Below are 138,272 nucleotides of genomic sequence, written 5' to 3' on the forward strand. Positions count from 1 at the left end.
AAATTCTGAAAACAAATTAGGGGAGAAAGGGGTTTTTAAAAATGTCATTTTTTCAGTTCAGACTCTGTAATGGACAACTGCAGAAAATATTTTTTTTGTTCTACACAAGTGGCAATTTACAGTGCGAGAAAAAAAAAGTCCAGACTTTTCCGATTACTTTAACAAAAGTGGTGCACAGGAGGATTAAAGAGAAAGACATGAAGTAATAAGAGAGGTACTGGTAAAGAGGAGGAGAGGGAGATGGAGACAGACTTGGATCAGGGAGAATCTGCTTGAACACTGTTTGTTCTTCTCCTGGTTCAGGACTGGGATGCTCTCGCCCATTGCTGGATTCTCGACGGTGTGAGCGCTCTTTGCTGCGACTGCGCTTGTGTGAGCGTTCCTTACTATGGCTGTGCTCCTTTTTCTGTTCCTCTCCTCACTGCTTCCTGCCTGCTCCTGCTGCTCGAGCGAGAGCGTTTCTTGCTAGATCGTTCAGTTTTGTTTTTCCTTTCTCTACTTTTGCTCCTTGAGCGTTTGCTCCTTTTTTCTTCCCTGTGCTTTTCTATCCTCCTTATCTTCTTTGTGCCTCCTCTCTTCCCATCTCCTTACTCCTCTTGTCTTTTGACCTCTCTCGATCTTTATGGTGCTCTCTGTCTTTCTGCGGCTACGCTCTCTCTCACTCTCAGTCTCTCTCTTTATCTCTTTCTTTCCTCTCGTTCCGCTTCTCTCTACTGGTGCTGTGACTCCGGCGTGGTTCCTGCTGCGACTGCGTCGACGTTTCTGTGGTTCGGTCTGGTGTTCTGGAGCGTCGTCTGTCTCTGTCTCTCTCCCTGTCCCTTTCCGGTCTCTGTCTCTGTCTCTATCTCGGTCCTTTCCATCCGCTCTTTTCGCTGCCTGTCTCGTTCTCTCTCCAGCTCACATCAAAGCTGGCTCCATGCTTTTCTCTGTGATGGCTGCGACTCCGGGACGATTTTGGGATTTCCTGGGACTCTGACTTTTCCTAGGTGTCCTGAAGACACACATAAAAAACAATTATTTAACATAGAAAATACATACCAGTGAACAAAATATAAGAGAGAGTGGTGATTCTGAAACAACAATTCTATTCCCTGCATTCAGATCACAACATTACAAGGTACTATATATTAAAGACTGAATCTCATACAGACAAGCATAACTCGGCAGAAATGAGCACTGTGTGTACATTTCTTTAAAGGGAACAAAGTTTTGGGCTAACTGCTACAGTTCCAAACAAAGTAATCATATTTTTGATAATGTTTAAAGTGATGTAAACTCACATGAGATTGCAGACTTTAGTCATATCTGTCTCGGTGGAAAATTTGTCTACATTCTACATGCTGCTGGGAGCACGTTCATGAGCCACCCAAATACAAACCAAGGAGAAACTTATCAAATACCGAGCATAACAGTCGCCACACAAAAAACAGAACTCTAGCAATATGGTTACAATACACTGCAGCTGTCTGACATGCACCAGTATTAACCAACAACACAAAGAAATAAGCTGGGCTTAATCCAACAATGCCCATTATATACAAGCAATTACAAAGAAATGGCAAGTACACTTTGAATTAAACATGAAGTACAAAAACTGAAATGTTATTTTTTGGTAAAAAATCCAGTAACCTTTATTTTATTTACAGAGTAGTTATGGCTCATCCGAATAGCAAGTCATTTCAAAATTATTGGTGATTCTTTAAAACGAACTTACTACAGTTCAAACACCACCACAAACACTGATCACTGCTGATCTGATTAGCCAAATCTCATCCCACCCACACAACAATGTACCTGGACGGCGCCTATCTCCATGCCTTCCTGAATCAGCTGCTCCTTCTTCATCCTGCTCATCTTTTTGGCGGGGGTTTACGTGGTCGGCTCTTCATGTGCTGGTCGATTGCTTTCTGCACAGGAACGGGTATTCTTGGAAACAACGTGAGAACATTCCAGCTTGGTCAGGAAGGAGCGGAGCATCTCTCCAATTGTCATTACGCACCCTCCTCCAGCCTTCACGTCCAACTCCTGATCACAGAGACAAAGGAGCAAAACCATTAACACTACAATCACAAACACACTCCGTCAGAGTAAAAGATAACGCACGACCTCGGTTTACATGTTAACGCTAATAATTTGACTGTACACGTCCTGAATAATATGCTTCATTTGTGATGTCCAAACACTGAACCTTCACCTCTGCTCTCACCTGACTTAATATTTAGTACTGACAGGTGCACCTAGTCATTCTGATGTTTGTTTCACTGACCGTCATCTTAAAACTTTATAATAACAAATAATCAGCATGGATACAAAAGCAATATTACATTGTACAAATACCTTTATCACTAGCAAAAAAAGGTGCCATTTCATAATGGACCTTTAGTGCACCTTTAATATAAGTGGGATTGTTACAAAAAAAACAGACAAGTTACATTTCCAGTCTTTCTGCTTTACTTTTTATAGAAAATGCAGTTTATTGTATTAATTTTCAACAGATCTGCATGACTGAGAATCAAAGTAATTTGCTTCCACAATGTCTCTTACTATGCATTCATCAACATAGGTGCGATGCAGAGGAGGTCGGCAGGTCAGCTGACATATATACGCTGTACCGTTGCGTGTGAAGGGGTGGAGTGGGTGGGTGAGCTTGTCTAACTGCACTCACGAACGCCAGTCAAGAGTGTGGAGCACACCCTATATCCAATCCACCCGCATCACAGGGGCAATCTGGGAGAGAGAACAGGGCAGTCAGCCAGAGACACACATAACAACCACCACCAGGCCTGGCAGCAATGTCTGCTCGATGCAAGTAAGATCTACTTTTTCTGGGCTATTTTTAAAATGGATAATATATCCCCAACTATAAATTAAGAGTGAGCGTGCAGGAGCACAAGAGATGAGACAGCAACCAGTAATGCATGTCTGATATTTACGATCAAATATAAATGTCTCTACGAATCACGGAGGCATAATGCCATATACACACGTATCTGGGATAAATGAATTTGCATGCAATTTTACATTTAAGAGAAATCACCCATGAAAAACTTCAATATCTAGTTCCAAAGGACATTTGCTAGAGATTGGGGTGCTGAAAAAATCTAACGAACAGACACAATGGCAATACCAGTGAGAGCAAGAAGACCAGTCATCTGAATGTCTTGGCCTAAACTTGCCACCTAATAATACAAATAAAGAGGAACATTAAGTTAAATGAGGTCAAAGGTTGAAGGACAGCTATGTGCATCACAATCAGCCAATTTGCCTAAAGCTTTCTGGTTTAAAACGTGGTACAATCAGAAATAAGAGAGATGAAGTCATTACCCGTGGTGACATACCTCCTCGTCGTCAAGGAACTCATCATACCAGTCAACCAAGTCAGGAGGAGGCTGAGTATACCTACAATACACAGATTTGACATTATAAATGTGTGTTCATTCGAGACCAGAAAATAACAAAATGTGGCTTGACCCAAGTAAATTATGAAATTATCTAATACACAGCAGTTTGGGTACATCTGCTCTACATATTCATATTCCTTTGCTAAAATCAATGCTAGAATTTGATTATTCAAAGTTGTTCACCTAAATGAAAACAAAACATGAAATTACTTCTGAAACATTTACCAAAAAAAAAAAAAAAAAACACCCAGCTCGGTTCATGTTGTTGTTCTACCTCATACCTGATGTACATGAAGCCCAGTGACCTGATATAGGGTGAATCTGAGTGAGTGATGAGACCCATCACTTGTTTGCGGGTCAGTTTCAGTGTAAAAGAGCTTATACAGCAAGCAAAATGCAGTGGACACAATCCCACCTGTCCCGACTCCTCGAACCTGCAAGACAAAAATCACGAAACTTGAAGCTAAACTTATGTTCTGCTTTAGTGAATCTCTCCCTTGCATTAATCAAAGTGACAAAGTTTACGGGAGGATGAAGTCGAGTAGGTCTCAAGGCACGTACTTCTACTTACCCCTCCGCACATTCCTGTCTGCCCCGCGGTCTTCCTGCTGCCTTTTTCCCATGGCTCCATATGGTTGACCTAAAAAGGAAACCGGTCACAGTCATACACCAAGCAACTGACTAGAGGAGAAATACAACTATAAATCCCACGTTTACCTTTATTCGAACCCCGATTGCAAAACAGGTAGTGTAATATTCTAGAACTTACATTGAATACTTAAAAATAATAATAGCAGAAAAAACAATTAAAATGACAAAAGATTTTACAGTCTAATTCAGTCTATTTTGTAACAGTGCTGGCTAATACAAAATTGCTGTAGTTTTGGTAGTCACAATAAAAAATCGTTAACACCAAAGACTCTAACTATGAATTTTAATAATAGGTCTAATAGTATCATACTAAAGAAGGTCAATAATTCTGGTTTGGAATAAGATTTCGGTGTGTTAATGACAAGGGTTTCATTTTTAAGTTAACCTATTTAATTTGAACTAAGTTAGCACAATTAGCCTCCATGGCCTAATACGATCTGACGTTACTGCAGCTCACGTAACGTTAATACTAAATTAAAAGCAAATAACGCTTCTTAAACAACTATTTAAGACTAATAGAAGCAATAACAAACAATGAGCAATACTCAATGCCAGTGTAATACAAAAAAGAAAACCGCGGGCTTCTCGCTCGTCGGCCCTGGTTCATTTTACCACCTTGAAGTATATCTCGTCCACCACCTCGTGGTACGTTTTGAGCTCGTACAGCTGGACCTTGAAGTAGGGCGAAGACAGGACGTTTGTTAGGATCATCGGGTTGAGGTTCATAGTCTTCTCATTGCCCCATAACGGCAAAACGTTGCCGTGTTTCCCGCCGGCCGGTTTGCTCACGGCCTGCTGCTGTTGTTGCTGCTGACTAACCGCCATGGCAGTTCTTTCACAACGCCATTAAATTACAAAACTAAAGAAAAAGACAGTTGACCTTAACAAATATTACGGCAACGCCTTCGACGAGGTGCGCGTGAGGCGAACCGTCGTCTCTTAATTCATTCAAATTGGATTTTGGATCGTTTTGACCAGTTCTCTGTGATGTTACAAAACGCACGCTAAGCGTTCAGCTACGCTGGTTGTGAGAACAAGATGGCGCACTGAAGAGGGGCGGCGGAAAGGGATGCAAGGCTTGGGGTTGCCAAGTTGTCATACTAAAATATTTATTTTTGAAAATTAGGGAACTCCTATAAAAATCTGCATTTACAAATCGTCTTTAATCATTGTATTTAAAATCATTAATAAAAATATCTAAGAATTTCAATGTTTAATAACAACAACGGGGTTCGTCTAACCCTTCAGGGTGGCGAAAAGTTCAACGCTAACTGAATTGCCTAGGAAGATGCTTTACAGAGTACTTGGCAACACGGTCCTCCAGCGTGGTTTGATATGTCTTGTACTCGAGTGCAGAGTCCTGTCTTGCTGAGTCCATATAAATATTGTTGAAAGCACTTACATTTTTCCATGTGTTCTTGGTGTTGTGTTGCAGTAATGCTCTAAATTTATTTTAAGGCTAAGGCTGCATGTTTGTAAGATGTTTATTGCGATTACAGGACATGTATTCTAACTTAATATATTTTAAAAAAATCATATAAATGTAAATTTTGCATCACCAGCTCAATTATAACAACATTTATTTCAGATGTGCAGACCTCTACCCAGTAGGGCAACAAATCAAAACTACCGAATGAAATATTTTAATTATATAACACTTTATTTTTTTCATTTTTACACAAAGTATCTAATGTATTCTTAAAATGTAACATTACAGTGAAGCTCATATATAGCATTTTGTCTTAAAGCATACAGGTATATGCTTCATGACCTTAATGTATTGAAACATCAGATATATCCTAAATCTTTATTTCTTTTACTCCTTTAGTTTTTCTGTAGTCTGACAGTTGTCAGTATTAGAAAGCCTGAACACATAAATTGTTTTTCCCTTATACATTCTTAAAATATTACAGTTTTGTAATATATAATATGAAATATGATAAACAGCCTTTATAATTAGCCTTTAAAATAGGCAAGTTTATTCAAACACATTTTTGAAGTAATAAATTGTATAAAATCCCCCTCATTAACAAACCTTTAAAAAACAAACACATTGATCCTGAATGGCTCAGGTCTTCTGCTTTTTCCTCAAATGAAAAGGAATGCCTATAAATAGAATTTGTATTATGCCATTTTAACAAACTGCTATTTGCAGTCTCCATCCCTGGGAAACTTGTGGTTGAGTCTTGTTAATGCTGACAAAAAGGTTCACAAACTGGGATCTTAGAGAACTCACGTGTTTATCAAACCATCTGTCACCTGTTTACTGTATTTTTATACAGTTTTTTTTTTAAATCAACACATTTGTTACACATTCGTTACACATTTGTTACACTACATTTATGGCCTCGCAAAATGACAAATATGATTGTCCACTTGAAATCAGTGGTACTTGATCCCCCCCCCCCCCCCAAATTAGCAGCATCCAACCAAGTAAACATCAGACAATACAAAGTGCATCAGTCCATCTCAGTGGATTTAAACAAGCTGATTTCTATATAAAAAATAGTCCTTACTCTGAGTCTGCAAAATGCCTTTTCAGGTCCACCAGTGGTTCCAGGCATTTTTTTTTAAATGTCTGTGAGAACTATAACCATCTATTTTTGGTAAAACAATACCAATCCAAGTATTTCCTGTTACTTTGAGCTAAAGCAAAGCTTCTGTCTGTCTTCAGAACTTTACCACTAGGGGGAGCAGTGATTCCACAAATTCCTAGAGCCCATCAATGTGTCAGGAGCCCAGCATTGAACTGATGCTTGTGACAACTGCGGTCCTCTGGTTTGACACAGGATATTACATCACCTTCCCCCACGGACATTCAGTCTAGCGTTTTATAACCACCTGTTCAAAAGCTCCTGCACCAACCCTGAATCATGGAAAGAGAGAGACAGAGGGCATTACATTTCATTACAAAATTACATTACCACAGTCTGCAATTTTATGATATCGCTCGTGTAACAAAATACATCCCTATAATCTGCTTCGCATAATGCTAAGCACAATGGCCATGTATCACACAAGGACGGCATAAGTGGAGAATGCCAGTTGCAGTGGTGACCTTGCAGCAGGAAATTTACATAATGTACAGTATCTCACCTGGTGTGCTGAGAGCCTAGTGCAGTGCTGCCTCCTGGCCCAACAAACAGTCGCAGACCCTCCTCTGCAACAACAGCAAAAAAAAAAAAAAAAAAAATATATATATATATATATATATATATAATACTTCCAGAAGGAAACTCGATGCATTAAGCACCTGGAGGTGAAACTTTTTGCATTTGAAGATCTGGGAAACATGCAAGTATCTACTGTAGCTTCTGAATTGTTTACACCCCTGGCTCTTAATGCATCGTTTTTCCTTCTGGAGCATCAGTGAGCATTTGAACCTTTTGTAATAGTTGCGTACAAGTCTCTCAGTTTTCCTTAGTGTGAAAAGATGGATCTCAGAATCATTCAGTCATTAATGGAAAGGGTTCAAATACCAAAATAACTGTTATTTTAAATTGTAATATTATTTCACACTATTCCTTTTTTTACTTTATTTTTGATCAAATAAATGCAGCGTTGATCCACATAAAATAATTCTCTTAAAAAATCCCTGTGTGTATATACAGCTTTGGTTCCAAAAGAAAAGATGTTGTGGTAACTGCAAGTTTAAGGTTGCTCTCTCTGAAGTCTATCCATGAGTCAGAAAGAGAGAGAAGAGGGGAAATTTAACCATCTGTTTGTTTGAGACGGTAGCAGTAACCATAGCAAACATTCATCTTACAAAGCCACAATATGGTGCATATTAAAGTGCAACTGAGCATCTGCGGTACAACAAATCTCTGAATTTCTTTATCCAGAGTTTGTGTCTAGTGAATGCATTGGGCACTACAATGGGACAGTGGAAGGTCTGTGTTAGCTGGTCATGCACAAAATGTTTCCGTGTGTCCGTCTGTGAGCCATTGAACACAGCCTGGTGTTATGGGGATGGAAAGTATGTTTAAATTTAAACATATTTTCAGGGAGGATGCTATTCAAAATATACTTGTAGAAGCACATGGCATTTTATATATATATATATATATATATATATATATATATATATATATATATATATATATATATATATATATATATATATATATATATATATATATATATATTTTTTTTTTTTTTTTTCTATTAATCAAAGAATCCTAAAAACATGTATCACAGTTTCCACAAAAATATTATGCAGCCCAACAGTTTTCATCATTGATAATATAAGAAATGTTTCTTGAGCAGGAAGTCAGCATATTGGAATGATTTCTGAAGAATCATGTGATACTGATGAGCAGAGTAATGATGTTATTATTACTTTTTTTTAATTGGAATAATATTTCCCTGTTTTTACTGTATCTTTAATCCAATAAATGCCATGGTACAGCCATGTTAAGTATAAGGGACTTCTTTCAAAAATATAAAAAATCTTTACAAACCCAAACCTCTGAACAATAGTGTATGTCTTATAATGCATCAAACTGCTTCCGTGTACAACTGTTGGTGCAAGCTACATTAAAGTGATTATTACGTTTTGAATATGGAAATTTTTCTTACAAAACGCATCGGTTCACTAAAGGAGGACTTGGTTCAACCCCAGTGGGCCATGTGAGAAACCTTTTCATTTTTTTTTTATGGATGGGCACTTTTTATTTAACTTCTTTTGGACTGATGCATGTAACACCCGCTGAGTGGCATTAAATAGTTTGAAAGATCAAAGGCAATTTTTTATATAACTCTGACTGGATTTGTCTGAAAGAAGAAAGTCATATAAGATGACGTGAGGGTGAGTAATTTATGGGCTATTTTTTTTTTTTTTTGGGTGAACTTACCCTTTAAAAGGATTTGTAAACAACCTGGACTTTGAATGCTACATGCATCAAGGTGCTTTCTAATGGTACCTTCATTACTAGAGTCCAGTATGCTGTGGCTGAAGTCTTGACCCTGTAGGATTGTCTCAATGATATCATCAGCATCCACTCTGGTAGCATCCACTCGCTTTAGCTGAGACTCAACCGAATCCTGTTTTACAGGGTGCCTAAAATACAAACACATATTTTGTCAATGACTTCACTCAAAGATTTTTCTAAGAACACATTTTGCAGGAAGAGCTAATGCACACAACACATGTTTACCTGTTGGCTGTGATCCCACTGTGGGACGGTGTGGCTAAGTGGTGGGGTAAAGGTGTGCAAGCCTGTGTGCGAGACTCTCTGTCCTCACTGGGCTCTGGTAGGCTGCCAACCCCAGTGGAGGCACTGCCCACAGACAAGTTCCTCCGATGAGAGAACTCTGTCAGGCTGGAGGAGCGTGAGTGACCTGTGCTGTAGCCTACAAGAATGTCCAGACTGATCAATATTATGATGTTTTATCATGCAAAACATTTGATGTGAATGGACAGACCGGAAAGTTTGGACTGCTGGCTGGCGTAGCTGGCGGTTCTTGAGTGACCACACTTTCCCAGTTCATCTGGAACAGAACCATGACTGAAGCCAATTTTTCCTGGGTTTTCTAGAAGATGAAAAAAAAATAAAAATAAAAAATCAGTTAAATTTTTGAAATGTGAACTAGATCAGTTCTTTAAGAATATTACATACACTACCATAGTCAAAAGTTTGGAATTACAGTTTTAAAAATAAATACAAACAAATACAAACAAATACACAAAAATATATAAATCAATTACATTTTAAAATATTCAAATAGAAGGCAATTATTTTTAAATAGAATAATATTTCACAATATTAAGTTTTTCACTTTATTTTTTAATTAAATAAATTCAGCCTTTGCATAAAAAAACATATTATTCCAAACTTGACAGGTATATAAAGGCAATGATTCTGTGTGATGATTGTGGAGGTACCTGTATAGATTGCATTCTGCGTCTCTCCTCTTCTGTCCTCATGTAGACATGTCTCTGTTTCTCCTGGAAAACCAATCGTCATTGCAGTGGATGGAGGCCTGGGAGAGTCAAAAATATCTCCATTAAAAACATATAAACAAACTAAAACATAACAAATCATCAAAATAAGACATTGTTGCATACACAAAATCACATTGTATTCAATATAATATTCTTAACGGAAACATTTTTACAAAATATATTTACACAAATTTATTTAAATAATTCTTTAATTGAGAGCCTTAAAGGGTTAGTTCACCCAAAAATTAAAATTATGTCATTTTAATGACATAATTTTGTCATTAATGGACCTGTAAGACCGCTCATTTTCGAAACAAAGTTTAAGATATTTTAGATTTAGTCTGAGAGCTTTCTGTCCCTCCATTGAAAGTGTGTATATGGTATACAGTCCATGTCCATAAAGGTAATACAAACATCATCAAAGTAGTACATGTGACATCAAATATCTAAAATATCTTAATCTGTGTTCTGAAGATGAACAGAGGTCTCACGGGTTTGGAATGACATGAGGGTGAGTCATTAATGACATAATTTTCATTTTTGGGTGAACTAATCCTTTAATATTTAGAAAGAAAAAGTCATACAGGTCTGAAAAATAAGGTGGAATGAATGATGACAGAATTGTATTTTTTGATAGAATTATTCTTTTAATAAGCTGAACCCAGCCAGGTCAAGTATAAACTATATAAAAATATTTCCAGAGAAAGAAAATCTATAAAAGACAGATTTCAGAAGTATATTAATCCATAAAGTTCTAATCTGGCATTTCACTATTTTTAGTGTCTCTAAAACTGACAGTGACATAAAACTGTGACGCACTAGCCAGAGCTAAAAGCACTTGAGGCGCAGTATGAGCACTCCCACACACACACAAACACCCGATAACACTCCTGTAGGCCTCAAACACACAATTTTGGGACACACCACCAAACCCTTTTTATTTTTATAAATGCGTATGACTATTTTTGACAACCATCCACAGTGAAGGGATGACACAACTCTCACTAGAGCTTGATTCACACGTTTGTGACGACAGAAGTGGGAGTAAATACACACACCCGTCCACCAACCCACCTCTTCTTGGGGGTTTATTTTTCACTTATTTCACACTGTATGTGTTGCTTTAATGGGAGATTGTTGCCAACTCACTTATGTAACAGGAAGCACACCTCAGTGTTTCTGGGTAATGTGATATGACGAATATTACCCCTCTAAATGTCAGGATAAATGTCAAAGATTTCAACATACACGCAAACACATCTACATAATTACTCTAATCTGCAACTGTAAACAGCTTCAAGCAACACTGTATCTGAACAAACTCAGACCAACATAACAAAATCCCTGTATATAAATGTTTTAATGTTAATTATTGATCATAGATGCTGTAAATGTTATTTTCTATCACCAACAACATTATTATATTACCAGTGTTGAATAATGTAACATTTTTCATTACTATGCTGCTACCAATATTCATCATTCAGAAACCATTCTACCATGCTGATTTGCTGCTCAAGAAACATTTATTATTATTTTCAGTGTTAAAAACAAATCTGCAAAATTTTTAACACACCTTATTGAGGATTTTTACTTGTCACTGTTGATCAATTGAATTAAAGTATTTTTTAATTTCTTTCAAACATAAACCTTACTGCTTACTTTAGAATGGTTGTGTAAACCTGCCACATTAATCAAAGTTTCAAGCTGCAGACACTTCTGTGTCTGACTGTCACCTCTGTTTTACTAAACATCACCAGGAAGTGGTTGAACCAGACTTCCTGTCTTCATGCGGTCCTAGACATTGGTTTCAGAAAAACACTGGCACAAGCACTCTGACACAGCCACACGGACACGCGAACAAATATAAAGGCATCACGGCAGTTGTGTCTGCTGTTGTCGCACAAAGTTTCAAGGTCATTCTGACCTGCTGGGTTACTCTGTGTGACATAAGCAACAATCCTGTTAAAAAAAGACCAGTGTTGACCAGTATGAATTTAAGGCTGGTTTGGTGCTGCTCGACCAGCATGGTCTTTCTGTATCCCTTGTTAAACTTAAATAAACCAGGTTGTGTCATGCTGGACACCAAAACATCAAAAACATTTCATATTTTCAGAAGGATGAAGATTTTGATTTGAATATGAAATGTAAACACTTTACAATTAATTAAGAGACAACTTACGTTTTAAAGCAGGGATCACCCGACATTAGCTGCATACTGATTATTAACTAGAGAAAGAGAGAGATGTGGTTACATACATATTCAGTATGAAATAAAGCAGATTGTATATCTTATTAATACCTCTGAAAACATTAAAAACATCAGATACCACAGAATTGTGTGATAAATTGTATTTTCACAAAGTATTTTTAAGTGGTGCCACTTCTCAGAAAACCCAATATAAATATTTTTTTTTACTTATAATATTCTGTTTACTTTGTAATTATTGTTACAAAAATTACAAAATTACAACTTCAAATATAATTAAAAATATAACATAACCTGCATTTAATTAATTGTAATAATTATTATATTAAGAATATTAATTAATAATAATAATCATGTCATTAATAATGTTTTTTTTCATTATCATAATAATACTAACAACTCACAGGGGTCATATGACATTTAAAAAAAAAAGAACATTATTTTGTGTATTTGGTGTAATGGAATGTGCTTATGCGGTTTAAGGTAAAAAAAAAATTCATTATTTTCCACATACTGTACATTATTGTTGCTCCTCTATGCTCTGCCTTTCTGAAATGCATAGATTTTCACAAAGCTCATCTTAAAGAAAAGCGAGGTGTATGCTGATTGGCCAGCTTTCCAGTGCTTTGATTGGTCGAATACCTCAAACGTGTGACAGAAAGGTTACGCCCCTTACCATACTGTGATGCTGTGTCCCGGTGCGATGAGACCAATAAAACCCATTACAAACGAACCAAACGAAAAAGTTTCGCTTTCACAACGAAAACACACAGCGTCTCCACGCCATGGCGGCGGCAGCAGCAACAATGCTACAGCGAGAATCGAAGGTATGCATTGTGTAAACATTTGGGTTGTGTTATGCATATCTTCCCACACAGTGACGTAGACCTGCAGGGGCGTGTTTAAACGACGCGTTTTAGGGAGGACTGGACAAGTCTTAACTTTTCATAAAGAATATCTCTTTGGGTTTGAGACTTTAGTCTTTGTAACTTTAGGGAACCTATCTATTCACAAACAGCTTGTAACACTTTAAAGAGAAAGGAAAACTTGAATCGCGTCCCCTTTAAAAATAATAATAATAATCACTTCACTTGTGAGAACCATTGTTGGGTGTTGTTTTCTTAATGGCCCAATTATCAGCAAACCCAATATTAAAGAATTAAATAGAAGCGTGTGAATATTGCAGAAACATCCCTTATGAGCTGTAAAATAACTGTAATGCGTCACATGGCTTGTTTCTATAATAAATGTATAAATATGACAACACATATGTGTCCAACTGTGACTGCAGTGATGGTCTGGTCAAGTTTGAGGCTCTCTACAGATATAAATGTGCAGGCCTGTGGAATTTTGTGACCTCTCTGAAGTGGAAGTGGAAGGATACAGGGCTGTGGAATTCTGGGGGTGCTGTGAACAGCTCTAGGCGTAGGTGGGGGTTGTGGATTGGAAAACACAGCTCAACACAGGCCAGAGCATGCCACACATAACCCACATGAAGAGGAACATGAAGTTACACAACACCACACACAGATCTGAGAGGACACGCCCCCTCACCCACCCCCTAGCAACAGTATGTTTATGATATAAATAAAGAATAAAATACAGAGGGAATGTAGTCTCAACACAAAGGGGACGACTGTGAATCTTCATTATAAAGTTGTTCCGCTATATATGTGTGTGTGTGTGTGTGTGTGTGTGTGTACCTTCAGTATAGAGTTGTCCTGACGAGTGTTTTTGGTGTTGTACCCCTCCAATAAACAACGCCGTGTGGTGCTTCCTGAACCGGCAAACTCAGCCAAGTTTAAATCAGCAAAGCCAAGCTGTGACACACACACAAACACACACATCGTATCAGAGCCAGTGATCTGATAGGAATAAAATAAAGCTTCATGATCTATGGATGAACTGAGCTTACCTTTGCAAACGTCTTCCCACCTTTGAGCTCCTTCATAAAATAATTCATTAATAAATAAAGTTAAAACCTCACCCAATCCAACACCGTTTGCACAGATACACACTCAAATGTTTCTGCTTAGAGCAGAATTTAAGAATAAGAATGCTACATCATACCTTTCTTACAGACACCCGAAAAACACATGGATCCAACACCCCTGTCCCTGCATTAGCACTCATCTTGCATAAAAAGGATAATTTTTTCTTCCATTTAACACAATTCACCAGAACTGGCTCTCTGCAGAAGAAAGCACAAAAATATAGTGTAGACAGACAATACAAACAGACAGCTAGATAAAATGACAGAATGATTGACAGTTAAGTTAGACAGAAAGATAGAATAACAGGCAGACTGATAGATAGATAGATAGATAGATAGATAGATAGATAGATAGATAGATAGATAGATAGATAGATAGATAGATAGATAGATAGATAGATAGATAGATATGCACAACTATTACAATAAAAAGTTTAAATAAAAAGACATGAGTTTCGCAGATATAAAAAGTATTGGTGAAAATAGTAGCTATTTACCGTTTTTGCCCCAATACACAAGAACATTTCTACAAGCTCTATTATTACTGCTGTGTTATTAGGGAAAGTGATTTAGTCAAGGCATTTGTCAAAGGAGATTTGATTGAGAAGGTAAATTACAGTGTCTACTCTACAATGAGAGGATTAGTAATAGTTTGTTACACTATCTGTGACGTCATGTTTGCTCTGGTTGCAAACGACTGTGGATTCTGTAATGGATATTTCTGAATACTGCTTCCCACAGAAGTTTTATTTTTCTGCTTTTGTCCGTGTCTGTGGTGTACCGCTCTCTCATTCAAAAGACTCTTCCCTCGTTCATCCTGAAAATCCAGTAACACTAATGCCAAGTACACCTTCGTCTGTGACGTTCATGAGGAGGAACTTCTGGCATCTGTTAATTCAGAATGTAACCGTTTTGTAAAATGCACTGTTGTCACAGCAAGTCCAGTCTTGACGGTTAGAGGAAGAAATGTATTAGCTAATCAGACACAGCTCACTTTTGCCGACCTGTTGAGTTCCCTGTAGAGCACTGCCTCTCTCATTCAACCCCCTTGGCTAAATACACGTTCCTCTTCCTTTTAATGAAACGATCTGAACTGTTTCGTAAAACGTCTCGAGGTTAATTGAATCAAAAGTTAAGATGACAACACGTGAACATTAAAAGCTTCTAATCAGCTTTAATTCATTCAAAACTAATCAGGCAAGCTACTGTTAATAAATCACTTATTGCAAGATTAAAAAGGTTTGATGTTCCTTATCACTCGTAATGCAATATATTCAGCCACAGAAACAAATGTATTATTTAGCATTACTTCATATTGACACCTGAGCATTAATTTTAAAAGACCCCCCCCCCCCCCCCCTTCTCTCAATCACACACACACACTCTACTTAAAATAATAAAATAAAACAATACAATATACAGGATGAATATTGTTTTACCTTGAGGACTCGTCTGAAAAGCCTCCGTCCGTTAGTCGAACCTTGCAGAACAGAACTCCATTCACGTATGGGACAGATGACAGCTCCTCCAGCTCCACATCTACTTTAAACTTAAACCTCTTCTTTTTCATCATGATGAATGCCATTGATCGAATATGTGAAGGACGACAAATTTGCTGTTGTACTCCACGAAAGGGATTTCAGGAGAAGAACCCAAACGCTCTGACGCGCCTCAGCGTCGTTTGAGTCGCCGCGCGTGCGGGACGCTAGTCTTTTAAACGCTGCTGTGTCAACTGAGTTGAACTGACAACTGACGACATTTTAAAATAAAAGTCCATCCAAAATATTTTCGGATATGATATTTCATGCTCACAATAAGGCAGAATAAAACATATCATTATTTATTTGTGTGAATGAATTATATGTATTTTATGTAGCAATGAATCTATAGGAATTTATTTATTTATTTACTATTTTTATGGTTTTTATGACCCGTGTCAAAAAAAAAAAACACCTAGTCCAAATGGAGGATGTAAATCAGTGTAAGCTGTATAACGGTATAGCAGAATACTTATAAAAATGCAAAGATATCGGTTGTCACTCTGTATAACACAATAATATGTATTTTAGGCTTTATAGGATATATTATAAATTGCTTATTTTTATAGGATTTCTGAACGCATGATTTCAGTTTTAAAACTACAAAGTATATTTTATATAGCATGGACTCATATTCTATCACTATAATAAACGCATTTATAACATGCAAAACAATTTCCATAGAATATTATAATTCTATTAGAATATATGCCTAAGAATATTTATATTTATTACTGCACGTATAAATTGGAAGTATATTTTTGTATACATTTATTTAGCACTTTATATTATACTGTGTATGTCAACCCAAAGAGGGTTTTTGTGAAAATCTTGAAGTAAAATCAGTTTCTTCCAATAATAATAATAATAATAATAATAATAATAATAATAATAATAATAATAATAATAATAATAATGAAAGTCGGGCAAGTGGTCTTGGAGAGCCCCTACTGGTCGATGCTGTAACATCACGTTCATAAGCATCTTTTTTTTCGCCTCCATAAACTCTGCTTTATCCTTATTTTTACCCAGTGTTTCTGTAGACAGGTAAGCAAAAATAATTTTAGGGCAGGGCTATAATTCATGACTTTTAATCTTTGTTCTCTAATGTGGGACGGGAACATAATGGAAATATACATTTTAAAGAAATAATATAATATAGTTGATCACATGACGTAAAAGGTTAAGGAAAAGTTAATGTTGATACTGTAGTTTATTGGAATAGACTGTAGACAGCCTATTTTATCTAACTGAATTGATTCTTAATAACTCCACCATTACAACATAAATAATATAAAACATATAAACTAAAGTACAACACAACATAATAATATAGCCTAGTACAATTAAGCAAAATACATAATGTAAATACAGCTTAAAACATTATGTACAATGCTGCGTGGAGTATGATGAAAAGACTATATAAGATATACAAATGGAGATTGCATGAATGGCATTTCATTATTAGCAAACAGATGAAGTATGCTGTATTATACAGGATTTATTGCTGTGCACTGATTCAACATAACTTAAAACTTTATTGATTGCTAAATCACCGATCCAGTTGAGAGGTAGTGAGCAAACAAACAGTCCAGCAGAGGGAGACAACTCATTATGAAAGCATACTATTCTGTGAACAGCGATTACAGCGTCGCAATGAGACATTAGTTCTATTTTTTAAATAAAAGACAATAAAATCAAATAATATCTTTAAAAATTGTCAATTTGGTTTTTAAATAACTAATACATTTGACATAAATATTTGCATTATTCAGTACAGTGTATGGTGCAACATTAAAACGATAGCGGGAGCGATTAAACCTGTAAGAACGAAAATGACTTCAGTCTAACTGCTTTTAAAAACTTTTATAACCAATCGCAATCACCAACAAATAATTACAACAATTTATAAGCCAATCAGAAGCGCCGTTACAGGAGCATGCCCCATCTTCCGCAACAGCCTCGTTAGCGCAGTAGGTAGCGCGTCAGTCTCATAATCTGAAGGTCGTGAGTTCGATCCTCACACGGGGCAGATGTGTTTTATCATGATTTCAGCCTCATCTAATCGTCATGGACCACTCGGACTGTAAATGCCAATACTATGCAAGTTGCAGTCGAACGCTGCAGTGTATGCCAGTGAATTAAGCTGCGAAAAAATACAGCAAAACACTTTTTATTTTATTTGCATTTAAAATATATGTAAACTAGTTTGTATCGATTTACTTTATCTATTACTAGTAATTGTATAAGCTTTGTAAATGCTTGCAGTCATGACATTAAAACTTTGACTGAGAGAGAGAGAGAGAGAGAGAGAGATTTCTGAATGATTCCACAAGCTGAATGAATTCAGTGACACTCTCAGTGAACGGTACGTAGCGGCTTTTTCCCTTCTCGGTTTGAGAAGGAAAGTAGGATTTACTAAAGCCGATGCAGCATGTGAAAGTCTAACACATCCGACTTTCTACTCCTTTCTTTTTTACACATCGTGTAGTCTGTCTCTGATCATAAGCAATTCCACCGCACTGATTTCTCCTCTGAAATGCCGTAATGCCACGCGTGAATGTTAGCTGGATTATTACGGTGCTCATGGTGGAGCTCGCGACGCTGTCTGCAGCGCACGCTCACAGCTGTCACGAGGTGAAAACGGCGTTTCAGGTGCGTCAGATCGGCCAGCTGAAATGGGTGCCGGAAACACCTGCTACAGGTGAGTGTGAACGCAGTGTGCAACCGTTGGTCATTTTGGTGAAGAGCGGTTTTGTCGTTCGACTGTGACCTAAACCGAAACGTGTCTTTATATGTTTACTATTGATACTGAATTTTGAATATTTCCCAGGGTAAAAAGAAATGCCTGCAAACTCTGATAATTTCATCTGTTTGTATCGTAAAGTCATTGGTCCTTTTTGGATCTTTTTTATTTTCCTCGTAACATGGAGTTGTCGAAGTCTTATTATCTGTTAATTAGGTGTTTTGGATGAAACTAGGCCTATATTAAGATGGAAAATATTTTTATTGTGGTGCTGCAGTCAGCTGCTGTGGTTGCTATATTATTTCGTAGCATGTTTTTAGGGTATCCTTTATTGGAATAGTTAACTCAAATATAAAAATTAATTGAAAATGTACTCGCCCTCAGGGCATCCAAGATGTAGATGAGTTTGAATCTTCATCGGAACAGGTTTGGAGACATTTAGAAAGACATCACTTGCTTGCTCACCAATGGATCCTCTGCAGTGAATGGGTGCCGTCAGAATTTTTTCATAACAATAATCCACAACACGACTCTAGGCCGTTTATTGAAGTCTCATGAAGTGAAAATCTGCTTTGTTAAAAACAGATCCATCAAGACATTTTTAACTTAGAAACATTTCTTCAGGCTAAAATATGAGTCCTCTGTTTTATAATATTGCTTTCTATTGAGCACAAAAATGATTTCGTAATCAAGTGCTATTAAACCACAAAGAAGAACCTTCAAAGTAACTATAACTCAAAGGTTGTGTCCGAATCATTATTTTAGCAGCCCTGCCCAGGGACTCGTCCATTTCTGGCTGTCAGGTCGTCCAGGCAACTGAAATTCCAGTGTTACATGTGCATCCTAAAAATTCCCACAGTGTGCTGTTAAAACCATCAGCTGCTCACTATATTAACTTACTGGAAATGTTGTCATGTCTCAGCATGTTAGGCACTGTACTTTTAACAGCTGAAATGAAGATGCATAATTAACAAATCATCGGTTGTGAAGTATGCATATTAATATCGATTGAATGTAATTCCTAATAGTATGTAGAGTCAAGTTGTCAAAATATATGAAATAATCAGTAAACTCATCAGCTTACCAATTATTACTGAAATTCAAGTGTACATTATTATTTTGTTGCTTCTCTCAGGAAAATGTAATGTAATTAGCTTTAATTTAATATTGGTTTTAAAAGTTAATTGACTGAATGTTGTTGTTTTTTATTTGTATTTTTTATAAACAAAGTTTGCGTGAATGCCAGTATGTGCTATAAGGCTCTGGACTTATGCACTGTAAATAATATGTCTTGGTAAACTTCAGACAAGGGTCGTGTCAGGTTAAGGGAATCAGTGTTGACAGATGTATTCAGCCAGCTGGTTTGACGCATGACTCGGCTAACAGGAGTGAGTCCTCCTGGAATGACACCGGCCCAGCTATATATCTATCTGTCATTTTATCGTTCTATCCATTGTTCTATCTGTTGATCAGCCAGTCTATCATTGTGTCTGTTCATCATTCCATTAATCTGTCTATCGTTTTATCATTCCGTCTATTGTTGTATCTTTCTAGAGTTTTATTGTTCTATTGTTTTATCGTACTATCTATTGTCATATCTATTGCTCTATCATTCTGTTCATCATTATTCATCATTATTTCAATTGACCCAATTGGTTTTGTCTGTTGTTCTGTCATTTTATCTATAATTTTACATATTTTATCCATTGCCCTGTTCAGTTTGTTTTTCTATCATTTGTCCATTTTAAAGACTTTTGAAACTTTTTTTTTTCTTCAAGAAGAAAACTTGGGTATTCATTTAAAAAAAAATATTTGATTTTCTGATCATTTTAATTCAGTAAGATCACCTAATGTACTGGCAAAACTAAGTGGTGAAACTAAACTAACATTTGTCAGACATGGTGTGTGAAACCCATATTTTTTGGCTGAGACAGAGATATTTCTAGTTGTGTTACAGGCTTCTCCTCTTGGAGTCTTGAAGAGCTATAGTGGGATTTCATGTGTTTTATGATGGTGCTTATTTGGGTTCCTAAAAGCGGAATGCTGAGTTGTTTTGTTGGTGAGCTATAAACTTATTTTGGGTATAAATTTACATGAAGAATTCAGAGCATGCAGAAGAGTTTTGATGAGCCTGGTCTCTCAGTAGAACCCCTGTGCACTCTGGTACGATTTCTCCTGTTTATTTGACTGAATACTGATATGTAGACTTGGCATAAAAATCATTCCTCTGGGAACCAAGACCATACCACAGCAAAACCATAATTACTATCTCAGGTTAGTGTGGTTTTGCTTTCCTCCTAAGATCATTAGACTCATTAGAAAGTTTAAAGAAAGCCAATGGTAAAAAAAAAAAGTTCTAAAATGGAATTTTAATTTGACCAATTTCTCCTGTGAGCAAAGTCTAGCAGAGGATGGGTCACCCAAAAATGCAAATTATGTCATCATTTACTCACCCTCATGTTGTTCCAAACTTGAATGACTTTTCTTCAGTGGAACACAGAATAATATATTTTCAAGAATGCTGGGGTCCAAATAACATTGGGTCCCTTTGGCATTCATTGTATGGACAGAATAGACATTTTTCAGATGTCAGGTTTAAAAGAGCTTGAGGGTGACTAAATTGTGCAGTTATGCAGCATATTAGACTGTGCCAGGTTTGAGGAAAAATGCTCACACAGCTTAGGGATGAGTTCATTATCATCAAGCACTAACCTGATAACTGAGAGCTGTTCTTGTATCAGCAGTTAAGCGCAGGACACAATCTGTTTATTTGCTTCAACGACTTGGCGCAATTTTGGCTGAGACAGCAGACAAAACCAAAGCAGCTGAAAATGGTAGGCTTATGTAATGTGTTCTTGATAAAATGAGCCCTTTTGCATTGATTTTAGAATAGTTTCATCAGGTGTATTTAGTTGTTGGAGCACCAGTCCTGTTTTCAGAACAGCAGAGAGCAGATTGTGTGCAGTGAACATGCTTCAGCTGCAGGCATAGCACTCCGCTCCTTTAGTGACAGCTGATGGGCATTGAGCAGCGAGATAGAAGCCCAGTCGGCTTGCAAGACAGCAGCCACAGACAACAAGAGGCTTTGAGCAAGAGTCCGGAATCTCCGACACGTCAGAATGTTTCCAAACACTATCACTATGGGTAGAAACTCAAGACATCTTATAATAGTAACCGCTATAGTAATCTATCTATCTATCTATCTATCTATCTATCTATCTATCTATCTATCTATCTATCTATCTATCTATCTATCTATCTATCTATCTATCTATCTATCTATCTATCTATCTATCTATCTATCTATCAGTCTGTCTGCCTATCTATTATTCTAGTACTTTCTTCTCTTTATCATCTTGTTTATTTTTGGACGTTCTGTCATTTTATTGTTTGTCCTATAAATCTATTGTTTTATTGCCTTCTATCGTTTTATCGTCTACTATTTGTTTGCTGTTCTGTTGTTTTATAATTTTCTATGGTTTTATCATCCTACTGATAGTTTCCATCCATCCATCCCAGTTGTTTTAATGTCCTTTTTATTGTTGACTGTTGTATCTTTCTTTTCTTTTTTTTGCATGGCTTATGTGAGCAGTTTGTTGCTCAGTGAGGAGGTCTTAATGTTGCAGAGGGTTCAAATCTGGGGTTGCTCCGTTTCCACAGAAGTGCTGAGAGGATATGAGGGCATGAGACTCTCTGTTCTCAGATCAGATGCCAAGCAAAGCAGCCGCTAGAATCTCCACCTCTGCGGGATCTCTTTCAGAAAAGGCTGCGTTGATAACTAATTTCATGAGTCTTTGTGAGACTGAGCAGCATGGATATTTGAAAGAGATTTTATGGGACACTGTTTCAGTTTGTTAATAAATGAAAATAAAATGTATTTTTTTTACAGATTCCTAAAATATTTTTTTTCTCTTTATCATGGTAGGTGGTCTAGTAAAAGTGTTAAGCACAAACAGTGCTTACTTGCAAAACAGTACATTTGAACACTAAAAAAAGAAAGAAAAAAAATTAGTAAAAAATAATTTAGGGCAGCTGTGGTGTGTGTGTGTGTGTATATATATATATATATATATATATATATATATATATATATATATATATTAGACCCTTATAGGCATAATGCTTTACTTTAAATTATCCTTTAAATAGAGGAAGAGTTATTTATGATTCTTTTAATGAAATGAAGTCTGAAGATCCTACCATTAAATCTTAATGCCTAATTAATCAATATTGGATTTCCAGCCATTCTGTTGGGTAAAAACTCCTTTAGTTAATTAAGTTTCAGAGGCCTCTATCTGTTTCTGGAGGTCAAGCCATCCATACGGAGGGTTGTGTGCTGAAGTGGTTATTGTCAGTTACAGCACAAGGTGAAGATTGTTTTCCACGTGAAGACAGACAACCATTGCTTCCTGTGAGCCATAGTTATTTACAGCAGTCTCCTGTATTGTTTTATCGTTAGCTGAATGGATTTTAATTTTATAAAATAATGTTTATAAATGAAGGTATACTTAATACTTTTTTAATTTAAATTTGGTTTAATAATAATAATTATTTTGTATTTTTTATGTCATTTAACATGTTCTATCTCCAGAAACTAAATGTGACCAGAATGTAAACAGCAAAGCCACTTAGCTTTAACTAGCCTCACTGTTTAGAATCCCCACCACTTATTTTTAAATGCTTGTGTGGAAAATCAAATGCTTTTTTGATGGGATCTCTTAAGGTAAATGCTGCTCTGTGAGGAAAGGTATAGAACAACCTGTGCATTCATATTCAGTCTCTGGCATGAGAAAAAAGACGAAACGACTGCATATTAACTACTCTTCTTCAGACTTCAACACCTGCAGACCCTCCTATTAGTCTCTCTGCCTTCAGCAAAACTCCACTTTAGTACAACCAGAACCCTGTAAATTAATGCCAAAGCATACTGTTTATGTATTGTGAATACAAATTTTAGCTGAACCATGGCCATTTTCCTTAAGTTGTTTCAGATACATCTAATACCAGAGTCTTGCCTTATACAGCTTTACCTTTTTTTTTTGTTCATGTTTTTTGGTTGTAATGTAGGTGTAGCAATACCAGACATTCAGCCATTAGCTGGGCTATTTTTTTTCTAGAAAGTCCCTCATTAACAGTACCAGTTCAGTCTGTCTAGCTCAGTTCTGAGTCCCAGGAAGAACCGATTTCAGTCTCCCCTGATCTTCCTGATGCTATCGTACACTTGGAGGTGCTGTTAGAATTTTCTTCATTCCTCTCTCATCTACAGCTTTGCAGAGTACTACAATGGAGAGCCCAAATTAGGATCCACTTTAGTTCATAGAGATTTGATATATCCTCTTACTTTTCCACAGAAGCCAGATATAGCTTACAAATGTTACTTTTATTTAAAACTACATGGAGGTGTATTTCTCACAAACATTCTTCTGGGTGGTTTGGACTTCAAGTGTTAACCAAGTGTGTGCCTTTAACTGAGAGCTTGTAAGTTCAAACCCTAAGGCAACATCCTTTAGCATCCACTGCACCATTGAGAAAGCACTTATGCAATACGGCTCAACCATAAAAATGGCAGAGGGCCAGTGTGAGACCGTTTTATGCCAGTACTGCTCTGCAAATAGAAAAGTTACATTTACTATGTAGGTTTTGCCAACTATAATGTTTGAAATGTTTTATTTTTAATGTCTTGTGTACTATATTGTTGCCAGAAATTACAGGTCATGATTTCTAGTTGGCTAAAATAGATGAGGTTTTGGAAACTTTTCTGAAATAAGGTGTGATTGTCTTGAAAGCATGAATGAAAAAAAAAAAAAGGTTGGAAACGACACACCATTCAGTAATGTTTTGATTTGCATGAATATGTTTTCTGCCAAGTTACATTGTGACTTTATAATTTCCAGCTTGCTAATTTCACAACCTTTAACCCTTTCCTCACCAACGTTTTTTAAATATTGTCAGCCACCACCAGCATATTTGATCACTTTCACAAAACTTTCATGGCCCCCAGAATATTCTGTTGACAAAAGAAAGAACAGAGCCTCAGCTATTAAACAAAAAAAACCTGTTTTATTCTAGCTTTGCGCATTCTTTTTTCATGTAAGTTTCATAAAACTATTTTTTTCAAGAAGTTTAGAAATTGTGTTTTTGCCAAAGACTGCATCTAGATTGAATTCAGAACGATGATCAAAACTGACAGAGTAGATCGCTTTCATCAACACCCCCAAAGCTTGTACAGTCCTATACCACTTCCTCAGTCATCATTTAATTTGGTTATGTTAGTCAGTTTTGATATACAAGTTGTTTAAATGTTTAATGATTGCGTTATTGCATCTGCTTATGTATACACAATTGATTGTTTCTGCTTCTTCTCCTGTGTTTGATCCAGATGTTCAGTATAATCCCCTACTGTATAACAGTGAAGCCCAGAAATTTCAATCAAGGACGGGGAAACATTGCAAGTATGGTCGAAATTTTGAAATGGATGTTTTTAATTATTAAAATATTAAAAGTGGACCAAAAGTTCATATTAAAGATATTCTCAGACTTTAGCGCCCATGTGCCTGTGGTTGCTCAGTCTTTTGAATCTGATTCAAGAATCCGTGGTATGTTTTAAGAGCCAGGTCAAGGTTGGAATATATCTGCCATGTTTGAACTGCTGAGGTCAGGTAAGGCTATTCCTGCTGTTTTGACCCAACTCCGAGTACCAAAGTTTGGAGTTCTAGGAACCGAACCGGTGTATATTTGAGATGTGTTTGCATTTGTGCTCTAAATTATTCACATTGTAGTGATTTGGAGGTATTTGTGTGTCCAAAACTGAAGGCCTTATGCCTTGTGCATTGACCCAAGTGGTCAGTTTGACCGATGCATTTTTTGGTTATCGAAGATCCTGTTTGGCCTCACCATAGATTTGACTTCAACTTAACTTGAAGTTCTGTATTAGTGCCTTGAAATCCCTTTGAGGTTCATAACGTCTGCGTTTCCTTCTGATTTCATCCTAATGCATCAGCTTTTCACTCTCTTACTGTGGGTGCTATTGCCAGCCAAACAGCGGAGCAGCATGCATGTGGCTTTGAGAAATGCAGGTGTGTTGTCCAGGTCTTTTGAGAGACGTTTTCTTTCAACATAGTCCCTCCCAAAAACAGCACCTCAGTTGTGGGTAAATATTCTGCTGGATCCAGCATATGCCAGCACTTCAAAGCACCGAAAGCTTCCTGAGAAGAACCTCGGGAGACCAAGAGGTTAAATCCAGTTGGGCTGCCGTCTACTTTAATGACTTTCTTTTCCCATTAAGTTGCTTCTGCACTTCAAGCATCAGGAAATGTCCTAACCTAAATAAGCCATAACATTTTCAGTCCTCACTGAAGATGTCGTGTTTGGGTTCCGGACATCTCATTCTGGTTGACCTGTAAAGTGGGAATTTTGAGCATGGCCCCAGGGTTACTGGTGGTCATTGTGATATTGCAAATGCAAACTGAATAAAGACTTAATCCGACCAATCACATTAATCCTTTTTTGTCACCCGAGGGTGATTATGGGATCAGGTTGGCTAAGTTTGAACTCCAGACAGGAGGAAGAATAAGGAAGTGTCTACTCGGGCAGAACCACAGACACCTGCTGGGGTCCTAATTCACTTGCCAGGGGCTGAATTCATTCCATCGTGTCTTAATTAAGACTTGAAGAGAGAATGATGCAAGAGATAGTTTCAGATAGTCTTCTGAGCAAGGGATTTTCAAACTTTTTGAATGTTAAGGAATGTTCCCCTTTTCCTAAAATAAAAAGGCAGCTACATGTATATATTTGCTTGTATAAAAGCAATTTATAACATGTGAGTATAAAAATATTAAAAGTGGTATTATAATTGTTTGCATAGTTGACTCTAACATTGTCATTCTACTATATAACAGTTAATTAAAAATCTAAATATTTGTATAATAAAATTATATACATTTACATTACATTTAGTAATTTAGCAGACACTTTTATCCAGTGTGACTTACAAATGAGAATAATGGAAGAAATCAAAATCAACAAGAGAGCAATGATATGCAAGTGCTATAACAAACATCCGTTAGCCGCAATACACAGTCTTTTTTTATTTTTATTATTGTGTTCAGTTTTTTTTTTTTTTTTTTTTTTTGTCAGAAACAGTTGAACCTGAATTTTATACGTTGATCGTAGAATGTATCGCAGCAGACTTGAAATAAAATATCCAGTGAGTGGCACTAAAATCTTATTGCTGTGTTGTGTTTGAATATATACCACTTACACTAACAACTGAGTTAAACATGCTTTTGCTGAAGCAACCATGCCATTCTACCTTGCTTGTATAAGTCTTTTTACTGTTTTCTTATGATTTGTTTTCCACTGAACTCGTGCTAGAGTGCTGTACTAGGTGAGCTCATGAGCAAGTTTACCATTTTAGAAAAGCATACTTATAAAGATGGCTATGTGATGCTAACATCATATTTAGTTTGCAAATGCACCATGGTAAAAGCATTGTGAGGTCATGACATAGTTGTGCAAGGAACTGTGTGAAAATAATTAATTGACATTCTGCCCCGTAATCAAAATTTGTGTTAGGAGGAGTAAAAGTTGTTGGTGTGTAATTATAGCCGGAAACTGCAGTGAACTGTATGTTCAGGTGGTGTTTTTAATTAATTAATTAATGTATTTATTTTTGTAAAAATGTACCAATCACATTACCAATCAGCCTATGTTCGGAAGGAGCGCAGCATGTATCCAAACACAGTGTAAACTGAAGGCTGTTTTAACAGTTAAAAATGGCTATAATAACATTTTCCCACCAGCAAAGATCTAAGCGACAGCTTTTTAAACTTTAAATATAATTTAATTAGCTATGGAAACCATCAGTGAATATTTCACATAATTTTTATATTGTTGTGAATAATGAGTGACACAATGAATTGGAATATTTCAGAATGCACCATTAAGTGTCTTTCCCATTTCAGAAAGTTTTCTTGGAAGCCGTTTTGGAATATTTTCAGTGGGAGATTCACATACCATTATTTCACTTGTGTGTTAAAATACAGCTTATTTAGAAGATGCTTGTGTTTGTATTTATGTACATACTGTAGTTAACTCAGACTATTGGAAATACAAGGTATTTTGAGAGTAGGGATATTGATCATACAAAGTTCACATGCCCACACAAGGCCTCGGCTGGTGAGGGCATGGGGTTGAATGCAGCTTGAACTGACTTCAGTCTTCTAGTACCCAAAGCACCTGGTGCATCCTGGATAATTAAGTTGCAGCTATGAAGAGAGTGCAGGAGCTTTCTGAGGATCAGGTTTCATTATGCTATTTTCTTGACCCCCGTGATCTCTGCAGTGTTGGAGGCTGAGCATCAGTAACACTCAACCGTTAAATGAATAGTTGCCTGAATGCATGTGAATGGTGATACTGGTGCAGGTTTCATTTGGTTTTATTCTGTCATTAATGTTATTTGTTCAACTTCTGTCTAACAAATGCTTTTTTTCTCTCTCATTGTAGATGTGGACCTGTCAATATGCAAGCATGCTGGGCCGTCATGCTGTACGCGAAGAATGGAAGAGAGCTACAGAGCAGCGGTCCTGAGAGACACCACCCAGAACATCAGATCATACAGCTATGAGCTGAAATATCTAATTTCTGAGCATGCTGCCGCCTTCCAGGGTACACGGATGCATGCATGGATGAGGGATGAATGGTTAAGATAAGTGAAATGGATGGATAGAGGAATGGACTGTTGGATAAATGGATGAGTTTATACAGATAAAGCAACGTAAGCTCATTGGAAAGAATGCCTCTGCCAGTAATTTTTATAGAACTCCAAAAATGTACCCATACAAACAATTCAGTACAGTTTCCAGCTGAAATGACCACTAGTAGTAGTAACTACTTATATTTATTTTCAATCAAATTCTGATTATGGGGCAGATTAATTGCTAATTAAGACTTATTATTTCTCCTTGATTATAACCTTTTAACATGCACGATTTGTAATTTAATACATTTTGACATTTGCTTTGACTTTTTTTCTTACGCAGTTGCTCCGGAACTTACCTGGTATAGCATTGCACTTGTCTCAGTCATGATAAAAGAGAGCAAAAACCTCAAGCAAAATAAAATGGCATGATCACTTGAGTATATGCATGTAGGCCATGTTTAGAGTCAATGATAATAAAACTACATTAACGTTCATCTGCTTCTAATGCTTTCATCACCACTTATGGGACATTTCATTTTGAAACGCAATGTAACACAATTTTGACAAAATGCCGCCACTGGCAGAGCTTGGCTGTTTCTATGTATCTGTCTTTGTTGCCTATAGTTTGACTTGTTTAATTGTTAGAAATGACATAGTGTTTTTTTTTTCTACTTCAGTGTGTTTTGGCATCGTCTGATTGGTAGAGCTGCTTTATCTTTAGTTTCATCTTTGGCGCTAGTTGCCCTTGAACAGGAAGCATCTTCTCATCGTCTTGATTAAAGCCCCAGATGTGTTTTTTAAGGAAAGTATTAAGTAGCTGCAAACATTCAGAAGCATTTAGTCTTAATTATGTTAGATTCTGTTCTATGAAGTCTAGTTATATGAGGTTTGGTTGGGTTTTACTGCATTACTTCACTGCAAGGGGAATTTAGAGTACTTGCCCAGACTCTCATGAGTGTCGAACCCAGTGGCCAAACCATAATCGGCGGTGGAGCTTTAAAGAATCTCAGTTGTATGCAGCCTTGTATATGTGTGTGTGTTTTGGCAGAGAGCACTGTTTTTTATTAAGGATTCTGTCAGTTCATTCATGAGTATCAAGCCTTGGTTTGAATGAATGAGCTCTCACATACACTATTTGAGTCCTGTGCTCACGATACACTCATTTTAACACGATCTGCGGCCACAGACATTGCCACACATACTGCATCTCACAAACAGGCTTCAAACCGCATGCATAGTTTTCGGTTATGCTGTTAAATCATGCCTTTGTCTTCTCCAGAATGTTTCTTGAGGCATTCACAAGACAACGCAGATTGTTCATTGCATTCCAGTAAAGTGCTTCTAATGTTTGTGTCTCAGACGTGGAGATATGCGCAGAATGTTTCACGTCGACAGTACACATGCAGTAATCAGGAATGTTTAAACATTAGAGCCTGATTGCCTTTTACGGCTGCTGCTGGTGTGTGTGTGTGTGTGTGTGTGTTTTGAAATCTATAGTCTTTGTAGTGATTTATAGATTCTCAACCATTGTTCTTGAGTTTAGTGAGGTTGATTGGTTGTGCCTAATATTAGTAAAATCACATTAAAGGGGGGGTGAAATGCTATTTCATGCATACTGAGTTTTTTTACACTGTTAAAGAGTTGGATTCCCATGCTAAACATGGACAAAGTTTCAAAATTAAGTTGTACGTTTGAAGAAGTATTTTTGTTCCAAAAATACTCCTTCCGGTTTGTCACAAGTTTCGTAAAGTTTTTTTCAAGTATGGCTCTGTGTGACGTTAGATGGTGTGGAATTTCCTTATATGGGTCCTAAGGGCACTTCTGCCGGAAGAACGCGCGTGCGCCCGTAGAGCAGACAGAGCAGAGCAGAGACAATCACTGACCAGAGTGAGAGACCGAAATGTCACCAAAGCACAGCAGACCAAAAAAAACAAAAAAAAAAACAGCATTAAGGGACCAGTGGATGGAGTTTTTTTCACAGAGCATCAACGGATTTGTGCAAGTATTTTTGTTTGTTCCCTGCATTTCGAAGATGCTTGTTTTACAAACAAGGCCCAGTTTGATGCCGGATTTGCGTATCGTTTATTTCTTAAGGATGATGCAGTTCCAACGAAAAAGGGTCACGATCGTGTGTTGGAACCGCATGCGGTGAGTAAAACTGCTTCAAATATCTCTCTGTTGTTAACTTAGCTATCGGCGCGTAAGCACATCAAGTAAACAACATGCGATGTTGGCATCAAACTGCACTTCCCACATGTACAGCTTTAAAAAACAAACAAACAAAGAAAAAAAAATGACATAAAGTGGACTAAAGTGGTCATTTTCCAAAACCGCTAAGCAAATATATACAGTTTCAGTACATACCACATAGAGACACTGTAGTCGTTGCTGATGCTGCTCTTGTTAAATTTCAGCCTCTGGATCTGATTCTGGATAATAAATAAACGGCTGAATCTGACTGTTAGCTATGGTTTGTTTTGGATGTTTTTTCCTCACGGTAATGCCACAGCTTCCAGACGCTCTCAACACAAAGCTTACTCGCTCTTGTGATTCTTTAGCTCCGCCCACACGTCACGCCTCCAGCTGTTGGTGTTTTTGCGGGACAAATCGGTACAGACTATCTTTCTCTTATAAATATAATAAAACTAAAGACTTTTTGGAGATATGAAGGATGCAGTACTACTCTATAGGTACTCAAGATTAACAGGATATTGAGTGAAAATGAGCATTTATCCCCCCCTCAAGGACATTTAGAAATATTTTGAATGAGTGCTCTTGTGTGTGTGTGTGTGTCACACAGTTTAATCTGCTTTTAAACTGCACATTGTATAGAACCTGATAGGTCATTTCAGTGTTTAATGGTATATGATATTTAGTCAAAGATAGGGATACAATGAAGTAAAGGCAGAGTCAGGAGCAGCAGTCAGGCCTCTCCGTCTCCTCACTGGGGTTCATAATGACAGTGTGGCTAATTCTCTTTCTTCCCTTGTGTAAGTGCACGAGTGTGTGTTTCTGTGTCAGTATGTCCACCATTTTCCCTCGGAGATTTAAAAGAGGTAAAAAATAACAGATGTATGTTGCATAAAGGATTTAGATAAAGGAGAAGAGAGATGAAGAGAGACAAGACGAGAGCAGAATCCAGATGTTTACATGGTTCAGGAATGAAAATCGATGTGTGTTAAATTAAGTGGCGCTTTCAAGTAAGGTAAGTAATTACCTTGAATAGCAATTTCCTGTTAGTCTGAAGAATGTTTTGTTTCTTTGTCAGCAAACATTATTAACATTATTTACTTGCTCGTTAAATTTTACATGCTTTGTTTTTAGCTTTTAAAATTGTGCTAGCTGTGGATTTGAACTAATATGAAGATAAGATAGTGTCACAACTCAATTATTTTAAACTTTTTTTTTTCTTCTGAATAAAATGATTAAATAACAAAAAGATTGATACAAACAGTTTTTTTTTTTTTAAGCTAACACTTTTTTCTCAAAACAAAAAGCACGGGCTATGGGCCTACAGTGCTTTTAAAAATTTCATAGGACACTAAAGTGTGCTGTATTCATGAAAGGTGCCAGTAAAAACCTCATTACTGCTCAACAGTGACAGCAGACGCCTTCTTGGAAACCCTTCTCACTCGCTTATTCTCCTCCAGTCTTTCACTCTGTTTGGCCTTCATTCTCTCGGTTATTATTCGTCTTTCCCTTGTCTTCATCAACAATCGCATGACTCTTAAAGTCTCAGAGGAATCCCCCTCCTCTCATACATCCTCCTCCCAGGGATGATTTGGCCTTTTTAGAGGGTAGATTTATCTATTGACTAATTGAGCTTGCCATGTTACTTCCTTAGCTGGCCCTGGACCACAACTTGTGTCTCCTAAAGAGAAAAAGAAAAAGAAAAGGATTGAGAATGAGAGAGACAGTTTGGCCTGAACTGACAGACTGATCCAAACCCAATGTCTTATGTCAGCCGTGGGCTTGGGACAGGAAGTGATGCTCATACCGTACCTCTGAGCAAATCAGTGGTTTCAGCCTCACACGCAGTGCACCTGCAATGTCATTCCCATGGTAACAGTGGAATGGATGGATTCTAAACATCGCATCCAGCCCCTGCTGACCAGCTGTCATGCCGCACAGGACAGAATGATCACTTTTGTTGTTTAACAAAGGTTAGAGATTTAAAGTGACCCACTGTCTGCTCTCCTCTAAAGGAGGCACACTGAGCACTTAAGTGTACGAGTAGTGTGTTGGTCAGGGGGCGTCTGAGGAGAAAGGAGTGGTGTTATCCCTGGAGTGTCATTGAAGCCGCTTTTAGGTTGGAGTCTAGCTGTCTCATTATTAAGTTCATTATCTCAGCTTGAAACAGACAATCTGGGTGTTGATGGCACAGTGGATAAGACACATGCCTTGGGTGTGAGACCCGGGTTCGAATCCACTGTGAGACACCAATGTGTCCCTGAGCAAGACACTTAACCCCTGTTTGCTCCAGAGGCGTGCGATTTCTGAGATATATAGCAATTGTAAGTCGCTTTGGATAAAATCATCAGCTAAATGAATAATGTAACAACCGAACACACAATCCCAAACCCAATCATGCCTCAAACTCTCCACCCTCTCTCCTTTTCTCTTCCAACATCATTAGGCTGTTTTAATATTGGGAGGGTGAGACAGAAAAGGGATTGTGGTTTGATTCCTTTCCTACAGCATGGTGAACCTTTCATGAGAATGACCTGCCACTAATCATCACAGAACATGTTTGAGATGTCTGCACAGCTGGAACTAGAAGAAAGTGTTCAGTTGGAAGGGACAAGCATTTTTTATTTTGGAATTAAGGGATCATTAGTCCTCATTACTTTAGCGTTTCTGCCCTCTTTTGAGTTCATGTTCTTTTTATCTATTTTACTTTTTCCAGCTGAACAATCTGATATGTACTCCAGACCTGACCAGACTTTTCCCAGGGTTTATGCAAAGTGAAATTTTTGTATTATTGTCAGTCAATATTCATTATATCTTATGTATATATTCAATAACTATTAGTTGATAAAAAAAATAATATCAATTGATCAATTTGATTTTAATTTTTTTTTTACATATATATATATATATATATATATATATACGAACTGACCTGACCTGAACTGACCCCAAACATTTGAATGATAGTTTCCATTACATGAAGTTAAATTAATACATTAAGTATAGTGATAGTAAACAATTGAATAGTAGTATGGAGTGAGTTTTGATTCTTTATTACATGCGAGAAAATAAAAGATCTGAGAGAAAAAAAAAGTTTGAGAGAAAAAGTTATCACACTGATAGCAAAAAAACATTTCATGAGAGAAAAAAGAATATTTGAGAGAAAAAGTTTTCATGCCAATAGCAAAAAATAATTATATTTGAGACTAAAAAAAGTTTTGAGAGAAAGTATTTTCTCATAGAACATAAAAAAATATACATTTGAAATTTTTTTAATTATTTCTGAGAAAAAAAATCTCTCTCAAAATACTTTAAAAAAAACTCTCAAATATATATGTTTTGCTATCAGTGTGAAAATATTTTCTCCATAAAAAAAATGTTTCTCTCGAAACGCTTTTCTTTGCTCTTGATGCAATTTCTTGCTCTCGTGTCAGGATTTTGCTTTCACTGTGAGAATTGTGTCATGGGCGGGGCCACGTTCCTATTGGCCAGTCGGGTGAGCATCGTCTTGTCTTGGGAGTCGAACTGAATCATTACACCATTGTTCGGTTCACCTGCATAGAGGCCGCCTCTGCCTTATGGATAGTTAAGTTGAGCACGGACACTCCAACGTTTGGGCAAGATGATGACACACAGCTGGCTGAGCAAGTTCAGTATCACTTAAGATTAAACATTAAAAAATAGCACTCATATTCATGAATGAATGTGTATTATATTATTTGCTTGCTAATCGCTAGTAAAGCTAACCAGCCATCATGCTAGGTAAACTTGCAAACTCACCTGGTTTATACTATGTTTAAATCAAATGCCAAATTAATGTTTTGATTTAGATAGTTTCACGCCTTATTTAGTGAGTAGTGAGCAGTGATTGATATACCGTTTGAAAGTGTCCCACCTAGTTTTGTTTAAAATAGTCTTTGTATGGTTGTTGCACTACATGTTTAGCTACACTGCATGTATAGCTCACAAACTCAGCTACACGGGGCTTATTCTAAATATTTTTTACCATCTAGCCGAGGTCTAGAGCTGACAAGGTAAATTGCAGGTCTAGGACTAACTCTTACATTAGCAACCCACAAATATGTTTGTGCCTGTACTGTCTTGGTAATAATTTTTTCTTTTAAATCTTTCAAACGGTATATCAATCATTGTCTAACGTTAGCTAGTTGTAGGGTTGCCACCTTCCATGCATACTAACGTTAGTTGAAAGTTGTACGGGAGGTTGTATGAACAAGCAGTTACTCTTCAGGTGCTTTGAGGCTAGCAAGTGCAAAGGTAGAAACTAGCTCACTACTCACTAAATAAGGCGTGAAACTATCTAAATCAAAACATTAATTTGGCATTTGATTTAAACATAGTATAAACCAGGTGAGTTTGCAAGTTTACCTAGCATGATGGCTGGTTAGCTTTACTAGCGATTAGCAAGCAAATAATATAATACACATTCATTCATGAATATGAGTGCTATTTTTTAATGTTTAATCTTAAGTGATACTGAACTTGCTCAGCCAGCTGTGTGTCATCATCTTGCCCAAACGTTGGAGTGTCCGTGCTCAACTTAACTAGCCATAAGGCAGAGGCGGCATCTATGCAGGTGAACCGAACAATGGTGTAATGATTCAGTTCGACTCCCAAGACAAGACGATGCTCACCCGACTGGCCAATAGGAACGTGGCCCCGCCCATGACACAATTCTCACAGTGAAAGCAAAATCCTGACACGAGAGCAAGAAATTAAGAGCAAAGAAAAGCGTTTCGAGAGAAATATTTTTTTTATGGAGAAAATATTTTCACACTGATAGCAAAACATATATATTTGAGAGTTTTTTTTAAAGTATTTTGAGAGAGATTTTTTTTCTCAGAAATAATTAAAAAAATTTCAAATGTATATTTTTTTATGTTCTATGAGAAAATACTTTCTCTCAAAACTTTTTTTAGTCTCAAATATAATTATTTTTTGCTATTGGCATGAAAACTTTTTCTCTCAAATATTCTTTTTTCTCTCATGAAATGTTTTTTTGCTATCAGTGTGATAACTTTTTCTCTCAAACTTTTTTTTTTCTCTCAGATCTTTTATTTTCTCGCATGTAATAAAGAATCAAAACTCACTCCATAGTATAGACGTGACAAAATGTGGCTTTAAATTTCGGCATATTGTGTCTTATTTAAATATCATTGAACATCAATCTATCACTGGCCTAAGGCAATACATTTTTCAGTCAAATGTGTCTGATATAGGTTTAAAAATTTAGCATTTGCATTTCAAGCCTGAAGATTTTTTTTCTCAAGACAAAGGACACACATGCAAATAATTATTGGCAACACAAATATTTAGAATCCATAGTTTTCCAGAAACAATTTGCTTTTATACAGCAATTCACCACATTGTTGCTGGACTGCAGAGACTCTTGCTCAATCTAGACCAATTCAGAAGTGAATGATGATTGGGAAGCTTAGATCAGCACAGTGATTGACTCGATTTTAACTGAATCCTTCAGAGAGCTCTGTGTTTTCACATGTGCACACACACACACACACACACCGCATCTGGCATCTTAGGAATTGTTTGTTTTGGTGACTTTCCAAATAACGTGGAAGCCATTTTAATTGGCATTTAATGAGAGAGATATTGGTGAAATGTTCCTCTGCACCCTGCTCGTGTTTCCCTTCTGACAGCAAAGACGCTGCTGAGGGGAGGGGTTCTGGACAGGTGCTTGCATCTAGTTTGTCTCCTTATGTCTAGCATTACGTGCTTTTGATTTAACCTTCCGTACTCGCATATGTTTGTTTACAGAGCATTTTTCAACTCTTGTTAACAGTTAAATAATTTGGTCTTTCTGTTTCTTCTTAACTGTTTCTCAACATCATAGCTCTCCGTTCTTCAGCCTCTCATGCAGAAGTTGTATGTGGTAATCTTATATGTTCTGTCATCACAGCTGTTTTAGTCAGAGGACTGCGATGTACATATGTATTGTCACTAATTAAAATGGGATTTTAAAGCCCCCCTAGAGAGGTGATGAGCTCATATCTGTGTCTGACCCATATGAAACACAAGCCCTTGGCTGGATTATAGGGCTTTCTGGGGTGGAAGATGATCGACAGTCGATGGACTCCTGAACGCTCTGAATGATGACCGTGGTCACAGAGGAATACAGCATGTCCTTGTATGTAGGCTCTTGGCCGTGACAAAAGTGGGTCACTGTTGGTTATTAGGTTTTAAGGGACCAAACATGTAATTTTACAATTGAATCTAGTTAAAAATTATGAATTAGTTCATAATTGTTATATGTTTATTGGAAAACAACATCCACCTCTGTGGGTTGCGTGACACCAGGGAACATTTAACTATCCTTAAAAGTCTTTTATATCTTTCTATATCTATACACTATAATTTGTTCAGCTTTGCTCTGCAGACTGAATCTTTTAGCCAGCAGGCGGTGCGTTTAGGAAATTAGTCTTGGTCATTAAGTGGTTTAGATATCTCTAAAAGCCTTTTGTAGACCCTCTTAAGAGGCTATATAACATCCAGTTACATGGCTGTAAATCTTGCCCCATCTTGGCTCACTGGTGTCATTGCAACACTGCAGTTACCCAGCTCGCAAACCAGTTACGTACAGAGCATTGCTTTCCTCTGGAGCCCAGTGACAGGGAATAATCTGTCCATGGAATTGTGCACTCCTTTGTTTTTCTACAAACATTATTTTTGTTAACAGTGTTAACTCTTTTGGTTATCCGGATGTCATGTGCTTGCAAAAATTTTCATACGGTGTGGTTTATATTGTAGTATAATTATTAGTATGGTGGCATTCCGAACATACCCAGAGTCTTAATTTTAGGGAAAACCAAAAGAAAAGAATCTGTAATATGTTTTTGTGCTCTATGAAAAAAACAAACCATTTATAGCATTTTAATTAACCTAATCATAGTTCTGAGAAAATCAGAAAAATATTGTCTGGCAGTTCTGCTTTAATGCTGAGGCACTAATGGAGCAACAAATGGTTTCAACTTGCCTTTCCCCCAGCTTTCAGACCACTGTTGGTTTCTGTACAGGACAATAAAGGAACATTTTTTTTATTTTTTATTTTTTGTAAATATACTCAGCTTAGCACAGATCATTGAATCTGATTAGACCTTTAGCATCTTGCTCAAAAGTGACCAAAGAGTTTATTTATTTTTCCTGTTTAAAACTTGACTTTTCTGTAGTTCCATTGAGTACTAAGACAGACAGAAAATATATGATATGGCTAGGAACTACAGTCTAATCTCATTCCGGCGTAATAATCAAGCAGTGCCTGAAAATAGTGCCCAGCAACTCTGCAACTGCACAAACTAGCTGGGGACTATTTTCAGGCACTGCTTAATACCACTGCGCCTGATGCACCCATGGTACGTCAGCAAAGTTCCTTGATTATTATGCCGGAATGAGAGTATAGTTCCTAGCCAGGAAAATCAGCCTAGAAAATCTCAACTTTTAATTTTCATCGGTCTTAGTACACAATGTAACTATAGAAGAGTCAAGTTTTAAAAAGGAAAAATATAAAAATTCTTTGGGCATTTTTGGATGTGATGCTAACGTCTAATCAGATTTAATGATCTATGCTAAGCTAAGCTACCTCCAGACGCGGAGATTGGATGATTGGATTTGAAAACGGTTAAACTCGACTGTTTAACTCTAGGGGAGTTGGAAAATGAGTATATTTACAAAAAAAGTGGAGTGTTGCTTTAAGTTTGTTCTTGTCTATGTAGTGTTAGCCTTCCATGTGGTTTCTCCTTGGAGATCTCCTCTCTCTCGTTCTCTTTATTTTTGTTTAAGGTGCCTGCAACTCCATATGGATCATCCCTGATTTTCTTGCAATTAGTGTAATTCCATCTGAAAACCGCAGAATTGTCCATCCTGCTTATCTTCAGATGTACACAAACCCTACAACCCTACAGAAATTTAGGGTTTGAAATTTTGGCAGAGATGGCCTGCAATGATTTGGCCAATTTATGTAGCGTGAGGCCTCAAAGCCAAACAAATTCACCTCTTTCAGCTCCGTCTCTTTCTCCGTCTGCTTGTCTCCCTCTATGCCACTTCTGGTGTTTTTACCGAGTGTTCGTGGCATGAGGCTGCCCTCTGAAATGCTGTAACTTTACACTGGCATATTCTGCTTGTGGTTTTCTGCTCTCATTACAACCTTCTCGCCTATGTGGCCACATAGATCACATCCCTGTAGATCACACACACACACATGCACATTTATGGTTCATATGCAGACACTAACACACAACGGGACATGGCAAGTGGGCTTTCCATTCCTTACTTTCTCCTTCTACAATACTTGAGGTTTGCATGTGTTTGACACACTAGGCTGTAGTGCTTATATGGGGAAATAAGTTTCAATCCATGACATTTCACAAATTCCTTTCTATGTTTCTTCTCCCTATCATTGGCCTCGCTGTAATGTTTTGGTGAGAAAAATAATGAATGTCATTATGGTCTAGACACTGTGGTTCTTCCACAGTTTTATCAAACCAGTTGCATAAACCAGAGCACTATAACGTAATCTTTTTCATACTTTTTACACATTACAATAGCAAAGATTTTAAAAAGTAGCTGTAAAGATTTTTACATTGTTACAAAAATTCTATGTTTTCATCATTGATAATAATAAGAAATGCTTCTTGATTTATTGATATTCCAAATCAGCATAATAGAATGATATCTGTAGGATATCCGGAGTAATGGCTGTTGAAAAAGTAGCTTTGCCATCTGGAATGTATTACATTTTGAAATATAGCCTATTATTATAAGAAAACGGGTGATTTAAATTTTAAGAATATTTCAGTTTTCTCTTTCTGTCTGTGTATGTGTGTGTTTACATGGTTAAGGAATGAGACCCATTTAACCCGTAATGTTGTAATTTTAAACACATTTTAAATGCTTACAATGTTTGTCAGTCCTCTGGGTTCTTCTGATTGGCCCATTGTTTTAAAACTGAAGTTGATGTGTAACAAAGTTTTTACCATGGCATCTTCATAACGTAAAACTCATGCCACAAGATTCTAAAACTGTAAAGCATTATGCAACAACAAAGAGATCTGTATGACGCACATGTACATAGACCAAAAATTAAAAAGCAGTGCAGACAGAATGCAAAAACACATCCTGTGTGAATGCCCCTTGATGGGGCCAGCATGTTCAGACAAAGCTGTTGTGATTGGGGGAGTTTAGTTGTTGTCCTGATCCATTGTGATGGCATTGATGGAAGCCCCCACAGCTTTTGGACTGAAATGGAGAGCTCTGCTTCTGTTTTGGTGTTAATACGTCTGTATGTGTGTTGACTGGTCTCAGTTTCGGTCCAGTTGCCGCTGTTCCTCCATTCCCTAACATGCCTTCAGTCTGACATCAGTGGACTTAGAGAGAACGGTACCCTTGGTACAGCGTGTGTGTGTGGTCATGCAGCTGAATAGACAGGCTGCCCTGCATTAACAAACCACTGACCAAACACAAGTTTAGGCACGAGAGAGAGAGAGAGAGAGAGAGAGAGAGAGAGAGAGAGATAAAGGGGTGACAGGAAAATCACAGAACAGAGCAACAGGCATACTGCACTGACTCATTTATCTCTTTTATCTGTCCTTCCTGTAAAACAGACTTTTTCTGACTGGGTTTAAAGTAATAGCTCTGCTATATTCCAAGTCTTATGAAGCTATGATAGCATTGTTTGAGTGACAGAATAAAATTAAAGGCATCATTTAATGAAATCTTGCTCGACGGCCATGGTCATCATTTACTTTCATTATATGAAATTAAATAAGTTTAGTTTTGGAGATTCTGATTTGAATATAGTCATGTGTTTTCAGTGAACAGGCATAAATGTTTTTTGACATTTATCACATAGACCTTCCCCTTGCATTTGTTTTCCTGCGCATGAGACATTATTAAAAATTATTTATTGAGGCTTTTATGGTTGTCTCTTTTTCTATAGCTTGATTAATGTCATGCCCAGCGGACAAAATGGAGAAAATTATCATCTTTGTATAGGGGAGTGCTTGTGATGCTTAAATTCATCATGAAATTAAAATTCACCCTTTCTTTTTTCTAAATGCATGTTATACATTTGTGGGCAATTCATTTGTGCATGCATTTCATTTTTTTATTTTTATTTTTTACTTTTTTTAACCTCATAACATTTAATCAAAGTGACGTATGCAGGACTTCTCCAATCATTTAATTGCTTAAACCCTGCCCTTGGCAACATCGTATTCATCTGTCTCCACTCAAAATCCAATCAACAACTGATGCATAGAACCAGGTCCCTGGGTCCAACACTGATAACCCATTACACTCGGGTGTGGGTCACAATACAGAAGAAGTTATCTTTCGCGGCATTCATTGTATTGCAGATTTAAACCAAAAATTTAAAAGCTCAACCAATAGCATGACTTTGGGGCAGAGCTTTCCAGTTGTCTGACCAATGGCTTGTAGCATAGAAAGTGCACACTATCAAAGCTTTTAGACAAATAACAAAATTCATTTTCTTAGTGCTTGTGTTTTGTATTAAGACTCTGTCTCTGTGTGTGTGTGTGTGTGTGTGTGGGTAGTGTTTTATTTTAAAGCTAAAGATTTTTCTTATAAATTATAATTTTAAATCTCAACTTCTCTTTCAGATACGTTCCAGTCTCTAATCACCTTCTCTCAGAATCACCTGACTTCTGTGTTCGAGACCACATACTCTTCCCTCATGTCGCCCATCTCCCCTCACATCGTCTGCCTCTTCACTGACCTTTCTCGCTTCCTTCAGGGCACCGGCAATGTCTCTGTTGAAACTGCTGTCCATCGTCTCTTCGACAATCTCTTCCCATTAGTCCACACTCGTATTGTCAATCCCGGCATGGCTGGGAGCATTGGAGAGGACTCTTATGATGGAAACCAGCTTGGTGACTGTCTCCGCATGACAAGGCAGGATATTAACCCCTTTGGGCCGCACCCTAAGGCGATGGCAGATACACTTGCAAGCGCGTTGCGGGCAGGCCGGATGCTCAGCCTGGCGTTCGGGGTGGGGTTAAAAGTAATGAATGTTACAGAGACAGCGGAGTTGTCCAAGGAATGCACTCGGGCTCTAGTGCGCATGCATTACTGCTCTCATTGCCGTGGACTCACCCTGATCCGGGCGTGCAGTGGCTACTGCCTCAACGTCATGCGCGGGTGCCTGGCCAGCTTCTCAGAGCTCCACAGCCCCTGGAGACAGTATATTACCGTACTGCAGGATCTCACGCACATCGTCGCCGGAGCTCACAACCTGGAACTTGCTTTGCTGGGGATCAAAGGTCAGGTTGAGGAGGCAATACTCTACGCTCAGCTCCACGGGCCCAGGCTAACTGCTACGGTGGGTGTCTCCATGCATATTTACAATTGTATGCTGTGAGTAGTGGCTGACAAGATTTTTTATTTGTCCGATTTGATTTGGCAGATGCTGATTTTATTGATAGCAGGGTACCTGGTATAAAGCCAATGTAGGCCCACATAATGTCACACTATTTAATTTAAAGATAGTACAAAATATTTACCAAAAACAGAAAAAAAAATTCTTAAATAATTCAACTAAACAAAAAATAAATTGAACTTTTTAATAATTTATAAAAAAAATAAAACTGTGAAATAGACAGCTTATGTTTTACTCGGTCACTTGTTGATTCTTTAATTTTACTATAGTGTTTTTGAAAAATCGAGAAGTTGATGGAAAATACATAAAATAAACCTTTTAATGAATGCTTGTCATAGTGTGTGATTGATGCATCTGTTTTAAACTGCAAAAACAAATCTATTAATTAGACGGTTTGCTATTTTGGTAGCACTAAATGTTTTTTAGATATATTCAAATACTTCAATGTGTATTTACTAAACTCCATATTTCTTTTTTAAAACGCATATTTGCTGACTGCTGACAGTGTAAATATTATATCTATATAAATATTATATATGCAAATAATATACTGTTTGCCTTTTCAGTTGTCTGTTAAATAAAGACAGTAAACTAATGAAGGCAAGTCCTGTTTGTCTGCGCTCATGTGCTGTCAAAATAAAAGTCCCCCTTCTGACAGTCCTCAGCCAAACGATAATTAAAAATGTCAAATATTTGTCAATAATATCAGCCTTAGGATATCACCACCTGGAATATTGTAGTAGTTCATCTTAGCAATCATCTTTGCAGGAAATCTGAAAGCATGAAAATTCAAAAAGGGCTCAGGCAAGTTCACTGTTTCTGCCAGATTCTTCTGGTGATTTGTGTCCAAACAAATAGTCTCTTAGGTTGCTGTTATCGGTTGTTGTGTAGTGTGTGAATGAGTGTTTGGAAACAATCCAACTTTATTTTTAGGCAGAATTTTGTATGTACATTCGTCACTGAGTCTGACACCCATGCACATGCTCTTAGCTTTGAACTGTAAGCACATTTGTTACAGACTCAGTCAAACTCACTTTTATTCACACTTCAAAGCCACTTCATGAGATTGGAAAAACCTAGCCAAAGTGAACCCAGGTCACTTTATTTTGAAAAAAAAAAGAATTTTACAAATTCTTGCTGTTCCCAAACTTTCAAATGGTAATATACCTAAAACAGTACTGTAGTCTTTCTAATGAGATACTGAATAGGTTCTTTCAGTTCTTTTGGGGTCCAGTTTCTGTGGAGGAATAGAACCCTGCATTAAACGATGGAAAAGGTTTGGAGATTGTTTCTGGCTGGCAACTTCTGTTTTACTCTGCTGCTGTGTGTAAATCTCTACTGTTTTCTTTACACTCAGCAATGAGTTTGAGAGAAAATAGTGAGACTGAAACCCGCAGGACTGCCATCCTGGTAACAGACTCCATTACCCACAAACCCCTGCTCACATTATCTCCCAGTGCTTTTATATGCTTGTATTCCGTTCTGTTCAAATAAGCGCAACATTTTTCTGCCTCTCTCATTTTTGTATTCTCCTTCCAAAGATCATAAACCGTATTCTTCTCAACTCGCTGCAAATGTGTGTGTGTGTAGCCAGGATGTTATCAGAGGTATTATAGCAATGGTTTGATTTTCACTGGGATACTTTCCCAAACGGATTGCGGTTGGTATGCCGTCCCGTCATGTGTGCTGCCTGAGAGAGCATGCTGCGTGTGTGTGTTTTCTGGGATCAGGTTTTAGAGGTCTGTCGAGGCACTGTAGGTGCTGACAGCACTGGCTGCCCTCATGCATGTCTGAAAGACTTCTACTGACCAGCTCTGCACGGCTAGAATGAAGAGAGTGACAGAGAGTAAATCGAGAGGTTTTTAAAAGCGGACTGGGGTGTCTTTTTACATCTCTGTGGTCTTGGTGTGTAGTGTGTGTGTGGTTTTAAATCCCTGTAGATCAGGTGTCACACACATGTACCTTTGGGTTTAGGTGATACTGGGTTATGATACCAGCTGAACTTGGGTAATGTCATGTATATATGTGTGCGGGTGTGTGTCATGCATGCAATGCACATTCCTTTCATTGTCATTTTTAATTCTGGACTGTCAGTGCTAGTTATACAATTAGAGAGCACAGCTTTCCTTCAATGTTCTTTCTTTTTGGGTAATGGCCTTGTGTGCTTATTAAAGCCAAAATCTGTCGACTTAGACAACAAGGAGCCATATGACTGACGGGTGCAGTGACCAAACATGCAATATGCATTTATTATGTGACGTTTAAAAGAGAGTAAATCTGAAATTGGATATAAACCCAAGAACCAAAGCATAATGTATACAATAGGTGGGATCAAGGATATCTAGTTTACTTGCCACTAAATCAGTTTCCACCCCGCAAAAGGATTCAGAGTATTAGTCTGCTAAATGATTAAATGCAAATGTAAAGTGTCAGCTCTTAATAAAATTAAATTAAAAGGAAAGCCAATAATAATTATTATTATTTAGAATGATCTCTGAAGGATCATGTGACACTAAAGACTGGAGTAATTGATATTGAAAATTCAGTTTTGCAATCACAGGGGGAAAAAAAATCACAGTTACTTAAATTGTAATAATATTTCTGCAATATTACTGGTTTATGATGAAAATATGAAATGAAAAAATATCTACACCCAAACATCTAAACATTAGTCTACAAAATTAAAATGAATAAATAAATAAAAGGAAATATTATATTAAATATTATTATATATTTCTATGATATAATTCTATATTAATATAACATTTGATATTAAATACATATTATTTTGTATGTATATTAATGAAAGGATTTACACCGCAATATAATTTCAGAACTGGAGATTGAACGGGACTGTAGACGTGAGGTCAGAGTTCATTTGAAGTGTTGTGATGTCTCAATGTTGCTAGCATGGAAACTCGTACGGTGACTCGTAATTTCTGTGCCTCAAAGTGGCTGCTGACATCAGTGAGCACATATCAGACAAAAATTAGAAAAATTTAATAATTCAATATATGCTATCCTAACTAAGCAGTTAATGTGCTATTTTACCTTATTTCCTCCGAGGTTTAACTGAGGGCTCTAATTACAGTCTTAAACAGGAATTTTAATAGTAGCTTGTGCTTTTAGATAATGGAACTCACCTTCCTCTAGCTCTCATTTATCTATTTTTATTCATTTATTTTTTAATTTCTCTTCACTTTCTGACTCTTTCCACAAGTATTGTGTAATTTGGCATCCTTTTGCATTTGAGGCACACATATCCTTATTTATTTAGTTAGTTTGTTATAAAAGTTAATATAAATATGTACAGTATATAAACATTTTATTTTATATTTTATATTTTTTATTTTATTTTATTTTATTTTATTTTAAATAGTAATGGTATTTAAAAAAATACACCATAAATACATCCATATAAAATAAATTGTTACAGGCCCTTTTTTGTACCCTATTTCTGGAGAATGCCATATCACACTATATCCCTTCACCAATCCATCTTTCCATCTTTTTGTAACAGAAGCCTGACCTTTAGAGGACTTGGAAGATTTTCATTCTTGCTTTTTCATGTTACTGCACCTTTATGGTTCCTAAACAGTTATATCTGATTTGGTTTCCCAGTGCATCATCTTTCAAAATGTTGTTTACATTGATGTTTTGTGGAGGCTGGTGACATCCAATTTGCTGGGAAACCAGATTGCAAATGATGTGTGAATGATTATGACAAAGTGCGGTGAAACAGAAAATATGCTCGTAAACAGAATATTTATGGTTTAGAGTGAAATATGGAGGAGAGAAATGAGATCTGATAGGATAGTAGAGTAGAGGGACAAGATGAGGAGAGGAAAGAGGTGAGGAAAGTGAGCATTACAGCCACTGAGTCAGCCAGTCTGGGGTCAGATCCTCAGCACCCATGTGTTAGTAAAGAGAAGCTTTTTAAGAGAACGATGACAGAGAGAATGCTTTAAATCTGGGAAGCTTTCTGAGGTGGAGTGTGTGTCCAGACCACAAACTTGGCTGTGACAGAATGAGGAGATAAATAGCATATAGGAAACAAATACAGCAATTCACCGCTTAGAAATATCCATTGTGACGTACAATGTGTTTGTTATTTGTTCATTTTGTGGTTGTAAATTCAATATACAACTTCCATTCGGCATCTTAAGGTGAGACACTGCAGGCAAAAACACTGTTTTTTCAAGCACCTGTCAATTTTGAGATTTTGGGCTTTTTGGTTTTTCATAAAGTGCTTTTTCAAATTAGTGGAAGGAAAACATCTAAAAGACACTGTTAAGTGTTTCTTTTATAGCACTTTATCTGTTTGTGTCAATAGATTTCAATTACAAAACATATTTTTAAAGGCCGTTTTCTCAAAATGAGTTTTTTCTTCAACACTGAGCCATAAATCTCCACTTCAGTAGCACTTACACACACCAAACTTGACATTTTTATTCCTGTCTATATTCTGAAGGTTTTTACAGAGGGATTTGTTCATATATATTTTCCTGGATTATATACAACATTTTATTCCCACCAAAATTGTGAAAATATATTGTTTTCTGGCTGTTCAAAGTATTTTCTGAATTATGGAGTGACAAAAAAAGATAACCAGAATTCCCTCTGTAAAATCATTTGACTCTAATATGTCAAAAAAATTAAACAAAAAATTTGAAACTGACTTCATCTAGTGTTCAGATTTTTGCACTACAAATTTATGCAAATTAGCACATATTTCATTAAATAATGCCTCATTTGCATATTTAAACATAACATTTTTGAAAACTTATAATACAAAAAATCTTTGCAATAATCAAGGTAATCAATCAACTGGGTAAGTAAGGTGATAACTATTAGTTATTTTTTTTTCCCTATTCACCTGCAGTGTCTCGCCTTAAATGGAAAAGACGAAACATTGGATGTGCCACAATTTAAACCCCACTGCTGATTTCTGTCTCTCTCTTTTTCCTGAGGGTTTTGTGGGTTAGTAGTTAATCATCTGAGACAGACTGGTAACTGAAATTTATATAAAATAAAACCCTGATGATCCATGATCCTTTTTTTTTTTTTTTTTTTTTTTTTTTATAAAGCGTTAATTGCAACTTTTTATGTTTTAATAACAAATCATGACAAAAACATATTCTATTCTATTCTATTCTATTCTATTCTATTCTATTCTATTCTATTCTATTCTATTCTATTCTATTCATCCAGATTACAGAACAGCCTTTGGGGTGTGATTTGAGCGGAATAGGCAAAAATGTTGATACCAGTTTCAGATTTGGTTGTTGATTTGATGCACTTAATGATATTGATACATAAGCTTGGCAAACTGTTCTGTCTTTCTTTATTTAAGTAGAAGGGAAGTAGCTGACAAACGGGATTAGTAAAGAAATCAACCTATGAATGCCTTCCTATAGTTGTCTTTGTTCTTTAAACCTGATGGAGGAAGTATTTTAGCAAATTTTAGAATTGTGCTGTTGATGTACAGCACATGTAATCAAGTCAGTCGCACCGTGGGTCTGAAACTGTTTGCTCTGATATGAGAGTAGAATTCACAAACAGATCTCAGACTCACACACACACACACACACACACACTCACAGGTCATTAATCAGCTGATTGTGTATGTGTGAATATCAACGTGGCAACAATAAAGCCAAACAAAGCATCCAGAGAATCACAGTTCAGGCACAAACTCAAGCCAGACCTACATGAAAAACAACTGCTAACTAAACGGTGATGCTGGCTTCTCTCCCCATGCTGGCACAGCCATGGCCTTATTCTGAACACTGCTTAATTCAACACCACGCACTGTGATGTTATTCAAACAGTGCTGGCATTTAAAAAGTAATTTTGCCTCTTTTCAAAATGGGTGTCTTCAATGCATCCATCCATCCATCCATCTATCAGGGCTGCACGATAAATCGGAATGGAATCGAAATTGTGATTCGACAGAAACTGTGATTGTCATGCGTATCTTTCAGTGAAGCACGGTTCAAAGGCCAGAGGGCGCTCTCGTGCTGAAACTCCAAATACGCCTGACAAGAGAAACCCAGAAAATGCCTATATCGGTAGCTGGATAAACAGAAGATTTAAATGCTTTTATTGATTTAACTTGACTAATAAGCACATGACTATGACAATATGTGATTTATCAGAGTTATTATTATTATTATTATTATACTTTTCATTAAAATACAGTATATTTATAATGCCATGCCTTTATCTCTGCTTAGAATACTATAAAATAAGTGGCGTGCCTTATTCTGTGTAAGAAGCTGCATCTCACAGAAGGTTTTATTTCAAACACTCAACTGACATTATGAAGTGATGAGTTTGGAGTAAAAATATGTAAATAAATGTGGTATTTTCACAGGCTTTCAGATGGGCAGCATTTACTACACAGAGCTGTAGTTCACTGATAAGCCATGGTTGCCAACTTCTGGCGTGACTCTCACGCTTTCAGCATCAATTTCATGCTGTAGTCCAAGCGTGAGTGTCACGCCAGATACGTGAGAGTTGGCAACCCTGGATAAGCTATGCAAATAGCAGTCATTATCGCAAATGGTTTCTTCGATTTCATAATCGCGCAATAAAATCGTCTTGTCAGTGAACTATGGCTCTGTGTAGTAAATGCTGCTCCATCTGAAAGCATGTGATGATTTACTGATGATTACAGTACGCTCTTTACTAACAAAATGTGCATGGCAATTGTTTTCAAATAATCGTGCAGCCCTACTATCTATCTATCTGTCGGTCCGTCTATCCATCCGTCTGTCTAAATTCGTGGGCAAGAGAGCACTGAGAACGTTGTGCTGCCTCTGGAGCAGATTCTTACATCAACATACTTCATCACACACCATCACCACACCATGTAACTCAATACTCCCCCAAAGAGGGACTTACAAAAACATTATGACTGAAGGAAAAGCCTGTCTTTAAAACAGACAGTCCTTTATAAAAGATATATTTCGAGTGGTTGGCACATATTAAGATCACATGCCATAAATTAGCCTTCCTTATAGCACACTGTAGTAAAACTGCAGCCAATCACTCGCTTTCAACCTCAAATGCACAGTCCGTCTTTTATTCAAGGCCAGGAGCTCACAGCTCCCGCATGTGTCTTCCTCTGAGACTCCATCCACATGGGATAAAGCATTGTTCAAACCCCGTCTAATCACACCCGGAGTGTTTCACACTTTGGAATTTCACAGATCTTACAAGGACAGGCAGGTGCACACATACTCGCCAGACAAGAGCAAACCTTTGCTTTCAACAGTAGGTAATTGAGTAACAGTTGACCAGTGGACTGACCCACTGTGTTTAGTGTCACAGATCAGGGTGTCACTCAGTTCTGCCCTCTCTCACACATGGATAATCCCTATTTATACATGCTTTCGATTCTTATTAAAGATCTGTTTCATTTAAGACTCTGTCTTTCACTACACACACACACACACACACATATTATATGACCCATTGGATGATTGACTGGTGAGTTAACTGTAGTAGAAATCACCTCTCAGTCATCCACTGTGCTAAAAAAAGGGTTTTCAGAAAAGATCTGCATTTACACTACAAATGTGTTTTTGGCCACCTCTAAGTGTTGATTAAATGAACAGACCTCAAAATATTCTGGACCCTGTTTACAAGAGGAGGAGATCGGGAGAAGGCCATTGGGTTTATTCTGGGCCGCAGACATTTTGTTTTTACCATACAATGTCTGTCATGTTTTGGAGAGAAGACTTTGTGGGTTTATTTAATTTTTTATTCACTTATAAAATTAGCCAAGCCTTACAGGAAAAAATTCCCAGACTTTCCGAAGCTTATGTAACTTCCCGAATATCATCAGATTGTTAGGATATTAAATGTTTCTTTATGGTTGAATCTATCTATCTATCTATCTATCTATCTATCTATCTATCTATCTATCTATCTATCTATCTATCTATCTATCTATCTATCTATCTATCTATCTATCTATCTATCTATCTATCTATCTATCTATCTAATCGCAGAACTGCAGCTGCTTACCTCAATTTCATATAACTGACTAGGATGAAGAAATTACACGGGGAACAGGATAAAACGCATGATGGTTCAAGGATAACCACTGTGTATTTGAGATTTTGGTCCAAAATCCACCGCTGAGATTTTTTTAAGTGGAAACAATGGATCCCATGCTGTTCGTCATAAGAGGAGGATGAAAAATATTTACAATAGAGGATAAATCAATAAACTACACAGAATACAACAAAATCAAAACACAAATATTTTCCCAGCATTCCCACATATTGGCCTATATAATGTCTCATTCCCTTTAGGCTCAAAGGCTTCTGAAAGTATGAGAAAGACACAGATTCAGTTTATTATTCATTAAAGCTGATGTTTAACACATGTCAGTGTGTTTAATAATGTTTGCACAAGCTATTAAGTATAAATGTACTTATATCAGATATCTTAAATATACTGTAGTTTAATAAATGTTTTAAATGTTCTTTTTCTTTAGCCTGGTATCATGTTCAGAAAGGGTGAGCGTGATTTCACCAAGTACCATACAACATGTGCCTGGATCAACATCCTTGTTGACCCTGGAACAACATTCCAATGAACCAATCAGAATTGAGATCTAACTTTTCAGGAAAAATCAGTTTTAGGCTTACTACAAGAGTTGGGTGCTTCTACACCTTGTTAAAGCTGTCATTTCCCACTGGTTTTAGGAATAAATTATGGATAGGGTTAGGTTTAGGGGTAGGGACTGGGTTATGTCTATATTTTTGTACAATAATGTTGATCCAGGATCATCAAAAGATGTTGATCCAGGAACACGTCTTATTTGGCAAAATCACGGCGACCTTCAGACTGTATTTTGAGAGAGGTGCTATTTGTGGATTTTGAAATAAAAGTCGTTTTACTAACTTGTTGTAAACATATTGATTTAAAGTCACTAAAGATGACATTTTTAGTTTTTATTTAATAAAAGGAAGAAAAATGGTAAAGTTTGTGAAGCAGATGAAGGTAAGTTTCATTGTTGCGTCTGAATCTTTTTTTTTTAATTTTTTTATTTTTTTTTATTTGCATTCAGTAGTAAAGGCTCATCTCAAACCTAATACTCTCTTGCTCACAGGTATTTTTAGATTTTTAACTAGGACATATATTTAATTATTTAGGACATTTAGTCAATATATGAAGTTTTCTACAAGTGTTCCGACTAAGTTTTGCAGTTTTTTTCAAGTCAAGTCATTTTAGCAGTTTTATATTTTTGAGGACTTTATCATAAATGTAGTCTTCTCAAGTGTAGTGAAACATTGGCCTGCTAACAAACATTCTCCATAAAATTGTAAAGCATTTTAAAATGTCACATCATTTGTCATTTCTTTGTAATTGTTTTTGATAATTAACAGCAATTTCTGAGTAAAAATTGTTTCTACTCTCAGAAAAATGGTACAAAGCGGATGATCAACTATGGTACAAAAGCTAAAATTGACATCTTTTGAACACTATTTAGCCCTAAATGGTGCATGTTTGTACCTTAAAGGTACTTAATAGTATTTAAAGTGTACATATTAATACATTTTGAATGGATACCACACCATTGGTTCAAACATTTCTTTAGTTTTTCTTTCCGTGCATTCATCCTGCAGGGTTGCACCTTGTTATTCATTCAGGTTGTAATGCGAGTGTCGGAGCCAAGACTGTCTTTTCCTGACCCCCAACTTCACTTCTGAGCTCCCAGAGCAATGACAAATGATGCAGGAGATAAGGATTTATTAATGCCTGATAAAATTGTCATTATTCAAGGTGACTGATAGGAGAGGGCAGAAACTGAGGGTAATCATTTGGATCACTGTAGTCAGGTCTGCTTTGACTAATGGACTGGTGACGTCTGCTGGAGCTTTTAGTGGGATGAAACGGCATTGATTAAAAATGTGTGTGTGAACGAGGAAGAGACAGAGGTGAAGGAGGTGTAGGTATAAAAGCAAATGCAAATTGAGATAAACTGGTTTATACACACACACTTTAGTTTTTTCATCATGGTAGGGACATGCTTTCCTTTTGGAGAGCGTTGGCTGCTTCAGGGTAAACTGATTTCAGGTTTTACAATGCTTGAGGACATTAGATTCCAAAAATAAAGGCAAAACCCTGTCTGTCTGTCTAAGGTCTTAATCAGTTCATTCATTAATTGCTTTAATGTGATCTGTTATTGTCTCTACTTTTCCATTAGAGTTTCATTTATCACAGAGACAAACACACTTACATCATCCGCTCTGCCTTCCTGAAGGGACATGGCATAACCTTCTCTCATCTGTCTCTCTGTCTTTCAGGTGGATAAGGTATGTGGTCACTCTTCAAATGTGTCTTCAACCACAGTCAGAACGTTTCCTTCGACTACAGTCTCACCGCCTCCTTCCAACAGCTCACAGGACGTTCCAGGAGCCAATAAGACCGGCATGTTGGCTCACCTTAACAGGTAAGACTTGATCCTCTGTTCTGTCACAGACTCATTTATTGAAAAAATCATTTTTATAGCTCTTTGATATTTAAAAGTCTTGAGGTAGAGTTTTTTGTAACCTGAAGATCTGCCTTTAAACAATAAATTAGGGATGCACTTGTATTTAAATTAATTGACCAAACTCGATAATTGATATGACAGCAAATATTATACATTTTCCTGTAGTTGACAGGTTATAGTTCATAAAAAAAAAAAAAAAAAATATATATATATATATATATATATATATATATATATATATATATATATATAAATTATTAATCATTTTAATCATTTTTATAATAATTTTATGCTTTCATTATTTTAATTTATGTATTCCTTTGTGTTTATTTTTAACCCTGCTATTAATTGTTGACATATCAGGGTCAAACTATTTGCCAACATCCCATATTCTGTATTTTTTTATTTTTTGAAATGATTCAAAACATCTAAAAAAATGTATTCCATTTATTTTACTATATACACGTTTGTAATCTGGCATAGAAAGCATTATGACGTACATAAAAACTAACCTCTATTATCTAAAATCTTTTTAATCAGACCTATTCCAATAATAAAAGCACTACTCCGAACAATATGGCTATGACTAGAGATATATTGTGCACCTGTGTTAAAAAATCCTTTGCTAGGCCCATGATTCCTTGCTGTCTGTAATAAGAAATATGTCATAAAGTGTGTAAATATACATGCAGGTACACACACTTTTGGTAAAACAGACATATTAACCCATTTGGCAAGTGTGTCTAAAGACCCTGATTTAAAGGTATGCTATTGGACATTTAACTAAGTGTCTTTAGACCCAGATCATGAAGGTCCTCACACAAACGCTGCAGATAGCCATCACTAAGTGGTAGGCTGGCAAAGACAGCGCTGTAACTGGCGGAGACTGTTGCCTGCAGGAACACAGAGAGATAAATGGATTAGAGATTTTTTTCAGGGTGTGCAGAAGTCGGTGGTGCAGACGACAGCAAACACTTATCACCGTATGGATGACAACATCTCTCTGCAATAAAAGCCTTGGAAATGCTCTGACAAGCAAGCAAGGAAATGTGTAAATTAAAAATTTACAATTATTTTCAAAGAATAGCTAGATTGATCTCATTATTAAGATCAGAGCTCAGAACACAATGTTATACATGTTACATCCATATTGAATCTCCATTGACATGAATAACGGAGCTCAATAGCAGGGTTCTGGAAGTCTTAGTTCATAGTTAATTTCATGTATAAATTTTAACTAAAGACATAAGTATTTTTTTAAGCATTAAAGCAACACTAAACACATAATGATTTGATTACATAATTTCTAGTGCTTTAGGGAATGAGTTAATTCCCTGAAAATACGTCTCTTTTTGTCTAATTTTCAAATACTATTTGTTGTGATCTCAGTTTGATTTCAGTATTTCCTGAATTCACCTGGTTGAGTTTCATTGCTAGTGTGATGTAACCCATCTTCCAGGTCTGGTTTGCATGTGCATGAACCAGATTTATTTATTTCTTCATGGTCATGATTTTTCTCTCCCTCTCTCACCGTTATCCCCTCCCCCTGTTTTGTTGCCCTTTGGTTTCTTCCATCTCTCTGTCCTTCCCTCCAAACTGCTTGCCTCATCTTCCTTTGGACTGTTCCATTGTGTTGTACTTGGGGGTTTGACCGTTATAGTTCACTCCCTCTGAAAACCTCCAAGAGCGATAGAAGTAGAACTCTGAAGAAGGTTGCGCGGTAAGCATGAATATATTTACAAAATTTTTTTATTTCTGATTATCTTAATTAAAATTTGAATCTGTGTTTGTGCTTTCCTTGGGTAATATAGAATATCTCTGCTTCTTTTCCCCACTTAATACATTACCAGATAGGGTGTTCTCACATTAGTGCTTTTGGTGCTGATCGAGCCCTTCTGTCATTAGAGTTTGGTTTATTTGGTTGCTGTGGAAGCTGAAAAGTTATACCTGCCTATGGTTCATGTGGTTTCCCATCTGATCACATTTGGTATTAATACAGTCTGGTCAGATTTTTGTATGTGAGCCACTAATGTTAAAACATAATTTGACTTTTGACTCGAATTTAAAACTGATTTTTATTTTTTAGAAATGTGGTCTAATGGGTGAGGGATCGTTCAGATCAAGCAAACAAACCAAAGTGTGAAAACCGTAATTGTAATTTCACAATTACAAAAAAAAAGTAATAGTAATTGTAATTTCTGGCTGCCTGATTGGTTCCCTACTAAGCACTAAGCATGTGACCCGTAATTGCCCACCTCCTTGCAGTTGTCTCTGTAATGTTCATCCCTGAAATATTCTTGTTTGGACAGACAATTTTTCATCTCCATCTCTCCACCAAATCCATCTGATAGAGAGACAAAATATGCACAAACTTTTTTAATTAACACACACACACACACACACACATATATATATATATATAATTTATTTTGTTTTTTAATAGCTTCAAATAGCCTCAAAATACGTTCCTAAAGCTGTTGTTAACAATGGGGTTCTGAATTTATCTTTCAAAATATTAAAAATAATTTATGTCTCATTTTTGCTTATTATCTGCATGTCTGTTTCTCTATTGATTTGTGTTGTAGGGAGTTTACAGAGTATAGCTCCCGGTATAAGTCTTTCTTCTCCATACTTCCGGAGACACTGTGCGAAGGAGAGATGGGCATCGACGAGCTCACGTGTTGGAGTGGAGATGACGTGGTCAAAAGGTGAGCCACTCAGTGTGGACAGATCAATCACTTTTCACTAGAAACAGGTTTTGAGGTTAGGACAAAGTGTGAGATGGTCTGTGTATGTGCTAGTTCACAACACAACAGTTACTTCTAAAACTAATTATGTTTTTCTTGACCCTGCTTAGAAAAAAAAAAAAAAACAGCCTAAGTTTGTTTGTAGGTCTTAGCTGGTCTCCATGAGCCTGGTCATGCTGGTCTGCTGGTTGGCTTTAAGGCATCTTTACATAGCCGATTTAAGGTCACTCTGTGACTGCTTAAAATTTAGCATAAATACACAATCCCACATAAAACCAGACTAAATGATGTCTACTCTGACCCACCTCAGTGCTTTGTATCCAAGTATACAGTTGTAATTGAAGTGTAAAAGCATGTGTACCACCCCTGAAAAGCATTAAACTGAACAGTCTGGGCCACTTCAGAAGCACTTCAGAAGGATTTTGGGCACTTTTCAGATTGACAAAGCCGTAGATGTGTTTTTTCAGCAGGGTAAACCCAATGCAAACCTGAAGTTATACAGTCAGAGGTTTGCCAGCTGGCTTGGGTCTGGTATGTGCCTCTGGACTCTCAAGAACAAAGAAACATCATTGCAAATAAACACTCTAGAAATTACTGATGGAAAAGCCAAACACACCCACAGAGATCCTCCATTAACGAGAAATTACCTTTGGGTCACACCAACTGACTTGTATAGATTTATAATAGATTTATAACAAATCTGTTGCCCCTCAGAGTGAAGTTTTTACTTTGAGAATAGATGTCTGGCTCTAATTTGATTCCTCAAAAGATAACTCACTCTAACGACCAGTGACAAACGGCTTAACAGATGTAAGGTAACACAGAGGATTGCTGTAGCATTAACAGCCAGGAGACGCTAAAGTTGCCAAGTTTTTAGTTTTTCCCCTTTCTCTCTCTCTCGTGTTCTCTCTCTCTCCAAATTCTCCAAGTTTTTGTCTCAGAGTGATTTGGGGTTGTTGTAGAGCGCCAAGGCTGTTTTGTGGTGCTTGTGGCCCAATGAAATTAAATCTATCACCCTCTCATTCTCAGAGAGGTTACACTGCAAACTGCGATCTGGCTTTCATTTCCCTGCTGGCTTCACTTCTTAAGCACCATCAGCAGAACATGCAATTATGACAATATTCTCTCTCTTTCTCTTTCTCTCCCTCACTCGCACTCGTTCTGTCCCCCATACCCTGCTTCCCATAAATCTCTATAGCAACCATCCAAATCTTGGCCATCAACAATGCAGCGCAAAAGAGAGACAGATAGAAATAATCTATATATGGCTCGCTTCCATATTGATGCCTTTATTAAAGGTACTGGTGCTAGTGTTAGATGGTAATACTATGTTACTTTGATGTATAGTATACTATGGTACTGAATGATTTGTGTACTCTTGGTAAAAAACTTAATAGAACATGCTGCATTTTTTAAGCTTGTGCATTCCATAATGTGACATTTTTTTCAAGTGATGATTTTCAAATAATATTTTTTTATGAATTGAATATATATGCAATATTACAAACTTTTCTTTTGTTTTGTTGTTGTTTTTTGGACAATCACGCACTGGTGAATCATTCCCGTAAGACATGTATTAAAACAAACAGGGATGATGTAGATTTCATTTGGACTTGGAGGAGCATGTAAGAACTGTGATCTCCAGTAAAAACACACACTCTTTACTGCAGTCCAAAAAAAAAAAGTGTCTTTTCTTCATCCCTGTTTCTGTCTGACATTTTTCTTCTTTCTCAATTAAGCACTTTTTGAAATTCGGCCTAAAACTCTGTGCTTCCAACAGAACAGGCTGTCAGCAAGATGCAGAACAGAAACAATACAAGATATTTGTAACATTAACATGGAATGACCAGCTGTAAAAGGAAAAGAATGCATTTTGCAGGCAGGTGAAAATATCACAGCTACATTGGTTTCTGTCTCATTGCTTTATTTTTAGTGGTTATGGTCGCTGCATTTTGTCATTGCTCATTTACAAGAAATCAGCTGAAATAAGTTACTCATGTTATGTCAAATCACTGAAACTTTTGAAACAAACTGCTGTCAGTGTGAAACAGCGGTAGCCAGAGAGGAGTAGCTAGTAGACATTAATAAATAGACAAGATTCAAAGACTGGAGGGTTGCAATGCAGTGACCACCTCTGAAGGTGAGGTGTGGATGGCCATTGTCCTGCAGAACAATGCAGGGAGGTCTCTCAGGGGCTGCTGAGCTGAATCTGGATCCCCTGCCACCTGGAGCCAGAACAAAGGGCCTCCTGTGAGCTCTATGTGGGGAAACAGTGGAGGAGAGAATCCCAACGCCCAGCCTGGGAATGTGCCCTCTAAAAGGAAACCCATACAGAGAGAATAAATATTGCACAGACAGGGATGTTTCTTTCTTTGTGATTATGTCACATTCGCTTCATCGGTCAAATCTATACACTTGAAGGTTAATGTACATGCTCAGATGACTTCAAAGCATGTCAGATGGGATGGAGATTTGATTTCTTATTTGTTTTCATTTCTTTCGTGCTAGGCTTCTGGAAATACTCAATAGATATCAGACTAGAAACGGAGACAAAGCGAACATGTGTTTGTGTGCATATGGAACTGTCTTTGTGTGTCCGCTCTCTGGTAGTGGTTCTGGAGGAGTCTGGGATGTTTGGTTAGAGATTCTAAATACCACAGATTTTTATGCCTGCGTGATAAACCAGTTGTTTACCATTCACACATCTGGAAACTATTCAGTCAGCCTGATCTGCTTGCTTTCTCTCTCTCTTTCTCTCTCTCTGCTTCTTTCTTTCCTCTTACTCAGTATCTCAGTGCCTTGTTCTGTTTCTTCCTCTGTGTGTGGCCCTCATCCACAGATCACACCACTGAGACACATTTAAAGTTGTCTTTGGTGAAGACTAGTGTAGATAATTCTGATTTTGAGTGTGTGGAGTGGGTGATGGAAGTGCTGGAAATGGTGATGCTCAATAATTCAAGTCCTTTCTTTAGATTTAAAACATGTTTGATTAGATATTAGCAGATTTATTTATTTGCATTAATTAATCATGCAGTCATCAATAATGATGCAGAATTTCTTTATTTTATTTAAATTTAATTTAATTAATTATTTTTTTAAATGACTGACAGGCACCTGCTTTCAATCACTTGCATTTGAAAAATAATAATATAAATTACACCTTTCAAGTGTTTTATTATTATTATTATTATTATTATTATTATTATTATTATTATTATTATTAGCTATCAGTGGAGAAAGATGCAGTTTGATAGCCAGGATTTTATTTTTAATGATGAAAGTGACAAAATCATATTACAGCTACAGTTTTCTGTGTCATTGTGTTGATATATCTGTGTGTGGTGCTAGAAATGGTGAGGCTCAATATGCCATTTATTTACTTTTGACGTTATTTTAATCCCAATAAACACAATACATGTTGGAGAATTTCCATGTTTTCAGATTTAAATTTGAATTTATTATTATAATTATTTTTTTTTGAAATACTACATGGTGTATTTTGGGTTTAGGTTAGTATTTATAATTAGCTTTATTTAAAAGCAATTAAAGTCTGTTTTCATAGTCCTCAAGTTAAGTCCTCACTTGGATAACTAACTATGTGTGTGTGATACGTGGTCATATTAAATAATATAAGCCGAGCCAGCTGCAGCACACTGGGATAGAGGACACCCAACCCATTCCCATGACCCACATACACACTGTGGACCAGAACATACACACACACAAGCTAGTTTGAGTAGGTTATTGTCTTCTGTGGTCACTACAGTCACATTATGACAAAAAAGAGAGGGAAACATTGCTTTCCATTCCATCACTCACCCTAACTGTATTATAAAGGGAGGGTGTGAAATTTGCTTTAATTGGTTGTCTTCTTGGTTGATTAGTCTTGACGAGAGTATTTGTATTTTCCTGTCTGCTTGTTGCTTTTTTCTGGCCTTTTATATCTGCTTTGTTCTAATTGACAACATTGTTCTCACATCTGTGCTCTAGAACCCATGAGACTTGCACATTCTGGCCAAAGGACAAAAACAATCCTCCCCTTATATAAGACCCTGAATTTAATAATCTGAATCAATCTGGGGAGGGACACAGGCGATTCTATTCCACATTTCATTCCAGAGACGCAGGGCTGAATCAGATCTGATAACCACCTCAGGGCCTTCAATCTGATCTACAAGTGGTGTTGAAAATCAGAAGTTCCTAGAAGCGATGGGAGAGACATTACAGACTCATCAGCGATGGGGCTGTAGAACAGACGCTGAGTTCATTTGGGAGTTGCTCAGTTTAGTTGGATTTTAGAGAGAGAGAGAGAGATCTGCTGAATGTTACCTAGCAAGACAAAAGAATTTAGATTAACAGTATTTTACATAATTTCTTAATTTATTTGAGTTGTTATATGTATTAATGCATTTTTATTAAAAAAATTGTGCAGCTACAGCTTAATAACTAAAGTAAAAAATCTATATTTTCTATAACATATATTTTTTTTAAGTCTCAAATGCTCACAAAGGTTACATTTATTTGATCTAAAATATAGTAAAATAATAATATTTTGAAATCTTATTGCAATTTTAAGTAACAGTAAAATGTAATTTATTTCTGTGATGGCAAAGTAAAATTTTCAGCATCATTACTCCAGTCTTCAGTGTCACATGATCCTTCAGAAATTATTCTAATATGCTGATTTGCTACTCAAAATGCAAGTAATGTTAACAAAGCGTACCTTACTGCAAAGTGTTACTAATAAATGAAATAATCAACACTTAAAGGTACAGGTTTTAGGACCTGCCACTAGAGGGCGCACTACCAAAACAATAACACCGCGTGGTTTAATGACGCTAAAAAGGAGTGTAGAATGATGGGATTTGTTGTCTTCTAACACAATAATTGAGTTATTCAACGATTTGCGTGAGTAGATTACATACAAAGTCAATGCAAATGACGTGATCAGACTATGGATCAGAAGTGTCCTCGCGCGGGTCTAGAGACGCGATGCCCCGCGTTTGGTGTGTATTCCCCATAATACTAATCTTGTTGATCCTTATAATAGCATACGTTTTCTGTCTAAGATACGAATCAAAACAACTCACCTGTCGAGTAAAACACAAGCGAGATCGGCATCTCTTTCTAGTTGAAGTTTGTCGCGAAGCTCTCTCCATCTAGAAAATGCAACACCAATCTTGATCCTCACTCTTTCTTTCCTCTTGTCCCAAACTCTTCTTGGGTTTTTTGGTTGGCCCGTACGCTTACGTTTACGGGAGCTGTCCTTGTCGACAGAACCAGCGGCAGATGGTAAACAGTAATTATGTTCCATAAATAAGCAACACATCCACCATAAAACGTGCAAGAAGAAGTAAATAAGGAACAGATTGAAGCAAGCTAGTGGTTTGCTGGATGCTGGTCACTACTTCCACATTTGTCCACGACACTGTTGTCATGTGGTTTCTATGTCAGTAAAGGCGGTAGCAAAAGGTAACTAACGTCATTGTCAGACGACTGCACTGCCCCGTGTCACTGTTTAGAATGGGAATTTTCTCATGATTTACAAGTAGTTGAAAACATTAGAGATATTGTTAGTAATCAGCTGGACAAAATGTATCACACTAGCCTTAGTGGTTTTTGGATATTTTACTGCAAATATCTTACAAATTGTACCTTTCACCATGATGCAAGTATGGTTTTCTACTTTTTCAGTATTAATGTAATATCAGCATGGCTGTGATCTGTTGTGATCTATTGTTTCCCATTATTTTGAATCCAAGTTAATATATTTATGCTTCCCGTATATTTACAGATTAGATATGGCATCTGTACAGTGTAAAACAGGTCTTTTCAGGCTCACCATATTATTAGGGGTCTCCCACACAGTGCTGTCCCCCCCCCCCCCCACTTGAAGTGGTTCTGATGCTGAAGGACATTTTGAGGTCAGACCTTTTAAAATGTCAACTGAACATCCATTTGACTTGTTTAACTGAAAGCCAGGACTTTGTTTCCCATAGCCACCATGTTGAACATTACAATTTCTCCCATACATTTTTCAAGACAACGGACAAATAAATTAAACTGCATTACTGTACATCATCTAGTCCACTTGTCTAGCTAAAGGAGAACTCTTGCCTTTGTGCACAGTAGAGTGTAGCTATGAATCAAAGGAGTGACGAGGCGGTGAGAAAGTAGCAAGATGACCAGCAAACTGGAGTCATCAAACAGCATCTTGGAAATCAAATAAATACGAGCGACGGGGATCAGAAGGGAGTCCTAGAGGAGATGAAAGGGGTCTCCCTGTGGGCAGATCAGAGAGCCAGAGGTGCAGCCCTGAGAGGGGAACGTCTCTCTGGGAGAAACTCACAGCCCTCCTCCAGAGTGCTGACCTTAAACATGCTTCCTGTTCCTGCCTCTGATCGCGTCATTAGCTTTGAGGAGATGGGAAAGAAAGAATAAGAGGATGGTGGGAAAAACATGTTGATCACAAGGTACTGGATCTTCCCGGTTAAATTAGTTAAGAAGTCTGGTGGGATTCCAGCTTAAGTTTCAACAGGCATTTCAACATGGCAAAATGTAGAGCCTGGTGGGAAGCTTTTTGTTCAATGGTAGTCTAAAATGGTAATTTCAGCAAGACTTTCTTCGTTTTCCTTTCTCTCTCGTTTCTTATTTCTCTTCTTCTTCACAGCTAATTTATTTACTGAAGCTTGTTGAAAAGTAGCCATACTGATGAAAGAAGTTAAGACGTCTTGTGAGCATCCTAGCATCCTATGCTGGCCTCCAGCGTCTTAAACACAGCAGGTCTATTTAGCTGGGAGGTGAGGGGAAAATAGAGAAACAGGGTGTGATGGCGAGTAGAAGAGACATTATGAAACAAAAGCTCATATTTGTTTTCGCAGAGTAAATGAAAGGGCCGTCCCAGTGGTGTCCTTGACCTCCACCTCCACCCTGCTTTGCATGACTGAAACACCAGTGTGTTCATCCCGACACACACACACACATACACACGCGCTATTTGTCTTTTCCAAATAGATAAAATTTTTTTTTTATTATTTACACTTTATTATTTTCTATTAATTTCCTTATTTTTATACTTTTTTTGGCTCCCCAGTCTGACCCTTGGCCTAAGGTATAACTGGAGGAGGAGATATTTGGGTGTGCACCTGCCTGTAAGTGCAGCCAGCTGTCTGTGTGAGCTCCATGTGGCATTCGTCATGCATGTCCTGTTATTCTCAGAGTTTACGTTCAGTCGCTCACGTGAGCAGAAATAGCTGAATGCTGTGTGGCCTTGTCATCTTGGAACCACATTCTCTCTGTTTGGATCAAAGAGAAGGTTGTCAAGTTTTGAATGTATGCATATGTGTGTATATACAATGCTTTTGCATCATAGGAAAGGCCTATGGGTACATTTGTAGCTTCCTCAATTATTTTTATTTCTACCTTTTAAATGTAACAAATTGAAAAAGAAATGAATAAACATGTATGTACCCATTACCCACAATACATGCAGTGAACCACATGTCTTGTAGGGGATTTTTCCAGACCTGAAATCAATTAAATGAATTCTGCAAACTGCTTTTCTCACTATTACTATAACACACCACATGCATCACTTCATCTGAACAAGTTCAAGAATTATTGGATGATTCTCAGCAGACCAGATTCTTAAAGTCTCGTTGCTGATATTAGTATTCTTCAATGTTCTTAGCCTTTTTTTGTTAGAAACTATATTTTGACATGATTACAGGGAATGCGTTAAAAACTAATAGATATAATTTTATAACTAATACATGTATATTGTAAAACAAAAAAATTGTATAATTAATAAACACATTTAGTTGTGCAAATGTAAATCTGCGTGGTTCAAACCAATTCATGATTTCTAGTTCAGTTTAGTAACTTTGCATTCAAATAAATTTTTTTTAAATGATTTTTGTTGCCCACATGTTTTTTTTGTACTCTGTATCTCTTGTTTGTCACAGTTCTATTTTTAACGCAACATACAGTCATCACCATAATGGGGTTGTGCCAAAATTGTCTCCTTGTCACAATATGAACAGCTTGAAAGTCGACCTAGAACAGAGCAGCTATCTTTTGTTGGTAACACTTTAGAATAAGGTTAATGTATTAATTAACATGAACAAACAATGAGTAATACATTTATTACTGTATTTATTCATCTTCGTTAATGTTAGTTAATGGAAATACAGTTATTCATTGTTAGTTCATGTTAGTTTGTTATATGACAGTCTTAAGCCTCACACACTTGGACTACAAGTCACAAAGTTCTCGTTTAATTGGGCTCGAAATTATGGGTTCTTTACATAATAAACTTGCCATCTGTTTGTGTGTTAAAGTTTTTTCTCTTGAAATGTGGTTGTCTAATATGTATTTCTCTTAATTGTGAGACAGACAGGTGTGTCTGAGATTGAGTTTGTGTGTTTTGTGCTGGTTTCAGAATTAAAATAATGGGAAAAGAAGCTGTGTTCATACAGATAAATGACACTTGTATCCAAAGCAACTTAAAAAAAATGGATCAAGTTTATCTGTGAATATCTGCAGTTCTTGTACAGAACTAATATGTAGTCTTCTTTTTGGAATTTATTGTCCCCAAATCTGAAAGAAGAGCCTATACTGCCATCTACAGGATAAATACACAACCACAAAGTGGAATATTGATAAATATTATAATTTAAATAACTGTTCTCTATTTTAATAGATTATATAGAATATAATTTATTCTTCTGATGCAAAGCTGAAATGTCAGAATTATTACTACAGTCTTCAGTGTCACATGATCCTTCAAAAATCCTATTATTATGCTGATTTGATGCTTAAGAGATATTTCTAAATATTTTAATGTTGAAAACATTTGTGCTGCTTAATATTTTTTCAGGATTCTTTGATGAATAGAAAATTCTGTATAGCTGGATTAATTTGAAATATAAACTTTTTTTTATTATATATAATAAAAATTACAAATGCATTTATTGTCTTTTATTGCATATTCACTGAATAAAAATATTGATGTATTTTTTGTAAAAAATCGTGATCATGCATAAAGTAGTTTTAAATAATGTTTACATATATAATGGCTTTCTCTTCTCATATCTCTATCTTCTGCATCATCTTGTGTTTACATTCAAACACCTATCAGTCTATCTTGATGCCTTTACATACTCATGAAGTTTTCTCTAAACTTATTTGCCACTAGATGGCAGGATAGCACCTTTACACTATAACCGAGAGCTGAGAAGCATTTTTTGGGGGTTATTTTTGCGTGTAGAAGTCTTTGTGCTTTGATGCCTTGTGCTGTTCTGGCAGGTGTTTGACTAATAATTTTGTGAAACCTATGTGCATTTGTGTATTCTATTGTTAATTATCTGTTTGGTTTTGACTGGCACACGCATCTGACCTGTTCGTTGCTGCCCAAGACAGACGGTTGTGAACTTGAGAAATGTTAGCAGGCATGCATATGTCCATGTGTTTAATTCAGCGGCACTCTGCCAAATTTGCCTTCAGTCATAACATTTTGGCCACTCAGCATCTGGCATCGGCCAGTGCCAACCTGAAGCCACTGGCATCACTTTGATGCTGGCACAAGCTGTGCACATCTGGCCTGTTTTTGCTAAAAGGACACAATAAGACAAAAAGGCATTCAGTCTCTGTCATCATTTCTGCTTCTGCAAATACATTTCAAATCAATTAATATGTTGAGGTGTAAATGCACTTGAAAATCTCACAGATATTTAATGTGTTTTTGTTGACAAGGAATTTAAACTCTGTACTAAAGCTAGTTTTCATTGCACAGAAGCATTTGCATTCAGATCGACTGCATGCAGAGGTAGTTTGTTATTGATCTGCATGACGTTGATGGAAAGCCCACTGGGGAAGAGGTAGAGAGCAACCTTAATAATGTAAGCGTTACAAAGACTTCTATTCTTTTGTATTTAGAGTGATTGATTTAATGAATTAACAGTATAGCATCTGTGCTTGGCCTGTATAGTTGGAGCAGAGTGAATATGATTATAGTATTGGATTGTTTCTGGTTTGTGTTTTTTCAGGATTCTATCAGATAACATTGTAGCTAATTCAGATGTGGAGACAAGCTCTTACATAAGTGTGTTTTAAACTTTTGTTGTTTGAATGTGTGAAAACACGTTATAAAGTTGTTTATCAAGTCTTAACTGATCCCCCCCCCCTTTATTTAAAGAAAAAAACTAAATCGTGAATTTTTTTGAGAGTGTAATACTCATGTACCATCATAGGGGGCATTAAAGAGTAGTTTTATTTGAAGCTCATGCTTTTCAATGCAATAGACAGAGATACGTTATGTTCAGAATAGCGCATTAATTCTGTGATATATAGTATGTAAACTCAACTTAGTATGCACTTAAATGACATACTACATTTGTTAAAATATTTAGAGTAGTATAAAACCCGATTAGACAGTCTAATACAATTTATTCCACGAATTGCTGATTGTCTCTACTGTTCACCAAGGCTGCATTTATTTGATCAAAAATACATGAAAACAGAAATACTGTGAAATATTATTACAATTTAAAATAATGAATAATATATATAAAATTGTGACATTGTATCTTTTTTTGGCATGTTTTTACTGTCACTTTTGATCAATTCAGTGCAGTCTGTTTCACTCTCTGTCCATCTCTTGCTGTAGAGAGTCCAGTTTAAATGTTCCCTAGCTTTGTCCATGCATTTTCAGAAATGTGTTTTAAGTCCAGTGCTGGAAATAGTGCCTCAGAATGACTATAGATAGAACGGGAGAGATGCAATCTCAGGCAGTGACATCATCCTCTGCATCTAAATGATTAGTGTGTGTACTGTAAATGTGTGTGTGTGATGGTGTGTGTCAGCCCGCAAATGGGAGGTCCAGGTTTCGCTTCCGAAATTATGAAATAAATGAGAACACATCTCAGTGGATTTTCACCTCCATACACACACACACACACACACACACATACACACACACAATCCTATTACAGTGTTATCTGGAGCTCATTGACTGCTGTGTGCCACTGACCTGTGAATCATTATGATGGAAACAGTGAAAGTGTAAGAGATGTTAAAAACTCTGGGATGAGTTCAAAGAACAGAAAGTTCTTTGCATGGGGCGCTACTGCTGACCAATTAAAGGCCATATTCACAGGGTCACACACACTCGGCCAGCCTAAAGTGTGTGTGTATAAAGATGGTTTCTCACCAAAAGCTTCAGGGAAGAGGCTTTAACAGTGAACATGCAGAACTGGTGACCATGTTTAAGAGACTGGGGGCAGATTTACCAGTAAATGTTCCCATAAACAGCTACTTCCTTCACTTAATTTAGAGCTATAGTGGGCTCATCCGGAATCTCATGCTCCCCCCTCCCAACACTTCCTGTACTCTTACTCTCTCGTTTTCTTGTTTGTCTACTTTACAGTTTACAGAAGGTTTCTTTATTTATATAAAGTATATATATGTGTGTGTGTGTGTGTGTGTGTGTGTGTGTGTGTGTGTGTATGTGTATATATATATATATATATACAGTACAGACCAAAAGTTTGGACACACCTTCTCATTCAAAGAGTTTTTTTTATTTTCATGACTATGAAAATTGTAGAGTCACACTGGCTATGGCTATTTGACCAAGAAGGAGAGTGATGGGTTGCTACACCAGATGACCTGGCCTCCACAGTCACCGGACCTGAACCCAAGCTGGACCGCAGACAGAAGGCAAAAGGGCCAACAAATGCTAAGCATCTATCGGGGAACTCCTTCAAGACTGTTGGAAGACCATTTCAGGTGACTTCCTCTTGAAGCTCATCAAGAGAATGCCAAGAGTGTGCAAAGCAGTAATCAAAGCAAAAGATGGCTACTTTGAAGAACCCAGAATATGACATATTTTCAGTTGTTTCACACTTTTTTGTTATGTATATAATTCCATATATAATTCCACATGTTAATTCATAGTTTTGATGCCTTCAGTGTGAATCTACAATTTTCATAGTCATGAAAATAAAGAAAACTCTTTCAATGAGAAGGTTTGTTTCATACAATACAGATTGTGTCAGCTTTACAGTGTTAAACAGGAAAAACGTGTTCTGATAATGGAAGAGAACAATTTGTGTGTGTGTGTGTGTGTTATGCACCTCATGGAGGTTTGGAAAGACATAATGGTCCGTAAATCAAGAAAGAATTATTTAATTTTGGCTGAACGTAAATTACTAGTGTACTTTTTTAAAACTTCTCACAGTGTCTTAACCCTCAATGCTTGTAGCTAGATTTGTGCATGATTATAATGCTGTTCTTCATCGTTTGATGAATTCCCACAGCCACGTCCCGAACCACCGCACATCTGTTCATTTTGCTGAATTATTGCTTAATATTCTGCTTCCTCTTAGAAAAAAAAATGCCCTAACAATTATAGTGATTAAAAAGTACATAAGGAAACCTGTTTCACAAAGGCTCTAATTGTCTTGTTTTCTGTACATAAGTTTAGGAGTGGGGCGTATTAATTATAATTGGCTAAACAGAGATCAGATTTATCCCTGTGAGTGTGTGTATGTGTTTCATTGCACTGCTCAATCAAATAAGAGGTGTATTTCTTCCACACGCTGCCTGAACTATGGAGGGTGACTTGTAACGAGCCCCAACACAGATGATAACAGACCCAGTCAGCCTTATCTCACCTCAGATACAATCTCCAGCCTTCACTCACCCTTTCTCTTTATATTAATCCCATCATGCACAGTGTGTGTCCGTGTGTGTGTGTGCGTGGGTGTTTGTGTGTGTGTGTGTGTGTGTGTGTGTGTGTGTACACCCTTTTGCATAACATTAATGGAGAGAGTTATTGATGTTGCACTCAATAACACTCAACACTCATATCTGCTGCTGTTCAGTACGGAAACATTGATGTGTGTGTGTCATGGACTGAGCTCAGTGCCATAACCTTTATCTTGAGGAACTACACACACACACACAAGCCTACATATGATACAGCTGTTGGCCACATGGGCATCTGTCCCTGCCACAGTCTGCTTTCCCATCATCCCTTGGGGCGGCAGGCTTGGCTCAGGCTCTATTCTGTGGTTTATCTCCACCATTTGCTCATCCTCTCACCATCTCTGATCTTTCCATCTCTATAGGATTCCTTCTCTTCACATCTTTGTCTATTTTAGGCATCTCATTTTATTTGGCACGTTTCCCGTCTGTACTGATTTGCATCCGTTCTCAGTGTAAATGTGTTTTTGGATCTGCCTGCAGGTCTGTTTGTTTCTAAAGTGTTATTTAAGTGACGTGACATGTATGGTGACCCATACTCAGAATTAGTGCTCTGCATGGATCCCATCCAAAGTGCACACACATCAGTGAACACACACACTCCATGAACTAGATTATGGATTTAAATGGACACATTTTTAATCCAAACATTTCCTGATAATGTTGGGTTATCATACCTGTTTTTCTTCACCAGAGACTGATGGTCCAGAGGTGAACTCATCAAATGTCTTTTATTTTCCTCTGTTAGTCTGGGCATGGTTCAAAAGATTGGATGCAAACAACCTTCCAGCAACCAGATGGTCACATTAAATAACACAATGACCGAGTCATTAGCAGACTGCACAGCCTGAGATCAGTTCATGTCTCCTGCTAAAACTAAACTGAGGCATAAAGTCTTTTCATTTGGATCGTATATTCATCTGAGATCCATGACCTGTGTTTTCGGAGTTCCTGTATAAATCAGTGCTGTGATAAACCTGCCTGCCTCACCATGTTGGCCCAATGTCTTCTCGGTTTCACCTAAAACTTCTTAGGCTAAAAAGCTGTGTTTATACATTTCCTTGGGAAACAATAAAGGCATGAAAAAAGAAACTTATTTTCAGTTGGTTAGAGAGTTGCATCTTTTTGTTTTTGCGACGAATCTATATTGTGTTTATTAAAACAGAGTGACATCAGTTTGACTCATTATCACTTCTGAAAGATCTTTGATTGGCAGGTGGCTGATGATAGTGGACCATTTGGACAATTTTTCATAAAGGACCTTAAAAAAAAAAATTAAATCCACGGATGGTTGGTTGTATAGATGGTTTGATAGATGTTAGATGGATAGATTGGTTGGATGGATGGATGAATGGTTGGATAGATGGACTGATGGTTAGATATGGATGGATAGATAGATGGATGAATGAATAGATGGTTGGTTAGATCAATGTATAGATGTATAGATACATATTAGTTAGAAAATGAAGAGGTGGATGGATTGATAGATTTGGATTCTTTGACATCTCACTTCAAATGTATGATACCCTCCGTCGAGCACAAATCTTTTCAAAGCAGATCATCTTCAGAAGTGTGTGATTGCTGTTTTCTGTCTGGTTTGTCCTCATGGAGGCTGCCATTGTGTCTCTGTTCTGAGAGAACTGTATGGAGGACAAAAGAGCTGTCCGTTCCACAGACAGCGGAGCAGCGTGTTCTGAGAAAGTTCGAGGACTCCGAGCTTGTAATTTCCATGTCTGTGTCACGGCTCTCTCTGCCAGTTTATCATACTCCAAACCTCTAATTTATCCAGATCAGATTTGCACATTCTAGTGGTTCTCATTCACTCTCTGCCGCTCCATTAATTACAGAGCAGCTCTGCTGTTTGCAATCTAAGGTCTTGTTTCTTTTTTTCTTCCCTCTCTCACACAAATACTCCGTAACGTTGTTACAATTTTTACTTTTCTTTTTGGTTTGTTTTGCTTTAAAACATATGAGAAGATGGAGAAATTCCACACTTTTATAGTGTTTTTTAATGATTCTTTGCAGCAATTTCTAAAAGCATTATTATTTTTTTCTCGAGTTAATGAGTTGGTCATTTAGCTTCTTGATGTTCCGTTGGAGGTTGTCGTTTAATCTTTTGAAACATATTAGAATTTTCTCAGTTTTCTAAAGACCAAATAGAACTTAAAATGTTATTTTGTGGCATCATAAGGCTTTAAAACATTTTAGATGTTTAAGAATGCGGATAGATCTGCAACCCAGTTCCCAAAATCATTAGCTTCTGTTTTGTATTGTTTCAAATTTCAAAACCAGAAGCATTTACATGTGTGTTTCATGCTCCGTCATTAATTTTTCAGAGCTTTTGTAATCATCTCTGTTTCCATGGAAATCTGCGAACACAGTGATTATGGGATGTTTGCGATGCTGAGTTGCTTCATGCTGGGAATCAGACAGCATCCTCTCAGAGATTCTTTTTAATGTGTTTTATTCAAAAATGTGTTTTTATTTCCATCGTTGAGTTTGTATATTCTACATATAAGGCTGTCTGAGCTGTGTATGTTTATTAGACTGTTTTATTTTTCCAAATGTATTTTTCATTAGTTTAGTTTTCACTTTGTTTTATTTGTAGTTTCTTTGGTGTTTGCTAGATTTCATTCAGTTTTAGTTGAGGAAATGAATGAGAAATAAATCCAAAAACCAAGGCTGCTAGACTGTGGCTGGCCTCTATTAGCAAAACATCTCTTCATACTTCTCTTTCTGAGAGAGAGAACAGATTACAGCAATGCAAAATGATCCTGCAATAAAGGCTGTCCAGACTGGAGCAAATACTAGTTGTTAAATGATGTGAGAGAGAGAGAGAGAGAGAGAGAGAGTAAAGGCTGACCATAAAGAAAACAATTTTAGACGTCTAAATTCAAAATAATAGCGTTTTAATTGTGTATGATGCGGAGCTGCTATTTTACAGATTGTGTACTATAGATTATAGATTATAATATTAAGATTATCAACACACCAGGTGTTCTGGGATATATTTAGTAAAAGACAATAATCAGATGAGGCATCTGTCAGAGAGGGATGATATTATATACAGCTGAATTATATATAATAAATCCATGTAGAATTCAAATAGATTTTGGATTGCAATGTGTTTACAGCATTGAAATTGATTTATTGAAAGACATTGGGAAGCTCGTTTTGCAACTTCATAACTCAATTCCGTGCCAGAAATGATTGACGACCCACCCAACCACACGCGCGCACACACACACACACACACACACACACAGAGAGAGGTGTTTTTGTGAAAAGTGGGGACATCCCATGGGCGTAATGGTTTTTATACTGTACAAACTGTTTATTCTATCACCTTAGACCAACCCTACACCTAACCCTAACCCTCACAGGAAACTTTGCATTTTTACTTTCTCAAAAAAAAAAAAAAAACTCATTCTGTATGATTTATAAGCGTTTTGAAAAATGGGGACATGGGTTATGTCCTCATAAGTCACCCTCTCCTTGTAATACCTGTGTCATACCCATGTCATTATACAGAGTTGTGTCCTGATATGTCACAAAAAAAGAGCACACACACACATCATATACTTTTCACCATAGTGGAAGTGTTTGTGGCTTATAAACTGTAAGAATGATTCGGGAGCAACTTCTTTTGTGCTTTTGGACAAGTCACTTTAATGTTAGTTTGTGTGGAGATAGACCATGGGTTCATTTCAAGCATTAGAAATCACTCTTTTGGAACAGCATGGTAATAAGAGAGAGAAAGAGGTATACTGCTCTTGTAATTAGATGGCTTGTGTTTGTGTGTGTGCAGGTGTTTAGGACTTTTGGGAAAGCAGTTAACTTTCTTGCCAAACAGTAGATTGAATATTTATACTTCCAGGGGACTACAACCAAAAGTCTATTTCTGATGGGGCTTCATGGTGCAAATCACAGCATATCTCTTAATGTTTGTGTCTTTCTCTCTCTCTTTCTCTCTCTCTTTCTCTCAGTTATACTTCGAGGGTGGTGGGCAGTGGAGTTCATGCTCAAAGACAGAATCAAGAAGTAAGGGTCAGAGGTGCTGACCCTGTGCTTATGGATGCCAAAAACATACTTGAGCTCTTCAACATGGTGAGAAATATCATGATTTGGTGACACTACTGCAAACATCTATGACATCGTAAAGGGATAGTTCACCTAAAAATAACAATTGTGTCATCATTTAGATCAGTTTCATGTTTGTTTCTTCTTTGAAACACAAAAGATGATGTATTGAAAGTTAATAAAAAAGTTAAACATAAAAAAAAACAATTTTTGTTACTTTTACCTACATTCTATGATTAAATATAAAAACTTAAATTTATTTTATTTCAGCTGTTTGACGACGCAACTTAAACATTTAAAACTAAAACTGCATAAATATATATATATATATATATATATATATATATATATATATATATATATATATATATATATATATATATATATATAATAAAGCAAGAATAAAGCATAGAGCTATAATTAATTCATCAAGACTGTGATTTAATTAAATAAATATATGTGCTGCAGGTTTAATATGCATTTTATTTCTATGCGTGTAGGTTATGTACATCTCAGTTACTACATTCACAGTAAATGCTGCTCCACATAAACTGTTATCATTTACACATGCGGACTGTCTCAAACTCCATCTTTGCATATTTAATGAGTCGGAGTTGCTTCGTTCATCTGGGAACAGTATGCACCATTCTATAAACCTACACCAGGAGAGAAGAATACATCATCTTTATAAGATGCTAACTCTGAGTTTGCATGTTCTGATGTCCACATGTTCTTGTTAGAGAAATGACAGTGGCTATAGCATTTCTATCATAAAGAAGTAGCCAAATATTAATGATCAAGTGGACTTTTGAATGAAATGTTGTTTAGTCAATATTAAACATTGATTGGATTGTGCTGTAAAATAAAATGTAAAACAATTGTGCCCTCTGCAGGCATTTGATACTGTACATAAGTTATGATTAATATTGTTTTATTACACTTAGTATTTTTTTTTCAATCATATGATTACTTGCTTTGGATATTTTATTTGAACCCATTATTAATGCCTCATTGCTCATATTTATTTTATGCTTCACTAAGCTCTATTTTAATTACTAATTTAAAAGAAGAAAATAAGATTACTCGATTAATCATCAGAATAATCAACTGATTACTTGATAACCAAAATAATCGTTAGTTACAGTCCTCATAATATCTGATATCATTATCCATTTTTGCATGTATTGATTTTTGTATGATTTTTTATGAAATTACAACTTTTCCAATGCTTATCAAATCAGGCAGTGTTGTCGACCCACTGTAGACAGTCTGAAGAAATGTGCTTATGTCTTTAGAAGCATATTGCTGTTGTTGTTTGAGATGTTCTGTTCTCATTCTGAAAGACCTGATGGAGCAGTCATGCATTAACAATGTGGCAGGAAACAAGGGCAGATGCTTCTTTATCTGATGTGAATTAAACAGCTCATCAAAGTGATCCTGATGTTCTTCAAAAATTAACTAACAGATGAAACTTCCGCCTAATTAGCAGCACCTAGAGCAGATTTTAGATGAGTTTAACAGCTTTGGCTGAGGAGGAAGGGAATTTATACGTCACATGTGGAAGTAAGGCTGATTCTGATGGGAAGTGAAGAATTAAGGAGAAGAAATGATGACTGGCAGGGGCTTGTAGATTGAATCTGTGCTGATTGAACTAACAGATTCTTGTGAACTGGTGCCATCAGTAAACATGGGTGAGAACATCATGGCCTTATACACACACACACACACACACACACACACACACACACACACACACACACACATACTGTATATACACAGTGGCTTTAACACACACGACAAACACATCTGTGTCATAAACACTTTTAAATGAAATTTGCATTCATTTTGAATTATAATGAAAATAATCCAGTTTATCAATCGATGAATTGATTTTGAATTGCGTTATGTACAAGTGGTTCAAGGTTATGCATTAGTATGTTATTTTCACAAGATAAAACAAGGATTTTTATTGAAAAACATTAATGTGAATAATATTAATAATAATAATAATAACAATAATGAAACCCTAATGAAAATAAATAAATACAAATAAATTGAATAGTTATAATAAATAATAATTATTATTTTATTGGTAATTTAACTGGTATTAGTACTACTAGTATTTACTTAATATACTTAATATTTATTGTATTTATTAAAATAAAGCTTCAAGTAATTTCTTTCACTCTTTCTTTCTTTTGCCTTATCTTATTATCTTATTTCCTTTACTCTTTCTTTTTGTGCATCTGTGCATCTTAATAAAAAATGTTAATACATTTTTTAATTCTCGAAAAATGACAACATACTGTCATTCTGGTTTCACTATTATTATTATTATTATTATGATTATTATGATGATGATGATGAGTATTATTATTATTTTTTTTGTTGTTGTTTGAATGGGAAACGTACATATAAGAAATATCATGTATAATAGAAAATCTTTTTATTTCGTTAAAATGCAGCAATTTTATTGTTCTGGGTTTGATTGTTCCCATTCCATTCCTGATCTATGTACAGTAATATCAGAGCGCTTATTTCTGACTTGCCTTTAAACAGACAGAAGAATGAAATCATTTATGGAAGATTACCGATAAGGAAAGATCATAAACTCTCTCTCTCTCTTATATTCAATCTTATTTCACCCTGATAAAGTTATGAATTTCTTTTTCCCAGATGGTGAGAAATATTTCATTTCCTATTGTGATTTTGCAGAAAACCACAAGTGGAATCTGCTGTGTTAGTTTCAGCGCAGAGAAAGAGAATGGAAATATTGATCCTGTGTACTTTGGAGGTTTGAACAGGGATATATGTGGTTAAAGAAACTGAGAGTGTGACACAGAGAGACGGAGAGAGTTGAAAGGAGCAAAGGTTCAGAAAACAGGGGATTTTGGATGGCAAAGTGCTGTTTTTGTCATGCTAATAGCAGACTGCACACTGAAAGACCTTCAGAATAAAAGATGATTTTCTCAGAATCCCCTGCGGCTCTGTGTGGCAACAGTCTGTCCAGCTCTCTCGCTCTGCTACATGACATTCTTTCTTTCTTTCTTTCTTTCTTTCTTTCTTTCTTTCTTTCTTTCTTTCTTTCTTTCTTTCTTTCTTTCAGTTTCACTATTTCTTTGTCTATTTTACATTTTTGTTCTGTCTTTTGCAGTTTTGCTTTCTTTTGTGTTTTCATTCTCACTTTTTCTTTGCTGTTCATTGTTTTTTTTTGTGTGTGTGTGTGTGCACTTTTGGTGTCGTTTGAAACCATTATTATTGACATATTCTTTGCATCTCTTTTTATGCCTTCATGATAGAAAGCCATTTGCCATTTGATGCATCTTAAGTAATAAACAGGTGTAATGTCACCATTTTTGCATTTTGGGAGCTCGTTATGTAGTTCCAGTAGTTAACATTTGAGACTGATACTCACAGTGGTGGTAATTTACATTTAACTGAAGTTTTGTGTGTGTGTGTGTGTGTGCAGTTGTATAAGTGTGAAAAAGAAATTTCACCTTTAAAACTTTGACTATCCCCACCTTTGTCCTGACATTGCTCTCCTCAGTTAGAATAGCTGCTTAGGAGCTGAGATCCACCCACACTTATCTGTTTGTGTACATAGCAGAATGTCTGGAGACTTTCAGTCCAGATTCATCTCAGGTGGCCTGGTCTCCACCTTAGTCTACAGTTTTATCTATATTTGTTTATAACTTTGCAATTTATTGCTCAAATGCAGGAAATGGTAGTTTGGAAAAATTACACTCTAGTTTTATACAGTCAAACGGGGCTGAAATCCTGCATGTTTAGTGAAGCAAATTTGAGCAATAAAATGTTACTAATGAACCTGGTTCAGTACTGATAATAGTGATTCCTGATCTACAAACAAACACATTTTCTAATATATCTTAATCAGTATAATTTTTTTTTTATTAAAGAAATGTTCTAGCTTCTAAATATTTGTCTTATAAAATATTTTCCTTTAAAATATTTTTAAATATCTAAACCTGGTAAATGTATTTGAGAGGCAAAATTGCTTTTATTATTGAGAGTTTCACATCTAAATAGTTAAACATAATTCAATTTTTCTTGTTCAAAATCTAACAAATTTTAAAGTTTATGCTTTACAATAAAATAAAATAAAAATAAAATATATATATATTTTTTTATTTGTAACAAATTTATTTTAATTTTCTTCCTTTATTTATTCAAATTAAAAGCAGATATTGATTTTTCAGGACAGTTTTATGTGGAATGAATATACAGTACGTGTGCTGACAAGTGCAATGTAATGTCAGATTTCCTCACTGGATGTTAAACTACACATGAAACAACCCAGCCCTGGTCTGATGTCTGTAGTTCAGGTCACCGTGGCCAGCCCTTCCTGTTCCTCCTTAATAAATATGTCTGATTCCCCATAAATATCCCCTATTGGAATCTGGAAGAGGCCAGCAGCACAACTGCTTTTGGGTGTGGAGACACAATAGCATCTCTGTGCTCGGGATGTGTGTTTGTGTGTTTTTCAGCACTCATACAGCATCTCATCAGACTCATGAGTGTAAATGTGGACTATAGGGAAATTAGCGTTTCACTTTAGAGTGTCAGTAGGGGCTTGTGTTGACCTGCGACACTACTGTTCTCTAGTCTGTTTTACTGCATTACAGAAAATTGATTTATTAGCCGCCCTGTTTGGACTGCCAGTACTTTTGGGTGGATTTTAGTCTTCAGCTACAACATCCGTTAAATGAAAAGGTCACCCAAATATGAAGATTCTGTCGTAAGTGTTTGACTCTCATTCTGTTCCAAACCTGTATGACTTATTCTTTTCTGTCATGGAACATGAAAGGACAAAAACCATGAATGTAATTGGTGAACAGGGACTGTAAAGCTCCAAAAATACTAATAAAACCAACTTAAAAGTGGTCCATGGATATCTCTGTGTGAGGAACAGTCATTGTTAGAATTTGTACTGTGCACACTTTCATGTTTATTTAAGTAACAAGCATGAAAAGTAGGCACTTTTTTTGTGCATATCAGCTTAAATTTTTGTCTGTCGCTAATTGGTGACAGAATTTTCATTTAAGTGTGAACTGTTTTTTTAAGGACTTTCTCAGTAATTAAACTTTAATTTTCCTTGTGTTCAGTCTGTGTTCAGTCTAGCGCAGGAAACCACCCCTTAAATGTTAAAATTATGACATTTTATTGGCTATTGCAGTATATCGTTATATTGACTTTAATATATTTTATTATATTGTTGTTGTCATTATTTTGTTAAAACTTTTTTTTTTTTTTTTTTCTCAGCATATCATGACTTTTGTGGCTCATTGATTTTAACTCCAAAAAATGGCAAAAAAAAAAAAAATACACCATTAAACAATATTAGTTGTCCACATGCTAAAATGTTTTATTATGTGCATATTAAAATGTATTTAAAATAACCGCATGAGATTTGTATGGCCAAAAAATTCCGGGAAAGTCAAGGGGAACCAAGCAAATTTATAAAGGCATGATATGAGTAAATGATGACAGAATTATCATAAATATAAATATTTAATATACCTGTTTAAGAAAAAACTATCTGTACACAAAATGCTTACACTGTCAATTGTTAGTCTGTTTGGGGTCAACTGTGTGTGTTGATCATTTACTGTGTGTGTTTATCACTTGACCTCTATTATTTTTCCGTTCTCATAGCAGGGTATCAGGTGTGTAGTATAGTCACAGTATAGTGATATTCTGTATCAAAGGCTTGTCTCTTGTCTGAGGCCTCAGGGAGAACAGAACTCACTGTTTGAAGTGAGTTGAGAGATCTACAGCTCTGGAAAGAGTTCACTGAACACTCAGCACTGCCTGTCTGCTGGCCGTGACATATCTCAACACATCTGAGTTCACTTCAGGCATGATATCAACAACAGTCCAGTGAAGATCAAACCGTTAAATGAACCACATTCAGTGTCATTGCAATCCAGAAATCTTACTTTTATTTACATCAATCAATCAATCAATCAATCAATCAATCAATCAATCAATCAATCAATCAATCAAACAAGCAAACTTTACAGTGTAATTAAGTTAATCAATGAATGTAAGTTTTATCATCATTTTATTACAAAAAACTAATTTTAATCAGTATTTTGTCTTCTTGTTCAATAAAAATATATAATTTTCTTAAGTAAAATTTATTAGACAAGCAAATTTGTGTTTTTAGTGGTTGAGGGTGATTTTCTTTCCAATCTGCAAGAATGATCGAGGTTAATTTAGCGAATATCTGTACTGATACCTAAATGGAATTTTTGTTGTTGCAATTTCTAATGATAAAAAGAGTAATTATGTTTTACAAATATAAGTATATAACTTCATATATTTGAAATCAATAATTTCAAACATTTTATAGGCATCTTTTAGCATGTTTACTTGGTTCAATGGGCAGAGGGAGATATTTGCAATTTACTGAAGGGAGAGTACTTGCTAAAAATTAATATCTATAATTTTCATACAAAAAATGGAATTACAAGTTAAATTATAATTAAGACATTTTTGGGGAATATTTCTTGAATTAATGTTATTTTTCTTCTACAGTTAGATGTTTTGTTTTGAAATAGTTTGTCAGGCATTAATCTAACAAATCAGTGACATTTATGCTCCAGTATAATGGAAATCTAGTAAGAAAAACTAAAACGTACAGTATCTGGAAACGTGTGCTTGAAAATGTTTCAATATTTTAGTTGGAAAACAAATCAGGTTGCTGATTTAGAAAATCATTTTGCTGTGATGTGTCATGCCTAACACCCCCTTAAACTTTATAAAACTGTTTGAATGCATGGCCTTTGGTGTTTTATCGCTTTAACATTGAGCTGTGAGTGTTTCGAAGCAGTGAGCACTTAAATAACTAATGCATGTTCTGCACTGACGCAGTCTGTGCTCGCCCGGTCAACTCATTTGCAAGTCACTTTAGATAAAAGCCTCTGTTAAATGAATAGAAATAAATGTAAATGTGTTATTAATTCAATCTGTGAATTTTTATCTCTTGCATCTCTTGTGATCATTGAATTGATAGATCCTGTATACATAGTTGCAGCTTTAACATTTCTGATCAGATTAATCATATTTAAAATCAATATAATAGCCTATTTATATATATATATATACACACACACACATACAGATATATATATATATATATATATATATATATATATATATATATATATATATATATATATATATATATATATATATATATAACATATAATTTTACTGACTTAATGCATTTAATCATTCATTGAACATTGATGCTTTCTTTGCATTGCTGTTGCCACCATTTGGTTATTTCTTCATATTTACCTGTGGCTTATTGTGTTATGTAATGTCTGTGTGGATGCAGACGGAATCAGAAGCATTTAGATGGACATCTGAGCGCTCTCTCTGTTTTGTACAGTCGTGTTCTGATGTTCTGGAAGGCATTATGACAAATCTTGAATCACACAGGCATGTGAACAGATCAGAATCCTCTGCTTCCACAACAGGATGGATGACTTCACTTCAGTTCCTCTCCTCTAGTCTCCTGTAATCTTTTTTCTCTTCTTTTGTCACCTCATCTCTTCTCAAGCCATCTCCTCACTAACCTCATTATTGGGCTCATTATTCTTGTTCAATCCATACAGCTAAGTTCTCAGTGATTCTCAGATGATCATCTAGTTTGATCACATTCCTGAAAGCTCACAGATCGCTCCTGACAGTGTTTTAACATGCTCATTTAATGTCCTGTTGATGTTATTTCACAATGCTACGTGTGAAACAGCAACTCCATGAAACAGCTCCATTCGAGCAGCACGTCCTCTGTGTCCGTGGAAATAATAAGAGCTTTTGCCAGGCACTCTGATGTCTGTGAAATCCCTTTTCCTTCAGGAGAGGAGGTCACTGACATGAGCGCTGTGCTACGCCAGACGCTGAGCTCTGTTTGTCCTGGAGACGTGAAGCTCAGAGCAAAAGAATGCAGCTAAAAGAAGGAGAGGGCATTCTTTATAATGATGTGCACACTCCTGTTTGTCACTCCTCCTGTCTTTCTTTCTCGTTCTTTCTTTCACATTTTGGCTCTTTCACAACAGGTTTATTGTTGTTAACTAAAACTAAAATGTATTAGAAACAGTTGTTAATTAAAATGAGGCCGAAATAAAATATAAATACTTGCTGAAATTCTTAAAGGTCCCATGGCATGAAAATTTCACTTTATGAGGTTTTTTAACATTAAAGGGTTAGTTCACCCAAATATTAAAATTAGGTCAATTTTTTTGTAACGTTACATATTTTTATGTCACCTTTGATCAAATTAATGCATCCTTGTTTAATAAAAGTATTAATATTTAACAAATCTTACTGATCTCAGACAATTGAGCAGTAGTGCATGGCTCTCTTTTCTGCTTCTCTCTGTCACTTTCGTCTGTCTTTCTTTCTGTCTCTTGTTCTGGTCCTCATGAGGTGATGGAGTCTGTCTGTGTGAGGGTGGGACTGTCAACTACACACCCTGTCTGTGTGCGTGCGTGCGTGTGTGTGTGTGTGTGTGTGTGTGTGTTCAAGCAGCAGAAATCCTCTTCAGTGAGTCGTGAGAAAGAAAGCTTGGCCTCACACACTCACACTGCTGCTCTGTTGCCCTTTAATGTCTTACGAATGTCTTCTTGCATGTTTGTCAGCTCTCTAGTGAGCTTTTGTCCTGCTCTCGCACAGATTTATAAACCTGATCGCTTTCTCTCCCCCTCCTTCTGTCTGTTTCTCTTTCTTTTTCATTCCTTCTCTCTCTTGTTCTTCCTCTGGATGCCAGTGTGCAGTAAATATGCAATATTTTACCCTCATTTTGGTCATTAACTCCTGGAATGTGTTTTCTTGAGCCCTGCTGGGGTTTGTTCAACAAAGCAGTATGAGCTATTAACCACTAACACACACACACACACACACACACACACACACACACCTCGACCTGCTCTTACCAGAGGATCGGTCACTCTGGAAACTCAGGTTTTACAGTGAATAGAAAGTTTCTTCTTTAAGTTCTTTTAAGTTTATCTTATAGAGTTTTACAGACTTCGTACGTGATGTTTCAGTTGGATGATTCCGGAGTGGAAAAGAGGAACATTATTCCCATCCTCATGCATGCAACAGACTACTTATTTCAGCACATCAACTGATATATTTATTTAAAACTGGACAAATGAGCTTTTGATAGCAAATTTCTATTTCAATTTCAATTTCAATTTTTTTTTTTTTTTTTTACTGACTCAATCCTGGTTTGTTTTTTAGTCAAAAAAAAAAAAACTAACAAAAACACATTCAATCTGATGTTTACAGCCCTTATCCAAACCACATCTGTATGTGGTTTGAAATCCGATTACAATCAAATCTGGAAAGTATAAATGGACAGATTGGATTTCTTTTAATCGTTCATGATTCCTTCAGTCTGTCAATCAATTTTCTGTCCAATGTCCATACCAATACTTTGCAGAGTGACAATACCAGCCTAACAGAACATACTTTAGTTGGTCTTTTGTTAGTTTTTTTTTATATATACATAGAAACAGTGAGTTGAAAAAGGAAAGAGGATCAGGAACTGACAAGCTGAATTCACGCTTTCTTTAAAGCAATTTTTAACCAATCAGATGTGTGCCTGAGCAGAGGAATCAATGTGACAAAAAAAAAAAAAAAAAAAAAAACCTTGCAACATGCAAGAAAAATGTTAATTAGCAGATTCTTTTTCTCATTTTGGAGTAAATAAAACATATTTTAATGAACAAGATAGATTTACTTGGGCAAAATTAGATTTCTGTTTTCAGGAAAAAAGTTTGTAGCCAAATTTATTTACTTTAAAAAATGTATTTTTAATTAGCAAGGACACATTAAATTAAACAAAAGTGACAGCAAAGACTACATTTGGTACAAAAAATTCTAAAACAAATAAATGCTGTTCTTTTGAACGTTCTATTTATCAAAGAATCCAGTGAAAAACAAAAAGTATAACCATTTCCAAAATAAATAAATAACGGTAGGTACTGTAGGTAGATATATAGATAAGCACAACAATTCAGCTTTACCATCATAGGAATAGATTACATGTAAAATATATTCAAATAGAGTTATTTTAAATTGTAATACAATTTCACACTATTACCATTTTACAGTTTATGAACATAAGAAGCTTCTAAAAAAATAATAAAAATAATAATAATTCATAGCAACTCCAAGTTTTGAAGTGTTGTGTACTGTATATTTTGAATTAAGCTTTGTTGTTCTTGTTCTAAGCATAAATGTAAATATGTAAGCCTAGCATGCATTTTAATAATGAATGTTTTTATGTTTTTATTGGGCAACAAGAAAATTAGCTTTTGCGGTGAAGAAAAACAACAACATTAATCTAGATGTTCAAATGAACTTGTCTCAATAGTGACCCTTGCAGGAACATTCCCCATTGCAGTATTTAACCTGGAGCCTGTCCGATCTCACTTTGGAAACATCTTAGAGCAGATGTCTGGATTAGCTGTGATTGATGCTCTCGTAGGACGTGAGTTTTGGCCGTGTTCATTTGTGAACCGGAAGAGAGGGACACACACAGGCGATGAAATTAGTTGCATATTGAACTCCCTTTATACTGTATGCCTTATGAAATATGTCAAATGGGAGTTAGACGTCCCACGTGACATCAATGTTTGCACAGTCCGGGGAGCCATATTAAGGAAAATAAAAATAGCCTGCAATTAGGTTGATATTTCGTTCTTTAATAAATTATTAAAGGGTCTAAGAAGCACAATTTCAGTTAACCTTATTGGCAGAGACCGTTATCGAAATTCTAAATGTTCTCAAGGACTCAAATCCATCACCTTTATTTGGAATACTCATACTCATAAGTTAAGCTCATATGCTTTTAATTGCCATAAACTATTATTTTGACTTGGGTTTCAGTTTGTAAAACAAAGTTTAAACACATTCAATTAATCTCAATCTAACGTTTCAACCTTGGCATTTCTAGTTCAAAAGATTTGTCGAATTGTTTGTGATGTACAGAATTAGAAAGAGAGGCTGAGATAACTGGGCCTTCAGCCAGTTAATAAACCATAACCATGGTCACTGCAGTCTTTCATTTTTTAATTAATTCTTTATAGTGTGTCTAATGAGAGTCTCTTGAATGCGTTTTAGACTCCGTAGGTTAGCTGACTCAGTCACGACACCGCCAGCCAGTCCATTAAGACATGAATATGTAATTAATTTATTCATTTGACTACGTTGGATGATTGCAAGGTTGATTGGTTTGTAAGGGCTTTGATAAAAAATATTCATTTCTGTGATTCGTTTATAATCAGTGTTTGACTTTATTGGACCTAATGGGTCACATGAGGCACAGAAGAGGAAAACATTACCGTATTTTTCGAACTATAAGTCGCACTTGAGTATAAGTCGCATCAGTCCTCTCGCGGCTGGAGACGGTAATGTTTTCTCTTGGTTTTCTCTTAGTTCATTTCTCTTGGTTCACGTCAAATTAATTTTGATAAATAAGTGGCACCTGACTATAAGTCGCAGGACCAGCCAAACTATGGAAAAAAGCGTGACTTATAGTCTTGAAAATACGGTAATTATATTTCTTTTGTTGGGTTGATGCCTTCAAGAAAAATGCTGTTTATTTGGCTTACTGTGTCAGAGTAACATTTTAAATGTCATATTCTATTTTTATTTTCTTTTTGCATTTTAATTCCTTTTAATTTTAAATAACCTTTTTTTTTCATCCCACTTCTGACCTTTTTATGTGGGCTGTTTTTGTGTTTGTAAATGACCTCCATTATGATTGGCAAGCTCTGACTTTATAAATGTGGGCAATCTTAATCCTCATGTGCTCTTATAGTTGTGACTGCATAAACCTGAATATTTCTGAATGATTGATCTAAGCAAAAGTGTGCAGAACAGGCAAATTGTGCTTTACATACAAATTAAATCAAAAGCATATAGGTGTCAATAAAGTTCAGTTAGAATCAAGTAGTACCTTGCAACTGTGGATAGTTGGCTATTATTAACACATCAAATTGCATGCTGTTTCAAATTAACTTGAAATCCATATGCATTTCTTCAGCAATTACTGCAATGTAATATGACTTCAAAACCAATAGCATTGTGCACTTCCAATCTATTCCTTTAATTGGATCAATTCTCAGTTGTTTGAGGAACAGCATTTTCTTTTCAACAGCAGCTGTGTTTTGGTAATTAGACATGGTTTTTAACAGTCTGATGAAGAAGAATAGTCACATGAAGAGCTTCCCGCTCAAAACGGCATTTGTCTGTTTATATTGAGAATAAACTTAAGCTTTGTTTGGGAACTTTCTGTTAAGAATTGTGCAAAAATGCAAGTCATTTGCGAGCAGCCACTCATTCTTCTCATTTTGGTTAACAAAAGTTATTTTGTTACTCAGTTATGGAAGACTGTGTTGTATAGTTCTTTGTTACACAGTGTGAAATCATAAATGGTCCACTAAAATGTAGGCTGGGAAAACAGTGTTGGTATATGACTGCACAGTATAGTACATCCTCCATAGAGCAGAGAAAATCCTGTTTTTCATGATGTTTCCATTATATGTTTCAATATGCTGGGGTTGAGGATGTGTGTGTGTGTGTGTGTGTGTGTGTGTGCGTGTCTCTACTGGGCTTTGCGAGTGTGCATTATGTCTATTGATAGTGCAGCAGGGCATGTTCTCAATGCAGAAGTTTGTATGTACTGTACCTACCAATAAAATAGATTAGAAGAAGAAATAGAAGGTAAATGCAATAAATAACTCCCAGTAACCAGGTAACATGATTTTGTGGGGTTATTATTTGCTTTTGCCACCTGCTTTTTTCTTGAACATAAAATAAGCTTTATTATTATAATTAGTTTCCTAAATATGTTGTGGTTAATTTCAAAATGAAATCTGATTCATTACTTCGAAACGTGACTTATTAATAATTGTGCAAATTGTTAGGCCTATGCAGTTATTGGTAATATTAAATCCATTTCTAATTTTATTGACTTTTTAAGTACAGTATATCTTGTACAATAAACCATTATAGTACTAGATCATAACTTGAAATCTGGATCCTGAAGCAAAACCAGTAGAGAATTAAGATTTGCGGTGCATCGATTTAGAAAGACCTTCACAGATTTAGAAACTCTCATAGAAAGTTGTTGTGAATCCTAAAAAATATAAAATAAAAAAAATACTCAGGTATGCATCAATATTATTATAGCATTATTGTTATACTATTACAAGTATTTTGTTTTTAAATATTTTTAAATTAGCATTTTCATATTTTCTGTTTAAAGTTTTTAAGCACATTTTAATGTTTTTAAAATATTATATATTTTAGTACTTTAACTTTAACTCATTTTATTTCAGTTAGGTGCCAAGGTGACATTTCTAATTAAGTTTTTCTTATGTTTAGATTTTTCATCTAATATTTAAAGTGTATTTCATTTCAGCTTTAGGTTAAAAAAAAAGATTTTTAATAGATTAAGTTGGTTATTTAACAATAACAAGACTGGTACACATGAGAAATGCAGCTTTATGACACTGTCATGTGAATTGGAAATAGTTACTCTAATGGTTTTTGTGTTTGTGGCTTTGCAATTTGATCAGGCTTCTCAGACTTGAAAAAACTAAACCAGTCTAATCTAAAAATATTAATGAAATCAGTGCTTCCGTATGAGGTCATTTTAAGGAACAGAAAAGGTTTGAGTTTGTGCATGATGGTGCATTTGCAGTGTTGGAACACTTTCCCCAGAGTCATCTTCTGTGTTTGCGTCAATCTGCACGTGGCTGTTTTTGAAAGGCGTCCATGTGCTTTGTCGGTACAAAGTTAGAAAGCCAAGCAGAGAGTGCTGAACCATGTGTGTGGAGCCGTTGTCATTACTTTCCATTAATATCATCTATATATTTATCACTGTCTAGCTCCTGGCAAACCTGCTATATTTATCTATAGCTTCACATCTCTAGCTGACTTGTGAGCCCTGGGCAGGGGGTGAAAGGTCACGGCGAGCGTGTGCATCCTGACTGTGCTGACTCAAAGGTTAAAGGGTTGTGCGAGTTTGACCTTTACATTGACATTTATTTCCTCATTGGGAACTTCTGTGCAAAGTGACTTTCAAAGAATGTGTACAGGGAGTGTGTTGTGACATTTAGTCCCCAGCAGGTACTGAAAGATTCAAATCAAATTCGTTAACTTCCTGAGCTCAAAATCTCACACTGAACGAGAAGGGAAATCTAGTGAAATGTCAGTGGAAAGATTCATATTCATCCTCATTCCGGTGTGCAAAATTAAAAACAGTCCAAATATCCATTGTCAAAACTGCATTTGGTACAGATAGTACCAAGGTGTCATCATGTTGTCCCAACACACACTGCCACTTGTTCAGAATTAGATGTATCTGATTGTGTTCTGTGTCTGATATATACCTCTGCATTTAATAGTGATAATTACTGATCTGATATTTGTGATTTTCCTTTTTCTTTTTAGGAGATTCAAGAGGTCATGCCGGGTGTGGGGCTCAGGGAGTCCTGGGACGAGAGAGGCAGTGGAGAGAGCAGTGCTGAATGTGATGATGAGGATGGTTGTGAAGGCTCTGGAGAGTCTGTAGCATCTCCCCGTAAGTTAACAAGCAAAATCTCACGTACATCAGGACTTCCATGACTATTTTGTGTTGGTTTGGTGCTGTTCTGTCTGGCTTGAGGGTCATTCTTGTGAAGCTGTTTGACTGCTAGACCCTGATTAAGACAGTAATCAGCCTGGTTATACACATAGTGTTGATTAGCTATTCACGCTTCAGAATGATTGCTGCACCACATTTGTGATGAAACAACTTGTTTTGGTATGGCTGGTTAGTATGGTGGATGGTGTAACTACATCATCTTGTTCTAATTTTTTTTTCTTTCTCTAATGAGAGACATTTAGAATCAGTTTCATAAGTAAATAAATATATAATTATTTTGATGATTTATCAATTTAACATTGAGTATAGATCAAATGTTTGGGGTCAGTTTTTTTTTCTTCATTATACTTTATTTTACAATTATCTGATTGTTTATGGATACTCTTAAAAGCATGAAAGTGACATGATGACATATTTTTTCTTTTTAATTTTTCCATGTCTCCTGGTACCAACATAACAGCTCAGGATAGTCTCTAATGGATTGGGGACTGTTTCTATGCTCGTGGTGCCATCAGTGTGTTATTTTCCTTTGGCGTCAGAGTCACATGGAATTAACTCCAGTAACTGGCTCAAAAATGGCTGTGGAAGATTTCAAATGTATTTATTTATTTATTTTTTGGGATCCAAAAATATATTTTCATCCAAGTATTATGTTAACTTTTTCATATTCAGGATGTGTAGTGTTAGTAATTGCGTGAAAAATAATTTTTGAGCTAAACTGCTTCCCAAAAGGAAGCTTGTAGGTCTCACAGAATGCATCACATTATGTCATCTGTATATTCAGGTGTTGAAATAACCACAGAGACCACCCAGTGATACAGAGAGATTGTGTGACCTTTTCTGACTGTCTCAAATGCAGGTGCTGAGGTAGTACCTGCCATTTCATCATTGCTAAAATGGCCACTAAATGGCCTCTCTTTCTGCCCGGGGTGGTACCACATGACCCACGGCTCCACGCCCCTGTATTTTCCCCGGTGATCACTGTAGACCTCATTTGTGTAGCATTTCTCAACACTTTGAAACCCAATCTTCACTCATCACTAAAATCACCCCACTGGGCCCTCCGGCAGCCATCTTGCTCTCCTGCACCCATTTCCCCTAATCTGCGGTTAGCGCTCCAGGGTGCCACACATCAAAAACACAGGTACAGGAAGGGGTGAGGGAGTCCCTTTATCACCAGCTGAAAAACATTCCAGGGTAGAAAGAGACAAGGTCAGTGAGAGCAAAAGTGTTTGGGAGAGGAGACGACATATGAAAAACGATGTCCATCCATCACTCTGAATTTCTCCAAAGGGCACAGGTCCCCCTTTAAAAGCTCTGACGCCTGTAGCATTGATCGCATCTCTCAGACAGTAAGACCAGCTGTTATGGCAGTGTATTTATAAGATTTGTCACTCAAAATACTGGCTGAGACTTTGTGTCCTCAATGTCAAAAATGGCAGTTAGAAACAACTGAATTTTTTTTACAGATCCTATAATCAGATTGAACATCACTTTTCAGCTTTGCAAACCTGCCACAATCATAGAGGTCTATAAAAGAACGCTACAGTAATGGTATCATTCTGTAAGCCCACCCAGAGGTTCGTATCACCCTGGTTCCCACGACAAAAACCCAATTGGATTTTTAAACATAGGCTTTGGACAAACTAAACTACTGTTGCATGACTTCAGCATCACCATCACTAAGCTCTTGACAACTTTCACATTGCGCTTAACCCTGAGTTATTGGTGTTTTAAACCCCGTAAAAGAACGTTTCACTTGTCAATAACTTAACATTGTAGTTAACCCTACATAAATATGTACAGTGTGAAATGCTGCCGTGTTAGAGTGTTACGGCTGGATGATTAGCAACAGACACCCAATCACATGGTTCATCACATACTTAGGATGGTCACGGGAACACAGCGCATTGTATAAACAGCCATTTCAGTATTTGAGGGAAACAAATTTAAAATGGTGACGGAAAACCATTCAGGTAAGGCAGTCTGCAATAATATGAGGATGCGTAATGCTAGAGCAGTTATGTGAACAGGTTGCATGCTGCATTCGTCCAATGAATGACACTGACACTGCAAATATGCAAATAAGAATGTTAAAGGGATAGTTCACCCAAAAAAATGATGTCATTCTGTCACCATTTACTCACCATTCATTTGTTCTAAACCTGTATGAGTTTCTTTCTTCCAGTAAAAACATTTAGATTTTTTTTTAAACAAACAGTTGACGGTAGCTATCGACTTCCATTGTATTAATTTATTAATATGTCTATTTATTTATTTACTTATTAATTTTCAGGTTTAGAACAAGCAGAGGGTGAGTAAATGATGACAAAATTTTGGGTGACAACCCAAAGACATCTCATTTTTGGGTGTACTATCTTTTTCAGCCGTCTCTCTCTTGTTTTCCATTTTACCTCTTGGTTTGCTCTCTCCCTCTGTTTCTGGTTGCACATGCTGGGTCAAACACATGCCCAGTTTTGCCACGGTGCTTAATGGCAAACATGTAAACGTGTGGAGTGAACAGAAAGAGAAGGTTCCAGAGCCTACCACACTTTCTCTGATACTGTTTTAAGAAGAGCACACGCAAGTGTTTCTTTATTTATTTAACCCAGAAGTAAATCAACATGGGGGAGTCGAAGGTGTCTTTTATTTGAGCACCTGGTCATAATGCTCGAGTGAACCAGCTGACCAAAAGAAATAAGCCGTCTGTTTTTCCTCCAACTGTTCTTTGGAAGAAGACGTGCAATTCTCAGGGTTAGATGTTATGATAGGTGCTCTGGATGTGTTGTGTGCCAGCAGAAGGTGTTTCGTTAGATTCTGTTGAAACCTCTCGACGTGCAAATTTGCTGAAGATGTTTCGAGAGTTTCCACTTTTGAGAATTTCAACTCGGAGACTCCGAGGGAGCAATGAATTATGTAGTTAGAGGTTAAAATATATCAAACTTGATTTATTTATATTAAATAATATATATTTTTAAATTAATTTCATATGCATTTATTTATTCATTTTATTTGGGGAGATTGCAAAACGTAATGGAGCTATATAAAATAATTATGTTTCAGTTTTCAAATTATATTTCATTTACATTACATTAATTGAGATTAAAGATACCTTATTTGAGATTTTTCTTTCCAAAATGAGACCCAATCCTGTAGTAGTGGTTGTTTGGAATCAGAGACTGATCACAGATTTGAACTGTTACATATAGACTATGATCTACCACATATGTTGTTTATCAACACAACTGCATTTTAACTGCAGTCACATCCCTTTCACCCTCGTATTTCCCTCCGTCCTTCATGACACCACATCTCGCCCCGTCACGTTCACGCCATTCTAGTTCCATGAACCCCGCTTCTCTTAGGGGTCAATATTTAATGGAATGGCCTCTCTGTTGACCCCTGAGCCTGTCCCCTTTAGTGGCGCCCTCATGACAATGAGGCATTTAAATTGATTGAGGCACAGCTGGACAAGGCCATGGCACTAGCCCCACGGGTACAGTGTGATTAAACACTTTAACCTCTGACCCCAGTGTTGTTAATTCATCTGCAGATGTGTTCCACATTGAGGATGTCAGAACAGGAGCTGAACATTTGGATCATTGAGTCACAGTTCACTGTTTGATATGAGGTTATGCCCTGAGCTCTATTTTATCAGTGGACTTGACTGACACTGCAAACACAGACACGATTTTTTCCTGTAATGCTGAGGCTTAGAAGAAGCAGATATTCATGGCAGTATCGCATGCCTGTATCATAACGGGGCCAAACAGCTGTTGTGCTACATTTATCAGCATTGCATGTTTTTACAGTGATACCATCTTCCTGCTCCTTGGAAGTAGAGTTTAAAGTCAACATGAACTCAAAATTCACCCTGTAGATTTTTAGCACACGTTCCAGGTTTTATTGGGAACATTTCAACAGTTATTCCAAAAAAAAAAAAAAAAAACTATTTTGTAATCTTTCAGCAACTGAGCTTGCTACAGCTCTGAAACGAGTGACAATTTCAGCTGATGCCACACATGACGGCGTTTATCAAAACAACAAAAATATTAATATAAATTTTAATGTTATTAAAATTTATATAAAATATGTAATAAAAATAATATAATAAAAATAATATATTTAAAACAAATCTTTACCATTTTATATTAGTATTATTAATAACAATATCATTGTTAGTAATATTATGGATGGATGCACTTTATTGGACCTCAACACCCATTCATTGCCATTTTAAAGCTTGGAAGAGCCAGAACATTTTTAAATATAACTCTGATTGTGTTTGTCTGACAGAAGAAAGTCATGTACACATAGGATGGCATTAGGGTGAGTAAATCATGGTGTTATTTATAAGACTATAAGTATGGCTCCATTGTGGTATGAAATGGCAACTTTTAAAGCTCCAATATGGAGGAATTTTGTAATAAAATTTCCGAAAATAACTTGCACAGTGTGATATATTTCCTCCAGTTGTGTACTTACAATATCTCAAAAGTCTCCAAAGATTTTTTATTTCAGAGAAATTCCGATTTTAAATAACTGGCCATCCCCGAAAAGAAATGTCACCTCTCAGTGACGCAATGTCCGCTCTATACTTTGTTTCCGGTGTAGACCATGTGATGACACAGCGGAATATCACATGGTCAAATGCAGAAGTGGTGGTTATTTTATAGCCGCGCGTATGGTTTGGTTGTCGTTGTTATGGATCACGATTACTCTTTGGCGAGTATTGAAGTGCCAGTAAAACGTAAGCGTCCATATTCGGATACATGCAGACTGTGTGACAAACAGAAGAATAAAACCAGGATAAATATCGGCCAGGCGTTTACGAGATGGAGAGAGCTGCGCGAAAATCTTGGACTTGACAGACACTCTGCTCTCGCGAGTGTATTGATAGACAGGTAAGCAAATCAATTATTTATTTTGTTATTGTACAAGTAACGTAATAGTTACAGTAAAGATGATTTTAATAGATATGAATTACACCACATGCCTGTACATTCTGTCACTGTAGCATTTTTTTTATCAATAACGTTACCTGTGAGAAAATAACATAACGTGGCAAATGGACTGTTATATTGCTCTTTGTAATAAGGTAAGGATTTTTATCACGTGTGGTGACCGAGATTATGGCAGTACAATTAAATACAATCGGATATGTGTTGTTAAAAATATATTTAGTCATTACTTGCAAATGTTCGTTCAAATTTACTTTTAGAACGATTGGTTTGAGCACGTTAAACAACACGGCATTAACCATAAACACGTAACACTGCACAACATTAACCCAACAAATCATTTAACAAATAGCTGTAAGTTGTAATGGGATAATATAGTATATCCTTGCAGTTCATTAATTATCATGACTTAAAATAATACGATCAGATATACAGGTAATACAAAAACGAATAAATTACCTCATCCGTGATCATGATTCGTTTATCCCATTTAGATACATTGATATGGTGAAAACGCATTAAAAACGACATCTCCCATCGTCACCTGCTTCATAGCGTCATCAAGCTTCGCCTTTGTTATTGTTGTAAATGCGCCCTTTTGTGGTCAATTACAAAAATCGCATACTGGAGCTTTAATGATCCAGTAAATTCCTGATCAGTTCCATTAATTCCAAATCCCAGGTTATAACATGGCAAAAGAGGAACTCCCATTCACAAAATCAAAATCACAGATAATACTCCAGAGCCTGTTTCTGATTAACATTTGTTTCGTTCCTGCAAACATTCCAATCAAAAAATCATAGGCCAAAACTTAAGAGTTAGCCTTCTAAAATTGTAATCACAACCATAACAAGCCTTAACCCTAGACCTGAACCTGAATTAAGAGGAATGCTGTTGTATTTTCTTGGGTAAATCACATGAAGAGTGTGGATACAGTGATGCTAACATGTCAGACAGCACAGAGTGTAGTGATAATGAGGTGTTGTGATTCATTCACGCCAAATCACAGCAGATCCACCATCCATCCGATTGAAAGACAGAAGAACACATTGCTTTTCATTCACCCCTCCTAATCCTTGTGTTTAGTATTCCATGAGTGGCGAGGCGTCTCTTGTTTAGTGGAGTTTTGTTTGTGTTGCACAGGAACGGATGCCAGATTTCAGACCCGTCATTGATTTATAACTTCAGTGGAATTTGTGGACGAGCTCCAGCCAAAGCTTTACGCCACCGCCGCTGACACACCACCAGTTTAGCAATTATCGGATAACCGCAAAGCATGACGTGATGAGAAATGTTCCATAACATGATCAGAGAGAGGCAGCTAGCCTAGCATGTACTTTAGATAGCTTCATCATGGCTCTTCTGTTGTTCTTCTACTCAAAAAAACTAAACAACCAACATTTAAATTTAGCTTCTGAGGACTGTTTTCTGCCAACTTTGTATTCTTGAGCAGGGTTCCACCAGCTGTATTTTCCAAGAAGCAGTACGGCTAACATATTTTCAAAGAGTCAAAGTACCTAGTTCTCTTCATTACGCCTGTCTGGTCACTTTCCAGCTGTTTTATTGCCTTGTTGGGCCTAAAGAAGGCCGGCGGTCATTTCGAACAGCTCATTATTGTTGATCACTCTTCAAGTTGTCTTTGTTTATGGGCTTGACTATTTGGCTACCATGGCAGAAGATGGATTGTTGGATGTTTTCAGCTCAGAGTTCCTGCTTTTTCTTTCTGTCACTATGGTACTCTCCTCTCCTCCAAAATACCAATTTCCCTCCCTCGGTAACCAAAGCTGGGAAAGCAGAACTCCATCTAAATGGCTGTGGGCCTGAATGGGGCACATGGGGATCCTGGAATCTTTGGGGTCTCTTAGCAACCAGCGCTAATGTGGCAACAGCGGTTCTGAGAGGGACTCAGTGACTGGATGTGGAAGTAGGGACTGAGTTTTGATGCTTTGGACAAGCTGTGGACTGGATGAGGAAGATTTCTAGGCATTTGTTCATTCAGCAGATGCTTTTTCCAATGCTAATTCCAAATAGTGTTGCTTTCGTCAACAAAACATTTTTAACAAAATTTCGTCGTCAGCGTAACTTTATCATGTGATGAAAAACAAGGAATTAAAAATGAGACTAAACGTGGTTTGCAAAATAAAAACTATGCTAAAATGTCTCTTCATTTTTGTTGACCAAAAACGAGACAAACTAAATGTTATAACATTATTTTGTCTTGTTTAGTCATGTTATTATTTTTATTTTGCAGTATTTCTGTTTCCTGTTCCTCCCTTCAGAGGCTGCATAAGGTTGCACTGCGCAGACACAACCGATGTCCCTTCCTCAAGCCCCATTCGCGGCATTATTTAGAAGATGACAACAAACAAAATTAAGCGGCTCCGCTGACTGGGAGCGCACCTTCCCTAATGGACAAGGGTTTTATACTTGCTGCATTCGTCGTTGCACTATTCTTTGAAACAGGCGAGCGACTGTCCTCTAAAAGCGTCGAGAATCACCGGTGAGGAGAAATCATTTGCTAGTATGTCCAGTACAAGTCTTGTGATGAATGAGTTGATGAATGAATAATTTCTTTATGTGCAAACTTCTTAAAAACTATCTTAAACTATTGGCTGTATTTCGTATCAAACACAAGACAACTTTAAGCAAATAGTGTATAATTAATATCTAAATTAATTCAAATTATATTTATTTATTTATTTTATTTATTTCTATTACAATAAAATAAAACATACTTCAAATAAGAAGCCTTGGACAAACTATGCAAACATAAAAAAAAAAAAGAAAAAAAAAAAACGTTTTCCACCAAAAAGCACCTGGTGGAGTTTAAACTTAACAATAAACTGCTTCTGTTTCACACAAACGCTGGCACAGTCGTGCATGTTCGGATGCGGATCTATGCGGACAGTTACAAAAAAATGCCATGCACTCCGCCACGCAAAATGAGTTTTCGTCGACTAAAACTAGACTAAAATGTCATCAGTTTTCTTCGACTAAAACTAGAATAGACTAAAAAGAGTATGAACGTGACTAAAACGAATAAAAACTAAAATGACAGCTTCACACAAAGACAAACTAAAATTAATACAGGCTGCCAAAACCAACACCACTTCCAAATGAGGGAAAGCACAAGCAATTTTTTCTTGTAAAGATACAGTGGTTCCTGTGTAAAAGTAGGAAATAATAAAAAGCATTCAGAAAAAATAACACTAGGGCCGTGCGGGATGCAACTGGTGCTGTTGCAGTGGGCCCTGTGTTTGAGGGGGGCCCGCGGCGAATGGACCGAGGGGACCCACCCCCACCTTTCCCTCCCATGTAGTGTGTGATGTAACAGGTGGCTTTGTTTCATACCGAACTACATCAGTGTCAGGCTCCATCCATCACAGAAAGCAGCAGGTGTGTGTATTTCTGTTAGTTTTGTGTGCGTCTTCCTCCTAACCCAGGTCACCTTCACCTGCCACCTTCACACATCACCAGTGTATCACTGTCTCTCGCTGTCTTCCTTATCGATTCCTTCTTCAGCAGCGGCGTTCAGCTTTGAGCCGGTGTGGGCTGCCTGCTGTGTGCCTGTGATTGACACCGGCTAACTGATAGGCTAACCCACTCTCTCTCTGTTCCCGCTTCCATGTGATCCGTCCCACTCCTTCTAATTGTGGTAAAGGCCACGTTTCTATGACAACCTTTTTTACGTGATGGTGCTGTTGATGTGCTCAGAGTTCAGTCAAAAGACATGAAGAAAAGCATGCACTGACGTCTCTAAAGATTTCTGAAGACTGCTATCATCCTGTCAGTCAACGAGAGGGTTCAGTGGGAATTTAGTCTGTTGCAACTTGGTCCAAAGTGCCTTTCAGATTCAGCCTACATGCAAATGTTTTTCTCCTACCTGAAAATCCAGATAGAACTAGCATTTGATGAGTGTTGAATGGTCAAAGCTGTTCATTTATCACCATTAGCTGGTCTAAATGGATCTAGATAGTTAATTAGTAAGTTTGTGGACCTGGTGGCTTATTTCTTGTGTGTACTTTGCTAATTAAAAACTGTGAGCACACACTTCATCATCTCTTCCTCATCTCATCTGCAGTGAAGATGTTTGCAGTTCGAATTTGGAATTATTTTTTAAGCATGCTTACACAAATAGAGAGAGTATTATCTTAAACATACTTTTAAAGAACACTGTATATAAAAATCTACTATTCAAAACATGCATATGTCTTAAAAAATAAATACAAAATAATAATAATAATAATAATAATAATAATAATAATACAAATAGTAAATAAAAATAGTAGTAATTTACCAAATGTAAAAAGTGGTTTACATAATAATTATTTAAAATAATCATAACATTATCACAACAGTTGCAGAAGAAATAAAAATAGAATAATAAAAGCAAATAAATAAAAAATGTATTAAAACAATATTAAATTTATTAAACAATATTAAACAGGGAATAGATAACTAAACAAATAAATAAGGATGAAGGACTTATTCATTATTATAGTGCCCTTCAAATATTTGTAAATGCCCTATAGGCAAAGTTAGCATACCTTTATAGCATCAGTGATTAATGAATAAATTAAATTTGAAGTAAATACGTAAAATAATATTTAAAATTTAGTAAAATTGAAAAATGTAAACCCAGTAATGTCTATATTTAAATTTGACTTTTTTTCACACACATACTGGTTTGGTATAATGTGTCATCCTGTGCTAGATTAGTTTAATAGTTTAGTTTGCTAGATTAGTTTGCTTTTCTCCAGGTTTTCTGTTATTTTATAGTTTTTGGAGGAGGATAAAAAAATATAAAAAATCATATTTTTTAAGAGAGCGACAGGGTCTCAGATCAGCTTGAAAAGCCACTAGATGTGACCCATGTGTGACTTCTATTTAGTCATCGTATGTCTGGGAAAGTGCTTAGTCATGTTCCCTAGTGAACAGTTAAACGGCTCTTTAATTAACCCAGACTGTGAATAAGATCCCACAGCGAGCTTGATGACCAATGAGGCCTTTAATGGCTGTCTCAATTACACACACACACACACCTGTCTTTTTCTTCTCTGCATTCACACAACATAAAAATATAGAGTTATGACAAAACAACAACAACAACCTTAAACCAAAAACATACCATGGTTCCTGTCTTTTGATTCAATGTTGCTTTGGACCCCAATGATTAGCAACCCTGTGTTATGGTAAAGTGGTAATTGGTTAATAGCTTTTTGCAGAACATTGCTAATAATGCTATTTTAACTAGGCACCTGACGACAAAACACTTTCAGAATCAATTTCTCTGTAGGCACACTAATTTATAATTTCAGAAAAATATATAAATCTCTCTTACTTCATTATTAGGTTGATTTTTTTTTTTTGACACACATACAAAGCAAATGTTTAATGTACAAATGCATTCCTGTAAAATATATATATTGAAAATTGGCTCTGTTTGTGTGGCACATAATGCAAACAAGAACATGCAAACTCAGGCTAACTAAAGAATCTGATGCTATGGTCGAGCACATCTCATGTGCAACACACTGACATGCTGACGTGGGCATACAGTTGGACTGGTGCTTTTTGCAGGATAGTCAGAATTATTAGTGTTGTGTGATGATGAGTAGTCACGCTCTGTGAGCCTGCCTACCTCCTGTTTAGTCAGAAAATTCAGCTCTTTTTGACAGAAGTGCTGACCACTGTGTTGAAAAAAACATGTCAGCTGAAATGTTCCACAAAATAGCTGTACAAAATATCTGTGCATTGATGCATCATGAGTATTCAAGCTCTGTGTCTCTACATCATGCCTCAGAATTATGCATGAACCCAGTGTGGTCTTGGTCAGTCGTGATTGTGCATATGTTAGCATGTGCCTCATGACACAATGTGTCTGGTTGGATATATATATTAGTACTGGAAACTTTTTTTTTTTTTTTTTAACGTGATTAATCGCATGACTTTCTGATTAATTGCGATTAATCGCATTATGCACAAAAATCAATAATGAATTAAAATACATTTTGGCTAACATATTTAAGGCAGTGTGGACAGCTTTTCCGTAGGACCTGTTGAGTCTGTGCTGTGGATCTCAGATGAAAGCGGACCAGGAAATTGCTAAGACTGGTTGCAAAATCCCCACTGAATCTACATCTGTCAAACAGGCCTGGCCCCTAAAAATCACAGCAACAGAAAAAATGAAAATGATTTTACAAATTATCGCCATCTCTGTAGTTTAGCTCAATCCCGTCAGCCAGTACCACATCAGATAAAGAAACAACCATCAATTTCTCTTTCTCACTCTTTGTTGGTCATTTTTGCATGGAATTGAAAGGTATGTGCGTGCAGGGCCGAGAGACCCGGGCGTGATCTGTGGGATTGTGACCTAAGCTCGATAAGGCGGACGAAAGCTGCCCATATCCTGGACACAGGCCTGAATGTTCCCGGAATGTTCCCCTCCAGGCAGTCGCCACAGCTGGGAAGCACCTTGTGGATTATAGAGGAAAAACAACGGCTGGGTTTCAGAAACACTCTCTTCCACCATATAGACACGCACAGACTGCCCCAAATCCCACAAGCCTCTGTGTATGTTTTTGTTTCCCTAAAGAAAGCAGGAGATTGGGATGGCTCATTATGGATGAAGAGTGTTGTTTTGATGTTTGAAACATCTACATCCCATTAGCGGTCTAACTCTCCTCTGCTGAAACACACTTTTAAACGCAAACATTGGGATTCTAGTGTTTGCCCACAAAGAGAAATGTTTACGTGTCCTGTGAGTGATGGATCTGCTCTGGGGTTGTGACACTGATATGTTACATTTCACCATGTTTTGTGAATTTGACCAAACCCCTAACCACCATAAGTATTCAACTTTGGCGTGTAACACAATCTGCGCCGTTCACAGACTTGGTACCTCAAATTATGCGGCTTGTTTTAAAGAGGTGCTATAACTATCCTAAGTGCTTCTATTTGCAGTATATTCTCACTCAGCGCTATGGTCCTGAGGTCTTTAGAGCTGTTTATGATGTGCTAATCTAATGAGATGGTTCCCTGCAGGCTGTTTAATATCTCTTAAATGGAGAGAGAACCTCAGGTCAACAGTTCTTGTATTTTAGAGAATCCTCCTCTACACTTTCTCACTCATATACAGCCTTCACAGGAATACACAGATGGCACATTACTTTTACTCACGCTCATTGAAAGTCTGGACACATCTTTGGTTACATCCTGTACTTTCTGATGTTCGCTTGGATAATGGACTGCCAAACATCACAAAACCTTATGCAGTCAGGCTATGGCTTATGGGCTAAATATGTCATTTTAAGGCAAGGCACTTCAGGCAAAACCACTTTTTTTTAAATTCACTGGTCAATTTTGACATTTTAGGCTATTTAGCATCCATAACTTGTTCTTTCAGATCCTCAGGCAGAATATTTATATTGGTGCATCCCAAATAATTATGGTATTCACAATTAACCAAACACACAGAGGTGTGCTGGTGATTATATTATTTCCTTCTCCCTATTTACAACTGTTTTGCAGCAACTGAGCATTTCAACCATTCACAGACATTAATTTATTCCAATTTAAATAGACTTTTAAGCAGTTTGATCTACAGATGTGTGAAGAAACGATCTGAAGAGAAGTGTTATAACCAATCATTGAAGCATTAAAACTAAACTGAAATGTTAATAGTATGAAATTATTTTGGATCTGCTGTACAGTAAGTTGTCATGCTCACTTTGTAAAGTAAATAGTGCGTTGCCAAATACAGCGTCCTAAAGCAACATAACAAAACTAGAACTCAGCCATGATAATCAACACAGTGTAAACCAGTGTAAATAAGAGATCCATTTTGCAGTGTATACAGCTTCAGTGATTATATTATGTGTGGACTGCAGGGCTCAAGCAGTGTAAATCTTGTGACAGCGTTGTTTATTGTAATGATATGGGAGTGTTCATCATATTGCTCACTCTCTGTGTTCAATTTATGAAATACTTGAGTTAACAGTGTAGTTTTTCATGCTGCTAAGTGGGTCAGTGTAAGGGTAACCACTGTCTTTTTCAGTGATTGCACAAATGCTGTTTTTGTGTGTGGGTGTTGTTTTTGTGACCTATGCTATTGGTTTAGTCCTCCTACATGCAGCTCTGACCCAGTCTGACCACATCCCTATAAAAGCACTGTGGAAACTGTCTACATTTACAGAAGTCATTATGAACACAACATTTCTCTCTCGCTCGCTCATGCACACAAACACACAAGCGACCCTTCACTGAAAAAAAAAAAAATATATATATATATATATATATGTATGTGTATATATTCAGTAGCGTAGCCAGAAAAGAGACTCTGGGTGTGCATATGAAAATCTGGGTGTGCCACATTTATTGTCAGATTACTGTGCAAAATTATGGGATAGAATTTTTGTCGCACTGCTTCCGTCCAACCATACTCCTAGTGGTAATTTGCAGGTCGTGTCAAATTGTAGTTAATTGTTAAATGTAATAATTTTCTTCGAAATACGATAAATTTGAACTTCTGGTACGATACTTGGACATTTCCAATCTGGCATCACTGTCTGTTGATGTTGGGCCCGAGGAGGGAGAAACATCCTCATCAGCTGTAACGTTAGGCCTTGTGTCCGGCTGTCCATCAAGCCGAGGTTTTTTGCTAAAAAAAATTAAGAAAGGAGCTCTGTGACATATTGCTAGCTAGCAATGTGTAATCAAAAATGATCTGTTTATATCATAGACTGCTGGGGTCACAGTCAGCTGCTGTTGGCAGTCCAAATGTCGGCAGATATATTTTAACAAAAAAAATTCAAAATGTAAATTACATTTGAACATGTTTTGCATTATTGCACCATATATTGGATTCTTATTTCTGTGCCCCTGAGAGTATGTTCAGTGGCGTCACAGAACTGCTAGATTCAAACAGCTTTCGCGCGTTGGCTGGCACTGAGCCAGAGACAGACGCACTCAGCGCTTGTCATATATCACAACTAATATGCAGTGTTTTCAACCACATCATGTTTATTTTAGGTTTCATACATTTAAATATACATAATCACTAGTAAAACAATACATTGGTAGTTTGTAAAATACAAAAAGAAACGGACACGCCACACAGCTGGGAATACAAGAGGAAGTAATGATGCTGAAAATTTAGATTTGCCATCACAAGAACAGATTGTTTTAAAACGTATTAATATAGAAAATTAATTCACAATACTGAAGTGAAGTGACATTCAGCCAAGTATGGTGACCCATACTCAGAATTCGTGCTCTGCATTTAACTCATCCAAAGTGCGCGCACACACACACACACACACACACACACCTACCTGGAGCAGTGGGCAGCCATTTTTACTGTGGCGCCCAGGGAGCAGTTGGGGGTTCGATACCTTGCTCAAGGACACCTTAGTCATGATATTGCCGGCCCGAGATTCGAACCCACGACCCTAGGGTTAGGAGTCAAAAGTCTCTAACCACTAGGCCACGACTTCCCTAATATTGTTGTTATTTCTGTATTTTGATCAAATAAATGCACCCCCAGTGAGCATAAAATTCTTCTTATATAAATCTCACAAACCCCAACCTTTTGTATAGTAGTGTTTCATTGTCAATAGCTTCATTCTAATAGTGTCATCATCATCAATTGTATGTAAATTTGCTAAAACAGAAGTTGTTATTGGATTTTCCAAACTTAGCAAGGTGCAATGCACTAAAAATCTTCAGACATGTTAAGAAATTTAACTTGTTAAAGTAAATGAGATCTGTACATCTGTAATATTTCTCTCCAGTTTATACGTGATTTAAGAATAACCCAACTACACCTTGATAATTAACTTGAAATAGTTTTTGGTTTGACCTCTGTGACACTTCTTCTTCATGGCCTTTGTTCTTCTGCTGCGCTCTGTCTCTTGTTGGCCTTTATTATGCTTCTGCTGAATGCTCTTTATCAGAGCTGCTCTATAAAGGTGGATTGCCAGGCAACAGAAGGTCAACCGCCTTTTTAAATGGTCACCGTGGCTGCAGTCTGAGAACTGAATAAACAAATCTGTGTGAAATATGCTCATTATAGCTCATAAGGACACCTTTTAAGGGGCTTCTGTTATTGCCGCTGATGAATTCTTTCACTTTAGATATACTCACAGGAGTTCAAAGCAGAAATGTGAAGGAGTTTTTATTTTAATTTTTTTATTACTTAGACCTGAATTCTTCACCACAAGAAGTTGTACTGTTGTCTAGTTGTCTTTTTGCAGTTATCTTTTCTAGGTGAATGAACATTTTCTAATATTAAAAAATATATAACATAATATCATTTGCATGCAAACTACACCTATGTGATATTTTTTTATTTATTATAATTGGAGGCATGCCAGTAATGCTGTCCATATATGTACAATATTGTGAATAATTTTGGAATATATATATATATATATATATATATATATATATATATATATATATATATATATATATATATTTATTTTTTCTCAATAATAATGAATAAATAATTATATTTAAGACAGTTCATGTTATAATTGGCTGGGTATTTTGAATCTGCTTGTGTCTGGTCTAGTTTGTATGCAGTCCTTAGTCTGCTGTCCGAAGTGTCATGTGATAATTGGGGTCCTTCAGGGATGGCAAGGCTGTTTTATTGATCGCTTTAATGCTTGCCCAGCATCAGTACAGCCCAAGTACCGATCAGAAACATGGGGATATAATCAGAGATGAGGCCAATAAGCTAAAAACAAACACTTAAAGTAATCTAAAACTGATGTGAAACATTCATTACAACTGATCTAAAACTGGAGCAGTGCTCTTACAAGTAGCAGTGCTTGAAAGGCAGGGAAAATATTGTTCAACTTAAACGTTTTAGTTTAAGGAATATTAATGCAGTGATGCTTTTAAAACACTGAAATAACACGGGTCCTATTTTTGTAGTATTTTTAGTGTTTATCTTACTTTGGGAAATTTTGATGCAAAATGTTAAAAAATAGACATAATTATTGCATGATAGACTCCTTTGTTTTGCTATAGCTTATTTTAATTTGTTAAATCTTAGAAAAAGTACAGGTTGATTGGACATGCATTTAGGAAAAATAAAATAATAATCTGTTCGCAAACCAAGTACGCCAGCTTGGCATAAATTTGTTGGTAGTGTTATAAATGGCAACCAACAGACAGTCATAATTAGTGTAAGAATTGATAAATAAATATGGTAATGGTTTATTTCATTTTTGCATCATAGTTTTATAAATGTTGTATTAATAGTTTTTTAATAGATTTTTGTATTTAAGGGTTCAGAGTCTGGGGAAACAATACAAACCATACAGAAAGCACTGAAAAGTATTGTAATGTGACTTCATTTAACAACAACAACAAAAAACCTGAAAAACATTGTTGCCAAATGCCTTCAATGAAAAGGAGCTAAAGTCTGCTTGGAAAAAGTCACTAAATGTCGCTAGAGGACATTATGCACTAATTAGCATATTCATTACGTCATAACATCATATCGCCCTTCATTCATTTCCATTTTATACAGCCTATTCCTATTTTAATTCAGCCAAATTCCAAAGAAATTTGTTCTGATTTACATATTTTTATGTTAGTGTCTCAGAACAGCTCTGAACTTATTAAATCTCGATATAAAAACAATACCTGCCATATTTTTTGCCCAAAATTGCCAATAATATCACAAAATAGGTCCTTGTCACAAAACATTAATAAAGGTTGCTGCAGCAATGAGAAAGTCACTGAATTTGGTGACAAAATTCCCAGACTGGCAACACTGAAAGAGAGAGGTCATGGGTAATCGTCATCCTTCCCATCAGATGCTGTTCACCAAATCGAAGTCATGAAAAACCAAAATACACTTCTCTCTTTCTTTCAGTCAGTCTTTCCTACCATAATATTGAATCAACTTACAATAAGCAAGGCTGCAAGTCACGCCAACAAAGCTTTAGAGTCTAAGTCTGATATACAGTATGGAAACAGTGACCTCTGTGATCCCAAGCAGAATCTGAATCAGTCTAGCTTTAAAAACCTAATGGTTAGAATCAACAAGTTTCGACAAAGTGCTTTTGACTCCTTCCTGAGACATTTAACCAAATACAAGTGAAAGCTTTCCTTTCTTCTTTTCGCTTCTTCTTTTTTTTTTTTTTTTTTTGCAAATGAGCAACACCCAAATATGGCTCAAGTAGCCTGCAGTCACATGCAGTTTTGATTACATGGCAAATGATAGCCTCTGGACACATTCTCTCCTAATGACTTTCAGAAGTGAAGGCAGGTTGTGACCAGTGGGACTTGCAGGTCACCCAGAGAAAGGCTGAAGGAAGAAATAAACCAAAGGGTAGACTGATCGGTGGAATAAACCCAAGGATTGGTTTGGTTGCTGTGGAGTGCAAATGCTTTTTAAAGAGAGCTGGCAGGTGTTGTCATGGTTTGTAGCTTTCAGTGTTGGCTTTGAGAGCGCGAACCAGACGACATGACACACTCTCCAGAGATTTGTGGTTTTGCTTTACTGTCTGTTTCTCACAGGTTGTTGAGACAGTCTGGGTCTATTTTGGTAAAACTGTAAATAGTGCAGTTATGTCAGTGCCCTGGTTACGAGCGCTGTAAGATAAACAAGTGTTCATTTTAGGGGTGCAGTGGGATTAACAACAGTTATAAACAGCAATCAACATCCATCATTTAATGTAGTTAAACTACAGCCATGATACTTGTAAAATATGTTTTTAGTAACACTACAAGCCACACTGCAAGCTACTAATAAAAAGTTATCTTGGCCGATGCTAAAATGCTTTAATTGATCATAATTATAGCTCATTTGGCAGCTACATGGCTAAGTATCTTCTTCAAAATGAATTTAGGTACAGTATCTCATGAAAACATTTGAAAAACTGTTTCTTAAAATGTATCTAAACTTCTGTCTTTGAGTCTTTGTTGATATGGGTTTGTGTAGGTTTTCTGTTAATTGGTGAATAATTGGCAAGTCTTACCCAACACCCTCTTTCTCTCTCACACACCCTCGACAGAGACAAACATAACATTCACAAACACACACACACACACACATAGAGGTACACACACCAACACAGCAACCTTTCTCACACCAGAAAGCTGTCAGATAGGTCGATCCCTGACAGCTCTCGGTGCACAGCATGAAACTTGTGAACGTGAAGGCTAAACTTGACTCTTAAGAGCAAACAGGTCTTCTCAGAGAATGTTTGAGAAATTTAGAGATGATGATTCAGCCTGTAATCACTTTGGATGATGGCAATTATGCTCTCAGACAAAATTGTTGTTCTTGAGCATGCCGGGGGTGATGATTGCGAGCTGATAACTTTATTACCATGAAAGAGAGTTGTGACAGAGGCTGATTTTCTTTCTTGGTTCTGTGGCTGCTAATGAAATCATGGCTGTTTTTGGCATGAACGTTGTTTTTCATTCCACACATAGAGCTTTACTGTTTGAGTTCTTTATTTCAGAGCTGGCAAAGTCTGCAAAACATATATTTAAAATAAACAGCTATGTTTGTTGGTGTTCTTGAAGTGATTTTAGAACTATGGGAGTGCAGAGAAATCTACATGTGTGCTCTTTGTTTTATTTTATTTTATTTTATTTATTTATTTATTTTTTTTATTGCACCCTTATTAACAGTCAAAATTAATCATTTTATCTTCAGAAATTTTGCAAAGCTTTCCATTTATCAGCAGTACTGGTGTTGATATTAGGGGTCTTGGTATTTAAACAAATTGAATTTAAATGTAATATATTTTTTATAGTTGTAATTTACATTTATCTTATGTTATTTATTACAGCCTATTTATTTATGTTAATTAAATTTTTAATATTAAATAATGATAATTAAACATTCTATCCTCAGAAATTATTTATTAATTATTTTTTTTATTTAAAAAATAAATTAAAATTTTTATTCTCAGACACTAACAATATTATATTATATTATATTATATTATATTATATTATATTATATTATATTATATTATATTATATTATATTATATTATATTATATTATATTATACAGCCTATTAATAGTTAATCATTTAAAAAAAAAAATTATTAATTCAAGTTTCAATTAAAGTTTTTTTGTATAGCGCTTTTTACGATACAAATCATTGCAAAGTAACTTTACAGAAAATTTAGTTTCTACAATATTTAGTAGTAGCTTATAAGTGGTGATCATTTGATGTGCATATGACAGGAATTTTTTGAAAAATTAATACATGACATAGCCAACCAGACAATGAACACTATTAACAGCAATTATAATGTGATTGCATAGTAAGTAGCAATATTTGTTTGCAAAATGTTACAAAATGTTATCTTCAGATTTCTTCTGGGCGTTCTTATAAGTGTATGGAAAGTCGTATGCTGTAAGCACCATAGAGTCTCATTCTCTATTGTTTTACAGTTTACAAGCCTTCAGTGTCATCCACACCTCACAACACGCAAGGCCTTCTCCTCCACCAGAACAATCACCTTTATTCTCACCAAGGATAGGAGGCTCATTGTCCATTGTTCTGTGTAACAACATACGCATTAGGCCACACAATCTGATGCTTCAGGAGTCCTGAGACTGTCTGAGAGTCAGAGATATTGGTCATTAGGATGTCACTGCAGAATGGCTGCAAACTTCGACAGGAGAGTTTTAATAGCAAGTCATTATTTTCAATGCCAGAAACCCCTTATTTGCTCCAATATGCCCTGGATAGCTTCCTGTGGTCATGTGATTAGATATGAATTAAGTGAAAAAATGTACAATATAAGACATGAGTCCAGAAGAAGCTACTCAAGATACTTAGCAACTTGAGTTAAAAACAGCGGCTTCAAAATTCACTTTTTTTTAGTTTAATGTATATTGTAAAGCAAAATGTGAAAGTTTCTTCAAGTAAATGTAACCAAAGAGCTTGTTTGCTCATAAATCGTAACCGCTTTTCTCAAAAGCCATAGTAAATTCATGAGGGAACCTGTGGTGAATTAGCCTTCGGGTTGGCCTACAAATTACCATCATGACTGAACGGCTCTATAGAGAGAGGAAAGACAGGGCTGCAGGGACTTTAAAAGGGTAAAACTGGGAAAGAAAGACGAAGATTAATGATAAAGAGAGAGTTGAATGTAAATGCACGGAAGACTGGGACAGGGGAGAGAACAGAATTATAAAAAGAAATACTACAGAGCCACAAAACTTTCCATTGAGACAGGATCAGGTAAGGGAGTGCTGAAGTCAGCAGCACACAGGAAGTCCAGGTAATGAGACCCACCAAGAAGGACTCCATTTCTTAGATTTAAATTGGATTGGCTGTCTATTTCATGTCCTGATAAGACACTGTTGGCTCAACAATGAGACACCGTATCAGACATGTGATTGTGATGTTGTTGCTCTCTCCTGATCTCGCACTCTTTCTCTCTTTTCCAGCTCTCACAGAAGCTGATGTATCCAAAAATGCAGTAAAGATCTCCTACCATGACCTGCCTATCACCCAGAACAAATCGGATGCTTCTCTTCCCATGGCCAGCTTCATCATCATCATCATCCTCGCTCTGGCACTGCACTGGCCCTTCATCTGAAAGGCCACAACTGCATACACACACAGTGATCATATGCACAGATGGGTGAACATCATGAAGAAGTGTCAGGGGCATATTTACCTCAAAAAAATTAAATCATTAAAATATAGTTCCATTTTTATCAGCCATTACTCAACTCTTCAGTGCTACATGATCCTTCAGAAATCATTCTAATATGCTGAATTATCAGTGTTGGAAAAAAATTATGAAATATAAGTATCCTGTAACAGTTTACACAACCATTCAAAAGTTTGGCGTCTTTTTTTTTTTTTTTATTGAAATATATTAATACTTTCATTCAGGAAAGTTAAATTGATAAAAAGTAATAGTTAATACTTATTTGTATTTTATTTTGAATAAATGCTGTTATTTTAAGAATCCTGAACAAAGTATCACGGGTTCCAAAAAATAAAAATAAATTAATTAATTAATTAAGCAGCACAAATGTTTCCAATATTGATATTAAATCATCATATCAGAATGATTTCTGAAGAGTCATATGACACAGAAGACTGGAGTAAGATTGGCTGATGAAAATAATGCTTTGCCATCATAGAAATAAATTATACTTTAATGTATAATAATTCTGTTATTTTAAATTGTAATAATATTTAACAAAATTACTATTTTAGCTGTATTAAATGGCATCTTGATTCGCATAAGATACTGCTTTAAAATACATTAAAATAATTTTTATTTTAGCTATTATTTTTTGCATTGCAGTCAGCTACTAAGAATTGGTGGAGGGCATTGTTTAAATTTGGTTAATTTATGGCTAATATATATTATAATATATAATAAGCATGGTCTTAATGTTAACTATAATTTCTTGTTTCTTTCTTTTGATTTCGGGGTGAAATATGACCCAGTCATTTCCTGACTGTTCATAAGCGATCACCTACACTGCACCCCTAAATATTCACATCGCAGGGTTGTTTCATTATGTTCCCAGCCGCATTTTTGTGGAAGAATCCAGCCGGGAAATTAGCGGTTCTGTTTGGGGTGAGTAATAGGGTGTGAACCCTATCCACTGACTTCTAGAATCGGGACAAAACTCTTATCATCACTGACTTGGACTGTGGAATGCATGATAAAGTATACAGTATGTGGAATCATCGCTCGTGACCACACAACAAAAAAAGAAACAGAATTTGTCTGCATAGTCAGCTAGGGATTTTTCCACCATACACACAGAGCATTATTGAGTCTATGAATGATATGCACATTGTAGTATGTATATAGTTTCAACTGCCGCTGAATTTATAGGACGAATAGTTAAGTATCACACAAACTTTGTTTTTATTTTTATTTTATTTTTTTATAATACAATTCATCAGCTCTAACTGAAACCCAAACAAAGACATAGTTATAAAGACATAAATCTTACAAAGTAGTGGCAATGTTCTTGGGCTTGTTTGCACGACTTTCATGGCTTTAAAGGGCTCAAACATCCCTTTAATACTTAACTTAAAAAATAAAAATAATTCCTGCAATTACCTTCCAAGTGCACTGCTTTTCTAAGAAAATGTGCTTTTAACTTAAAGATGAACGTTTATTAAACATATTTGAGATATACCTTGCCATTTGGAGTATATACCTGTCAATTTCATGAGGTAACATTTTTACAGAATTACATATTTGAAACTGCACTAATTGTACTTGTTTAATAAAGAAGAAGAAGAAGAAGAAGAAAGATCAACAAAATCACAGATATGCAGAATGCCTTTCTTTTATAAACAATAAACTTAAAGCAAAGCAATGCAAGATGTTTAGAGATACCAAATATTTTAAATAATAGCTTCTTTAGCAACATAAAATGTTTTTAATTTCTATTATATGTTAACATTTAACAATCTGTATTACAACTTTGTTCTTACACAGAAGCAGAGGTCTAATGAGTCTGTAAAAAATAATAATTCTGTGTCTGATTGCACATGGATTGCTACATTTGATTTCCTTTTATATATCTCTGATGTTGGTTCTTATAATGTTTTTATATGAACCTTCATGTTCATGAATCTTCATACATTCGATACATTTAGAGATTGCATGATGAACTCTTCACCTTAAGGAAGTTTATTATTGTTTAAAAGTTCACCTTTTGTTTTCTGCAGAAGAAAGTGTGTCATACCAGTTTGGAATGACATGAGGGTGAGCAAATGACGATATAATTTAGATTTTTGGGTTAAATGTTTTTTTTTTATATATTAATAAAAGTTATGAAGATCAATGTGTGATTATGCAAATACAAAACCAATGTTCTTACGCCAGCGTGGTATATTTCTGTGTATGACTGTAAAACGGATTGTGATTACATGGAGTTTGCTGTGTTTTATTTGTTTGTTCATAGTTTGGTTGGCACAGATAAACACCTACAGTATGGCTCAGCGAATGAAGCTACTGAAAAATCAGATATACACAGCGCTTATTAAAAAGTTCAAATGCTATTAAAGTGATAACTCGATTCTCTGCTCTTTCCCTTTCTGAGAAAAATCTAAATAATGGGTTTCAAAAATGAATTGAATTAAAAAAAAAAAATCTTAATACTTTAAATGGTAAATAACATACCTCTCTCAGGCCCTTATTGGTTCTCATTTTTTTTTTCTTTTTTCTAGAAAACCAGTCTTCTTTTCATCTCAGTCCCTATTGATGAAGATTAATTTTGTTGACCTGTTGCCCTTCATGTAGTTCCAAACCCGTATGACAGAAACATGATCGAGTAAGCAGGTTCTTCGGCAAGAACCAACTGGAAAAGATGATTTGTTCACTGACCCTGTCCTCTTCAACTCACTGACTCTGTGATCTGGGATGTGCTGGTTGGAGATATCATCTCAGATTATTACTTAATCTTTTTTTTTGGTCATGCTGAGTTATTTTATGGCTTTAGAAAAATTGTGAATATTGCTCACAAGTTATATCGACAACTTTAATAGTGCTTTTTTGCTGTTCATGCTTTGTCTACAGGTTTGGAACAACATGATGGTGAGTAAATAATGACAACATTTTCAAATGTGGGTTATTATTTTTTTTTTCAAAGCCTCAGTCACAAAGTCACATTTTCCCTAAACCACCTTCTCCTCTCTATTCACCACACAGATACTTAATCTACTTAAAATTAGTCAATTCTTTCACTAATAAGAGTTTGAACTAGTCAGCTGAATATTATAAAAAGGTGGGGAACTTTTTATTTTAATAAAATGCCTTTCTCCGAAGTTTAACAGTCTGTACTAGTGTGGTCAAATACCAAAATATAAGCTCATATGTGTTTTGATATTGCGGATGGATTTCACAGCACTTATGTGTCTTTGAATGGAACTCATCATAGTGAACGAACAAAGTCATGAATTGCAGTGCTTTTACTTGACATCTATCTGGAGAACCAGTCCAGAATAATATGCTTTTATGGAACCCGAGACCTCATTTATTTTTCTGTTAAATGTGGAAAATCCACATAAGAGTGCTGCTTTCCTTCCATTTTGAGTGAAGCGCTGAGAAGCGTCTGAGGGATTTTTCTGCAGTTGAGGTCTGCACAGAAGTTGATGAGTCATAAATGTGAGCCCACAGAGTGTGGACACGTGATTATTTTTAGACTTTCATTTGAATGATGATTTCAAATGGTACAGTGTTTCACTTTTCATTGCAGACTATATGTATTCTCTCAACCAAATGAATACAATTCTCACCTACACTGAATAACTGCACAAATTCCTGTGTTTTGGTAGTGTATGTCCTTAAAGGAACTTTCCTTGTACTCCATTTGGTCTCAGTTTAAGATAATTATATTTAAAACAGACATTTACTGTATGATTTCAGGGTAAATGCTTATTTAAAATAAAACTGTGCCCTAAAAGACAGCATTTGGAACTTTTACAATTCTAGAAGTTTGGATTTGTTCCAAAAACTAAGCTGCCCACCTAGGCAACATTTCTAGGCTTTACAGGTATTTCATTTATTATTACTTATAATAATAGTTAGTGTTACTAATAATGATTCACACACAGAGTAGTACAAGGCAGCTTATTAATTTTGGAACAGATCTATTATGTAGCCACTTCAATTTTTTCCCCTTAAGTCAGGGCAGGTTTCACTATATTTCTGTGAATATTTTGTTAAATTGAATCTCCACAACAATGACAGCAACGTATTTGCCTTCTGTGATTTAGTTTTTGAATTCCATTCATTTGAATCTCACTCTGGAGTCTTTCTGTCTCCGTCTCTTTCGGGCAGTGTAAAGGAATGCAGTTATTTGTGTCTCGTGTTCTCTCTTGAGCTGGTAGAGCTGACAGTCAGTCTGGCACACACACACACACACACAGCTAACGCTAATATAGCAACTACTGGAGCCTACATAACTATTTAGCCAGCACACAGCCTTTAAATAGAGCCGAATGAGAGACAGTAATGTAATCGAATGTGTTGGACTCGGAGGATCTTCCGCTTTCTTAAACTGGACGAAAGAAACTGATCCGGCATCCCTGTTTTACCTTAGAGTTTACTTCTTTTCTACAGGTTGCTAAATTTAACACTGTAAAGGTTAGCGTATACTATGAATGATAAATGGTAATTATATATATATATATATATATATATATCTCACAAAAAAGCCATGGGAGCTGAGGAACCATTAGTTTGAAAAAGTAGAAAATTGTAGGGTTCTTTTTTGCACCAGTTTCTGTTCCTGTTTGTCCTTATTTGGTCATGTTCCTGTTCTCATTTAGTTTGATAATGTTCCATTGATGTCACCTGTGCTTCCACATTAACCTTTGTATTTAAAGTGGAAGTGAAGCAGTCAGTTAAGTTAATATTATTTAGTAGCGTGTATTGGTGACTTAGAATAGTCGATGCTTTGATTCAGAAGAGCCCAATTCGATACCAATCTCACAGGTGAATATTTAGTGTTATGATCATGCCATACTGGCTATATGGGGGTGCTTTAAATGTCTAATTTCCCATAGAACTACTGGTTTTCTCCCAAAAAGTTAATATGCAGCCAATTAAGGTAATGCTGTAAGTAAGAATCTGCAAGAAAGGAGCTTCAAATAAATATTTTTAACTGAGTGAATAAACCCAACCACCCCTATAGATTTAAGTTAAGTTTCAATTTTCATAACATGTGACCGACAGAGGAGCATCTTGGTAGCAGCGATTTTAACAAGACTCAAATTGACAAGAATTCGATTTTTGCGTATAAAGTTGTCCATCATGGTTCAATTGTAAGCTACTTGTTTTAAATAGTTTGTGTGTGTGTGTGTGTGTGTGTGAATGTTAATAGTATGCTGTAGGTCAAAGAAAATGCAGTTTTAAGGATAACTCCAACATGTGGATGTATACCAGGGAAATTATTCTATTTATACAGGATGTGCTTCAATTAATTGAACACCTGAAAGTACACAAGGCTGAATTTATTTGATCAAACATATAGAGAAACTGCAATGATTTTAAATAAGATTTTTCTATTTTGATTTACTTTAAAATAGTAAATCAATCATTTATTCCTTTGTTGGAAAGGCTGTATTTTCAGCATCATTACTCCAGTCTTCAGTGTCACATGATCCTTCAGAAATCATTCTAATATGCTGATTTTCTGCTTAAGAAACATTTTGTATTGTTATGTTGCAAATAGTTGTACTACTTAATGTTTGTTTAACCCTAGACTTTGATTACAATTTTCAAGAGTTTCTCAGAAACCACTTTGTTGCACCTTTTAATGTGTCATTGATGAATAAAACTATTAATTTCTTTCAAAGAATTTGACTATCATGTATCTGTTAACTCTCACAGTCTCTGCTTTTTCTCAGTTTCCATCTGTCTTTCTCAGGTTCTCTCTGAATCTTTTTCTGTCTGTCTAACTCTATTCTTGACTGTCTCACGCCCACACTTCCTGTCTGTCTTTCTCAGATTCACTTGCACTCCATACCAATCTGCCTCTATTTCTGTCAATCACATTTTGTCTTTAAAAGCTTTCAAATGGATTCTCATTAGTGTGTCCATTGCAGCTCCATCTTATATTTGTGATAAGATCTTTATGCATTTTCACTTTTCAGACCACTCCTATTCACATGATGAGTAAGGCAATTCCTGCGAATATAAACATGGGCTCAAACTCCCCTGGAGATTCACCAAAACACTGTCTCACTCTTTCTGTTTCTATTCTGTTTTCTCAACATCGCCTTAATTCCAGTCAGATCCAGTGAGCTGAACTCTCCTGAGTCCAGAACCACATTGAGACAGCTGGGCTGGAGATCATGACATGATCAAGAACTATCCACAGCATTACTAATGAGTATTTATGATTTAAAATCCATCCGGGGCTTTGGATCTGAAGGAAGGAATGGAGAGAGAAACTGTGGTAGGCATAGCTGAGGGGAAAATCACATGCTTTATTTCTGGGTTCCAGATATTTGTGTGCTGTTTCTCTTTGATTTAGGATTTAGATGCCTACTGTCCAGTCTGCATTCTGTGTGAACCACAGGCAGAACGTTCAGCTCTTCCCATAGGAAAAAAAAAAAAAAAACACCTCTTTAATATCAGCTGTTTCTTTGTGACAGGAATGTGAAGTACATTAATAGATGGCACTTATGCTTAAATGGATGGTCCACCCAAAAATGAAAATATTGTTATCTTTTACTCACCCTCATTCTGTTCCAAACCAGAATGATTTTCTTTAGTCTGTGCAACACAAAAGAAGATATTATGGTAACCAAAGAGTTCCAGTTCCCATTGACTTCCATTGTACAGTATGGCCAAAAAATATAATGTAATTCAATAGGAACTGAAACTCTTTGTTTATCAACATTCTTCAAAATATATTCTGCAAGTCATGTAGGTTTGGAATAACATGAAGGTGAGTAAATAATAAGAGAGTTTTCTCCAGGTCCTGGTCCAAGGTCACATATATGGATAGATATAGTCAGAATGTAGAAATCCTACCATAAAAACCTGTTACCATACCATATGCTGTGGTGAATTGTAAAAAAACATTGTTAATGGTTTAAACTCACATTATATATGTTTTTAGTGTAAAAAAAGATTTTAGACTGTCTGTGTTGTGTTTTGCCCCAGTCTTGTCCTTATTTGGTCATGTTCCTTTCCTCGTTTAGTTTGATTATGTTACATTGATGTCACCTGTGTTTCCCCATTATCCTTTGTACTCGTGGAGTGGACATGACAAGGATCTCACCAGTGCCACTCCAGAACCAGAAACCAGCCGGCCATCTTCCCGCTGTGCAGAGCTAAAGCCTGAGCCCACCGATGATGGAGAGCCCATTCCCACCGCGATCAAGGATCCGGTGCAATGCCGAGCGACTGTGCGGAGGAATGCCCCAGTAGCGTAAGATGAGGTGCGTGAGCTGGCTACAACGCCCATCGTGAGGGAGAAAGCCTCAGACGGTGTGATCATGGATAGGAGCTCCGCCCCCTGCAGCACAGCTGACGGTAAGCTTATAATGGACCTGGATTGAGGAGAGGCGGAAAAGTACTTAATTGACTGGGAGGATGACCTGCTCCCTCTACTCCCTCCTTCTTTGGAGCCCTCTGTTACTCCTATTCCCACGTCCAGCCCTGATTGTTCTGCGTATCCCACGTCCTACACAGAGAGTGCTCCGGTTCCCCTGTCCAGCTCAGATGCGACTCCCGATCCTGAGTTTAGCCCTGAAAGCCCATAGGTTCTGCTCTTGCCTCCTCCTCTGCTGTCGTCTGTCAAGCCCTCTGCTCAGCCTCAGCACACCATCAATTCGGTGCGAGCTCCGTGGGTCTGCCATACTCCATCATCGCCATGTCTGGAGAATCCCTCACCTCTGCCTCCAGCCTCTGAGGCCCGGCCTCACCTCGGCTCCTAGGTCCCTCACCTCCACCATCACCCATCGATCCACCAGCTCCACTGGACTCCCTCGTCCCACCAGATTCCACCTTGGACGGACGGCGACCTGCCATCACCTCAGGTCTCCGCTCCTCCTCTGGCTGTACCTCCTTGTTCCATCCCACTGGCTTCTTTGGGCTTCTCCCTCCCGTCAGCTCCACTTTACTCCTCAGTCGCTCCAGCTCAGCCACAGATTTCCGGATCTCCGCCTCAGTCACCAGAGCCCTCCGCTCCAGCATGGCCTCCCAGATCCTCGGCATCCTACTGGCTCATTGGCTCTCCATCTCTGACTTGGGCTCCTTCACCACATTCTCCACCACCATTGAGCCGCCTTCCAAGTTCCCACCTGCCCCTCTCCCTGTAGTTTCTATGGCACAAGGACGTGCCTTCCAGGAGGGGGCATAATGTCACGATTCTGGACTGTCGGTGTAGTGTTTTGGCCCAGTTTCTGTTCCTGTTTGTCCTTATTTGGTCATTCTCCTGTCCTCGTTTAGTTTGATTATGTTCCATTGATGTCACCTGTGCTTCCCAATTAACCTTTGTATTTAAAGTGAAAGTCAAGCAGTCAGTTAAGTTAACATTATTTATTAGATTGTAGGCCTGACCCTAAATAGTCGATGCTTTGATTCGGAGGAGCCCGATTACGAAACCAATCTCACAGTTGAATATTTACGCAGAGCGTGATGATCATGCCATTTTGGCATTTTGTGAAATTATCTGGATTTTTTTTTTTTACAGTATACAAAGTCTGTAATCAAAGTCTTATTATTTAGTCATGTACTGTGCTTACTGCATGTCTACAATTGTCTAATTTGTGTCCGTTTTATTTCTCCAAAGGTTATTTTAGAAGAAACATCAACTTGAAGGTGAAGTATAAGTTTTGGAGTTAATCCTTTTATTAATCATAACTGAGAATTCCAGTATGGCTCTCAAAAGACATCTTATTTTTTCATTTGTTATAACCAATAGTGGTTTGAATGTGTATGATACTAAATGGCATTTGTGAAACAGATTCAGATTTGTTTCCGAAATTTCCACCGTAGCTCTCAAGACCACTGTTAATGGACTGCTACAGTATGTCCAAAATGAATTGGACAGTTTGCAATCTGATTTTGTATTCCCCAAAATAAAGAAACTCATAAGGTTTGGATCAACATGAGGGTGAATAAATAATGACAGAATGAGAATTTTTTGGATAAATTATGTCTCCTGGGCTATGAAGCAGCAATAAAACTTTCTTTTGGATCTAATCGGACAGTAATGAGCTCATGACTGAAGCCAGCAGAACCAGAAAGCTTTAGAATGGTGTAGAGATGGTTATACAAACAAGCACTCAAACTTTATTATCTATTTTTTCCTTAACGTGTGTCGCTCTCAGTCTCAGCAGTAGCTAGAGGGTTGAACTATTAATTCATATATGAGTATTTGAGGGGCAAACGGAAATAAACATGGATTGTGATGTGCTGTGTCGAAAAGCCAGATAATAAAGTCGATCCCACAGGAATGTGGACATATTCTGGAGTTTATTAAATGAAAACAGACAGGGGGATTGGAGGAGCTTTTGCAGCAGAGAAATAGGAAGTGAGTGTGCGTGACGTGTTTGATCATCTCTGTATCCGTCTATCGTCTATGTGGATTGCAGACGCTCAATAATATACAGCAACGGCCCAGAGCGGTCCAGCTCAATATGGACTCATTATGACCAGATGGAGGCTCTGGTGGAGACGACTGAGATGATAGACAGAAAGAGACATGAATGATATGTTATCTTGACAAAGGGCGACAGCAACAAAATTGTTAGTCCTATTCTTTTTCTATGAATACAGATGTTTTTTATTATTTTTTTCTTGAAGGGAAAACAAAACTAGTTTGGTTCTCCAAGCAAACTAGCAAGATGTGGGCAAATAAAACTCCAAATAATACTTTTTAGAAGCGGATACATTTTCACTTTTTCTTGCAAAGATTAAAAAAGTTTCTTTAAAAATGAAGAAACTTTGAAAATATTTTCTTTTTCATTATATTTGCACCACCATTCAAAATTTGTGGTCAGTAAGGTATTTTTTAATGTTGAAAGACATCCCATGCTCACCAAGTTTCTATTATTTGATTAAAAATGTACTTGTATATAATAGTTCATTCATTTATTCATTCATTCATTCCTGTATTACTTGTTATTAAAAGGGTGTTATTAAATGTTATTACTTGTTATTAAGATTTAGATTCCCTTGACTTGTCCAGCACATCACCCCCCCCCCCCCCCCCCCCCCCCACAGAGATTATTGCAATGCATTCTGGGTTTTCATTGAGGATGCATGCAATACTGGCGAATGCTTAGATTCTAGTTGGAAATAATGCAGGAAAGTGTGGTAATAAAAAAAAGAATGGATTTCTCATGAGCCATGTAGTGTTTAATATGCAAGATATTTTTCTCTTGAGAACTGTGTCTAATATATGTAAATTTATTTCAGCTGATGACTGTAAAGCATCTCTGAACTACTTTCTAAACTCTTCCCACAAGCCCTACAGCGTCTCTCTCTCTCTCTCTCACAGCATCTCTCACGTAATTCATGTGAGAAATGTCTCACATATTTTTCAGATGAATAATCCTCAGGGAGCCTAAAACAATTTAAGAACTTGTTTTACATATTAACCAATTCGTGACTCATTGGTCATTAACGGGGTCTTAAAGACCCCCTTTCCTCAGAGCTTGCAAGCATCGATTTTTGAACATTTGAACATGAATCAAAGTTTGAACGTCTTTCAGAAGTCTTTCTTCTTCATTATGTCTTTGAAAGTCTGAATTCCCCGCAACGTTTCAGCTCTGAGCGGATCAGATATCAGTGGTTCTCCACTCTGTGGTTCCAGCCACTGGAGTTTTGTACATTTTCCCAGTTCTCCCAGTACAAAAGAGCCCATTAAACACACATGAATGGTTAGAGTTCTGTGGAATTAAAAGAAAGAGATCTTTCATAGGAGATACACAGCTTCTCTTTCTCTTTCATTCTTTTTCCTTGTCTTTTTCTCTTTGTGGCTCATGAGCAGAGTCTTGTTGGACAGTTCGCTATGAAATGGAGATAAAAGTCTGATACATTTATCTCTGTCATCCACCTCTTTAAGTATGTGCGTGATAAAAACGGTACATTTTGAGAGTATGTGTCTGTGTGTTTAAGGGGTGAAGGTTTGGGATCTCATTGATCTACAGGGGCAGAGAAGCCAAACCCCCCTCAGGGCTGGAGACACCTTCCAATCAATACTGTGAAAGATCAGTCCTCATGCTTAGAGCATAACCACACACACACACACACACACACACACACACAAACACACACAGACACACACACACACACACACACACACAATCTTGCATATGTGGTTTACAGGCGTAATGGGGATTATACTGTACAAACTGTATTTTCTATAGTCCTAAACCAACCCTACACCTAAACCTACCCTACGCAGAAAACTTTGTGCGTTTTTAGATAAAAAAAAATAAAAAATTAAAGGCTTAAAGCCTTTGAATTCCAGGGACACAGGAAGTGTCCTCATAAACCACCTTCATAATGCAATATCTGTGTCATGCCCATGTCATTACACAAATGTGTGTCCTCATAAACCACACACACACACATTGTATCAGACTTGTGTGGGCTTCTATTTGGCCAAAATGCTGCAACTGGTAGCAGGAAAAGCAGATAATATTAAAACATTTTGTTTAAATGACAGGGCTGTGGGCAAAATTTCAAGCAATCGGCTCCCTTTCATTTCACATTTAGATCGCCCTGGCTTTATGGTTTGACAGAGGTCATTAACTCGTGGCAGACCTTTGCTCAATCATTCAGGAAGCATGTCATGTTCTGCAGAGACTGTGGTGTGTGGTTGATTTTTCGTAAGTGTACATTGCCTCTGAGAAAGATTTTCTCATGAAGCCGTTTTCTTTAATTGAGAACAAAAGGCTTTAAAATCTTCTTGTTACAAAATATCTGGAGATGAATATAGTAAAGGCATGAGTATATGACTTTTATTTGTAGTTCTCTCTCAATGGTTTAGTTGTGGAGTTAATTCATGTGGAAGATGGACTGAGCTTGGTGGGGCGCTTGGCATAAACACTTAGATTTATCAAGCATTTTAAAGTGCCATGGGGGAGATGTGATGAAATATCCAGTTCAGTTCACTGTTCAGTTCAGTTCACTGTCACTGTCATTTATCAAAATGTCAGAGAGCTTTTAACAATATCGGATGATGGCAGACAGCTTGTGAGAAACCAACACTGTGGGCTTCTCTCTCTGTCCCGTTCTATCCCTATCTCCCTTACTCAGGGCTGTCAGTTGTTTGGTAGAGCAGATTTTCTGTGAACTCATGTTAAATAAATGATGAGATGCTAATTTTTTTGTTTTCTATATATGTGTGTATGTGTGTGTGTGTGTGTGGGTGTGTATATATATATATATATATAATGCAGAAACTTGAAAGCAATTTTTGTAACGAGAATTAATTCATTGCTTAAAATGTTAAGTTAGCAGTTTGTAAAATGGTGCAAATTAATACACTTTATAATACACATGAATTCAAATGTTTTTCTTTTGAACTTTTATAGAATCAAAGAAGGATATATCACAGTTTTCACAATACTATAAAGAGCAAAAATAGTTTCCACATTGATAATAATAATAATAATAATAAATGATTCTCGAGCACCAAATCAGCACATTAGAATGACTTCTGAAAAAGCTTGTGACATCGAAGACTGACATTAAAAATGGCTAAAATAAAAATAGAAAATAATTATTTTAAATTATAATATTTCACTATTATTATCCCAATAATTTATTGTATTTTTAATTTTATTTCAAATAAATTAAATAAACACAGCTTTAGTGAGCATAAGAGTCTAAAAAAAAAAAAAAAAAAAAAAAACGAATTTTCTGAATTTTGAACAGTAGTGTATGAAATCAAAATGATTCACTCCTAAGATTAACACATGACCTTTGAGGGAATAACACTTTAAGTGTCAGTGCAGAACAATGAGAAGTTAACGTTTCTCATTAATGGACATATCAAACCGTTTTGTAGAGAGATGCAAGGTGAATAAGGGAGTCAAGTCACGATATAAGACCATAATGTTCAAACAGAGCAAACACAGACAGACTGTGTGGGAATTAAGGAGCCTTATGCTACTGTGTGTACTCGTTTCATCAAAGAACAGGTTTCCAGATTTCCAGGCTGATACTCTAGGACTCAGAAGTGAGGTGAGGTTTCTTTGGCAGGACTGTTACTCGCTGCACTGTATCTCAACATGGCAGCCACACTTTAACATGTATTAATGTCATCGCATTACGTTTCAAATATTACAAAGGTTTTGAAACCTTTCTGGTTGTCTGCATTTACAATACACTTGAAAACAGCATTTTTGTTTCAAAAAAATTTTCTTGCATTTTTGCAAAGTCCTCATCCACACTAATGTTTGGAAAATAATAGGCTACATCAGAAAATGTGTAATGATACAGAGAGACCAGACATAATAAAGCTCTCATGCTATTCTTCTGGCCACAATCATTTTATTCACTAAATTGCTCTCCTATTTCCATGTATGGTCTAAAATGCAACCCTAATGATGACAGCAATTCTGTCATATTTGCAGGAATGCAGATTGTACAAAGTAATATCTTTAGCAACACTCAAAGTGAATAGTGCATAACAGGCACATACTGCTCTCATACTGTTATCTACTAATATCTATTAGGATGATATGTGTCACGACTAAACATAATTCAGTTAATTCAGTTTTCAAAGGCCACACTACAATGTGAAAATGTATTCACTTCTAAAGCATCCTCAAAATTTCACTTTTTTTTTTTTTGGTACTAATATAGAATAACGAGTGCTTTTCTTTTGTAAGCTGTCAAATGTGAAACATTAATTAGCGGTTTCAGGAGAAAGAAAATCCTCTGCAGTTCAAAATGACTGGAACACAACCAGGCTTAAAAGGAAATTGTTCAAGAACATTGAAGTTAGCTCTGAGAACTCTAGTATTTGTTTTGCAGATGCAGCTTGGTTTGATATACAGTATTGCTGTACTGTAATTTCATTCATCATTTTGATCTTTTGGCTAAAAAAGTGTCTAAATATGTGTACGACTGTAAAATCTGTAGCATGCACAAACTGTAGCTTATTTTTTAAAAGGGCTTTAAATGTTACAGAGCTTTAGTTCAGTGAGTCATTTTGAAAGTTGTTCGTTTTGTGGTGTGTGTGTGTGTGCGTGTGTGTGCGTGTGTGCACGTCCTACACTCTCAGGAGTGTGAGACAGAAGTGTGGTTTCTGTCTCAGTAATTACTTGGCTTTTCCATGCCAGCATGCCTGGAGATACACCAACACATTCCTGCCCTCTCTCTCTCGCTTTCTCTTTTTAGCTCCTTAGTTAAATATATATGAACTCACTTTTTTGCTGAACACTTCTCAGCTTTCATACTTTGCTAAATGTTTTAACATCACCATCCTCTTAACTGTCACACTACAGTTTGTCACATTGAACTCTTCAGCTCAAATGTGTGTGTGTGTGTGTGTGTTAAGAGGAAGGCCTAAAACCATCAATTCCTTTATTTAAAATCAATGCGCATGTCCTTTGTACCACACCAATACAGTCTAATGAATATAAACTAACCCTAATACTACCCTAAAAGAAAAAATTCCTTCTTGCATGGCACTGGAGGGAGATTTTATCAGCTTTAGCAAAATTCTGGGGACAAACTTGCCCCCCACCCACCCAACACACAACTCCTGTTCTTCATTAGGCAGAAGGGTATTTCATGGTCAGATCCAATAAAACTTGAATGCGTCTGTCTGGAGCAAACATGGGCAGGGAAGCCTATTTGCATAATTATCGTAGCACAACCCTGTAGCAGATCTTCCGCCACCTGCCACGAGTACCACTCCAGCTCTACGGGGGCTCAACCACATTACCCCACGTCAGCAAGCCCACATCACTCTTCTCAGAGGGAAGTTCAAATATTTTTTTACAATTATTTTTTTACGCCAGACCAAGCTATCACACTAATGTTTTGAAGTTTGTCTTAATGAACTTTTGCTTTAGTTTGCTAAAACACTTTTTATAAAACGTTTTTTTGGATACCTCTTTTTATATTTGGAAACATTCACTTTTTAATAAGTGTAAAACAAATATTTCCAAGTAGTGTAGGTGTTAAAAAACTGCAGCAAATCTTTTAGAAAAAAAAGTTATTTTAACTGATAAATAATAAATTATGTGTTAAGAATCAATTTACTATAATTAGTTTTTCTCAAATTCTGTATCAGTTCGAAACATACGACTGATAAAGATGCACTTCATCTCTTCCACTGGTTTAGTGAGTGAAGGTGACATACAGCCAAGTATGGTGACCCATAATCAGAATTCATGCTCTGCATTTAACCCATCCAACATGCACACACACACCGGGAACACACACCCGGAGCAGTGGGTAGCAATTTATGCTGCGGTGCCCCGGGGAGCAGTTGGGGGTTCGGTGCCTTGCTCAAGGGCACCTCAGTCATGGTATTAGCAGCCCGAGACTCGAATCCACAACCTTAGCGTTAGGAGTTAAACTCTCCAACCCCATCCACTACTTCCCCATACATACATACATCCAATTCACTGTTCATTTTATACATGATTAGTAAAAAAAAAAAAAACTATTGTCAACTGTGAAATGGCATTTTTTATATAAATATATGTGTGTCAATCTTTCTACGAATATCTCAGGATTCAGTCAGAGGAGTCTAATTAAAGATTAGAGAGTTAATTTTGGGGGGGGGGGGGGTGACAGTGTGTTTTTGTGTCATCACAGGCATGTCGTGTTATGATGACTGGCCAGATGAGTGGGCATGCATGAGTCAGCTCTGTCCAAAAGGCTTTGATCACATGACCGAACGGACCCAAACCACAGTATTCAGTGGCCTTTCGGGTCCCAGAAGACCCGACTCAAGCTGAACAAACAGCCTTATTCAGCGTGAGACCAGCGTATGGGTCATGACCAGCAAATCTGATGGACCTTTGGTAATAACTGCACCATGAAATTCAGCTGGGTTTAGTTGAGTTCTGACTCTGTGGGAGAGGATATGCCACCGCTGCTGCTATTCTTGTGTAGTTGAGATGAATTTGGTCTTCTCATTCTCTGAAACGGCATCTTGCCCTCTCTCTCAGACTCGACAGAATACTCCTGTGTTCATGCATAGGTTGCCATTTAAAAGTGCATCAAGGCGTTTGTTTTGCTTGCTTTGAAATTATTATATAATGAGTGAAAAGAGCCTGAATTTGAGAAGCAACATACAAAAAAAAAAAAAAAAATACAAAAACCTCTCCAACTAACTAGAACAATTTTTTAGTGACTGGTTACATCTCATTTTTGTTACCAGTTTCTAATTGAAACATTTAGATGTTAATTTTTGTGTGTGTATTAAGTGTATTATGAAGCTCCAATATTCCAACACTAACTAAGTTATATTAAGATAACTAAGAATATTATCTCTACTGACTGTGAGTTCAGAGTTGAATCTTAAGGATAATTTGAGCACTTTGTGACTCATTGGGGTTCACATATGTTCCTAGAAGATAATTTTACATTTTCTTTGTTTTTGTAGCAAATGATATCTGGATTTCACTGATTATCAATATGTGATAAGTGTTTTCTTTGATTTTATTATTATTATTATTATTTTATTTAATGTGCATAAAATATTTAGAAACCCAATTTGTTCACTTAACTGTTTAATTAGGTAACACTTGAGTATAGGGTCCAATTCTCACTAATAACTAGTTGCTTATTAGCATGCCTATTATTAACATATTGGCTGTTTATTAGTGCTTATAAAGTACATATAATGCATGACATCCATAATCCTACCCAATACCCTAGACCTAACAACCTTGTAAACCAATAATAAGCAGCAAATTAGCAGTTAAGTTAGGCAAAAGTCATAGTTAATGGTTAGTTAATAGTGAGAATTGGACCTTAAAATAAAGTGTGGCCACCCCGATATTCCCTCACACAGATGTCCCTGGAAGCTCCATTCAGTTGTTATGTAAGTATAATGGCTGTATTTAAGTCTTACCCATGTAAGTGTGCCACTGTTTATCACTAACATGTTCATATCTCTCCTTTATTCTCTTTTCAGCAGCACATTTGCTAGATTATCTTTGTAATATACCGCCAGCTCTTGTTTGTGGCCCAGGGGCTGGTATTTTCTCTCAGTGTGAGGAGTGTTCCTGTCATATTTGTCAAACTGCTGGCCACAGACATGGCTCAGAAAATGCTGTGGCTGTCAAGGAGTAACTACGTCTGTGTGTATTGTCGCAGGCGAGCTGCAGCCTGTTCAAAAATTTACTGCATCTTTGAAGCATGTCAAGATCTTGACAGTCGGGGACTATAATAAATATGGCAGAGCATTACATGTAACTTAGTAGAGAGAAGTAGAGAGGCTGGGACCTTACCTGCTATTTCCCTTATAAATAATTTAATATAATATTCCAGTTCTCATATTGAGAGGCATTTTTGTGGCAATAGAAAGGAAGAGTTAAAAAAACAAATCACTGTGTTCCACAATTCAGAGAGCTTAACCTGTCCTGACCTCATCCTGTCCATTTTTTTACCTTGAAATATAAGTTTCAGAATTATTCTAATGGTGCACTGACTTCTAATCATCTTTTCCACACTCTCCTGTCAAATATCTGTTCTAGGAGTATCTATGTTTGGTGAGCAGGTAATACATTTCTTCTAAATGGCAGCAGCAAATGCACGTGTATAGCCAGAGATTCGAGGGTCTGTATTACTTCCTATTGGAGAAAGCATAACGCCCAACTTGGATCACATGTGCCTTAATAACTAATCACATTATAGCTTTGACGTCATTGAATTTCAGAGTTGTGTGATAATCGCCATTTACGGATATCATGAATGAGAAGTGTGGTTGAATCCAGCCTGTCCCAAAAAAGTCAATGACTTTTCTTATAAAATGCAATTTATTTTAAGTGTAAACTCTAAAAATAGTTCAATCCAAAAATATTTTTTTTTTTAGTGTAAAACGTTGAAGGTTAGCCAATAGGCTTTCGATTTATATTTATGTTTATTTATATTATATGATTTTATTTCAACTGTAAAATGGTAAACTCTGTGTCCTTATTTGGTACACAACAGGCCAGATTAACATTTATTCTACAGATGCTGTGAGCTCATGTGCGTTTGTCCATTCCAACAGCTCTAGTTAAACTTGGTTCCAAAGTTTGATCCCAAACTGAATTTAAAGTTCGTACTGTATCCCCTAAGGACACAGATCCAGCACAAAGACATGTCAAAGTCAGCTCAAAACCAGAGGTTCACTAAATTAAATAAGCAATCTCAGAGATCCTTATTCCGTCATACGGGAGAGCCTTTGGGGAAATGGAATCCCGTGTTCATTGGCCGGCGGGCTGATTTGATGTAACATCCTGTGTAGGATCGCGGCAGACGAACCCGATGCCCTGCAGACGGTGCCTTCGCTCGGTCGCGCGCCCGCCCCGCTCCGCCTCGCAGACCGAACGCGAACGCGAGCGCGAGCGCACAGACGCGTCTCTGGACTGAGCGCTCCCGTGAGTTCATGTCATTCCTCCCTCCCTCACCGCTCCGTCATCTCTCACTGGATCTCGCTCTCCTTGTTAATTCAAGTGGTTGCCACTGAATAAGACACTGCGCGTGGGAGCGACCCGGTGCGCTTTTGGAAACGGGAGGCTTTGCTGTGGACGCGTTTATCCGCTGCTCTTCGCCCTTGGATTTGATTCAAGCATCACGCTTCTTTCTTCTGCCCAGGATGGGTTTTGTCGTGCTGGTGCTTCTGTGCGCTCTTACCGGGCTGGTGTTAGGGGACAGTAAACCCAAGACATGCTCGGAGCTCAGGCAGTTCTACAGCGGCAAGGGGTTCAGTCTGAACGGAGCCCCGCAAACAGAAATATCCGGTAGGTGAACAGCTCAAGCCTTCTTTCTTCACCACGAATGACAGCTTTGATGAAGACATTGGGTAGCTAACAAAGACAAACTTTAATGCAAGTAGTTACTGTGCGATTCTAATGCATCATCATCCTATGTTATAAGCAGGCAAGGCAAGTTTCATACACGACACAATGTTACAGTAATTCAAAGTGCAATCATACAGATCATAATGTAAGACATGATCATAAATTAGCTTATTAACAGTTAGATGTGAAGTTTCAAATAAATGCTAGTCGACTGTTGTCCAATTATATGAAACTATTATATAAAACACAGTAATTTATAATAATCTTTATCAGTTATGTCCTTTCACTCTTGGTCCACATGAACAGTATTCATTATATTGTAAGTCCTTGTATTTGTGTATTTACCTGTGAAAATGTCAGTGCGGATGTGACTGAAACAACGATAAAGGACTCTCATAATGTTATTAATATGGGAACACAGTTTATTATTTTATTTGATATTTTACTTTATTTAACCAAACTACCTATAAAGGACTCTTGCCTAAACATCTGCCGATTTGTTAGACTTTTTTTTTTTTTTTTTTGGTGAAGAGCCTCTTATGCATGAAACCTGTTTGTTCATCTCAGTGTCTGTTCCAGGACCCTCTCCTGCACATATGTGACACTCCCACAGGTCTTTGGACTTAAACATTTTCCACGACCCAGGATTCCATAACAGTTTTCCAGACTGCTTCTTCTGCTGTCAGCTGATTTGGTCGTGTGGCATAGTTACAGAGATTTACTAGTGATTATGAGCTTTCTGCAGCCGCTGCTGATGTGTGTGTGTGTGTGTGTGTGTCAGGGTGGAGTATCATCTTATCCACAACTGTTCCATGAAGGTTAAGTTTTCACTTTTGATTTTTGAGTTGAAAAGATGAAACCTCAGTGGGTGGTAAAGCTCTAGTGATTTCACACGCGCAGAAGACCTTGACTTCTTTTTGTTTCATTAAATTTTTCTATCACCGGTCTACTATGCTCAGCACTGCAGACTGAATGTATTTTTACCCATCATCCCTTTGCGTATGATGCACGAGCTGATCCCGGCTGGTATTCCCTGATGATCAGAAAGTGTCCTCCATTTAGAAGATTAATAGAGGTGAAAATCAAACGTTAGGGACTGTACATTAATGTGATGGAGTTATTATTCTCATAAACACGCACAACATATCCGGATGCATTCAATCAGAGTGATGCATCATTGATCCCCTTCAATCAGACATATTAATGCCACTGTGTTTAAATAGCAAGCTGTAACGTGTCTAAGTGATGCCGATCAAAACCCTACCCCTAACTTCTCATCCATATGGAAACAGTGAGATTTAATTGAAAGTAATTGTTTCAGAGTCAAGAGTTTCCCCAAAGGAAATGTTCAGCAACTATACACACTGCAGGTTTTTTTTTTTTTTATACTGCAGAGATGTTTCTCTGGTTCTCCACTCAGGGGCTGACATACTTGTCCTCCCATGCATAAAACTGCGGGAATCTGATTTTGGTTTTTGTGTATATTAAAGTTGAATGACTGTGTCAGCTGCCTGGACGGGAAATCTGGACACAAACTCGAGATCTTCTTTAGCGGTTTCTTTGACATTAATGGATCCACCCGCTTTTCCGAGTCTTCTCGCTCTTTTTCCACTCTTTTCTCTCCTGCTGATATAGTTGATGATCAGCATTAATCTTAAATGGATGCATTTCATTTGGGACGTGGCTTTAATTTTTGATATGAAAAGTATTAAAAGCTTTGTATGAATTTCTAAGACTGGAGTTGAACATTCAGCTGGGTTGCGTATCATCTTTGGCTCTGACTCATCTGAGATGAACTTGACACCAACCCTGTGAGAGAAACGTTTTGGCCTTTGGTCATGTTTGTGAGTGTGCGTTTATGTTGATCGTGTTTTATCTAGTAGAACATTGCAAAGCTCATCTAAAAGCATGCAGCTGTCTTCTATCAGTCCCCATGCGTTCTGTTTTACTTTTAAGTGAGTGATGATAGTCCCCTAGTGATTCGGAGAGGGGATCCTCGGCGAACTGTGGCACACCCTGCTAAAAGCCCGAACAAGCTGAGCGACCAACACCAGAGCCGGAGCTTGTGACAATACACAACGATAATCTCTACCTGACCTCATTTCAAGAGGGATTCAGTGACAGATCAGGTCAAGATGGCTCCTGTCAGTTCTTATCAGACTCATATCAGGAATCATCTTAGGAAAGCAAGCCAAGTTCATCTCACCTTTGTCTCGATGTGCTCCTTGTTTTCATTTTTCTCTCTCTCGCCCTCCTTGTGTAGTGGATGGAGTTTAACCCAATGTAAAGGCTGTCATCTTGTAAAGTCTTCCAAATGTTTTGAAGCAATAGAAACCAGCTGGGGAATTGCCTAATATGTTCCAATCATTTATTGAATTACTGGAATAGTACCTGCAAGCATACCTTTAAAGATTAGAGGTCAGTCACTATAGGTTTAACTAATAGTTATCCTTAATAAATGAATTATGCAATAAAAATAAAAATAATCAATTTTTTATGATCAAAAATAAAATAAATGAATAATATTAATCATGAAAATATATTTATATGTATAAATATAAACTGTATAAATAGATTTTCTCAGTTGCTAGCCCTGCATTTATAATAATTTTATAATTTATAGTTTTGTATGAAAACAAATGTATTTATTTATGTATTTGCCATACCAACTAACCAATTTCCCCCTCTCAACTAAGTTTGAATAATGAATGAAAAACTGAACTAATTTTCACTTGAGTCTAATCATGTCAGAATAGAACTAGATGGAACCTGTAATGTAGCCTTTTTGTTAGCATCATTATGTAGTTTTAATATCATATAAAACAAAAAAGAATGTTTTTTTGTTTGTTTATTTATTCATTTGCCAACTAACCCAACCTCCCCTTCTGAACTCAGTAATAAAATTACAATAGAACACCGTCTCAAACCACATTGACCATGATGATGACGACGTGTAGCACCCCCTAGCTGTGACTGTAGAGTAGGCAGTGGTCATAGCAGTTGTCATTAGTCGTGTTTAAGCCATGGACACAGTCGAGCATGAAAGCACTAATGAGGTCCCTGAGCCGTGCGGGCCACTGGATGATGGCCACTAGTGCATCTGCTGGAGGCAAATGACAGATGCTAAAAAGCAAAATGGCCCATGGTAACATCAAAGGCTGCAGAACTTCTTTGTGCACATATATTTCAATATTTAAGTTGAGCACATTTGCTATAGGTCACAGCTGTACTTGTGTGTAGCATATAGAGAGCTATGCATTTTGTATTGACTTGTTATAAATGTGTATTGATTTGCATGCATTGATTTTAAATGTTTGTTGGGGTCACACTCATGCTTTCACGATAGATTTGTGTAATTATCCTCCAATCCATAGGAAGATGAATTGAGAATGGGGTATTCCTAGACTCATACGCACACACACACACACGCACATAGACACGGAGTGAAGTGTTTATAGTGCTGATGCAGTAGATGTTGAAGGCATTAAGCTGTAATCTGCCCTCTGGAGCCTGAAACTCACCACATAGTGTTTGATGTCATGCAGAGCTGAGAAACCGCTCAGCACTCTGCAGCAGTGAAGGAAAAAAAATGATACAGGGAAAGAGGAAGGGAAAACTGATATTGAGTTTCCCTTCTCTTCCAATCTGCTGCTTCTTCTGTCCTTTTAAATAAGAAAAACAGATTGTTAGACTTTAGAAGTACTGGTGTTTTATTAAAGCATCTCTTGATGTGTTGTTTCCTTCTTGACGCTGTCAAGATTCTTTGGCTAGCAAGTGTGTTTTGGATGCTGGTTTGCTGGATAAATCTGCCCAAAATTGAAAACTGAACTCATTTAAACAACTCATATTGTTCCAAACTTGCATGACTTACTTGTGGCTGCTCTTTTAAATGCAATTACAATTAAAGAAATTGTTTAACCAAAAATGTACTCCTCCTCAAGCCATCCAAGGCATACAGTAGGTGAGTTTGCAAGAGATTTGGAAAAATTTAGCAATACATCACTTGCTCATCAATAGATCCTCTGCAATGAATGGGTGCCGTCAAATCCAGACAGCTGATAAAAAATCTCCAAGTAATCCACATGACTCCAGTCCATCAGTTAATGTCTTGTGAAGCGAAAAGATGTGTGTTTCTAATGAACAAATCCAAAATTAAGATGTTTTTAACTTTGAGTCCTCTATCCATAAAATTACTTTCTTCTTCGAAGCTCTGGTGAGTAATTGATGTCATGCCAAATTTCTTTAAATCTGTTCTGATTGAGAAACAAACTCATTCATCTTGGATGGAGATCAAGAATTACATGAACTTAATCCATGAACGAATCATTCAGATTCAATTCAATTTTTGTTTTTAGAATAGACTAGAACTATCTTAACCAGCAAGACTGCCAAGGTTTGAATGGGACCATCCATCTCAACCAGATGAAACCAGTTTAAACTAGCATGGACAAACTACGCTGATCTTTTCATCAGGGCTGAAAAAGGGCACTTATCAGAGATTTGTCTTGGCTATAACTGTCTCCTGTTCGGTGGATCATGATGTTTTTGGTAACTGGTGAAACAAAACTGCTTGTCTATACAAGACCCTGGCCTCTCTCCCAGGATGTGAGCCGCAGCTGAATATGATACTTATGAAATCAGAGAACTACAGGACAGTGGCGTGATGTAAATCTCCCGTCCGTAGCGAGACCTATTGAATTATCTAGCCACTAAATATGACAAATAACTGACTCAGATTGTAATACATGCAGTGTAATGTAGTTCTCAGCCTTCTTTACAGCCCTCCCAGAGGAGAGAGAGAGAGAGAGAGATGTGATGGACCAAGGTGACCTTTAGACGAAGACATTTTTGATGGATTTGCTATTGTGTGACATCCTTTGAAGGAAGAGAGAGACAGACAAAGAGAGAGACGGAGGTCACATTCCCTCATAGCTGCTATCTATGCCATAACCTGATATATACAGGGTCCAAAATGAGCTTTTTTGCCATAACTGTCAAAGCCAAGTCAATTTAGACATTTGTTTGGGCATTTATTTATGTTACATACTTTTTACACTGACTTTAACATGTTGCTTTTATTTTAGAAACCTGTGCTGTGGCACTTGAATGTTTTGACAGTTCGTTTCATCCCAGTGAAGTTAAATTTACCCTGACTCTGAGAAAAAGAGTCACACTGTGTTTTCTGGAAAACAGTTTAATCTTTATAATCCTAACCACATTTCCAGCTAGCCTTGATGATTCATTGTGTGGTATTCAAAATTACACTGCAAGTATCCACACGCTGATGGGTTCAGACCAGGGGTTTGGCTGGTTAGCTTGGCTTAGTTAGATTGGGAGATTCGATAACTTCACCTACACTTCACTTGTTTAACAGAAAGGCGGGACTTCTGTTCTTAATGCCAACATATTGAGTGGTGCAGATTTCCCTTTTCAGTTTTCAATAGCTACAGTATATTTACATGCACCCAAATAATCCATTAGTAATCAGATTCAAACAAAGTCTTCTTGCACAACATCATGTGGGTTGGTTTTCATCATTAGTCTGTTGATGGAACCATTGAGAAATTTAGAGATAGTGTGTATCTGTTGAAACCAACTATGACAAATTGGGTATTTAACCCAGAAAACAAAATGTTATGCGGTTCATAATTTTGTAATGCTAAATTGTGTAGTTTCCTTCTCCTTTGGCGGAAATATTAATTTATTATTATGACTCTAATGAGAATTTCCATTGTGCCTTAGAAGATGAAGAGTCTTTGAGCAAACAGTGTGCTGATTGCGGGGTCTGTCCTCCCTGTGGCAAACAAGGGGTTAAGTGGCGTGTTGACAGCTACAGTGGAGATGGAGTAGGATCTTCAGAAGTCTAGTTCATGGGTCAGAGTTACTTGGGAATGAACCTTTAAATTTGTGTTAAGATATTTAACCGTTAAGTTACCAAGACCCCTACTTCAGGTATTCCAAGTTCTTGAATAATGTTCTGATCTTATAAATTGACACATGCATTAAAATACTAGGGAATTTCATCACAAAATGTAATGTTCAAATGCTGTCAATTTCCTTGTGTTGTCTTTTAGAGACAGCCCCTCGAGATGGGGAGTGAGATTCTCTCCTTTTCTTTCTCTGTGAGTTGGATGATATTGATGTATTTTTAGATGTGCTAAAAGCTCAGGGCGATCCATTTATCTCTTTAATTCTCTGGAGAAACAGCTAATGTTAAGATAACAGCACAAAAAGATGTGTAAACTGTCATCTCACGCATCAGACTGTGTGTGTGATTAGAGACAAACTGGAAAATCTTTCTTGTTTTCTTGTTTGCTATTTTTATTCCTCTCTTTCTCTTTTTCTGTTCCTCTGAGCCAAAGTTGTTCATAAATAATATAGATAATCCAGCTTTGTTTTGATGTAGACAGTTCATGCTCAGCTGAATATGCATGTGTGCGTGTGTGTGTGTGTGTGTGTGTGTGCACAGGCCACAAAGTATTTGGACATTTATGTCTTTGCGTTATAAAACAAAGCATCAAACCAAATAACATTCATTTTAATGAAAGATAGCGAAAGTCACTTTTCAAGCAAAACGTTTCACGCAAATAAGTTAAAACAGTAGACAATGTTTAAAATAAAGACAAATAGATACTTTCTGCTTGTCAAACATTGGTGAAACATGTTCATGCTGTAGTTATTTTAATGAACTAAATGCTGCATGTGGCATGTGTCCGCTGTTTCCACAGCTCTGTCTCTTTAAATCCCATGTTCAGTGAAATGACCCTGCCGGAGGGTGACAGCCTACTGCCCCCCCCCCCCCCCCCCTTCTCCTATCCATCTCTGCTTGCTGATCTATTTGAAATGTATTTGTCTGTCTGCCCCTCTCCACATGAGGATTTTGAAATATGGATATTAGTCAATAGACGTTATCTATTAAAAGTAGTTATAGCTGATCAGGTTGCTCTCAAGAGTTTTATGGCAGATGGAGCTGGTCAGTGTGAACTGAGCTTCACTTAATTTAGTCCAGCATATAGAGGGAATCTGTCTCTTTTAGGCTGTAAAAAAGGGTGTTTCTGTTCTGTGACCCAACCACATGGCATCACTCAACAAAATTGCATCGCAAATCCACACGGGAGGAAGGAGAGGAGGGAGATGGATGGGGTGGGAGAGAAAGACTGTAAGAGAGCAATGCTGACACATCCGTTTTACCAGTGGCTCTCCTCAAAGTCATTACAGTACATCACACCTAACCATGACAAGTCCATATACAGCCCTTTTACAGAAAACCTATTCCTGTTCTTACAGCATTTTCCCTTTTTCACTTTTCCATCATTTCTGAACCGGTTCTCAATGTTTGAGCTTCAAATGTATGTTTCCAGCACGTTGATTTCGGTTTTCCAATTCAGTCTAAGTAAGAATACACTGTTAATCAATAATCTGAATGTAGCTGCCAACATCAATGTTTTTATGCTTGAATACATGTTTTCAGTTTCCACCAGAGATCTTTGATTGGTCTTAATAGCAATCAAGTTGTCAGCAGTTTAATAGACGTTGATTAATGGAAGTAGAAATCCTATTCTGAATCACTAAAGAGAGACTCCAGCTGGAAACCAACTTGTTGATAAGAAAAGGCCTTCAAACTGCTTGCATTTTAAGAACATCTGTACAAATCTGGCACAATGTGCTGTTATTAGGACCCAAGCACCGCGGTGTGAGGACACCATTGGAATTGTTCCATTTCTTCTTCTTCTTTGTATTTTTGAAGGCCTAAACATGTTTGAGAACTCATGATACTTCACACAAACACCAGACGTGGCAAATATTGCCCAAAAGTGCTATTCTTTGATTGCTTATAGTGGGACTTGCTAATAGATGGAAAAAGAATTGCCATTATGAGGAATTTTGGCATCAGAAGAATTTGTAGTCCTGCAGGGTCACTGCTAATTTTTTTATGCTAAACACTCAATTTTCCGTTAAAGGCAGTTCATCATTGTATTCTGTGATGTCATTATCCAGCTCAGTTCAGTTTAAATAATATCTGTGCAATCAAGATGACGATATCGCTGGATATTAAGTGTCCCTGACCAAACAAGCCAGAGGCGACACTTACACTGACAGTTATCTCTGCACTTTAAGACAGGAGAGGAAAATGTGTTTTAACATGATAAAATGTACCCATATCCCCTTTACAAACACACAATTCCAGTCTCTGATCTATTCGACCAACAACAATGACCTTTATCTGATTCCTCTTTCTAAGTTATTGACATTTGGCGAATATCAAGCTCGCAGTTTGTTGCTTTGTATTGAATAGATGTAGCTCACACAGGTCTGGCTGTGGGTGGGGAGTGTGTGCATTGACATAAGCTGCTGGTGGACACTTTCTGACTTTTCTAGGCTTTAGCTAAAGCAGCAGATGTGACAGTTATTGATCCTTGTCAGGGCTCACCTAATCCGTACCTGGCTCTATGAAGCCTGCGCTAATGTTACATTTGTGCTGTCATGTATGGTTTCTGAGATTATGTGGGAGCAGAAGCCTAGGACATTACGCCTGTGTGTGTATGTAAGGGCTAGGTTGGTCTAGCATTGTCAGACCTTTAAATATGCTGTATAAGGTTTGGTCCACATATCAGCTGATTGACATGTTAAGAAACCAACCCCAGTACATTTTGTTTTTTGTGTCAGACTTTGGGGCTGGATCATCTGGATCTGCATCAGATGGTTGGTAAACAGTTTTGTTTGTGCTGTCTGAGGCTGAGATTAGGCTGGATCCCTTTGAGAGGTTGGTAAAAGTGTGTTTGTGTGTGATCATATTGTGATCAATGTGTGTTCTGTTCTCCAGGTGCTCGGGCTGTTTAGTGTAATCTTTCATTACCGTCATGAATGATGAGCGTTTTGTGGTTATTGATATACTCCAGCAACATCGGCTCAGTTTGAAAGCTGCCTCGTTTCCAATAAGCTGTTTGTTGCTTTAATTTGTAATTTTCTCACTTCCAGCCAACTGTGCAGAGCCGCTACAGCTGCGCTGGAAAAATCACAGCTGTTTGAGCCAGGTTTTGTAGTTTTTTACATTGTTGATTCACCCTGCACAACTGATAGTTTCTTGGATGCTGATTAGATTTACCAGCAGTTATACAAGTTGGTGGTTATTGATAAAGCAGCATAATCCTTAATAACATTTTTAAAGAATTAAATTGACATGTTCATGCTTCACACAGACTTTGTTCAGAGGACAAAGGTTACATTAAAGTGATTTAATTACATGAAACGAGCGACTGTTGACTGACACTATAAATGTCTGAATATCAGTGTTTTTATGACGTTTGATTTTTACTCAACAGAAAATGACATGCTTCTTAAGCCCCGTCCACACAGAGACGCGTATCTGTGAATACGCACACATTTTTTATCGGATAGGCGTTTCGTCCACACGGATCCGGCGTTTTCACAAGGTGAAACCGCAATTTTTTTAAACCGGGAACCAAAGTGGATGAATTTGAAAACGCCGTCTTTGCGTTTTCTTCTGGACAGCTAATCCGTATATTTACTGAAATGATGTCGTCATCAGCCCACGTCTACCCCCTAGTCAGACAGCTCTACGTCACGTAACAGCAACAAAACATGAACAAACACTGAACGATTGTCTGTTCATTGTGTACCACGCGCAAGGTTTATGAGCATAGTCCAAGTCTTCTTCTCTATTTTTAGTGTATCTCTGTGGCAGAATTACAGCGCCACATACTGGTCTGGCATGTATACTACATCATTTTGCAGTTTCGTGTGGGACGCGGATATTTCTTGAGACGAGGAAAAAAAAAGATTGGATTGGGGTAAGCTCCGTCTACGTGTGGACGAGCCCTTATAAATCTCCAAATAATTTTTATGGGATGTTGTGTAAAGATCCTGCAATTAGCAATGGTAACTAAAAGCTAAACAAAAGGTCTATCATTTTCCAGATGCTGTTCATTCCTTTTTGCTCAAAAAATTGTTAAATGGAATTGTGGAATCATAAATCCCCTTACTAAATTTCTTACAATTGCAAGTGATCCCTACCTAGTGAAACTGTCTGTCATTTTAGAAGACATTCCTTCAGAATGGCCCTCTTCAATTTCTTTTTGGGTATGATTGTTAACATGTAGTCCCATACATAGACTTCATTAATAATAATTGTCTGAACTCCTGATCAACTTGCGTGATCTTTTCAGGGTGTTCATCACCCATCAGTGTGGTGTTGGGTTGGGTGATGGCGTCAGAGCCCCAACCGCTGTGTCAGTCTATGTGTAATCCTCCCTCTGCAAGGCATCATGGGTTAGATTATCACAGTGGGCAGCCTGGTAGTAATAGACCATTCACATGCATGCTGGGAGTCTAATGACATCATGTTAAGATTAAGCAGAGCTGGGCCATGATACAGCGTGTTACAGCCGCTCTCAGATTAAAGCCTTTCACTGCTGATGAGTGACAATGAATGTGTAGACAGAAACTCAGTGGGCCGCGTGATGAAAGAGACTCAACCACACAAAGACAACCACACAAAACTCTGAATCACAGTCACAGACATCACAGAAAAGCTGATCTTTATATTACAAGCCCAGTTGTGTTTCTTTAGTGGGCATGACAGGTTCAGTGAGATTTTTTAAAGTTCTATATATAAACTCAATTTTTTGGTGGACTGTCTCTGTAAGGGGAGACTTTCTACAAAAGTGAAGATGGCCCTTTTAAAACTAAGCTGTAAACTTCATGACACGACTTCTTCAGCTTCTCTTGGCACCTGTGTTGACCTTGTCATGGTTTAATGAAAAAGTGAGGACAGTTCAAGCAGAAGCCAAACCCAGTGTGTGGTTTGTCCAGTGGTGGTAAGGGAAGTTGTTTGGCCTCTGTTGGGTTTTTGGCAATGATGTGGTGTTCCGTACATCTGGTGAACTCGGTGTTTGTTCTTCATCTAACTAAAGACAGAAATGCATTAGAAGAGACACAAAACACAAAGATAGAGAAAGATATTGCTGGGGTTGTTTCCCGTGGGGATTAAAATGCCTCTGAAAATTGAATATCTGAGAAACATCAATGCCGTAATCCATTTCATAGCGGAACACAAAAGCTTCTTCCCCCTCTGTTTTTCTTCGCTCCTCTTTCTCTGCATCCGTCTTCTATCAATCATTCTCTCTCCTTGTCCTTGTCTCACTCTTCTGCTTTCCTCCATCTGCCCATCTAAAAAAAAATGTAAAACTAAAACAAAATAAGTAAAAATCAGCCAATACAACAGTTGAGTTAACATTGATAAAACAAATCAGTAGTGAAAAATTGAGTAAGTGTATGTTAGACTAAGAAATAATAATAAATCATTTACAGAAAGACTAAACTTCTGTAATTATAATGAATACATTATTTTTAAGTATTATAAATAAAATGAAATTAATGTTTTAAAAGTAATTAAATAAGTCTTAATTTACTTTGAATATTAAAGCAAAAAATACAAAAAAAAAAGACAAAATCACTCCCTAAGTAATTTAGTCAATATTCAATAGTGCAAAACAGAATAAGTGCATATTAAAATGCATATAGAATAAGTAAATATTAAACCAAGAAATAATCAACAAATTCCAAAACGTTAAATTACTATAGTAAATAGAACAAGATTAATCTCGTCTCTCTCTCGTCATCCCTGTAACAAATTATTAGACATGTTTCATTTAAATTCATTGTCATGGACTTTTAGTTTTTTTTTGGTCAGTTTCCTTTTTCCTTTGTTCTAGTTCCTACCAATATTAGTTGTCATGGTTTCTGCGTTGATGGTTTTCTGTGTAGAAGTTGCACTTCTTGCTCACATCTCATTTAGCGCAGCTTAAAATGTGTGTGTAAAAAAAAAAAAAAAGCTGAGCTGATATGCTTATATTGGTATTTTTTTTTTTTTTTTAAGTCCTGCCATTAAAGCAAGACATAATTCATGACGTGTTTGTCAAACATCCCCTAATCGTGGTCTTTGGATCCTACGCCCCTCTGAGGGACAAGTGATCTGTCCTACACACTTCAACTGGAGGACAAACAGAAACTGAGGATGATGTGTTTTAGTGTGTGTGTGTGTGTGTGTGTGTTGTGTTTGTTGCTATGCAATCCCTCATTCCCACATTTCTTTCTCTTTTCTCTCTCCGCTCAGTGCACTGAAAATTGTGTTTAACTGGAATTTGCCCAATGATGTATTGCCCAAGAAAAAGCAGGGCAGGCAACTGATAATACAAACTAAACTGAATTT

General features: G+C 36.8%; 2 protein-coding genes, 1 non-coding gene and 1 pseudogene across 4 annotated transcripts; 2 read left to right on the forward strand and 2 right to left on the reverse strand.

Moving 5' to 3' along the window:
- Window positions 1-131: 131 nt before the first annotated feature.
- On the reverse strand, window positions 132-5,111 carry LOC113081634 (pre-mRNA-splicing factor 38B-like; annotated as a pseudogene).
- A 965-nt stretch (window positions 5,112-6,076) lies between these two features.
- On the reverse strand, window positions 6,077-15,933 carry LOC113081633 (protein FAM102B-like). The gene is made up of 11 exons (XM_026253650.1): window positions 15,638-15,933; window positions 14,276-14,396; window positions 14,121-14,150; window positions 13,909-14,025; window positions 12,179-12,225; window positions 9,937-10,034; window positions 9,477-9,584; window positions 9,209-9,404; window positions 8,975-9,111; window positions 7,149-7,212; window positions 6,077-6,918 (listed from the first exon to the last, which is right to left on the reverse strand). Exons 1-11 carry the CDS (start codon window positions 15,781-15,783, stop codon window positions 6,876-6,878), a joined length of 1,107 nt encoding a protein of 368 aa, XP_026109435.1. The 5' UTR covers window positions 15,784-15,933; the 3' UTR covers window positions 6,077-6,875.
- Window positions 15,934-17,695: 1,762 nt separating this feature from the next.
- trnam-cau (transfer RNA methionine (anticodon CAU)) lies at window positions 17,696-17,768 on the forward strand. Its single transcript has one exon. It is a non-coding gene; the product is annotated as a tRNA-Met (tRNA).
- A 294-nt stretch (window positions 17,769-18,062) lies between these two features.
- Window positions 18,063-107,235, forward strand: LOC113081635 (glypican-5-like). 2 transcript variants are annotated; one of them, XM_026253651.1, is made up of 9 exons: window positions 18,063-18,440; window positions 27,987-28,148; window positions 41,022-41,740; window positions 52,123-52,268; window positions 53,971-54,030; window positions 54,896-55,018; window positions 71,809-71,929; window positions 86,402-86,531; window positions 106,993-107,235. In XM_026253651.1, the coding sequence occupies exons 1-9, from the start codon at window positions 18,284-18,286 to the stop codon at window positions 107,142-107,144; spliced, it is 1,770 nt and encodes a 589-aa protein (XP_026109436.1). In that variant the 5' UTR covers window positions 18,063-18,283; the 3' UTR covers window positions 107,145-107,235. The 2 variants fall into 2 exon arrangements, with proteins under 2 accessions (XP_026109436.1, XP_026109437.1); XM_026253652.1 differs by lacking the exon at window positions 53,971-54,030.
- Window positions 107,236-138,272: the final 31,037 nt, after the last annotated feature.

This window comes from Carassius auratus, unplaced genomic scaffold (assembly GCF_003368295.1).
Source record: "Carassius auratus strain Wakin unplaced genomic scaffold, ASM336829v1 scaf_tig00034704, whole genome shotgun sequence".
NCBI classification, from domain to species: Eukaryota; Metazoa; Chordata; class Actinopteri; order Cypriniformes; family Cyprinidae; genus Carassius; species Carassius auratus.

What these genes read in the sequence shown, in the direction of transcription:
- LOC113081633 (XM_026253650.1), bottom strand. Translation starts at nt 15,783, where the DNA reads ATGGCATTCATCATGATGAAAAAGAAGAGGTTTAAGTTTAAAGTAGAT. An exon ending in TTTTCAGACGAGTCCTCAAG is followed by an intron (nt 14,397 to 15,637) that starts GTAAAACAATAT and finishes TTTCTTCTGCAG; the next exon opens with AGAGCCAGTTCTGGTGAATT. An exon ending in CCAGCAGTCCAAACTTTCCG is followed by an intron (nt 9,405 to 9,476) that starts GTCTGTCCATTC and finishes ACATTCTTGTAG; the next exon opens with GCTACAGCACAGGTCACTCA.
- LOC113081635 (XM_026253651.1), top strand. Translation starts at nt 18,284, where the DNA reads ATGCCACGCGTGAATGTTAGCTGGATTATTACGGTGCTCATGGTGGAG. An exon ending in GGCCCAGGCTAACTGCTACG is followed by an intron (nt 41,741 to 52,122) that starts GTGGGTGTCTCC and finishes TCTGTCTTTCAG; the next exon opens with GTGGATAAGGTATGTGGTCA. An exon ending in TACTTGAGCTCTTCAACATG is followed by an intron (nt 71,930 to 86,401) that starts GTGAGAAATATC and finishes TTTTCTTTTTAG; the next exon opens with GAGATTCAAGAGGTCATGCC.